This window comes from Crassostrea angulata, chromosome 7 (assembly GCF_025612915.1).
Source record: "Crassostrea angulata isolate pt1a10 chromosome 7, ASM2561291v2, whole genome shotgun sequence".
NCBI classification, from domain to species: Eukaryota; Metazoa; Mollusca; class Bivalvia; order Ostreida; family Ostreidae; genus Magallana; species Magallana angulata.
In genome coordinates this window covers 23,896,383-24,038,230 of record NC_069117.1, presented here as the reverse complement: position 1 = coordinate 24,038,230, position 141,848 = coordinate 23,896,383, and the positions used below count along the sequence as shown (strand labels likewise).

The window sequence follows — 141,848 nt, the reverse complement described above, 5'->3', positions numbered from 1 at the left end:
AAATTTAATTTAATCAGGTGTGACATTGTTTAGTTTATTAGGCTTTGCACCAAACACAGTCTATGACCTTTAGCAGTTTAGCAAAGGCCCTGGTCACCTGTTGTTCTTGCTGGCTAGGGAGTCTTATCTTTATCATTCGCTGCTATTTTAAGTAGATCTATTATAAGTGTTCTAGTGTGTGATATAGTTCACAATCTACTATTAATCTAATGCAAATCCAATGATTGTCAATTTACACAGCATGCATATCCTTACAACACTCTATTATTTTTCAATTGCTGTAGTATAATACAGTTCTATAGTTTTATTCTTACTTGTCTTGTGTATCCAGAAAAAAGACCGTATTCAAAAATGAAGTTATTTATCGTTTTGTATACATCAAAGTCAATTCATCAAATCATTCATCAATGTAAGGACCTTCATTGAGTTCAACTGGTTATATGTATCGTTACTCAACAACGACATTGGTATTGCTAAATTTTAATGTATATAGTGTTTTTCACGATTCTTGGTTAACAATAAGTAATCATGCTAAGATAAGTATAAAGGTCTTGACACTCAACAGAGTTTCCGATAAATTGATTTTGAGTGGTTTGAAGACGCGTCTTGATATTTTTTAGTCTTTTAGAAGTTTAAAAGATTAAAAGGACGTTTTGTAACCATGTCTGCATGTCTCAGCGGGCAGTTTCTAACTGATCTAACAAAGGTTGTTTTTTTTTCTACTTTTTCCCTCTCAGATTCAACAGCAGACACAAGCATAATAGAAGACTGCCCCGACCCGTATGCCATTATAGATACCACGACTCCTGTCTACCCCACAAAAGGTAACCACTCCATATTAGTGTAAGAAACACACCACCAGAGATAATCAAATCTTCTGACATGATGCAATTATTCCAATGTGTTGTTTTCAATAATACATGTATATCGTTGTAGCAAATTTTATCATTAATCATGTCCTTAACTTCATATCGACCTAACACTGAAATAAAAAAGCCTGTATTGTTATTGTCTTTCTCTTTGTATTTTAAACTATTTCAATTACTGAGTGCATTCTATTTTAATTGTTATTGCTTTTATTCTTATCTTGATTTAATCAGATATATTGCAGTGGAAAGGGTGTTTTGACTCCATTTGACAAATATAAAAAAAAGTCTTAGTATTTGCCTTTAATTGCTTTCGATTTTGCAATTCCTTCATTACAAAAAAAAAACCTTCAAACATTAACGTTTACAATTTTAATCTCGCAAAACTGTAAGCTTGCATTTCTTTCAACAGTAATATAATTAATACATGTTATGCATTAATTTTTCTGAATAAAACCTGATTTTAACTTGAGTATATGATATTCATTCGTTTAAAAATATTCTTCTCTTTAATGACAAGTGAACAGAAGCCACTTTGTATAGTAACTTGTAAAAATTAACTCACTTGTGCATAAAATTACTAATCGAAGTGACACATTGTATTATAGGCATATCAAAAGTTCAAATGGCGTCATTTATTTCAATTGACAACTTTGAGGATAAAAATCAAAAGGAAAAATTTATCACGTATAACATGATATGAATTACTGAGAAGTAGGTTATGTTCTCGGTATACGTACATGTATACTTCGTGCAATTAAGAAGGAGATTGGAGCTTTGCTCCCTTTCCACCATCTTAAACATTTTAACTTTACATGATATAGTTACAAAACGCATTGCTTTTGGTTTTGTGTAAAACGTACATGTACCATAATGTTGAAGAGAACAATTCAGATTTCATTGTTGAGTTGATCATTGTAATTATTTACTAACCATTGTGATATTTTGTTTCTTTTTAATGTCCTTCTAAATGTTTAGTACATTTTAGAAGCTCATGGTATTTATTTCATAAGTTTACATATTTGTTTATTAAAAACTGAGAGCATGAAGAATCATGCTGGAGATAATTAACATAAATAAATCTAAAAATACATTTAATGGTTAAATGCTGTACAATTTTAAAAATTTGTATATTATAGGAGCAATTTTACAAGTGCTGGTCTAATTTAAATAAATAAGGAATAAGAAATCATTCTTTGAGAATTATGAAGTGATAATTTCGTTCGGGGCGTGATCAAATATATAATCAAATAAAGCCCGAAGGGCTTTATGATAGATCTGATCAAGCCCTGACCGAAATTATCACCTCATAATGTTCAAAGAATGATTCCTTATTTCTTATATTTACATAATTTTAAAGCATTGTACGATTAGATATTTAAATATAAATAAGCAAACCCTGCTGGCGCCCCAATTTGATGTTATGGGTTTTATAATGCAAAATCGATACGTAGTGTTATCACAGGCAAAGACACTGGAAAATGTAAATATAATGAAATATTGTACAATTCAAAAACGCAATAATCTACATTATGAATTAAATAATATGGACTTTCTTTTCACATTGATATCTAAAGGTATTCCATTCCACCTTACCACCACTCAAATAAGGTGTCGTGTTAAATACTTATGTATTAAAGCTGTTTTCAATCTTTTCAATATAATATTTTCTCATTCTAGTGTTCATATATTGTCAAGTAAAGTACACAACCATCGCTGCTTTCCTTATCGTCCTATGAAGTGAAATGAAATTGGGTCGCTTGTATCAGACAATAGCTTACGAAATGAATAGTCGGGATCGGCATTCTGACTGAATCACCAGGTGGTATCAGTCAATTATACTTTTCATATGTATGAACTACATTTTAAATGTCAGCATTTAAGTTTTCAGTATTAAGGTATGAACATTTGAGAATGAATTCTCTTGTGGAACATTAAATATACAAACAACCGAATTTGATTCCGGTTTTTGTCATAAAACTTTTTTTAAACTGTCAAAGATGATGACCGAACAAGTTGTGTCATAATTTGAAAGAAACTAGATATATACAAGTTTGACTGGTCTGTAATCAAATTTTCTTTTTTAAAGTGTACTTTACATAGATAACATCGAAAACCTTTTCATGCGGAGCCCGTTTGTCTGAATATCAAATTTAAATCCATTCAATTGTAGTGGGTTTTTTTAAAAAATTTTATAGCAGTAACAGATAAAAGAACTAATGAAGCAAAAATGCAACTTCGAATTTACATTCCATTTTAATACAAGTCTCAAGTTTGGATAACAAAGGAACGAAAACAATCGTGTCAAATCCAACGATTTCTTTTACAGTAACAAGCATAGATAATGTTGACTGTGCCTCTAATTTGAGATGAGTCAGAAGAAATGGACAAGAAACACCAAACATGTTCTTTGAACTTTTATAATGTGTATGACAAAAAAAATAAATAAAAAAAAAACAAATCTAAACACAGTTGAAAGAAAGAAAAATGTTTCAGATAAAAACCATCAAACTTCAAAAATCACGAATACAGGCTTCGTGATTATGGCTTAGTTAACACATTTTCGATACTTAGTTGAAAATTATTGCATTTTTTAATTGACGAGCAATTATTTTGTTTTTATTGCACGAAAAAATACAGAGAACTACGATAAACGTTTTAAGTATACAAAAGAAGTTTAAAAGTAAAATATAGTTTTATCTAAGGGGTTTTATAATATAAACGTACCTTGATGTTATTTCACTTATTTCAAAAAATGTATTTATTTTAGATGATTCTTTTCCGCTGGTCACCATCGCTGCATTGATTGGGTTTCTTCTTCTCCTGGCCTGTATCATCATTGTCTATAAGGTTGTTAAAGGAAATGCTAAAGACGCCGCGGTGCTTAGAGCTATAGAAGTGTATGGAGAGGCTCGACTAGGAACCTCCAAGGGGTCCTTTTGCCTTGATGAACTGGGAAGGTCCAGTAGAGCTGAAGAAAATAAATCCTCTTACACCCAGAGATTAGCGCTGGCCAGAAATTTTACAAACTTATACAGATGGCATAATTCTCGCTAAATGATAATATAATGTTAATAGGGATAAACTATATCTTCATTATTATTACATGTAGTTCAGTATATGTGAATATGAATAGCAGGTTCATTTGTTTATAAATCTTTATTTGAAAGTGCAAAATATGTATAAAAATGTGAAATTCCTTTCTTTTTCTTTAATATAACATTGCTAAACATATTGTAATGTTTTTATAATGTTTGTATAATTTCAATTTTAAAACTGTGAAATTCCTTCCCGTTCCTTTCGCAGAACAATGCTAAACAGATCGTAATGTTTTAAATAATGTTTATATAATTTTAAATTTACAAATGTGAAATTCCTTCCTTTTCCTTTAACATAACAATGCAAAACATGTCATAATGTATTAAATAATGATTAAATGATTTTAAAAAATTTGATTTTATAAAATGATTTATTATGAAAGAAGTTGAAGAAGAAATTTAATCAGTCTCATAATACTGTTTTGTCATATTCTGTTGTGTTCAAATTTATTATGAATATGTCAAACTGAATATATTGCTTTTTGGGAGGATTACGATTATTGTGCACCATTTTCTTTGATTCTTCTGAAGATTATAAAGTGACATGCAAATAGAAATGCAGATACATGTAGACTTTGGCTAAGTAACGTCGTAAAACTTATTGTGTGTTAAATGTTGAATGCACAATGTATTCTTGTCCATTAAAATTTCAATCAGCTCTCAAATTTTCTCATTATCTAATGGTTTTATTTTCTACAAGGTGGATTTCATTTCATTGCGCCAAAAAAATATTATTTCACCAATGCAATATATAATACAAATTTTGTGTGCCTTTTCTAATCATACAGGAATTGACTTTGATTGGTTTTATTTAACGGAAGAAACCCAAATCATCCTCTCGAAGAGGAAAGTTAAAACATACAAACAAAAGTTACCTTTATACCAAACTGTTTTTGGGAGTTGATTTTAATCAACTCTCCTATGCAGTTACTCTGGCAAACCGAAAGTGAAACAGTGTTTGGAACTTAGCACAAATCATCACCGCTGACAAATTTTGTTCCTGAAAATAATACAAAAATTCGATGTAATGTATGGTGAAGCATTGTTTTTCAAGGAAACTTATCTATAAACACTTTGAAAATAGTCAGATTTTATATAATACGAACAATTTAGCTATTTTTGAAGTCTCATGTATTCCTACGCCAGAGTTTAATATAGTCTCGTTCAACCAAACACTCGGCTGTCTCCGTAATCTCCGGCAAACAGAGAGGTTCTGCTGCTTGTCGGAGATTAACGGAGACACCTGAGCGTCTGGTTGAACGAGACTAGAATTAGATATCAATAGTGCTTAGATCCATACAATTTTAAGAATTGTTTTGATTACTAATACATAGTTTGAAATCTATCTCTAAATATTACACAACATGATTCTTATGGGGTTTCTCTAATTTCTTGTCGGAAAAGTTTCATAAAATTTCATATTATAAAAAAGTGCGTAATTTAAATACAGACTAGAAACTAATTGCCACGCAAGATAAGTTGATTTAAAAATAAATGATAATTGATAAAATCAACTCCCGTCAGTACTTCAGTGCTTTGATTTCAATTGTTAACACCTGAAGACAAAACAATTATCTTCCATGTTTTCATTTATACTTTTAAATAAAGGTCAGGACATGTTCTATGTAACAACAGTTACATTTACCGGGAGAAGTGATGTTTCAGGCAGATATAAACCACAGACAAGTTCTTCATGATAAAATAGATAAACACTATCTAGCGATCTAGTGTTTGTTCATTAAAAGTTTGTTTTAATCTTGGTATTTCATATCAAAAGTTCAATGTGTAAACTAAAACATGACCGGTCTTGTTTACATACATGTAACACGGAATTGGAAGTTCTGTATCGCACTTAATTATCCACGACTGACACTCAAATACATGTATTAAAAGTGCATTGAAAATGCATTCTGTAAACATTGTAAACATCTTAAAAAAAATTGTAAATGTTTTCACTGTTAAGCTCAAATAGTAACCATGCCCCTTTAAAAATTCTAGATTTTGTTTCAAAACAGATGAATCATTGCATGTGGTGAAAATTATTCTACTCTTTATTGCCCTTGTAAATCTTTCTTGTTATATCAATGATATATAGTGTTAAGTTTTGTTTTTTGTTGTTTTTCATTTTGTTGACGGCTCTCTTTGATATTTTTCGAGTGGACTTCAGAATTGAAAAATCGACCTCACTGTAATTAATTTCTGAAATTAGCCTGCGCTTTTACAATAACATTTTTATTTCACAACTAAATCTATTCGAATCAAGAATCTTGCTGATTATATAAAGAGTAAAAGCAACTGCATTGTATCTAAGTTCAAACAAATGTAATTACAAAGGGAAAATACAAAGTCTACAGTAAATTAGCCAGACAATTTGGTAAAATATCCATACAACGGGTCGGCTATTGTTCAGAATTCTTTGCGAGAATTTCTGTCAAACATCTAAATATCGATCGATTTTAAAGATCCTTTCCCTCTTATGAAGGTGTGAAATAAAACTAGAGCTGCATTTAAAAAAACGGTTAATGACACAATCATATGGAATATATTTAATTCTGAACCAAAATAAGGATTCTGGATTTGCACTCAATATAAAGGTAATAAAATCATATTTTAATTTTTTCATCTATGTTGAAAACATGTAAACGTCATAATTCAGTATCATGGTTTGTCGTATATAAGTCAGTCATGAACAAAGAAAAATTTCGACCGACAATCGATACTTCATGAGTAAAATTAATGATTGGCACGTGATCATTCTGTACTTAAAATTTTTGTTTGTATTAATTCTTTTTCAATTTCAATTTCAATTTTACAATTTCTGCGAAAAAAAACCCCTGAAATTGATTTATTATAAACAAAATTGATATTTTATCTAATTATAAAGTATTTATGATTGTTTACTCATATACTTAATACGTTAATCAACCTAGTTTGATACATACAGTGTATGTATTAGTACACTATTACTTTACGTATTGAAAAAAAAAACTTGATGAATTTGTAACCTTTGACAATTTGTAAGTGATTAGTAAATCTGTTTTTCATTGAAGCATTTCATTAAAAAATCTTTGACGAATTCTTTTTTTAGTTTTTTTTTTTTTTTTTTTTTTAGTATTTAGAATGCTAATTTAACAAATTCGTTCAGAATATCTAACTTTTGTGTCCAGAACACCAATATAAAAAGACAGAATGTACGTCTTTATTCAAAGGCAAAGTTTAAAAACAAATCTTTAATAAACTGTGAGCTTATGTAGAAAATTTTAATGCAAAATGATTTTCTTTGTAAAAAATTCTCAAAGTGATTATTTTTTCATTTTCATGCTACATTTTATGTATTCGGTCTATGTAAAAATGAGTGTTGTCAATTGATTTATAATTACTTAATTCTGATAATACCATTGATATATATGAAATGATTTTTTTTTTCAATGTATTCCTTTGAAAAATTCTTAAAATAAGTGTAGCCTTCAGAAAAAACCAACCAAGTGCTAGGTATATTAAAAACTTTCAATAGGATATATATGCATATAATGTGTTCATTAAATCTAGATCTTTTTCATTTACACTTTTTTTCCTGTTCTTTCAAAAGTCAAGACTCTAAGTGCTTTAAGATTTCTTGTATTTAAAGTTTTTGACACATCTGATAAACTCGAAATCAAGGCCAACTAGTATTAAAGAAACTAGTTCGATTTTATAAAAGAATTCTTATCATTTTAATCGATTTGTACCAATTTCCATGTTCTGACGTTAAACTGTGTATACCCCTCTGGCTTCTGCAATGAGCTACAAAGCATATGTGCTAATATTTGAAGTCCAAGTATCTCCTTCATGTGGAAAAATAAACACTACGCAGGTCAGAATAGGGGAACAAAGCTCTTACTTCGTTTTGATGAAATAGAGCGCTTGGGGATGATTTAACACCTTCTCTTCCAAGCTAAGAAAAGTGTTTAATTTTCAATCTCGGTGTTATTGTAGCAAGAAGGAGGGGATTCTAATGGGTGTTTAAATTATAAGGTACAGGTTTCGGGTATTAGCCTCGATTATTACCAAACTTGTAACGCTGTCACGGATATTCAACATATCAATGTTTATCTTACTGTCCAATACATATATATTAGTTTGTGCGATTTACCTCTGTGTTGAATGACTTGTTAAAGTATTGTTTACCTGATAGGAAATATTTCTTCTGTATAAAAGGTGTTATTATATTGACAAGCAAACAGTCCGCAATCAAGAACTCAATTACCATAACAGTATATCGGATCCATTGTTCCGAAGCCATTGCCGGTCAAAAATCGCGGTAACCTAACACTTTCGTACTGAAAGCTTATTCTTTAAATTCAAAAATTCAGAAACTTTTCTGACAGGAAAACAAAAGCACCCCAAGAGTTGTTGATTCTTCGGGCTTGATCGAGGTTCCAGGAGAAATTGGTTCAGCAAGAACGGTAAACTCAAATCAGAGCTGGGTCGGAAAATACATCCATAAGCTGGGTCGGAGACTTCCTAGCCATGGCCAGGATCCTGTGGGTGATAGCGGCTCTGTCCCTGGTGTCACTCACCCACAGTATAACGAACGGTCAGTCACAAGACATATCTCAATATGCTACGTTATATTTAAATGATTTATTAATTTTGTTTTAAATATATTAGGTTATTTATTATTTATATTTATTAAATTAATTATAAAGTTATTTTACATTAAATTTAAAAAAAATTCTAAAAAATTCTGGTCACTATTTTTTTAATAGATCGAAATACTTTTATTTGTAATATCAATTTTTATGTATATTTTGATACGCTAGTTTCATTTTTACATGCGGCTGTTATATATATCTTTGTTCTTCTAATAGAGAATTGAATTATATATTAAAATCGATTAAAGATACTTTTAAAAGAAGCGATGATTGCATGAAAATATAATTGTAGTTTATGGTTTTCCATTGGAGACGTATCTGATTCTCAAATGTACCATACATATCAAGCCTAATTAATTATATGAGAGTCAATTCGTTTAATCACTCAAACCTTTTATATATGATGGTACACGAGGTACAAAATGATACGCTTGCGTTTTAAAATAGTATTGACGTCAAGGGTCTAGTTATACAAAAAATTATGATACAGTCAAGTAATCAAAGCAAAATGTTATGAGAAAAAGAACCTTACATTTTTAAAGAAAACTAAATAAAAGAAACTCTCAGATTCATTAAAGGGGCATGGTCTCTACTTTGGTCAAATCATATTTTTCTATTTTTAGTGTTTCTTATGCTCTAGAAATGCATGTCTTGATATCAACCAAATTTGAGTGTCAGTCGTAGAATTATCATAATAAGCAAGGTACAGAGCTCACAATTCAAGTAAATGTAAACAAGGTTCGTGCCCTGTTTTTGTTTACATTGGTCTAATACCCTGTAAAAGTTCTTTTTCATGCTGATTTCTCACTCCTCTAATTCATTTAAGTATAAAAAAATACATGTAGTTCCTAGCGTTTATCACATAAATATGTATCAATAGTCAATGGTTGAAACTATGACAGTAGACATAATACAGAAAATTAATATAATAATAGATATCAGTAAGTGCAAAACTGACCGGATTTTTTCAAGAATAACACATTCCTTGTGTAATCAGAAATAAAGTCATTTGAATATGAATTGTTTTTGAAATTGCAGGTTTAGATCTAATATATTAGATCTAAACCTGCAATTTCAAAAACATGACGTAAGCTTTGTTTACATGACAAATACTGTGAGCTCTGTATCACGCTTATGACACGACAACTCACACTAAGATTTTGGTTGATCATTAGGTATGCCTTACTAATGCCTTACTAAAACCGGGGAGAAAATTAGACCAAAATCGTGACCATGCACCTTTAAAAATCTTACAATGTTCTTTTGCTTTCCCTCCATAGTTATTTTTCAAAAATTTTGTAGAAAATTGAATGCGTCAATACTACTGGATATAACACAGACATCATTAAAAAATCATTTTAAAAAGAACAATTTACGTTATTTTTGCTTGACCTTTAAACAATCAAGGGTCGTAATTATCTGTCTTCTTCTATTTAACCAGCTTAAAAATTGTTGCAATTTATTTTTAAATCTAAGAATTAGAAAATCAAATTTCTATTACTTATTTAAGATAACGTGGGGAAGATTCAGAGATTTTTAATTGTTTCTCAATAGTCTACATATTTAACACTACTTCGGCTGTTTTTCATTTTTGTTGGTTCTATTAGGCATGGCAACGATTTTGGCTAAGGCATTTTCAATTTGAATTTTTCTATTTTTAATGATCAAAATGTTTTAGTAATGCATGATGAAGGTCATCTGAAATTGAATATCGGTTGTTGATTTTCAAGCGAGATACAGAGCTCAAAACTTTTTGTAATGTTTGTAAAGTTTGTGCCATGTTTTTGTTTACCTATGTTTTGTTGGTTTTTTTAAACATATTTGATTAGTTCAATATGATTTTTGACAGACTTCAGAAACTATGTAATTGTGCACAAGAACATCTTGCAAGAAGTAAAACAAAATTATCAAGCAAAAACATGGCATAAGCTTCATTAAAATAGAATCGTGAGCGACCCCCCCCCCCCCCCCCCCTTCCCTTTCCCTTGCGTCAAAGACAGATTTCCGAATGTCAGTCTCGCAAATTAATTTGTAATGTAAAAATGATATTAAAAATCCTTTCAAACGTGTGTTTTTAAAGAATCATTCCATTTGGATTTCCTAAATATATGTAACTGTTATACTATAAATCAAATATGCCAAGACTTCGTGTATTTCCTACATGTCGGTACGTTCTTGGGCATTTAAGTCATTCTCTAAGCAAAAATAAATTGTATAAATTCATTGGGATATGTTTGTTGAAATGTGTTGTATAAAATCTACCGACACAGGTCACGTGACCAACCAACCTTATCCCAGAAAAGTTTTTTTTATATTAATTTACAAAACTTCTCAATTTGATGAGTCATTTTTTTTATTACAAATGCAAGCATACATAAAGAGTGAAACAGGGTAGTAAGCTTACATCGAAACTAAACATTATTCTGTTTGTGTCTGATGTTACAGATTAGTTTTTTGCTTACACGAGATTTGTTTCTTGCAGACGTGGTTTACATTATTGACACCTCTGGAAGTCTTAATCAGACCGACCTGGAGTACTCAGTAGATTTTTTAATTGACGTCACAAATTATCTGACGATTGGATCGAGCGACATCAAAATATCTATAGTGACATTCTCCAATGTCTCTATTGTACAACACAATTTTAACAGCTTATCCGATAAGGCTGCGGTGTTGACAGCGCTCCAAAATCAGAAATCCATAACGACAGCAGGCGGCACCAAAACATATGAAGCACTTAATGACGCAAACACCCTTTTCACGTCAGCATCAAGCGGCAGACGTACTGGAGTAAACCAGACGGTGGTGGTTCTGACTGACGGGAAGTCTGACAACCTGCTCAATACAAGGTCAGCAGCGGAGGCTTTGCATATGCAAGGAATAGAGGTCTTCTCTGTGGGAGTGGGTAGCGAAGTTGTTGACGACAAAACGGAGCTGTACGCCATTGCCAGTGATCCTGACTCCTACTACCAGCATGACATTGAGAACTTCATCCATCTCTGTAACGTTGTCCCGACACTGGCCCTCAAGTTAGGTAAGCTGATAGCAACGCAGTTATAGTTTTACATAATATGATTGATGGTTTCCTACTCTATAGAGCACAGTATTGCAAAATTAGATATACAAGTATTTTTTCCATTTTTTCATGAGAAACATAGCCAGAAACAATATGACTAAAATTTTGAATGGGTGTTATGATATGTTTATGTGCTAATTGTGTACTTAGATCCAAGCATCGGTACTATAACACTACCACCTGACTGTGTGACCACCACCACAACGACTGCTGCTCCGAAAAAGAAAGCCCCGGCCGCCACTACCACTAGTGCTGCCACTACCACTGTTTTAACTACCACCACTAGTGCTACCACTACCACTGTTCCAACAACTACCACTAGTGCTGCCACTACCACTGTTCCGACAACTACGACTAGTGCTGCAACTACCACTGTTACAACCACTACCACTAGTGCTGACACTACAACCACTGCATCTGCAGGCACCACTACTACAGCTGCAAATCCACAAAGCCAGCAATCTGCAGCAACAGACGACTCCTGTACGTTTTCAAATTGTTCATATTACACCTTCAGAAGGAAATTGTGATTGAAATTGTAATCATTTTTTTATTTGTTTTAGCGTCTTCTACTCCAATAATCGCTGTGGGGGCTGCAGCCTCTCTTCTCCTTTTGTCTTCAATCCCTGGTGGATACTTCATGTACAAAGCGGCGCTTAGGAGAAAAATTCGACAAGAAGAGAAGGAAGAAGAAGTCCAAGACGCCATTCAACCATATGAAAATTCGGCACCAAAGCATTTAGGCCCGGGAAAACCCGCTTGGCAAGCGTAGAAATTCTTATTTACATGAACATTTGTAATTAAAGGAACTTGGTGCTATCTAAAGAGCAAATTCTTTATTTTAGAAAATGTAAATAAAATATAAATTGCTTTATATAAACCTATAGTAGTACTGTCTGAATATTAACAAGCTAAAGCTGTTTACCTACATACATTGTACACTCAGTAACAAACAATATATATAAGAAATGGACCTTCACGAATTGAAACGTAAAGGAAATCATATTTTGTTTAACGGTGAATTGCACTATTATAATAAACTAAGTTTTGTGTTGTTGATATAATACGTGTAAATGGTAAACACGTGTACATACTGTGAATAGTTCTAAGGGGACCACATCACTCTTTTTTTTAAAAAAAAATGGAATAAAACTCTGCATACAGTGATAAACAGTATTACATACTTCTAAGACTTGTTAGATTTTTTTCTTTGTTGGCTTTTTCTGTTTGTAAATAAACTTGTAAAACATTACCTTATTATTTTGTTTTATTTGTATTGTGGTTTTCTTTGAGAATAAGACGTTATCCACGGGCAAGTACCAGTTACTTGGAAGTATTCTAAGTAGACTTTGTCGTCTATCGGAGTATTTTTTAAAGTTTTTAGCATCTAATTATTCAAAGGTTTACTACATTGCCATTTCTTTTCTCCACATGTAAAAAGAAATGGTTTATTATAATCCCTTCCTTTATCTTCTGACCAAATTAATTATATAATGAATTCTACACGGTTTAGCGATTTAAAGTTTGTTTTCGGTATGTTGCGATCTTTTAACTAGGGATAAGGGCATGTTCATAGTTCACGTCAGTCTTCGCTGTCTCTTATTGTACCTACCCAAAACAAACGCTCTTTGATATATCCAGAATTACGTAAACCTTTTTTTAAAGAGTATCTAATTCTGTATCATAACAACAATATTAAGACGCATGGAGAGGGCTTAAATCGATTTTGCACTTGTGATTAATTCATTGTGCATATCCTACATTAATCGCTGCAAGATTTACGTTATCCTCTTCCTGCTACTAAGGTTTATAGATAATCCCTCAAAGAAAGGAGTCATTGTTTCATCGTTAAACTTGTTAATTTTTAATCTGGCATGCTTAGTCGTAAATACAAGGTACCCTGAACCTGCCAAACCTCTATTGCTAGCAACAATTACATGGTATACCTGTGTATATACTTTTAATTTCTCGACATGGTGTGAAAATTTGATCATGAGAAAAAACTTCTGTCTCTCCTATCTATTATTGATATCATGTGTACTTGTTGGAGTTGTAGCCATATACAAAGGTAAGATTCCTCTCTTTCCTTTCTCTTATTCGCTTTCTTCACCTATCAGTCCTCCTTGCGTGCGTCTCTCTCTCTCTCTCTCTCTCTCTCTCTCTCTCTCTCTCTCTCTCTCTCTCTCTCTCTCTCTGAGATGAACAATCTTACGAAACATTAAACATTTCCCATATTAATTCACAGATAAAATTATCTTTCTCAGAGAGAGAGAGAGAGAGAAAGAGAGAGAGAGAGAGAGAGAGAGAGAGAGAGAGAGAGAGAGAGAGAGAGAGAGATTTGAACCAATTTTATCCATAAAGTTCATCAGTATTTTTTTTTAAAAATGTCTTTATTTGAATATCCCCTGGTTTAAACAAATATTGAGTCTTCATTCTGTTTTGTTTAGATATTGTTCTAGCCATTGATACATCGGACAGTGTCGATGCTTCAGATCTCAAGGATGCCATAGACTTTATTTACAACGTCACAAAATGGATAACAATAGGCCCGCAAGATATCCAAGTGGCGGTGGTGACGTATGCTAGCGACGTCACGGAGCACTTTGACCTTGATGATTACCTCACTAACAATACTTTGTTAAGCGCAATGGAAGCTCTGAAGTCAAAACTTACACCAGGTGGCGGCACGTATACTTTTGACGCCCTGACATACGTCAAAACAACGTCATTTTTGCCCATGCGCGGCTCCCGGAATAACTCGATGAAGGCGGTATTAGTGATGACGGATGGTCAGTCTACGAACTATCCGCTGACAGTCAAAACGGCAAATGAACTACGAACCGAGCTGGGAGCCGAGGTTTTTGCCATCGGGGTTGGACAAGACTCAAAGAAAAATGTGGAGATTCAAGGAATAGCGAGCGATCCCGACTCTTACTACGTGTACTATGTGGATTCCTTTGATTACCTTTGCAGCGTGGTGCCGTCCCTCGTCCCAAAACTTGGTTAGACTTCATAAAATATAAGTATCGTAAGATCTTAAACTTTCCGTCATGAATTGTAGTACATTAAGTTCATGTTAGTCTGCAAATGGTTTCAGATCCAGACGCCTTTGCTCAGGGTGTGTCGTCTTGTCCCACAGCAGCGCCAGTTGAACAAGGTAGTCACTTGATCGTGCAGACAATTGCAATTTCTCTTTGATTTTTTATAAGCACTTGGTGGGTATTCACCATTCAGAGTCTTAAAATAAATATTAATTATGATTTCTTTCTTTTCAGATGAGGTTGCTACGTCTAGTTCCAACTCCAGCGTCATCATTGCCACAGTGGTCTTGGTTGCGGTTGTCCTGCTTTCCGCCACCATAACGACGGCTGTCATTATTGAGAGATCCACGTACGTGCATAGGTGTAAAACTTATGATGCCGCATCCTCCATAGTGCAAATGGGCGGGAATATAAGTCCAAAGGGTTAACATTCATCCCTAACAAAAAAAAAGCAGAAGCGATATGGCAAAACATGAATACAGTGTACTTATTTGTAGCATAATCATCTACATTATCATGTACGGCAATTTTAAGCTTAAACGGTTTATTTAGCCCCAGCTCCAAATTATTGCCAGGGACCTTAATACCGGTATATCAAACGAATCAGAAAGAAAATGCTTACAAACTTGAAGTGTAAAAATACATGTAAATAAATGATAATCACATAGGTGGTGATGCATCCGTATTTCTGCGCAAGCCTAAATTGGTCTTTAGTAATGGATTTCCATTTCTTAAAAAAACCCACCGATAACAATTATAGGTAAAAAAAAAAACACAAAAAATACATAAAATTATAACTGCATTAAAAAGGTTCCATTTTTTATTCGTATAGGCGCGTTCCCTCCTTCACATCCATGGAAAGCCAGATATCCAGCATCGTAAACCAGTACGGAAACGCCCCTCTAGGGGAATCCCCAGCCAACTTCGATGCTTCCCAGTTAGATCACATCCCTGAACTTGGACCCCGCGAGATCAACCTGGATATCGTATCGCCCTCGCAGTTCCAGCCTCGTCTTGATCCAATCCCAATCCGGAACTTGGAATTGCTCTAAAAAATACTCGGTGTGCTCGATTGATGCAGAACGATGAACTAACTCCTGAAGAAGTTTTAGCTTCAGTTGTTATGGACATGTATGTTACTATCCGTTTGGTGCAACAAGTTTATGTAGATTGTTATTATTAAACTTATATGAGCGGTTATGTTTAACAGAAATAAATAAATGTATCAATAATTGTATCTAAACCGTCCATTGTTTTCCTGATTAATATTCTTTATAACATTCATACCATAATACCAAATGCAGCAATAGAAACTGCGTATAATGCATGATTGTTGACAATACCTATATGTATTTGCATAGACCAATCCACACTTTACAAAAGGTATGTCCCTTGGCCGCCATCTTTAGGGAAAAACCTATATATTTCTGACAGTAGCCTTTGTAGTTTAGAGGGTTGTAATTTCGTGATTTGACATTAGAAATCGGTTTCCTCTGTGAATTTTGATTGCCTCAAGTTGGGGCAACCCACACATCGAAGGAATAAATTGAATTCTAAGAGATTTCTTCACAGGACGCTCAAATATTTGGTTGCATAAAGAAGGGAAAAGTTGTTTTTTTCCCTTTTGACCTTTGGGTTGACACCGCAAAGGGGACACAACTTTTGCAAAGTGTGGATTGGACTATTGAAAAATACAGAACGATTAGTATAAAGTTCATAATTCTCAGAAAACATCTAATCTTTTATTTTTGCTCTGATAACACATTCTCATCATGAAATATACATGGATTAGTAGGATGTAGGATATTAGAATATGACGCCAAATAATAAATCAAAGTACTGGGAGTACTGAAAGACGGGGTCTTGAAAGATTGTCCTGGATTTCCTCGAATAAGCTTCCAAAATTTAAGAGTTTGAATTAGTTGTTACATTCTATGTTAATTCGGCTTTTTTGCAATTGTCTGATACTTTGTCTAAATTTTACTCAACCCCGGCCTTCATAATTGTAGATAATTGACACAATGTAATATATTATGTAAAATTAGACCCCAAGGAAAAAATTTCAAAATTACTACTAACTGGGAAAATCAAACAACTCTATCAAAGTAGGTAATTTTAATCATTAGATTTATTCAATTTTGGGATCAAAGGGAAAATCCACAAGTCGGACGGTATCCGTAATAAAAGTTTTATGAAAATCCCGATAACTCTAAAACTGCTGAATTAACAAACAAAGTGAACATTTGTATACCGATAAGAAACACAGGCACCTGACGTTAGAAGTATATTTTTTACAATAAGATTCCAAGAACTTTGACAATAAAAAGATTTGTCACGGTCGCCATTTTGATTTTTAAGACCGACTTATCTGACACGATTTTCTTCATTTGTGATTCATGCAAAATTAATTGGTAAAAATAAATCCGTTCGCCACATACTACTTTTTGTGTAAATTCGTGCATCACCTACACGAATTGCGATACAACCGTTCCTTTCCTTAAAAATCATGCTCCGAAAATCAGAGACATAAATAACAGAGATTGTCAACTCCGCCATCAGCGTGTTAATATTACTGGACCAACCTTATTTTGAGAACTACAAGTGCAACAGCAATCTTGTATAAGTCATTAAATTTGAACCTGATAGTGAACATGAACATGTACCTGTAAATATTTTAAGAATGTTTTAATTATCAAATATCTACAAAAACTCTTTATTTAGTTTTTAAATTACTTTTTAAAACTTATTCAATTTGACTTTTCACAAAGTAATGGTAATGCATTACTTCACTCATGTAATGGTAATGTAATGCATTACTTCAAGAAAATTAAGTAATGGTAATGGTAATTCAATGCCCTAATTCATGAAGTAATGGTAATGTAATGCATTATTTTACAATGTAATTCACCCCAAGCCTGATTCCAACTAAGCCGGAAAACATGAACATTAACATTTAACTTGGTTCTACTATCGATAAGATTGTATATATTATATGATGTATAAGTCTTCCAAAATGTATAATCTATTATATATATTTTGCTTACAATGCATTGTTTAAAATTTAAATTCAGTTTAATCAACTAAAGAGCCAACGAACGAGAAGGCAAATTCAGACTTGCTTTTATTTTCTTTGTACAAAATTCCTCTCGAGGCGAACAGCAGTCATACCGCAAGTAGACTGGAAGCCAATGAAACACCTATTTAATTTGTAAAACATCTGTGTAAAACCCATCCCGATTTTAACCTCGGCTTGCGCATGAAGTTTGGTAGTTTTAAGGTGAAAGATTGTCAAAATAAAATTCACAACTTTTCAAAAATGGCACATTGCGTTTGAGAACTTTAATTTCGATTCCACCATCATCCTCTTCTATTGATTAATGAGCTTGTAAACCAACTGAATCGTCAACGGCGCTGTGCATTCATGCAGTTACGTAACTCATTCCACATTTGAACCTGAGCAAGAATATTTTGATCAATAAAACTATTTGTTTATTTTCTAAATAGAATTTTGTTTATACACAGAGGACTTAAAAAGATTTAATGCGTGTTGTATAATAAATATTTACTGAAATGCATGAAAACTTTCTGCACTATTTTCTTACGCGTAGACTCGATTCATGTGTTCTACGCGTGCCATTCGGTTTGAGACTTCGGCTGACAGTAAACCAATAGACGGGGTCAGGTGACCCCGTCTAAAAATGAACAATAAATAAAGTTTCACAGTTAGTAATGAGGCATGATAACGCTTTTTTAGCGTTAAAACCTTTTTGTAAATGCGTTATACATAAATCATGTCTTTGTATGATTACGCGCAGCCTCGTAAGAAAAGGCCCTATTGTGTCTATTTTACGTTATTGTGACATTTTATTTTTCAGTAACTTACTGATACTAATGTGCCTTTGTAAAAAATTACTTATATTTGTGGTCAAAACTCTGACTTGAGGCTAAGTACTGACTTGAGGAAAGTCGGCACCAGGTGTCTTTTAAAATACTGTGTGGCAACGCACTTTGAAAAAAAAAATTACGCACTTTGAAAAAAAAAATTCAAAGTGCGTTTTTGAAACGAAATCAACGCACTTTGCATTTTTTTTTTAAGTATTGAAAATAGATAATTGAATTTCTAATTTGTTGATAGTGTGATGATTTGTTTACATTAATTACCGTCTTTGAGAACGGGGAAGGTTGGGGGTGGGTGGGGGTAGTGGAGGTTAACCAATGATACATGTAAAATACCAATGCATCATTTAATTGATTACAGGAAGAAGCTCTCCTATCCCTCTCCTTTCCTTCCAAAACATATTATTATATTCAGCCATTTAAAGTAATCGTTCAAGATTAAGGGAAGGAGAAATACGCTTTGTTGTAAATTAACTACTTAATTTTGAGATCAGTTCAAGGCGTAATCATAGCATTTCATGTATTTTTGCAAAATGTTTTCAAATAATGGTTTCTGGTGATGCCGTCTTTTGTAATGTTTCTGATATTTTATGTAACAAAATAATATACAACATGAATATTAATATATCAGAAAGGACGTACAGTGGTACTAATTTGTAAAATGTTGAATTTATTGAGTCTTTGTCCTTTGCTCTATGTTTTTATGACGATTGTTGATAGCTTTTAGGTAAATAGCGGAAAAATCGTAACGACAAAAGCGTTTATCAAGTGAAAATTAATTACTTTTAAGGATCAATGTTATTAATAAAACCAGAAACATAAATAACATTATATTAAGTTATTTCGTTATGCCTCTGATAAAACTAAAATCAAGTCGAGATCTGCAATTGGCAAAATTTTAAGTTGTATTTGATTACCTCAGATACGTAGCTTCGTTTTAGAAAGTGGTGGGAATAAGCTTTGAAAAAGGGGGGGGGGGGGGTATTACTTTAACTTCAATTTACTTCAATTTCAGTGTTAATTTCCTTCCTTTCGCTTCAGTTTCTTACTTGCTCCCAAAAAGTGGAGGGAAGGGGGGAAGCGGGGAGGGGGGAGGGGGTAACTCCATGTTAGTTCACTTTCTTATGTAAGTTTGCTTTAAAAAAAAGTAGGGACGGTGTGCAAGCCCCCTCACCTCCACCCCGATGATACGTGCCTGAACTATTCACACGTTGGAACAATAATCATAAAGAAACAATAGATGATCTTTAAAAGTTGAGATATCACAATGTTATATATATTTCACATCTGTTTGGAATCATATTTATAAAGCTATAAAACGTCTTAACACTTACAGTGTACAGTGTAACTGATCGATCCCCACCCCACCCAAACTCCCCGGTCCAAAAGGTTAACCCGCATTGAAGATTCATATTGACGGGAAAAGCTAGGTGTTTCACACATATGTGAAATAACGAGTAATTTAAAACCGAAAATTCTATCAAGTAATTGCATTTTACGACGGCAGAAAGTCGATCTTATATTTCGATCGGGTTCGGGAATCCAATGAACAAACTTGAGGTCAGGAAGGCGTGTCAGTTTCACTTTGAAGTTTGTTGTTTATTTTTGTCACATGAGACAACGCTTTCGGCAAAGAAAAAAAATGTGATCTGTCTAAGGGTATGTACGGAATGTTGTTGAGATTTTCGATGTTCATACTCCCCATCTTTATTAGTAAATTGAATCGGTAGCGAAGATTGATCTGATTTTATGATGTTTTATCTTGTTTTCATTTGTGGCAAGAATAAAGTACAGTTTCCCAGTGCGGCAATTCTGTAACCCAGTTACAAACGAAACCAGACTAATATGATAATTACCCTTCCTAATCTAAACCTCAACCATGCTTCAAATTCTGTATAACACCCATGTCTTCTGTAAAACAGGGAAACATGGGTAACAACAGAGCAGAGATTTACATGTATATAGAAACAATGGTCTGTTACCCACGCAACACTTGTAACCCTGTTGAACATAGATACATGTACATAGAGATCCTAGCTTCCCTGTTTTAGACAAATTTGTAAAAGTTTTTCTTAAAGAATTCACTTAACTAAGATATACCTGGTCCTATTTTGACTCTACATATAAGGATCATAATTTTTCGTTCTTAGTGTATAAACCGGTTTACAGAATTGCCGCACTGGGAAACTGTACTGGATTTGAGACTTATCTAAGAAATTCTGTCTACTAAATATATCTTGTTGTTTTACACATTTTATTATTATTATAAAATGATTGTATATGTAATTGATAAGTCTAACGGTATCAGGAGAAAACGTACCCAAGAGAAAACATACCCAGGAGAAAACGTACCCAATCTCTAGGGTACGTTTTCTCCAGGAGAAAACGTACCCTATGAAAATCATAATTATACTACTTGATAGTTTTTAATACTTTTAAATACTATTTTCATAATAAATATACAGAAATGTAAGAGTTTTATAGATATATGAATTTAATACTTTATAATTTTAAAGGGGTTTGGACATATTAAATAATTTTCAAATGCTACTTTTATGCATATTTCAATGCATAGATGTATAGAAATATATTCATTTTATGAATAAGATCTTGATAATAATTGTAGCAACTTTTATTTCAGTACGAAATAATTACCTGTCATAAAGTGTTATACATCAGTCTACTTCTTCTAATTATCCATTTAGCGGTAGCCTTACCAATTTGAGTTTCTCTATGCAAGATCCCCTGATTTTAATCATAGTGATAATCAATTAAATACCTGAGCAGTTAATTTATTATCATGTAATATTATGTATTGCCTCCCCGCGCAGGAGGTAGAAATATTCACTCTCCACACATTATACATGTCAGTGGCGTCGGAAGCAAATTGACTGTTCAATGTTACATTTCATAGTAGTTTCCATATATATGAATCAAACAAATATTCAAAAGACTTCAGTAGACTTGGTTTTATTAAGCAACTTTGTTCTATAGATAAATTTAAAAAAAAAATGTTAAAAATAACGCGATATCGACTTCTTGACATACTCATCATTTAGTTATCCAAATGAGATTGCAATAAAAACTTATTATTTAACGGTTTCGTTTATGGTGTATTAATTGTCGACTAATTAAACTGCCCAGGCCATGTTCGTGTATGTGTATGTTACAAATTATTGTCTTAATAATTTAAGTACGTGACCATGGTGACTATGCATTTAAAAACTACAGCAACAAATGATACAAATGTTCATTGTATATTTTATTTTGTTTCATTTAAGAATATCTATGAAAACCATTATTTTCATAGGGTACGTTTTCTCCTGGAGAAAACGTACCCTATAAATTGGGTACGTTTTCTCCTGGGTACGTTTTCTCCAGCATTCAGTCTAACCCCTCCCCTTTCAATTTGCTTCTGACGCCACTGAGATATGTGTCTCTGTTTCTTACTTTCTTATCACATACCATTTTTTTTTAAAACCTTGTCCCCATAGTCTATATACAAATTGATTAGTCTATATACAAATTGATTATCTTCTTACAGAGCATTACTGATAAAAAAAAATTGTTTCTACTTTATATAATCTAAGGCTTTGATCATGAAATTGAAAATAATCATACATATTTCTTTCCTATGTAAAATTTATATCACACCAATTTAAAAGTAGCATGTCGACACAGGCCTAAAAACCTATGGTCCTATGAATTGAGTATAGAAATTTACTTATTATTTTTTTCTGTTGGAGAGTATCTTACTGTGTTTATCTACAGTTTGAAATACAAAATTGAGAGAATTTTAATCATGCAATGAAATTAAATGTGTTAACCTCACAAACTCTAATTCCTTCTACCGATCTTTCAAGATAACCCTGTGATAGTTATTGACTGCAAAAAAGGGAGACATGTGGGATAGAGTGGGAGAGAAATAAAGGTTTATTTATTAGAATCAAAGTACTGAAGAACTGACAGGAGTTGATTTTGTCAATGTTTATTTATTTTAAAATGATATGTTATTTTGCATGACAAGTACACGTAGTTTCTAATTTGTATTTGAATTATGCACATTTTTATAATATGAATTTTTGGACTTTTTCGACAAGAATGTTGAGAAACCCCATATGAATCATGTTAAATAATACTTAAAGATAAATTAAATCAAACAAACTACATGTATGTATCAGTAATAGAAATATTTTTCGACAATTTTATGGATCCAAGCAATATTAAACTTTAGTCTCATTCAACCAAACGCTCGACTGACACCGTAAATCTCCGACAAGCAAGAGAGACTCTCTGCTTGTTGGAGATTTACGGAGACAGCCGAGCGTCAAGTTGAACGAGACTACATGTATATTGAACTCTGGCTTTTTCAAGATAAATTAATCACAAATCAGCAACAGTTACTCTAAATAATTTAAATCTATGGAGGCATATATGTAAAATGTGATTTGAAACGGATTCAATGAAGTCACTACAAGTATTAGGTTAGAAAAAAGAAAAGAAATCTATTCTTTATAAATGTGTGATTCTGCCAGTATACAGAGATCAATACATATCTTTTTCCATATTACCCCCTGTATCAGCCCAAGACACCAACATCAGTCAGAGGACCAAAGGTACATACTGGTACTTAGAGTAATAACGGATATAAGGCATTTTTATGCCTAGATTCAATGACGATGTAATAATGCATGAATTACTTTAAACATTGTTTTGTAATGTTTGAAGCGTTGCCTTAAGTTTCTACCTAATTTTGAAGTGGAAAAAATCAAAGTTCCGAGAGCTGTATAATACGGATCCCTATCAGCCCTGCAGAATCTGTATCAGCCCTTGAGACTGATATGGGTATAATAAAGTTAGCTGTATTGCATATGCAAAAACCCTGTATATATATTATTAAGTATATGTAATGAATGCAGGCATACTTGTAAGTACAGTATGTATGTAATTACAGGTAGTTTGTTTTGTAATATATGACGGATAGATAGCATATGCATTCACTTTTACATGATTAGAATTTTAGATTAAATTCACACCATATTATTTTCAATTATTGGTCAGGAAATCATAGTGATATTATAATAAGTTCTATGTGCATATACGAGGATTCTGAATACATGTACGTAGTTGTAATACATTTTTATTTTTATTTTGGATGAATTTTCCGTTCTATTACATGTATTTCCTAATCAAAAATAGATTTTTAAACACTTCAAATTATGGATAAAGTAAAGTAATTAAAGGATGTTAGCACTTTCCAAGTTCAGCCTGCCAGAAAGGCATTATATATATGCGGATATTGAGAAAAACGTACGTAAACTAAATTTCAAGTAGGTTTTGTGATAAGAGCTAGCTGACAAGGATCATCACTGATAAAGATAATATTTCCCAGAGTTGTTTACACTTGTATGAATACACAGAGTTGTACAGTCTTCATTATGACATCTATAAGCAGGTCATACTGATATCGGAAATTCCAAAGTGGACCCACTGCTAGGAGTAGTTATTTTCCTCAATGATATTCAGCTGTTCATATTTTCAGATGGAACTTCTAGAGGACTTGGTTTTACTTGTATAGGAGGAAAAGGTTGTAACTCTCACCATGGCTGGGGGACCTGCAGGGTCGGACATCTTATGTCTACAAAACAGCTTTGCAGACCTCATGCTGGTGGTGGGTCTGGATGAGAATACTGGACTTATCCCAGAGCTATCCGGGGTAAGTTATTAGACTGAATACTGGACTTATCCCAGAGCTATCCGGGGTAAGTTATTAGACTGAACAGTCAGGGTTAAGTTAAAATCAGGGGTAAGGTACTAACAGATTAATAAAGGGCATGACATGATAAATACACAAAAATTACAAAAAATCATCAAACATCAACGGGTACTGTACAAATAGAAAGATTAACGTTGCTATATATATATAGATAAGGTTTAAAAAGAATGATAATGAGTAAGGTATATACATGTAAATAGAATAGGGGTAAGAAATATAAATGTTACAGTACAACACTTACATGGGATAATCAGGGATAAGATGACTAAACAGAACAATCAGGGTTAAAAAATAATTTTTTATCACCAATCTACTGATCAGATTGAGTGAACATTTTTGGACTTTTATGATTTTGTTTTCACTTGTTATAAGACTTTTTAAAAGATTCAAGGAAGGAAAAGTCTACAGCCTGGAAGTGAAAAACATTACTATTGTCAAACATGTATCAAAAAGTCATCTATCGTGACTTAATTTATTCATTTAATGATGTGTTCTTCAAATGTTTATTATTAATAGATAGAAGGTGAGGGAATGATGAAAAATCTATTCTATGGGAAGTTTGAACCCCAAGTGCTGTGTGCAGTGTCCGCCAATAATATGATGCATTTCTTCCCTCATCCTCGACAGGACTTTGAATATCCTTTGCAACAGGTGAGGACCATACTGACCTTTATGAATTGAATTAAACTTTGGCATGAGTAGATAGTAGGATTACAACAAATGAAGCACCACTTTGACATTTATTTATTGATCGAAACAGATTGATACCAGGAACTTCATTTTAATTTCTGTAGTATATTTGTAACTATCTGTCTCTAAACAAGAACTTGAGAAATAAAAGAATAAATTGATTCCTTTAACCTTCACTGTTCTGCCATTTTGGCAGGACACCAAGCGTTAAAAACTTGAAAATTAGATTAAGGCAAGTAACAAAATATGTTCTGTCATTTCAGCTGGAAACCAAGCAAAATCTCTTTCTGAAGTCAGCAAGTGCCTACAATACACTGGACTGTATTCCAAAGAGCAAGTTTAATCGAGCCACCCACCAGTCACGCCTGTCCATCAGGAGTACCTCAGTCACCCCGGGTGCCATCAGCAGACACATGTCTATGCGGCGGCCATATGCCAGTCTGAAGAAGACCACCTATGTCCAAAATCTGGCAAGCAGCCAACAGTTTCCTGTTCCTGATGAGGTCATCAAGTCCATTCAGTACTTCTGTTTTCCAGGTTAGCTGCTTAAGCCATAGCACTTAAAAGTTTCAAGTGCCTGTGGTTAGGACTGTCATTCTTTACATATACGACTTCCCTATTTATGTAAAATCTTAAGGGAAGGATTGCTAATAACTTAAAGATATGATGTAAATGTATAAACACATAGATTTTCTGAAATTTTAAGGACGACTTACTGTTTTCAGAAAGCAGTTTCCTGAAAACTATTCGAATAAATTTAGATAAATAGGATGTTTTATAAATTTTCTATAATTTTAACTTCGCAAAAAGAGATTTAAGAAGAAGGAAATTGATGAACATTTAACTCGTTTGTTGACAGATGACCTGCAAATTACAGAACAGAAGGCTGATACCTCAGTGCACTTTCTGGTTCTGACCGATATCCACGGCAACAAGACATATGCCACATGTATTACTTTCTACCGTCCTTATATCATTGAAAAGGTGGGACTTTCATCAACTCAACATTGAGTTGAAGTAATTAAGTCTTCCAAACGAAGTTTGGAAACTTATTGTTTTTGTACAGTTTCTTCTTGCCTTTGAACTTGTCCATCACGTTTCTCAGAAATGGCTGAACAGAATTGTGCAAAACTCCAGTATATCGATGATAGGCCTACATATCTAGTTGTGCACCCCATTTTAATTTCTTTCATTTTGGGTTGGTCAACTATATTTTTGAGAGGTTGAATGGGGTTGGGGTCTAACATTGAATCCTATGGGAAAAATATTACACTGTATTGTGAATGGTTATAACTTGAAAACCATGAAAGATATTGAGATGGGGTCTTCAGATGCATATATTGAATGTTATTACCAATATATATGGTACATTAGATATGGTCTCTGGGGTCATCCCCTACCACCAGGTGTGGGAAATTACTTAATATCTCAAAAACTGTTGACATCCCTACCCCTAAACCATACAAATTCTTGTTTCTTGTGTAATAGGACATCATATGGTATATAGGTTATGGCCATATGGGGTGGTTCCATCCCCCCTGAAACAGGAAGTGCCCTAATATCTCAAAATCTGTTGAGATCCCCACCCCACACTACATATATTCTTGTTCTTTGTCTAAAGGGCATCAAATGGTATATAGGTCATTAAGCTTACACTTCAAAATCGAATGTAGAGTAAAAATTGACAAACTTTCATGGGTATTTGATTTATATATATACTTTTTGTGTCATTTGATTTGAGTGATTTAGGGTATTTATTATCGATAACAATATATGTCTTGCATTTTGATTGGTTGTAGGAGTATGATGGGTCCCTGATTCCTCACCTTGATCTGTCCGGGGACAACTCGGCTGTTGCCCCAGACAGAATCCGCTGTTACATTCCTGTGTGTTGTACCCTCATCTCTAAATATGCCTATTTTGAGACCATGAAGGAGTCCTTATCATAGTAAGATATATTATTAATACATGTAATCTTTTATTGGCTACTTCTTTATTTGAGGAATTACCGGTGTCATAAACAATAAAAAAAAACTGGTTCACAAAAATATCAATTCTTGTGTCAGTTCAAGGATTGTGCATTTATATTCATATGAAGGGGTTCAGAACAATAGATATGGGCAACCAAAAGGTACTAACTGTAACATATAAAAAGCAAGCTTTTGTATTTATAAGACATGGAATACATTTTCCTTATACATGTATGGTTATTCACTGTGTTCATGACTAGCTGTTTTTTGCCAGTATGGTGCATCTAATAGAGACAGAGTCGGAGGACATGTACACATACATCAAACTGTTTGCCCACAGGCTGACCATGACCCCCACACCACCCCCTGGGAGAGTGGCAATTGTAAGTATCCATAGCTATCACCCCACACCAAGGAAGACACATAGCATACCTCCCCTCAACACTCTTATGGAGAGTGGCAATTCTATGTACAGTAAAGACCCAAAGCAACCCCCAACACCATCCCCAGGATAGCAATTGTAAGTACCAACAGCAAACATCCCCCCCCCAATACTCCATGGAGAGTGGCAAGTGCAAGTACCAATGGCAACACATCACTCCCACCCCATAAACACTCCCGGCAGGGAGAGAGGCATTGATAGGTGATAGGTATCCATAGCAACCACCAACACTCTCGAATAAGTAAGGAATACCCAATGTCAAACTTTGAAGCTTTAGTGACCATTTTCAGAGAACAATGATGTCATGACCTGCAGTTGCTCTGCTGACATACTTTTATTTACCATGATGTGGTTGAATGCTTTATGGTACAATGTAGATATGCAATATGCAATTGAATTCATTATGCCATGAATGAAGAAAGGCACATGCCACTTAACTGTGGCTACATTTTTGTACTTTTGTACTTTTAATGGGAGCAATGCATACATATAGTGCACATGGTGGTGCAGTATGCAATTACTTCACTTTTGGAAAAAGATAAAGAATTCAAATATCAATTACTTATGTTTATCATGTTATATATTAGTTTTTAATTAGGAAATTGATACATGTAGGTTTTCTTCTCTTTATAGGAATTCTGCATTCATGACATGTCATTTACCATAAGCCCCTCCCAGGAGGCAGAGAAACAAGTGATTGACATTCCATTGTATCTCCCCTTCTTAATTTTTCCACCAGATGAAATACTCAGAATCCTATCTGCCATCATGGTAGAGAATCGTATCGTGTTCATTGCCTCAAACTATGCCTTGCTAACTGTGATCATGGAGGTATATTTAAAATAATTATTTATTTGTTTATGCATTGATTTACTACTAAATTATTCATTATTAACATTCAGTATTCAGGGTTCAGTAATTGTGCACCCTTCCCTTCATCATTCATTTACTATTTGCTCATAAATTGTTCATCAATATGGAGTGTGTAAGTTAGAAAGTAGAACATTGTAAGGACTGTACTGGAAACATGTTGTGTTTTTTTTAAATCAGTCACATGTCATAAAAGATACATTTCATCTGATACATTACAGAGTTTCCTCAACTTTATCCTGCCATTTGAATGGAAGTACACCTATGTCCCCATTCTGTCCAGTAAATCTCTGGAGCTGCTCGAGGCCCCAGGGACCTTCATGATGGGTTGTCACTCCAAGTACAAGGAGGAGGTCAATCAGGTCAGAGGGCATAGGTCATCAGGGCCTAAGTACAGTACATTATGGTTACAGCAAACATGTTTATAGCAAATCCACACTTATAGTATATCAATTATAACAATTTTATACAGATAAAATTGATAAAAATCCTCCATCCTTGGTGCTTTGTGTCCTATTAGAAGTCTGCTGCCTTTGTGAAAGATTGTGAATTTCAATAAAAGCATATGCAGGATAAAATATTGACTACTGTAGATTCCTTATTTTACGCGAGTACTTAATTCCGCGATTCAACGATTTTCCATCAAATCGCGAGAACATAAAATCCCCAATGTCGAAATTTTATCATAGTTTCATGTTGTTTACATATGTTTGAAAATTGAACGCGAGATTTTAAAATTCGCGAGACGGGCTTCTCGCGATTTTACGCGGATATTAATTCCTCACGTTTAATTAGGAATTTACAGTATGCTTTGTATGCTGCAATTCTATCATATAATTCATGGTGTTTAAATAACAAAAAAATAGTTTGATATCCCAAAAAATTTCAGATATTAAAAGAATGCTATTCACAAGAATAAGCTGTCCGGATTTAAATGTTTGAGACATTAAATTGCACTTCATGTATTCAAGTAATAATTTATGATTTTGTAATTGAGGTATTTCTTCTGATCAGGTTGGGGGCTTGGTGGTGGTTGATATAGATGAGGGGTCACTGAGCATCAATCCAGAGATTGCCGACGATTCACGCTCAGTACGGTCAGGGGACAGCGATAGTATTGAGGATCTTCTTGATATTCCTGAAATCCCAGAGGAAGCAGCCAAGCTATTTCTTAATGTCTGTCGTAAAGCCAGATTCCAGTTTGATCTTGTTGATACAAAGAGGTAACTGGAAATTCATATTGCAATTTTAAAATAACAATGGACTGCATGCTTTTTACATTGTTTCATACATATCATATAATAGTTGTGATCATTTAAAAAAAAAACAAAATTAAATTAGCTGTTGACTTTGGTTTAATAGATATAAACTTTATGTACTTTTTTTCACTATGAGGAACATTTCCTAACCTATCTGAACAGTAAAGAAAGCATGAAATAAACTGAAATTATATATAAGCAGAAACACAAATTGCAATTAGTTTTCTGTTAAAATATACAATGATCGAACAATCACATCATCAACATATTGAAGTCAGTTTACTGAAAATGGAAGCTAATTAAGAAAACATGAGTTGAGTAGAATTGCATTAAAGGTGTACACTTATTTGTTCCCATTGGTTTTTAGACCCAGTCATTTTAACCTGAATGCAGAACGTTCATACCGAAGAAGGAAGATCCAGGCTCTGAATGACCTGATTGTGTCAGGTTGTCTGGAGCTGATGGTTAACCTGTTCAGGTGAGTCTGACTGAGTCAGGTACAAGTATAAATATCTCTAGGTGTGCATCCGTCTATGATCTTCAGCTTGCTATTACATGTGTGAGTAATTGAGGCATATGTAACATTTATCATATGCTTACATAAGTCCATAATAGTACTAAGTGTTCTAAGTATTTTAGCATAATAATAAGATATATTTATAGATAATTCAAATGCATAAGCTCTGTTATAAGGAAGTTTAAACCACTCTGATATTTGCTGCTCACTCACTAACAATGTAACCAAGACTTTAGAACATGTAATATTTTTGTCAATAAGTTATATTTTAAACCATGCATTTAGTTAACAGTGAATGTGATACATGCATAAAATTCAATAAACTTTATAATATTCACATTTTTATTTTGTTCTTAAATTAATATTCTAGAATATTTTGAAATGGTTGCTTGTTTGAATCATCTATGATACAAGCAAGCTGTTATAGAACATGTATATGGAGTATTGTTATATTTATTTCTTCTAAACTAAAATTTGATTTTTAAGGAGTGTGGTGACAGAAACTCGAGTAGAATACAAAAGATTTAACAAACAGGCTTTTCTGGACTCGAAATCAGGCTCAGAGAAGAGCTTCTATGAGAAAGTGATGAAGACCAGCATGTTCAAAAAGTTTTTGAAAGATCGCATTAATGATAAAACAGACTATTGGGTCAAACTTGAGGTCAAAACTAGGCCACAGGCCAAATCAACAGAGAGTGGACCATCAGTTCCTAACAGGTAATGAACTATTGATTGAGAAATGTGAATCTTTTTAATTCATGCATACAATTTCAGAGATAGCTTTAGTTGAAATTTGAGTCAGATGAACTCGGTACTCAATATACATGTTTTAATAATACAAGCAAGACATAATGATAATAATTACTGTATATTAACTTTTATTTAGTTATAAAAGTACAATATTCTCTACATTTGAGCATATTACCTCTGCGCCTTTAATACGACCACTTATTAAAATGAACACATAACTTTATGTATATAATGAACCCTTAGTTGAAAAAAATGTTTAGCAAACCATTTTAAAATCAGGTATAGATGAAAATAAGAAGTCATTCTTTCCTTGAATTTCTGTTTGAATAGACGACCACAGTTAAGGAAGCAGTCCTCTGTTGCTGTCATTGCTCTAAATACTGGTCAGTTCCATAACTCCCCAGTGTTCAGGATGCCTGACCTTGGAGACAAGGTCATTGTTTACCTGAAGGAGACCATCAGACTGTTGTCTGTTGCTGTACAGGTATGAGCATGTTAATGAGCTGTTGCTTCAGATTGATTGAGCAGGTGCATGTTTTAGTGATAGATTTCTTAGGTCTAAGTTTCTGATTTTATCAGCTTGCATGTGCACTAGTACCTGTCATATGTGTTGCAGGTTAGGGATGTCAGGTTTTTTTTCCCAATGGTAATGATTATTAGGCAAAGTTAATTCTCTTGTAATTGTTAGGCTTTTTATGCTATTTATGCATAGAGTTTGACCAATGTGTGTCATCCCTTCAACAGTGACTGCTTCAGTTAGTTTAAAAAACATAATTGTCCTGTTTATGAATGCACATGTATATCTTGTTATAAAAGCTCCAACAGTATATCAATGAACAATTTATCATACATTACTGAGTGTACACATATAATACGTATGCATACTTGAACCTGCAGAAGAGCCAGCATTTCCAGGAGAGGGCCTCCTACATCTACCTGCTGGGCATGTTTTACCTGGCCTGTAACAAGCTGACCCTGGCCCTCGAGAACTTTATCTCCCTGGCCTCAATTGATGTCCAGATCCTACCCAAGCTGTGAGTTACTGCACACAGATATTTGTTTATAATCAGCACTCTGTACTCCCTATAGGATATTAAAAAATAGCTCTATCTGCTGTTTTGATTGCTATGTAAGCGGCACATCTTTAACCCTAAGTATGTACATGTATGGGCAGTAGTTGATGTTATTTTTTATCAAATAATGCTGGCTAACAACCTTTGTAATATACATGAGGTTTACATTTATTTAAATGTAGAGTGGTTACAAAGATCTGTCAACAGATGAAAGAGTCAGAGTTACAGGACCTGATTTCCCGACCTGGTTTCCAGGCCCTCTCCGACTTAATGGGAGCTCCAGTGTCTGAGTCCATCCACAGGAAGTTAGAGGAGTCCGTCAATATCCCAGAGAAAGATCTCTGTAAGAGTTTGCTGCTTTAAATATATACCTCAATCATAATGAACCCTTGTTTTGAGGAGGCTTTTTAATCTTGGGCATTATAAAGTATTTTTCTACATCTGGACAAAGAATAGTCAGGTTCATTTAAAATGAATTATACTATGATCAATTAAAACTTGTTTTTGCAGTGTAAAAGTGTCAAATGAATGGTGATTAGTTCAGTAAATATAGTGTTTAACTTTGAACTTTATATGGACATTTGCCTCCTTGGAAAAGATTTAGTATCTAGTTTTAAACTTTAAAAACCTGTCGTTTGGCTTGATTTCAGATTATGATGAGTTTGTGGAGTGTGTCTCTGTGATGGAGATGACCAGTGACACAGATACTATAGGTCGCCTGTTCCGAGCCCTGATACCATCACAGATCCACCAAAACTGTAAGCTTGGATCATTTGTAATTTGGCAAATACTGTATACAGGGTTCTTTTCACCCCCATGTAATTTTCAACCTTCTACACTTGCAAACAGTGTGGGTCTGCCTTGAATTCGCCAAGACACAGTTGTATTTAAAGAGAGATAATTTGAGACATTGAAATTCACGAAGTCTTAATTTTGCTCATGGACAATGAGGACAAAAGACAACAAAAGGGGCAAAAATAAAATAGGGGCATATATTTCCCTGTATATTGAATGAGTACAAGAGGTTCAGAAAATGTTCGCATGGCTATTTACTGAATGGATTTCCTCATTTCCAAAGAAAGACATTTGTTCAATTGTTGAAAATCAAATGTCATTAACATCTAGTTGATATGATTTTAGTTGTCATTGATATTTGCTTTGATTTGTGTTTTCAGTCATTGACCAGGAAACATTTGCTGCATTTACACATTGCTGGAAAGAAAACAACAAACAATGTCTGAATCTGGGCATCAGTGACAAAGATCTCCTCGAGTCAGAATGTGTCCTCAGAGTGTCCTCACTGTGTAAAACAGACTACGGCACTGGGAGAGTGGCCCTCACAGACAGGCGGTAGGTGTTCATTAGGTGTTCTCAATGTTCTAAACAGAATACAACTCTATAGTGTAGCCTCCAAGGATAGGGATTTTTTTTATATAAACAGTGTAAAATTTTATTCAAAACTTAGCTTTAAATTACAAGTTGTGACCTGAAGGTTATGTCCTCGGAACACGGAGGAACCTTTACAGACAGAAGTTTGATCTCACTTTTAAGTTCTCAATGTTCTTAAACAGACTAAGACAATGATTAACAGGTCTTTAATCTGTCTTCTACAATGTGTTAATTTCTATGTATGAAAACAAATAATTTTACTCTGAGAGTAAACCTGACCAGGGATAAATTCTTGCAAATACTTGTATTAGACTATTGAGATGGCCTAAGAAAATAAGAAAGATTAAGAGAGAGCATCTACTCTAGAAAAACATGATAGAGATGAGCTTTGCATTCTGTGATTATAATATATACAAATGTACGGACAATATTTTCTATTATAATGTGTCTTTTTTATGATTGTATTTTCAGCCTATGTTTTGTGAAAGATATATCCAGCGAGATGAGAGAAATCACAAGGTTGAGTAAAATAGTGGAACTGGAAAAGAAAACGATGTTCTCCTTCCTGAAACAGGTCAAGGTTTTACGGATCAAAAACACAGGTGAATGTTATACATTTTATCTACAAATTAATATTGAATTTAGTGTCTGATTTAGGGTTTTGATTTATGATATACCTGTATTCTTAATGTCGAGAAGAATAGTTGCATTTAAAAAAATTATTAAAATTCACATCAAATTTGCCTTACTGTATTATTTTTTTTTTAATCAGGCATTTATAGAGTGCCCTCTAGAAAATTTTTCCTAGGATTATTTCCTTTTTCACTGACATGCATGTTTGGGATGCAGGGCCAATTAGTCTTAAAATCTTACTTGTTAAACAGGAATCCCGTGTTGTTTAATTATAATTGACAGTAATTCTATTTTAGCTCTAGACTGACAATACCTGTATGTATAAGAATGCCTGTTTAATTGTATCATGTTAAGGTGGCTCAAGATTCACAGCCTGGCTCAAAGAAGAGAGGGATGACTTTTGTTTGTTGATTGAGGAAATGTGGGCAGGGAAAGTAGTGTCCGACTCTACTAAAGACATCCATGCCATCCAGAAGGCTGCACAGAATGTACTGCTGGTAGACGCTCTCTTACAGAGGTATGCTCACAGTTCAAGTTAAACATCCACCTTTAACAATTTCCTATTTACGATAGTCTTTGATCTTAAGGCGACATGAGACGTTCCTCAATTTTATATAATTTTCCTTGATATTTTATTCCTTATTTATTAACATTTAAACCTGTTAATTCCCAAAAATTCAGGATACATTACCAGGCTCTTTTTGGAGCTAGAATATTTTGAATTTTTCTTAAAAAAGCATGTGAAATGCATTTGAATGCTTATAAATAAAGCCATACTATACATTTTCAATTTAACACTTTTTATCTAAATAAAGAAAGAATCATATTACATAAAAATATAATTATAAAATTACTAAGTGGAAATCTTCACATTGTGGAGATAGGAAAAAAAAACCTTGATTGTTACAATTATAACTCTGTTGATGGAACTATTTAAAAAACTAAAAAATAAACAAAATTAATTTGACATACTTAAAAAAAATGTTTGGTATAATTAAATAAAAACCTTTGAAATGTGATTTTGAGTTGAAAGTAAGTACATGCATAAAACTCACACTTTCATGAAAATCGATTTCATTATTATCATGCATTGAAATACTTGTATGCGATAGAAGTTTGTATAAAAAAAAGGCCACAATAAGTTTTACTTTTGAATAAATACTGACCACATTATAATTGGAATGTTCACCAATTGGATTGCTCGATATATTCCTTCAGTGGGCTAGATGAAGAGACAGCTCACCATGGCAACAGAGAGGAGGCGGCCAGACAGCTGTGTTATTACAGGAAGTACCGGGAGGAAGGTCATCACAACGTCCCTGCGGAGACCAAGGAAGTTCTACAGAACCGCATCGACCCCAACTATGGAGAGCGGGAGCGCAAGACTGTGCATGCTCTTCTGTATACCCCAGGGGGTGAGTAGGGGAAGAAATTGATGACAGTATGAGTGAATGAATGATATACTATATCATTAGTTTAGGATGTTGATTTTAGACATTTTCATTTATTTACAAAGTATAATGTACTGTACATAAAAAATCATTTTTTACCAAACAGGAATAACTTAATAAAAAATTAAGTCTAAACATGAAAAAAAATGTAAATATTAACCTTTAATCATTAAAGATTTCACATTGATTTTCGTCATGGATGTATTTTTGATACCTTATTGTGATTTTTACAGAATTAATTTATTAATAAAGATAATTATCAGTTTAAACAGAGAAAAGTAACTCAATGTTAACCGTTCATTGAATTTGATTTCAGTCCCTGAGCACTCAGTCTCCCCTCGCCTGTGGGTGGGGCTAGGAGACGGGAAGATTAAGGTGTACAACGCCTCCCACTGGCTTCTGGAGTCGGAGTTTGTCCAGACCAAGCAGAGTGTGGTGAGTTCTCTCCCTTTATTCGGGTTACACCTCAAGACACACTTAACCTTTAGCTCTAAATATCTCAGATCACAGTTCACATAATTGAGCAAGCATGCAAAGAGGGATCACTGAATAGGTAAATTGTATTTACTAAATACTGTAAAGATGTTGATAACAGTTGGATCATTTGGAATCAGTTTTAAACAGATTTAACTTGCCTGTTCACTTTGAATTCTAGCTTATGTATTTTTTTTCATGTCAAACAATATTTATCATAAATACAAGTGTTAAAAGGACTTTGAATATTGTTACATGTTCCAGATATTGAGCGGTAGCAAGAAATACATTGTAGGTGAAGATACTTCAGTGCAACATTAACTGTTCTCATCTTTATAATCATTTAAGGTACTTCACTACACCGAGACTTATACTTTTTAAGACACTACGTCACAAGATGGCGATTTAAATGTTTTGTTAAACTGTTTGTATCAATCGATTCAGATGTATATCGTCATAGCTCAGTGGTTAAAGTATCAGGCATGTGAACCGCAGGTCATGAGTTCGAATCCACCTGGGGCTTTTGTTTATGTTTACTGAATGGAATTTTTGAAAATATCATTTTTTAACTAAAATTGCACATTTTTTCGCCTATTTGACATATATACTTCTTATCCATCATACTTTCTATCATAATCAAGTAATTTTCTGCTGATTTGAGAAACTTTTTCAAGGTGTAGTGAGGTACCTTAACAAAATACAATTATACTCAAAAGCTAACAGAACTTGCTTTTCTATCTGCAAAGAAATTTACAATCTTTAAATAAAAACCTTTGAAAAATATGTAATTAGCCATGCAGTTCTCAAAAATTGCATTTTTTAAAATTCACAATAGGTAGCTGCAGATCTGTAACTCTCTGGTTAAAAAAATTCTGGTTTTGCTATCAAAATTTTTTCAACTAGAGAGCTACAGAAATGCAAATATACATTATGAATATTTGCTGATTATATTTTAGTACATGTACCGTAATTAAAATCAAAGCCATTCATCAAAAGCAACAATTTCATGCTTTTACTAAACAGCTCCATGCATATATTTCACTTCCCTGCTCTGGAGATGCCGTTATCAAATCACTTTTTCCCTGATGGTCAAATTTTCAAAGATGAAGCCTATTATATCTGACACATGTAACAATACAATGTGATTGCTGTATTAATTCACACTGTCATACCATTACAGTATATGTACATATGTAATATGTCAGTAAGCTATTCATTTCGTTCTATGTATTCTACAGCTTGATTTGGTATGGCTTTTTATATTATAAAGTTTATAGCTTCTGTATTTTCCTCCAATATTTTTATGACATGAAATGAGGGAGAGGATCCAACAATTTAACCCAGGGCCACTAGTCAGCTTGTCTGCACAAAGTCAGCAAAATAGATACTTTTGGTCATTTAAAAGTCTTTGACATAAACAAGACTATAAGGGGTCAAAGTCATAATTGTAAGTTGCTCAAAAAGTGACGGAGGATTCCCTTAGAAACAAATGATTACCGTAACTAAGGTCATGGTGCAAGGAATGCCTCTGCCAAAATGAACCATCAATTTAAGCGAACTTTTATGTGCCTGGTATACATATATTAACATTTGCAGATATCTTTTGTTATGTATAAGCCTAATCAAAAGCAAAAAAATTACGGTAACTTCTTTATAAACTTTATCAATGGATCAAGAGGTCATATTCATGATATTACAATGGTCAATAATGCATATACCGGTATGTAGTTTATCTCAGCACTTCAAAAATTATGTAAGAGTGAATTGTTGTAGTTCATACCCTCATTAATCTGCAAAAATGAAATTCATTCCTAAATTCACAATTTAATATGTGCATGGCTATACAGTAATTTAAGGGCCAAGGCTTTTTTTTTCATTTGATTTGGGGCTGGAAGTTTGATGTAGTTGATTTTGTACATGTACATTATTTTTACATCTCATCCACTTCAAGCTTTGCATCGGACACAAAACGTACCGCTTTTGGACATTGACGCATGGTTTGAAAAGTTAAGAGAGACATATGTTTGTGTTTTTACCAAATATTTTCCCCAATTTTCAGCAATTCAGCAGAAAAAAGTATGAGACCCATGGCTGTGTAAGTTGGACAGGATATGATAAATCTTTGGTGAATTTGATAATCTACTAACAGATTACCAATACTGGTTTAGTGTGAATTATGGTTTGCATACAAATTTTGATCAGTTTTGCAAAATTTAATGCAAGATGTTAAATTACTATGAAATCCCTTTTCATTTATTTAAATTCCAAAATTGTCTTAACTTCCCCCAACTATAGTTATTAACACTCAACTTATTGTGCATGTAATTACATTTCTCAAGCATCTTGATACTTTTGATCAAAAGAACAGATATAGAACATTGAATTGAAGACAGAAAATATGTCAATTTTTAGGTTGTGTTTGCATGCATTATCAGAAATTTACAATATTTTTAAGAAGCTTTTTTTTCTCATTTCATTTTTCTGTTAAATATAATTTTTGTTCCAAATCTGAAACACAATCTTACAAAAATCATGAATATTTATACAAATGTTAGGATTCAATTCAGCTCGTTGACCAGTCTGAAATTTTTTTAGGCTGCCCAAACTTAATTCTTTATTTAATGTGACTTCAAAATACATCCATTTACAAAAATACAAATACAACAATGGTTCAAGCTATATGTAGGCTGCCTCTTTAATAATGATCTTTCTTGAGAGTACAATGGAGTATATGGTATATATTGTCCATAACATTTTGAATTTTTACAGATTGCAGTATTTTAGTAAAAAATGAAACTGGAAAAAAAGGGGGGGGGATGTATTTTTCTAAAACACGATTTCTTTTGAACCTATGTGCATGGGTTACATTAAACAAAGAATTAATTTTAGACAGCCTTATATGAAATGTGGATAAAAATTTTATATTAACTTTGTACATAGCTGTGTTTATCAATTTAATGAGGAGTTGAATAATGATGTTTTTATGCTACTTGTATTGCTTAGACATATACATCTGTAGTTTTACATTCTTGTAGTAATTCATTCATATATCAGAGTTATAAATGTATTGTGGGTATTTGTAATACATGTAATGTACCTGTATTTAGATTGTAGAGTGCATATTGCATGTAATACCTGTAAATGGATTACATGTTCTAGCGTTAGAGTGCATGTTTATATTAATCAGTGAAATATGAACTAACAGATAAACAATAAATTCTTTATCAATTTAAACCATGTAATTTTTTGGCCTTTTTTATTTATTGTGTTTTACCTCTGAAAAAAGTAAATTAAATATACATGTGACATCATTCCTTTTTAGCTCACCTGAGGTAATAGAATAAGTGTGGGAGCTTCTTTTTTACCCCCACATTTTCCACATTGCCTATTGTCTGGCATTGTTGCCGGCACCTACTGCTTTCACTGTCCCTAATTAATTTTTCATTAGTTGAACCAAATTTGGCATAATCCCTTTATAAACTTATCAAGATTATACAACTTGAGGACCATGCTTCCTCTAAAGGAAACATTGGGATATTTTTAGAATATGAACATCATTCAAGTTAGAAAATTTTCCTTTTGAATTATCTAAAACTAATACTCCCCTCCCCCCTCTCTCTCTCTCTCTCTCTCTCTCTCTCTCTGAAAACTGTCTTGAAACTAATGATCTCAATTGATTAATATATGATTGTGTATCATATTCATATAAATACATTGAAGCCCCTTAAATCTCAAAGAAACAGTTGACGTTTCAGTTTGTATTGTAGACCTGTCTGGTAGCTGTTGACAAAAAGCATGTGTGGGCTGGTTCATATGGGATATTTATCATTGACATCGAGACAATCCGTAGCAACAAGACACTAATGGACCACCAAGAAATTGTTGTGGACATCGTCTCGATAGACGATGGAAGGTAAACAATCTCTTTTATCTGTACCATTCTGTTATGAACTACATTGTACTACCGGATATTGTAGTATTTACATTTTCCAGTGTATTTGTTAGTGATAACACTACAAATTGATTTTGTATTGTATTTTTGTTGTCCAATATATTTCATTTATGATTATTTTGGTATTTAATCATACAGCTTCTGAAAATTATAGAAATTATAGAAGTAATAAGGTATATCATTCTTTGAATATTATGAGGTGATCAAATTTTGCTTTCTTGGAACTTGGTCAGCTTTATTGGATTTGATCACCCCCAATCATATTTGATCACCTCATGATGCTCAAAGAATGATTCCTTATACCTTACTTGGATTCTGCACTTACAGTAAAAGCATGACCTAATGATTTAAGCAGAAATTGGACACCTACATATTCATGTGACTTATATTTTTTCCCAAAGAAGCAATAAAATTAACTCTGATATTATTTCTTTAATTATAATTTTAATGTTGTACAAGCTGACTCCAAGTATTTGGTGGTTTGGTTTGTAGGTACGCTTTCACTGCCAGCATCAATGGGATTATCATGAAGTGGGACGTCCAGAAGCTGACCCAGGCCCAGCCACCCATCCACCTAGAAAATGTACGCGACCTACGCAGCATTAAATACCACCAAGAGCACATCTGGTGTGGTAAATATCCAGTTCTGATTTTATGGTCCCTGTGGTCTCTGTTTAGCAAAATAAAATGCATTTTGATTGGTCAGTATAAAAAAAAAAAAATTTTAATTATTCCAGTATGTTTATCTTGTTTTTGTTTTTTATTTTTTTTTTCCTGCCTACATACTTATATAAGGTACGTAAGGTATGAAATATCTATAAATGATTTAATCAAAGGAGATTCAAAAAGATATGAATGGTAAATTTTGGTGATAGGGACCTGGCAGAAGATTTTGAAGCTGAGTGGGAGTGGCCAGATCCTGCAAGAGCTACAGTTCACTGTGTCAGAGCCCAAGTTCCAGCCGGCAGAGATGGATTGTTTCATCATTCTAAAGGCTGAGGGAGAAAATACGAAGGACAAGGTGAGCAGAAAAATCTGTTTCATACTGAAATGGACGGTCACCATACTTGTACCAAAGTCTGTTTTTTCTGTGTAGTGGTATTTCTCTTTTCAAAATTGTTCATTAATTAAGAAATTCATATTGTGGGCTGTATTACCCTTTAGTGGAAAATGCATCATTTACAAGTGATATTAATATAAAGTGAAATTGAATATGCAGTAGAGTTATATATTCTCCACCAAAAAGATTTCTATAAATTTTCAATTTAATTTGTTCAGATTTGGGCTGGCTGTAGGAGAGAAGGGGAGATCTTGGTTTGGGACATTGATGGAACGGAACCGTCTCACAGAATCCAGCTAGACTGCCGGGGGATAAGTGACATGGTGGTTCAGGAAAGGAGGGTAGGCATGAAGCATAAAACTGTAGACTCTCTATCTGGTACTTTACACCATGGTACTTTACACCAGTACCGGTACTTAATTTGGTGATTTAACTGTTTAGCAACAAATCGTGAGCATTTAAAACCATAAATGCCAATTTCAAACTTTTCTTATAATTAGGGCCCCGCAAGGATTTGCGGGTGCCCTATAGTAATCACTCTGTCCATCCGTCCTTCTGTCTGTCCGTCTGTCACCCTTCCGTCCACAAATTTTCTGTTTTTTTCTAATAACTTTTTTTATGGTTGCCCAATCAAGTTCTAATTTGGTATGGTAGTTCAGTAGGCAGAAATACATATTTTGATGCTAAGTTTGGTTCTCTATGTCTTCTGGTTTGGAGCTGGGATGGTGGGGTAGATTCCTTAACTATGCATAAGAATGAATGGGCAAAGAGAGATAACTGCTGAGAATCTTACCATTGTATACTTGGAAGGCTGAGCAATATTTGTCCTTTGGAATTAATTAACCTTCAGCAGGAAGAAAATCCTAAGCTTTATCTTTATCTGTCACATTGAGATTAATTACTGCACTGCCTTTGTCTGCAAATGAACTTTGTTTTGAAGTTAAGGTCAATTTTGAATGATGTGTAGTATTGGGTTACATTCTTTAAAATATGGATTTAAAATATAATATTCATACTTTATTTTGGTTAAAATATCGTACACAATGATTTATAAAAATTTTATTGAATTCTCAAATCAAGATATATATTAAGATATCCTTTTTCACTATATTTTTTTTTAATTATTTATTTAATTTTTTTCTGCCTTTATGCTGTTAATTTCAACAGGTAATCAGATAATAACCCCATTCTGTCATTTCTGAAAAAAAAATCTTATTGTAAATTTAGAAGAAAAAGATGAGAGAGCAGAACAATCAATCCCCTGGGATTAATTATCTTGCCTGCTGCAGAGAGGCTTATCTCTATCTGTCATATGAAGATTAATGAACACCTTTGTCTGCAACTGATGTTTGTTTTGAAGTTGAGGTCAACTCTGGGTGATACAATGTATTTGCATTCACTGAAGGCTTGCATTTTATAAAACACCTGTTTAAATCTTTATTAAATACACATTTAATTTAGTTTTTTTATAAGACATGAGGTCATCCTTGTTTTATGCAGATACAAGGTTACTATTTAGAGTTTTTGGACATTCAGGAATTATCTTGAAATTTTAAAGAAGATTCAAAGTTAATAAAAAGAGGATGGAATTCAAAGTTTTTTTTCACTTCTCTATATTAATTGTCATAGCGGGGCCCTTCCTGACTGGTCAGTTTTCTAGTTTCATATAGTTTTCAACTGTCATAAAATAAAATTGAGATTTTATAATATGCAATTTTATGCAGTTTAAAATTCCTCATATGCAGTTGGGACAGTACTCTAATTAATAGCAAATGGGTAACCCAAATGTTGGCCAAATTAAGAGAATTGATTTTATCAAATTGTATGTCCCAACATGGATTCTTATGTGTAAATCATTTCATATCAAATTGTATGTCCCAACATGGATACTAAAATGTAAATCGTTTCATATAAATTGGTCGGTAAATGTAAATGTTAATGTTAATCAGTCGGTTACAATGAATTTCTTTCTCTACACAGATTTGGGCAGGATCCAAAGATGGTCGAATATACATAATCAACTCAGATTCCAAGAAAGCCTTTAGAACACTTCTGGCGCATGATGATGCTGTTCGCTCCCTTTGTAATGCTGAAAATCGGTACATACTCAGTGGATCAGGAAGCAGTGACGGGAAGATTGCAATATGGACGCCAAACGACACTCGCACCGAGTCGGGAACTTACATTGGAATTTAAACTTCACTGATAATTGCTGAGGTTTTTTTGGCAAGCACTTATTCAATGAACCAAAGGGCGTTAGTTTGTAACCAAATTTTTGTACAAATTTTATATTTTTATATTCTTAACCAGAGATAAATATAGGTCTAAATAGAAGGACAAATGTTTAGCATCAAATTGAAGAGCATTTCTAAAGAAGGGATTTTAAGGAAAGTCTTATTGTGTTTCTATTCTGAGTTTATTAACAGATGAAGTTTCTTGCCAATTACATTCATCTATCAATACCAGTCTCATAAAATCAAAATTATTTTTTTATAATAGAATTATTTCAGTACATGTGTATTTCACATATCATTATGGGTAGTGTGTGTATAAAAGTTGATCCATGCATTGAATTTTATTTTTTTAAATGAATGTAGATATTTTTGTAGAAGTTTACAAATAATAAAATCAATGTTTTGCATAGAAAATTGTTTTATTAAGTCTAGTCTTCCATTCAAATGTAAGCTGATATCAAACATTTATTTTTTCATTTAACATGATCTTTAATTCCATTTTGTTGAAGATGAAAGGTTGAAGAAGATGTAGAAAACTCTGTAGCAATATTTTTTCTCACAAAAACCAATTATAAAGTTATTTTTTTTATCCAGATTATCCACAAAATATACTCAGTATAACAATATATGTATATATCCAGAAATCCAGATTGTATATTTTTTGAATGATTTTTAAAATGATTTAGTTGAAAGCATTCCGTGGTTTACCAGTAAGCAGACTTACAGGTAAACAAACTTTTTGGGTTTTTTTTATTTGAATGATTGACATGCTATTTGATGGAAAATTGCAGTATTTAGTATGAAGTACATGGATGATAGTGTGTTTGTGTGTGTCTGACTAAAGTAAATAGCAAAGCTTTATAGATTTCTTATAGTTTATAAAGCTCAAATTAATCCATTTTTTTTACTCTCCAATTTAAGAATAGGTAGCTATTTAATAACATCAATGAATTTAAAATCTTAAATTCATCATTATACCACATGTAAGTCTGAGAAACAATGGCTTTATTCATTATAATTCTACATTTGTAAACTTATTTTTTTTTTTTTGCAATTATACAATTGTTATTTTTCTAGTGCTGTTAATAATTTGTTGGATTGGCATACCATTTTAGACTTGTTTACTGGTACTCACGTTATAGCTCTTTTTTCTCTGTCAGAAAGGTTTTTGTTTCAACTAAGGAATCAAAACCAAAGGACAAGTTTTCATATCATGAAAGTTATTAATGATTTAGCTATGTATAGAAAAGCAATAATTTTGGGGGTATATGAAATCCACATTTATTTAGAATTCCACTCTCATTTAGATTTATAATTTTTTTTTAAGTTAAGTTAAGATAAAACTTAGATTTATATTAAGAAATAAATAGCAGGTTAAAAATTAAAACCGGGATATGAACTTGGTTGGTCACATAATCAAATCCTGTGAAGCCCTTTGGGCTTCTCAGAAGACTTGATCATGTACCAACCAAGTTCATATCTAGGTGAACATTTCAACTTTTCTGTTTATTTACTTTTGAGAAGGGTAAGTCATTCAGAATTATCAACATAACCATGTTTTGTATGTTTACAATGATCCAACGGTCAAATGTTAAGTGTGTGTGGTAATCATTGTGACATCATGAAAAAAAGAATAGAAAAAGTTCACACAGAATTGAACATTTTAGCTATTCTGTAGGTTCATATATATGGAAACATGTTTGCAAATGTAGATATACAAGCAGAAACAGTATAATTATAAACATTATTTACTTGTTATTGAAACCAATGAAAGATCTGCATATAAATTTAATATGCCTACTTTCCTTTCTTTCATACATCATTGTGAATTATAATTTCAGTCTATCAGTTTTTGTTACAAATATTCTTTGCCTCTTGCCATTTTTTTTACTTATGGTACATGTAATATGTCACTTTAATCCTTTATCATTTTTGTCATATCTAATATTATATATTTATATAAATGACACCCTAGTTGATATAGAAAAGTGTATGTTATATTTTATTATTTCAATGAAATATAAAAAAAAACACTTTAATAAAATTAAGTATGTCTTTGAATCTATATTAACAGGTCCTATCACAGCTAGGGGACATAACCATGTACCGGTAATGAATACTATTGATATACATGTGTACATGTATATATTTCATTGTTTCTGAATTATATAACTGGGGTTGGAGTTTACTTTACACTTTTATTTCTTTTTAAAGATAGTTTTGATATTTACATGCATTATATTTATTTCTGTTTGTTATTTTTATTGTCTGTTGATAAAAATAATCGTTATCTTTATTTAAATGCCCATTATTTGTTTACCTATTTGTCCAATATTGAAATCCTATGGCCAGACTTTCATATGCTTACTATATATAGTTTAACTCAATAAACATTTCTTATTTAACGCATTTCACAAATCAGATGAAAAACTTTCGAGTTTTTGGAGACGTAATTAAAAATAAGTTGATTAAAAATGTATTGACACGATTTGACAGAAAAATTTGAAAGAAGCAATCTGAATGGTACTGGAATTATTCTTGATAATGAGATAAATTAAGCGAGTCAGCATATGATAAGTAAGGGTATGCGAGACTGGCCAATCATGTATGTCCAAAATTGAAGCAATTGAGATGCCTTTTTCATGTTTCAGTTTCCTTTTTCCAATTAAGTCTAGCTAATGATTCAATCAAGCAATGATTAAAAGTTTTATGACTCATTTTATATATGATCTGTGATATTATATTATTAATTAAAATTGATTGAAATATCATTTAATATTATGTCATTTATGTGGGGTTTTTTAAAGCAAGTTTATGGAATCAACCATGGGACAGAGATGCACCCACTTTCCGAAGAAAAATGAGCCAAAGGATTCTGTAGTTTGCACTTGTATAAAAACTATTCCTTCATTTACAAAATGGCAATGGCCATCACCTACGTTTCACTAGGTACACAGCCTTGCTCAATTCTCTTTGTTGTTGTTTTCTTTTTAGTCAGATTTTTTATCGCGTTTTAAAATGCAAAAATTTCGCGATATAACGCAAAACTTTCGCAAATAAACGCGAAAATTTAATATAAATATTGTCATTTCACAAAAGAACCATTATGAAGAACAATGATTGAAAACTCAATTTCGTTTTAAATAAATACTTATTATTCATTATTTTAATATTATCCGTTGAGAATATTTGATATAAATTCTCGTGTTTATTCATGAAATTTTTGCGTTTATTCGCGAAAGTAACACGTTAACTCGTGAAAGTTTTGCGTTATATCGCGAAATGTTTGCCTTTATTTGCGTTAAGTTTCGCTATTATTCTCGATTTTTTTTGGTACCTACGAAAATGAGCTTAATGGGCTTTCATAGAAATGACTCTCTTTGTGTAATGACAAGTTTTTATCAATTATCATTCGTAATTACAAGGATATAATTGTTTAATAATGTTCTATATGTGATATCGTCGTGACATTGATAGGGTCTAGGGTGGCGTTTTTATTTCAGAGAAATGTGAAAAATTAAGAATTTGAAAAAAGTTTCAATCCACATACTTTTTCTAGGTATTATTCATATTTAGAGAACATAGTTTTGTCCTCTAAATGCATGATATAAGTATAATATAAGTAAAATATATCTTTTAAATACAAGTAACAACGGTGTGAACATTTCCCATGCTTGAATTATATAATAAGTAAACTACAAGTGGAAAGTGCTACACCTAATTAAGTTTTGGATGGCTCTAGTTTGAAATAACAATATTGACATGGACATTAATGTCACATGCGCGTTCATTCGCGAAAGTTAAGCGTTTATTCGCGAAAGTTTCGCTCTTATTCGCCAAGCCAAATAAAAAGGTTCAAAACTTCATGCATAAATTTATTTTTATTACATTAAAAGAATTTAAATATCATAATCACAGGTGCTTGAGGACAGGACCGACCCCCCCCCCCTTTTTTCATCCCCTCACCCCCAAGTATCTAGACGATTTTTTTCCAAAATGTCTGTTTTAAGTCGTTTTGTGGAATAGACGTATATATATATATATATATAAGGTTATAATAAAAGGATAATTTAAAGAAAAAAATAGTTAAATCCCGAGGGGTCTAGATACCTGGGGGTGGGGGATGGAATGGGGGGCGGGCCTGTTATCAAGCATCTATGATCATAATGATAGTCGTATCTGATTACCGAAAAATACGTATAAATAATTAATAGCACATAAGTTTCATTTCAGATGAAATACGCATACTTCTTACATGAAAGAGAGAGAGAGAGAGAGAGAGAGAGAGAGAGAGAGAGAGAGAGATTAATAATTGTCATATTCGGTATCAAGCAGAATTCCGGGATATTTTTGTGACATGATATGACGAGGAGTTCGATTTGGAAGTCGAGTTTGTCCGAGATCCTTGGAATGCAGCCGTATAGAGACGTTTTACTCGCGAGTTGCAAGAGAAGGCTATCATCAGGTACAGTCCCTGAGAACCAGTCAACACGATAAATAGGTATGAAAACACCTTGATACCTAACCATTCGTACAAAAACCCAAACACCCAAGAGACCCCGGTGATGCTGGTCAGTTTGACAAAGATGACAAAGTCCTGGCGATTACGGTCCTTGCTTTGCTGTAAATTCGGTCTTCTTTGGAGAGATATGACAACACCTAGAAACATCAGAACATTGAAAATGACTACCAATCCCAGCGGTAGTGCAAAAACATACCTCACCATTTCTGTACGCGATATCCAGCAAAAGATGTCTCCATAGCCAATACCGTTACCTTGTATTTCACTGACAACAATATTGATGCCGACAAACGAAACAGAACAAAAGAAAACATAGAGAGTGTAACAGAAAAACCTGGAATTTGTGTGTGTGGCGAGAGGCATCGTTCGAGTAAAAACGTTCACCATGTGGAAACAGGATATGTTCATCCAAAAAATGACCCAAAGCCATGAGAAATGGATCATTATCCCAAGAACAGTGCATATCGTACGGTGATCCGTTTGGAATAAACCAAACTGGTATAGGAGATGTGCAATGATAAGACTGAGAGAGAGGACCAGAATTAGCTTCCCCGGAAACGTCCTAAGTGACTTGAACAAAGCGAATGTCACCGCCACATACAACAGACTGGCAACAGAAATACACGTACAGACCAAAGACATGACGCCTTCTACGCCGTCATAGCTTGACAACATGCGTGGTGTGGACAATTTCTCCATACTTTTCATAAATTTTTCCAAACAAACTAAGTATGAATCATTTGCCTTAAGAAACTCTGATTCTTGAAAACAAACGTCGATTTCGATAACACACAAATCGTATTTTGTTTTGCTTAAGAAGGTGGTATAGTTCTCTAAGGTTATAAATGGGCATATAAGTAACTTTGAAAAACGTTTTATATTTACGTTATAATTGAACTTCGAAGGACTGAGAGTGAACGCGCTTATTTTTTGTTGAAGAGGTCTCCCATCATAAGGGAAATGATAAGAACTCAGATTATCGAAATCTTCGTAGAATCGATCTGTTAGGATGTCAACATCATTGACCATTCCGAACATACTTGTAATGTAATCGACTATTTTCAAGACATACTCAATTCTACTCATTGAGTCGTAGTCATAATAAATCAGGTGGTAGATGGCATGGATAGGGGACGACATATTTACAATGGACACTTCGTAAACCTGATTCCAAAGAATCTCCCATACAGAACTTCCATGCCGTAGATAGTCTTTTATATAAGGAAGTAAGAATTCGGGCTTGCTGTTGGCGTCCATTGTAACATGTAAACTCAGTTCGTACATGTTCTTTATGTCTAAAAATACTTTGGAACACGTCTTCTTGTTTTTGTCAAAGGAGAATGGACTCGAACATTTCACCGACAAACATTGGTTCTGTAAGTAATAAATATAACTATGTGTTATGAACAGAATTACAGAAACAAACTGATATTAAAAAACAAAGTTTATCACGTCATTGTTGTCCTAAGATTTTTTTCTCCGATTGTTACGTTAAGGTGCTTTTCATAGCTTAAAAAAGCCGCCCTAATTGCGCTCTTTTTATTTCATCTACTTTAAAAAATTTGTTGGGATATTTATCTTTTCGTTGATATCTTAAATTCTACATATGACAAGTTACCTGGAAATAATCCATAATTTCGTCTGTTTTGCAACGACTCGCATCATCTGAGTCAACTACTGTTTCGTCTATTCGATCTGAAAATCTCAACATAGCTGTGAATGCCCCCATCACAAAACCGCCCGAGGTGGTAATATCGTCATAACTACATTTCATAAATGGGTCAATCTCATTGTTACATATATAACAGAATACGTTTCTATAGATTCCACGATATATATGTGTGTAAGATTTGCATGCCCTTTCTATGTCAGGATCATGTTGGCGCCATTTTCCGGTTTCGTTGCATTCTCGTACGAAACCGACATTACATCTTGATTTGAAAACGATATTGTCCAATGTGTTTTGGGGGAAGTGGAATAGGATATTACATCGTCGTTCGTTTACTAGTTGTTCTAAAAGGTCAGATATTGTGTAAGCGTATACCCCCATTCCATCGGGGCAGACGAGCTGCCCCGCAAATGATTGAATGTCACTCTCGGACGCGCCATTACAAAGGGCGCAAAACCGGTTCCGGTAAACGGTATCGTTGGCAATGACAGGAAGTGACGTATCCAAGGAACTAAGCATCTCTCCTGGTTCTTCGCACAACTCTCTTTCTTTAAGCCATGTGTACTCAGATTTACACTTCACCACTGATATTATTTGATTTAGGTGATGATTCACTTCAGATTTATCATACGGAAGATACTGAGGCAAAATACAGTCGACATTGGAACTAGTCTCCGTGACGTCAGTGTCGGCGTCAGCACAACAGGTGCGAGAAACGTGACAGTCTTTGGCACAGCTACAGGTGCCACAGCAAGACCGGTACGGAATGATGTCAGGATACCGAAGCCGGGGACTCAGTAGACAAGTCGTAGACATAGGGCAGTATAGGTGGTCAATTTGAAGAGTTCTGTACAGAATATCACTTGTCAGATTCAAATTATCCAAAACCATTTTTGTCTGATTTCGATCGTCTGCTGTAGGAAATTTTATCGTGCTGTTCGAATCATATCCTGTCGGATCTGGATTTATTTGTCTTGTTCCCAATGATCTTGTCTTCCGAGAAACAGTTTTTCCATACAGTGGAACCATTTCTGACTTTGAGTCTCCATGTTGTATGGCCGAGTAAGACGAATTCATTTCTTCAAGAACGTTTTCTTCATCAATTACCAACAACAGTTTCTCATCCAGAAATGCGTGTATTTGGCAATCCAAGAAAAATAAAATCATAAAGCGCAGAATACAATGGTGATGTTTCTTCATCTCTTCAACTTCACCCTATTTCCCCGCTCTCGTGACCCGATGTAATTACTACTATGACGACCTCAGGTTTTTATACTTCATCACTAATATTATGATCTATTTACACGTGCCCGTTAATGCGCCCATTACTTTAAATCCTCTAAAATGAATTGGTTTTGATTGAAATGGTTGACATGTTATGGAAAGATTGGAAAATCACACATCGATCAGAAATGGGAACCTTCGTTCATCGTCGTCCCTTATGAATTACAGAATAATTTCATTGTTTAAACGACCGAATGTTAATGTGAATATCTGTAGTGAATGCCAAAAGTTCTTCAGGACAGATTTTATACTTGCCTTTAATCAAGAAATCGACATCCATCGCTAGTTGATCAGTCAGTCCAAGTTTTAATTTATTATATGTACTATGATAAGAAAAAGTGATGTCAAGAACTTTTCACGTGGAGACCAAGAACAATGGTCCAAAACTAATGATAAAATTAAATGATGCCATGATTCATTCAAATAATTCTTATTTTATTTTTATATTTTGATCACAAAATATGTGTTATAAAATATAAAATGAGACCCAGCTATCATAATAACCTGAAATACATTACACTTTTAACAAATACATGTACATGTTCATCAGCAGATTTGATTATGTATACCCTTATGTGTACCCTAAAATTATACAAAACGATTCGCATTTTGGAAATGTGTGTTTAGAGAGTAAAAGGACAATAGAGCGAAATATGACAAAGAAATTAAAGCAACAGCTTTAGTGATAAAGAAACTCTGGGAAACATGATTCATGTAAGAACCTTCCAAACGGATGGTAACAGAGATAAAACAACAAGCTATACATGAATGAATGTAAAATATTCTTCAAACTGAGAGCAGTGTACCAATTATACAGCAGTGAAGACCTATTTATCTTATCTATATTGAAGTGACGGAAACATGTTAACCACCAAACGCGTTTCGATGAGTAAACTATGAATTAAGAAGGATGCATATATATTAAAAGGAGACTATACCACTTTTGCTTTCGCCTTGTTGTTGACTAGTGACAAAACTAATGTCAAAGAACAAAACAAAACACGAAAAACATAAACTGTAGAATTTAATTGTTTCTTTCTGTCTAGAACTTCATGGAATTCTTTGGCGTGAATATTCACTCGGGTCCTTTCTCACCCGTTTCATAAGAGATCATAGGCTAAAGAGACCATTGCAGATTACCATTACATGTATTGGTCGATATATTAAATTTTCATAAATAAATTTTCGTAAGTAGGACAAAATGAGACAAGCTTTAAATATTGAATCTATGATTCATAGCCCCCTAGATTTACACCGAATACCGGTATTTTAAGCAACTTGATGTTCATTGGAAACCACATAAGGAAATGCGGTACATGATTTGGACCTCCAGTGTACACTTTTGAGCTCAAAACATGTCAATTATTACTTTATGTTGTATTCAGTAGATTGAACCATTTTAAAAACTATGTAGATAATTTTCGCAAATCTCGACTTATGGCCGTTACTGATATAGTTTATTGGCTAACATCATGATTCTGATTGAATTAAAAAATAGATCGTTTTCCAATCATAACGGAACTTTGAATCTCTAAATAATAGAAATCGAAATTAAGAATAAAATTAATAGCTTCGATTTTTAATGTTTATTCAAAACTAATGAATATAAAGTCCATTAGAAAAAATTCCATGCGACTGAGCATCAAAATATTGGACTTTTTATCTATCAAATTGGATCTATAAAATGGTTACCTAGAACATGCACCAATGAAACAGAAAATAAAGCAATCAGTAATTACTAGTACAATAGCTTGGTTGTAAGGTATAATAAAGTTTGTATATTAAGTGAAGTCTCAGAGAATGAAAGAGGCATAGACAGACATACAGACAGAAGAAAATTTAAACATAAGCTGCAAAAATAAATCTTGAACTATATTGTCATCTTAATCGATCATAAAAGGTCGGGTTTTGATTTTCAAAGTAATGGGTTGTATCATACTTTTTTTTGTTACGAAAATTGATGTCTAAATGTGCTTAAATGTTACTGGATTCGTGAAACGATAAGCCCATATTTGTTTTGAAACAGCTGAACGGCGATGCAATCAGAATGCCTGGGTCTGTTTTACACTGAATCACGTAAATGACACTAAACTTGCTAACACCAATCACAGGGTTTTCGGCACGATAATGAAAATCCCATTAAAATGCAATACTTTTAGCTCAAAAGCAAACATTAGGTACTTTTTGCATTTTTTTTCCTACAATTGTCTGTGTCTCTTTGTTTGTTTTCATTAATGGAGTTGATAACGTCGAAAATAATTGATTGCTAGAGATACTGCAATCAACCCGTTACATCCTTCATCATTGGAAACAATAGAGTGTCTACTACTGCACGTAAATTACAGGTGTGATATCAGAAGTCGGACATCATGCTTTACATCAGGTATCTTCTTATCGTAGATTTCATCTTTCTATGTATGAAAGGAAGTTTCGGGGGTGACGGCACTACTGCCGAAAATGTAACGTCATTGAGAAAAGCCCTGCTGAAAGACTATGATCCATACCTGCGTCCGAGAAGGCTGCAGGAGGACCCTGTCATAATCAATGCCAGTTTTGGCGTCAGTCGCTTACACGACCTCAATGAAAAAGAACGGAAGATTTCTATACTGGGATATTTTAGATTTTCTTGGATTGATGAGTTCCTAGTATGGGACAAGGACAAACACCAAAACATCAGTGACATCGTGGTTAAAACGGATGATATATGGTGGCCCACCATAGGACTTGGAAATCCAATCGCTGACTTTGAGACAATGAAAAACACTTACGGCATTTTCCAGGTTTCGTTTTCTGGAGTGATTACATGGTCTCCCGGGGCTTTGTTTTCAGTGATGTGTGATATGAAATTACAGAAGTTCCCTTTTGATACGCAGACGTGCGATTTTGTATTCGTAGTACTTGGTTATACCAAAAAGGACATCGTTATAAACGCAAACCCAGATATTCTAAATGTCCAGGGAACCACAGAGTGGGACATTTTGGAAACCAAAATCCTCGAACTTCCTGGTGGGAGTAATGGACTGAATATTCGCTTCACGCTTCGGAGGAAGCCGTATTTTGTTCTTTTAACGGTGACTATGCCCCTGACATTGCTTTCAATTTTGAACATATTTGTCTTTTTAATACCCGTGGAGTCGGGCGAAAAAACCTCGTACGCCATCTCCACATTCTTGGCTTACTCTATTTACCTGTCTGTCATGGGGTCCTCCCTGCCTGATGACGCCGAGTCCATCGTTTATATGACGTTGTACATTGAGATAATGATGTTCCTAAGTGTACTTATTATGGCGCTGGTCATTATACAGATACGGTTGGTATTTTATCATGGTGACGACCCATTGCCTTGTTGTCCAGAAAACAGCGTGACGAACGAAGAAGACACTGACGTCATTAGTATAGACCTTAATGATAAATCGATACGTAAAGAAAATGAGCCCAGTAAATCTAAGAAAAGAACTTGGTCCAATAGTATGGCTATGATAGACAGAATATTGTTTGCATTTTTCTTTTTGGCACTTTGTACTTTTAATATCATTTTCTTTACTTTAATGTTACGATGATTTCATTACTTTGAAAAATGTTTATACTTTATATCATTGTATGAGAGATGATAGCGAGCGAAAAGAAATTAAAGCAACAGCTTTTATTGGTAGTAAAGAAACTGGAAAACGTGATTCATGTAAGAACCTTCCAAACGGATGGTAACAGAGATAAAACTAACAATATACACTACATGTATGAATGTAAAATATTCTTCAAACTGAGAGCAGTATACTATCAACTTTAAATATACAGCAGTGAATATCTATCTAATCGATATTGAAGGAACGTCAGAAACGTGTTTACCATCAAACGCGTTCGGTTTCGATGTGAGTAAACTATGAATTAAGAAGGATGCATATACATGTTTGTTTTCCCTCGGACTGAAATGTCACACTTTCATTGGTTTAAACATAGCACGTGTTTGCCTCATCTATCTATACTACTATATTAAAATAATAGACTCGAATTTTTGGGCTTTAATACCGAGAAATCGGAAGAGTACTGTATTTTGTTTTATATATTCTAAACATCTTTGGTACTTGAAGATTACCAATTTGTTTTTTCTCAATCAAACTTCGCTTATTAATAATCAACGAAAATTCTTTAAAAAATTCCGGAAATCATCTGAAATTTTTGGATTTTACAATATTGCACATGCGCATTACATTCACGCTAAATCACGGGAGGCTCTTTATTTTATGTTTCCACAATATCACATTTGCATGGATAAACTCAGAGACGATAAAACAAATGCGTGTAAATTTTCATTGAAAATTTGTCATTTATATATATATTTTCGGAAATACGGGAGATTACGCTAACTCAGTGCATTTAATATGAAAAATCCCGATAGTTCCGAATGTCAACTCAAAGCGAGTGAAAAAGGTTGCTGGAGAAAGTGTTGAACTCTTCATTAATATGATTTATATTTTTATATGAAAGGTATTTACAGCCTCAAAATGGTTTATTATGAATAATTTTCAATGCAGCTTCATTAATTTTCTCCAAAATCGTTTTTGGCTACATTACGGGTATATGGGAGGCATTTTAACTGTGGTATAGGCCTGTCCCGAGACACACTTAGATTATTCTAACTAGCAAAGTGTAGTGAAATTAATAGCATTATTGTAGGCTTAAAGCTTTATTACGTTAATGGCAACAATATGGTGTGTCGATGTATCTATTTCGTAAATTATGTCCGATATCATATACATTTGTAGGCCTACATTATATAAATAGTGCCTGTTTGGGAGGGTAACAGTTGAAATTGACACCCCGAGAAAACCATTGTCAACCGACGCGAAGCGGAGGTTGACAATGGTTTTCGAGGGGTGTCAATTTCAACTGTTATCCTCCCAAACAGGCACTATTTATTTTGTTATACTGAATGTCTTTTTTAAAATTTTACTGCTTTTATATAGGAATAACGTGAATTCTACAGCGAACCGTACGCGCATAATTTTCGCGCGCATGTAACATTTTTTAATGTTACCCGTTGCCAAGTGCGTTGCTAACGCTGAGGGTAATAGTAAATATTATTAACTGCGTCTTAACCAATCAGATTTCAGTATTTAACATGAAAGTATAACAAAACGAATTGTTACATGCGCGTAAATGATGCACGTACGGTTCGCAGTAGAATTCAAGTCATTCCTATAGAAAAGCATTTAAGTTTTCTTTAACAATTGACATTCAGTATAATAAAATAAATAGTGCCTGTTTGGGAAGATAACAGTTGAAATCGACAGCCCTCGAAAACCATAGTCAACCTCCGCTTCGCGGCGGTTGACAATGGTCTTCTCGGGGTGTCAATTTCAACTGTTACCCTCCTAAACAGGCACTATTTATATAATGTTACCCGTTGCTAAGTGTGTTGCTAACGCTGAGGGTAATAGAACGGATTATCAAGCGCGTGTAAACCAATCAGATTTCAGTATTTAACATGAAAGTATAATACTGTACAATGTCAACCCGTGCACGCACGGGTCAAAGTCTAGTATATCTCTATATAATTGTTCGGTGAAAAATACTATTAGGCAATATGGCCGTCATTGGCCGACGCTTCGCTTACTCATTTCGACATTTCATAGTATTTACTACATAAACAGCATGCCGTAAGTTCTTAAAGTATTTGGAGAAGTTGCCCTTTGAAATTCTTTAAAATAAGAGTAGTTGCCCTTAGAATATTGACGCCACATTGTTTTGTCTGGAGCAGAAAAAATGGCAGCGTCGAAATTTGCTCAAATCTCTGCAGAAAAAGGGAAAAAACATTCAAAATTGAAAGCAACAAAACATTGTAAGTAAACATGGGTGAAGCAAAGATTTTTAAAGAGTATTTGAAAGGTGAGATTGAAAATTTTGAAGAGTTTGTATGAGTTTTTAACTTAAATTGGACGAGATGTTAAGCATCTTGTACATGGCTTTGCGTAGATCATCGTTATTTGTGAATAAATATGTCGCTTGATAGTCCTCGGGATAAACAAAACACTTATTAGGTTAGTTACTGACTCACTACGGAAATATATTGGGTTGATCAATCTCATAGACGGCTCGGCTTCGCCTCGCCATCTATGAGATTGATCAACCCAATATATTTCCGTAGTGAGTCAGTAACTAACCTAATAAGTAATAATATTAAACGGAGACTATACCACATTTGTTTTCGCCTTGAGAGCAGTATACCATCAACTTTAAATATACAGCAGTGAAGACCTATCTATCTTATCTATATTGAAGGATGTCAGAAACAGGTAACTACCAAACGCGTTCGGTTTCGATGTGAGTAAACTGTGAATTAAGAAGGATGCATATATATTAAAAGGAGACTATACCACATTTGTTTTCGCCTTGTTGTTGACTAGTGACAAAACTAATGTCAAAGAACAAAACAAAACACGAAAAACATAAACTGTAGAATTTAATTGTTTCTTTCTGTCTAGAACTTCATGGAATTCTTTGGCGTGAATATTCACTCGGGTCCTTCCTCGCTCGCTTTATAAGAGATCATTGCAGACGACCATTAAATGGATTGGTCGCTATATTAAATGTTCATAAATAAATTTTCGTAAGTAGGACAAAATGAGACAAGCTTTAAATAATGAATAAGATATTCATAGCCCCCTAGATTTACACCGAATACCGGTATTTTAAGCAACTTGATGTTCATTGGAAACCACATTAGGAAATGCAGTACATGATTTGGACCTCCAGTGTACACTTTTGAACTCAAAATATGTCTATTATTACCTTTTGTTGTTTTCAGTAGATTGAACCATTTTAAAAATTATTAAGGTCTTCCGTTTCCAACTGAAGACCTTATTGTTATTCTTCGGATTCTTTTTAGGGTCTTCCGTTTCCAACGGAAGACCCTCTTGTTATTCTTCGGTTTCTTTTTAGGGTCTTCCGTTTTCCAACGGAAGACCCTTTTGTTTTTCTTCGGTTTCTTTTTATTAGGGTCTTCCGTTTCCAACGGAAGACCCTCTTGTTATTCTTCGGTTTCTTTTTCATTATTATTATTATTCTTTTTCTTTTCTTCTGACTCCTTTTTTGCTTCATAACTCAAAAGGTTTTAAACCGATTTTGATGAAATTTTCAGAGATTTTTGCAATTTGGCGTCCCTCAAAAATGTTAAAGTTTTAAAGAGAACGTCACCCCCGTTTTCACGTGACGTCATTTTTAAAAATTTCAAAAAGTCATTTTGTCCCGGACTTTTCTTAAAAACGCTTTAAGATAGAGGCTTAAAATTTTCAGTGATTATGATTTGGTCGATTTACCTCTGTAATAAGGCCGGAAGTGAAAATCTGTCACTTCCGGTCGAAACCGGAAATGAAACAAAATTTTCGAAAAAATGAATTTTCTGATCAAATCAAAAATGAATATTTGTTATGTAGAGCTGATTAGGCTGAATCTAACACTGAAAGCCGTATTAAAATCGGACGATGCATTACAGAGATATCGGGGTTTAAAAATTGATTTTTCCGGAAATTTTGATTCCGCGTCCTTGGTTTAAAAAATAGCGTAACGTTCAAAGTAAAATTAACTCGTACCAAAAATAATTGTTACTAATCGTACTTGAACACATTCGGATTTTTTTTTGTTTAAGTTTCAGCATTTACGTCACTTCCGTTCAAATTTGGCGGCCATTTTTAGATTTAAAAAAAGTGATTTTGTCCGGAAGAAATCTCCGTAAACTTTAAAGATATGGCTTTGAAATTTTTATTGATGATAGATATATCAATTTTATAATGTACTGGGGGGTTTAAAATTTTGTTCATCAAATTTTCTTAAAACCGGAAGCAGTTCTAATTTTTGGAAATTTTCATTTTTTTTAACAAAATAATACAATACTACAGTCTTATAGAACATGCCATGGTAAATTCAAATCTGAAATCCGTTGGAAAATCAGACGATGCATTACAGAGATATGGGGGTTTAAAAATTGATTTTTCCGGAAATTTTTATTCTGCGTCCTTGGTTTAAAAAATAGCGTAATGTTCAAAGTAAAATTAACTCGTACCAGAAAATAATTGTTAAGTCGTACTTGAACACATTCGGATTTTTTTGTTAAGTCGTTCTTGAAATCTGAAAGGTTTTTGTTAATTCGTACTTAAAATCATTCGGATTTTGTTAAGTCGTACCAGGAATAATTCGATTTTTTTCATCTTTTTATTTAAGTTACTCTTGTTATTGGTTTAAGAGCTCTGCTTCTTACAGGAACTTCAAGCTTTACTTCCGACATTAACGGAAGACCCACTCGTTGCTTTGCAACGAGCTTTGCTCTAGTTATTATTATACTTTTTCTTTTTTTTTCTGACTCCTTCTCGGCTTTATAACTCAAAAATTTTCCAACCGATTTTATTGAAATTTTCAGAGATAATGTGAAACTATTATCCCTTAAAGATGTTAAAGTTTTCTTGACAACGTCACCTCCGTTTTTACGTTACGTCATTTTTAAAATTTTCAAAAAGTCATTTTGTCCGCGGCATTTCTCAAAAACGCTTTAAGATAGAGGCTTGAAATTTTCAATGGTTATGATTTTGTCGATTTACCTATGTAATAAGGCTCGAAATGAAAATCAGTCACTTCCGGTCGAAACCGGAAGTGAAACAAATTTTTCGAAAAAATGAATTTCCTGATCAAATCAAAAATAAGCTGAATCTAACACTGAAATCCGTTTTAAAATTGGACAATGCATTACAGAGATATCGGGGTTTAAAAATTGATTTTTCCGGAAATTTTGATTCCGCGTCCTTGGATTAAAAAATAGCGTAATGTTCAAAGCAAAATTAACTCGTACAAAAAATAATTGCTAAGTCGTACTTGAACACATTCGGATTTTTTTTGTTAAGTCGTTCTTGAAATCGGAAAGGTTTTTGTTAAGTCGTACTTAAAATCATTCGGTTTTTGTTAAGTCGTACCAGGAATAATTCGATTTTTCATCTTTTTATTTTAGTTACTCTTGTTATTGGTTCAAGAGCTCTGCTTCTTACAGGAACTTCCAGCTTTACTTCCGACATTAGCGAAAGACCCACTTGTTGCTTTGCAACGAGCTTTGCTCTAGTTATTCTTTTTTTTCTTTTTCTGACTTTTTTGGAACGCTATTTCTCGAAAACTATCCAACCGATTCGCACAAAATTTTCAGGACGGATAAAGCATGATCGGCGCTACATATTATAAAATATTCAAATGATGACGTCACTTCCGGTTTCAGATATTGACGATTTTGTAAATTTTTAAGGGTCATTTTGTCCACGCATCACCTCCGAAACTAATCAAGATAGAAGCTTGAAATTTTCAGGGATTGTAAACGAATGTATGTAGATGTACCCCCATGCGTCCAATGATGAAAATTGCTAAAGGCCTCAAAGCTCGCCTGAACCTGAAAATTGGCACCAAATTTTTTCACGAAATTTTTGCACATTTTCTGTGATATCTTTTAATGTATAAATATTTAGTTTAAACATATCATGCAAAAGTTGTTTCAAATTACACGGGCTTTCGTTTAATATCAAGAAAAAGGGGCTGGCCCCTCAAATTAGGGGCCAAAATGGCTGTAAAGTCTTCTTACAATAACTCTTTACTGAATAATAATTTGTTATTAATTATAGAAGCAAAAATGTTCATTGTTAGGCTGTTTATTTATACAGTACCATACTTAAGTCATATGTTACGTAATTAGGGGTTTCAAGGGGCCAGAAATTCAAAACTTTGATCATTAATATCTGAAAAAAGAGAAATATTTTTAAAAGCAATGTAGAACAAAAGTTGCTCAAAATAATGTTTTGTACAGTATGCTACCTTAAATTTTTTTGTTTATGACCCCATTTAGGAGTTAAAGGGTCGGCCCCTAAAACATATTTGTACATATATCTCAAGAACGGTTAACATTTCTTGAACACTTGTAGAACAAAATATGTTTGTATTTGCAAGACCTTTCATTTGATATCAAGAAAAAGGGGCTGGCCCCTCAAATTATGGGCCAAGAGGGCTCTTATGTCTTCTTACAATAACTCTTTACTGAACAATAATTTGTTATTAAATATAGAAGCAAAAATGTTGTTTGTACATCTGTTCATCTAAACAGTACCATACCTAAGTCATAAATTATGTAATTAGGGGTTTCAAGGGGCCATAATTCAATATTTTGATCGTTAATATCTGAAAAAGGATAAATATTTTGAAAAGCAATGTAGAACAAAAGTGGTTAAAAATAATGTTTTTAACAATATGATACCGAACATTTTGTTGTTAGTGACCCCGGTAAGTGGTTAAAGGGTCGGCCCCTAAAATACAGTTGTTTAGATATCTCGAAAACGGTTGACAATTCATGAACACTTCTAGAACAAAACATGTTTATATTAGCGAGACCTTTTATTTGATATCAAAAAAAAGGGGCTGTCCCTTCAAATTAAGGGCCTGAAGGGCTACTAAGTCTTTTTATAATAACTCTTTTCTGATCAATAATTTGATATAAATCATAAAGCAACAAAGGAGCTTTTATTAAGCTTGATTTAAACTGAAATCTGTTTTAAAATCGGACGATGCATTACAGAGATATTGGGATTTAAAAATTGAGTTTTCCGGAAATTTTGATTCCACGTTCTTGGTTAAGGAAATAGTGTTGTGTTCAAAGATAAATTAACTCGTACCTAAAATAATTCGGAAATTGTTAATTCGTACTTAAACACAATCGATTTACTTTTTGTTAAGTCGTTCTTGAAATCGGAAAGGTTTTTGTTAAGTCGTACTTAAATAATTCGTATTTTGTTAAGTCGTACCAGGACTAATTCGATTTTTTCATCTTTGTATTTTAGTTTTCTTGCAATTGGTATAAGAGCTCTGCTTCTTACAGGAACTTACAGCTTTACTTCCAACATGAAAGGAAGACCCACTCGTTGCTTTGCAACGAGCTTTGCTCTAGTTCTTCTTCTTCTTTTTTTTTCTTAACACTTTTTGTGCACGCGATATCTCAGAAATGGCTCGACCGATTTGCATGAAATTTTTAGATCTTACTACCTATGTTATGAACCTTATCGGAAATTTTTTTGGTTGATGACGTCATTACTGTTCTTGATATATTGGCATTTTAAGGAATTTTATGGGGTTGGTTTGTCCAAGAGTGTTCTCATAAACTACAAACGATATCAATTTCAAAATTTCAGGGATGATAGACAAAAGATTGTTTGTATGCACAAAAGCATTCATGTTTGCCCAGCACAAAATACGCCGGAGCTCGATAGGGATCGAAAATGGAGATAAAAAAGCGTTGTAATTTTGCTTGGTTTTCTTAGTTTATCTCTTTTCTCGCAACTATTTTGTTAAGACATGTAGAAGAAAAAATATTTTGAGTTACATTATCTTTTGTTTGACATCAAGAAAAAGGGGCTGGCCCCTCAAATTAGAGACCTAGAACCCTTGAAAGTTTTCACTTTATAACTCAAAAGCGGTTAAGATTTCAATACGGCTGTCGCTGCAAAAGTTGTTCATTATGATCTTATCAATGTCGTAACAATAATATTTTGTTCGGGAATTGCGTAATATGAGTGTAAAAAGCTAGACTTATTACCATGTATTTGTGTTTTATTTGGCAAATAAACGGGGTATTTGTGCGTATTACTGACATAAAGGGTACCAGATTACATACGGAAAGTGTTTAAACATTTAGTTATTTTCTAGTGAAACACATTATGGACAAAAGAACTGCTTCTATGCAATGCATTTGAGTCGCATTTAAAATATAACTGGATTCCGAGCTGTGTATCTGAACAATTGCGTATCCGATCCCTTGCCCGCGGCCGAATGCCTATTTAAAAGAACAAAAATAAAGCAGCGTTCATTTGTTCATCAATAGTTTTGAAGTTAACATATTTTATTTGTTATAACAGATCATATGAAAAGGACAGATGTCAAAGTCGTAATACAACCATACTAGCTACGACGTAAGGGGTCAGTTTAAACACAAGGCGAAATAATTTTGTAAATATCTTGTCTAATCCGGTGGTTCTAAAAACATTGGCCGGATCAGGCAACATCCTGTTAAGAGGACAATGTTGCAAATTAATTATAGTATTTAATGCAATAGGTCGTGTATTCTTGCAAAATTTTCAATTCTCCTGTTATATATTAGATTTCATCGATCTTATTTACAGGACCAATTTTCATTTTTTTTTTTTTTTTGAAAACAATAAATTCATAACGGATCTTTTATCAATAGCTCTTTACTGAGAGATATTTTGTGAAATGTCATAAAAGCAGATATGTTAATGATTTTATGATGTGTTACGTTATAAAGTAGAGGTTTTTAGAAAAATGTCTAACATTTTAATCATCCATAGATCAGAAATGAAATATCTTTGGAAATGTAGTATAGAAGAAAAGATGCTCAAAATGATATACTAAACAATATTAAATCTTCAAAATGTTAAACGTTATTTATTATTCATTAAAAGGCCCCTATAAAGAGATAAGGAATCGGCCTCTAAAACTTTCTTTCCCATATATTTCAGGAACGGTAATCAATTTCTTAACACTATTGAACAAAATGTGTTTTTAATTAAAAGGCCTTTCATTTGATATTAAGAAAAAGGGGCTGACCCCTCAACTGAAGGGACCAGAGGGCTCTAAAGACTTTTTTCTAGTCCTTTACTCAGAGATATTTTGTGAAATGTCATTAAAGCAGATATGTTATGTTACAATTATGTATCCAAGCAATGTAATGATTTTATCGTGTGTTACCTAATTAGGTGTTTTTAGAGGTCAAATGTCTGTAAAATTAATCACCCATATATCAGAAAGTAAAAATCTTTTGAAATGCAGTACAGAAGAAAAATTTCGTTAAACAGCCCCTATAAGGGGATAATGGATCAGCCCCTAAAACATTTTCCCCATATATTTCATGAACAGTAAGGAATTTCCAAAGACTTGTTGAACAAATATGTTTAAAATTTAAAGACCTTTCATTTGATATCAAGAAAAAGGGAGTGACTCCTCAAATTAGGGATCAAGATGATCCTAAAGTCTTTTATCTATATAGTCGTTTACTGAGAGATGTTTTGTCATAGGATATAAAAGCAAAATTAAGTATAATACGTTTATATATCCTGATTTTCTCATGCGTTACCTAACTAGGGTTTTTAGGGGCCAGAGGTAAAACAATTTAATCTTTTCTATCTTAATTCGAAGAAATGCAAGTATTTAAAAAAGCAACGTAAGAGAACTTATAAAAAGCATTACAGGAAAGCATTAGTACTCAACTCCTATTTCCAGATCATGTTTTGTTGTCAAAAATTAAAGTCGATGACGTCATATCACCTTCCGAAAATCGGACGGAAGACCTCCTCGTTGCTCGCAACGAGATCGTGTCTAGTTGAAGATAATTTTCGTAAATCGAGTTATGGCCGTTACTGATATAGTTTATTGGCTGTCATCGTGATTCTGGTTGAATTAGAAACTCTATAGATCGTTTCCCTACCATAATAGAACTTTGAATCTCTAAATAATAGAAACCGAAATAAAGAATAAGATTAATAGCTTCGATTTTTAATGTTTATTCAAAACTAATGAATTAAAGTCCATTAGAAAAAATTCCATGCGACTGAGCATCAAAATATTGGATTTTTTATCTATCAAACTGGATTTATAAAATTGGTTACCTAGAACGTGCACCAATGAAACAGAAAAAATCAATCAGTAATAATAATAGCTTGGTTGTAAGGTATAATAAAGTCTGTATATTAAGTGAAGTCTCGGAGAATGATAGCTGCAGATCTGTAGCTCTCTGGTTGAAAAAATTCGGATAGACAAACCAGAGAGCTACAGTTCCAAGCGTTGTAAAAACCTCCGATTTACGCCGCCGTTTTTGTGTCGCTCGCTTCGGGAATTATATCCGACTTTAAAAGCATTCAACCGCCTAAAAAATTGGATTTATTAATTAAACATATAGTTTACCCTTACTCTGCTAACTTTGTTTTCCTTTCAATGGTTCACAACGGCCATCCTTCGCCTTGGAATGTCATCGTTTTAAAACACTCGCCTTATGACAGCCATGTTTACCTAGTAGCGAGATCTCGGGTGCGTCGATTTACCCAAATGGACCCAAATGAACCCAAATGGACCAAATTCAAGCGGAAAACAATTACAATAAAATCCTTATTACTAATATTATCACTTGTTTTAGTCATTTCATGGGGTTGTTAGCCGTTATTAAGAAAAATAAAGACCCAAATGGCGACCAAAATGGGGATGGTGTAAAAGTAGTCCAGGACATATGTCCCGGACATATATCCCGCGATGTCCCAATTTTCTATTTCGCGTCTAACTTATTTTCCAGTTACTTTTTTCAAAAATCGTTAATCGGATATCAAATGGCATCTTAATCTAAGTCGATGGTATTCTTTCTGCTTCTTAAAAAACACTAATAAGTTAAAAATCGCCAATTTTCCTTCGTAGAAAGTGTAAATGTAGTCCCGAGAAATCGACAATGTTTTTTTTATTTCCGGTTTTTGTTTTGCCTTTGTATATACATTAAATATACATATTTCTTTGTGCTTTTTCTTGTTGCTGTCTCTTTATCATTTGTTTATGGTAGAAATATTAATTATGTATCAACTTTTAACCTTAAAAGCAGTTATTTACACTTTTCCCTGCGGGACATTGAAGTTTACGTACAGCTGAAAAGATATAGTACAATTGGAAACCCAACAAAGTTACATGTAAGAGTTCCGAATAAAATTCACGTTTATCAGTCATTTCATATAATATTGAAATGAATTGAAAAATATATATTTGTAAGCAAATATTAGTATTATTATTAATAGTAATTTTATTTATATTACTTTGATACTAGAAAATGCGTTCAATCATTAATTAAATGATTCCGACAGCAATTATCTTCTCAAAATCATTGAATAATTATTTGATTATTTTACTTGTTGTTACAATAATTATTGTCTCAATATTAGAATTAAGATTCTCGACCGTGATTTAATGTGCAATTAAATGCGCGGACATATGAAAATGTATTGGATTATTTTGAAAATGTCCCATCCCCTTCCCTTAAGCAATTTTAAATGTGCGCGCAACCTAATTGCATCTGGTATGACCACGACTGGGCTAAAATTGTAACAATTAATGTCTCATCATTAATTTTCTTCATAAAATACCTTGTACCAAGGTCCGCATCGAAGCGTAGGGTGGACTTTTAAACTATTTTTCTAACAATAAAATGGCTCTTAATAAAGGAGGCCTCCAAGTGGCAAGAGCTGGGCAACGGTATTTGATATATAAATGATATACCGGCTAACATCCTTTACAGAATCGTTATACGAAATTGCAATATACTACCCCTGTTGGGTTTTCGGTTTTACTATTTCTTTTCTGTTTCTTGTGAACTGCGATGTCCCGCGAAGAATTGTGTAAACATTTATCTTAGGGATTGAGAATGACTTAATAATTATGTTTATATTTTAAAACAATATTTGATATTCAAATACAGTATATAAACATATAGAAATATGTATATTTAATGTATATACAAAGGCAAAACAAAAACCGGAAATCAAAAAAACATTGTCGATTTCTCGGGCTTTCGACGAAGGAAAATTGGCGATTTTTAACTTATTAGTGTTTTTTAAGAAGCAGAAAGAATACCATCGATTTAAATTAAGATGCCATTTGATATCTGATTAACGGATTTGGAAAAAAAGTAACTGGAAAATAAGTTAAACGCGAAATAGAAAATTGGGACATCGCGGGACATATGTCCCGGACTACTTTTACACCATCCCACCAAAATGGCGATTCAAGCGGAAAACAATTATAATGAAATCCTCATAATTTAGGGAAATTTGGAAAAATAAAAGTCGAAGGTCCAAAACAATAATTAAAATTATTTCAGTATATCTTTAAAAATTGTTTTTGAAAAATAAAGATGAGCATTTTATCTCGATTTGTAAAAGTATATAATGTATGTAATTATATTCAAATAATATAAATATATATATATTATATAAAAATAAAACAACTTTTTAAAATAATTTTAATTATTGTTATGGACCTTCGGCTTTTATTTTTCCAAATTTCCCTAAATTATGAGGATTTTATTATAATTGTTCTCCGCTTGAATTTGGTCCATTTGGGTCCATTTGGGTAAATCGACGCACCCGAGATCTCGCTTCTAGGTAAACATGGCTGTCATAAGGCGAGTGTTTTAAAACGATGACATTCCAAGGCGAAGGATGGCCGTTGTGAACCATTGAAAGGAAAACAAAGTTAGCAGAGTTAGGGTAAACTATATGTTTAATTAATAAATCCAATTTTTTAGGCGGTTGAATGCTTTTAAAGTTGGATATAATTCCCGAAGCGAGCGACACAAAAACGGCGGCGTAAATCGGAGGTTTTTACAACGCTTGGAACTGTAGCTCTCTGGTTTGTCTATCCGAATTTTTTCAACCAGAGAGCTACAGATCTGCAGCTAGGAGAATGAAAGAGGCAGAGACAGACATTCAGACAGAAGAAGAAAATTTAAGCATAATCTGAAAAAATAAATCTTGAACTATATTTTCATCTTAGTCGATCATAAAAGGTGGGGTTTTGATTTTCAACGTAATGGGTTGTATAACTTTTGCAAAATAATTTATGTGGCGGCCGCCAGATATATAAGTGGCGGCCGCCAAATAATAAATGGCGGCCGCCACATAATTATCTGGCGGCCGCCAGATAAAATATTTTTCCTACATGGCACCAACGGGCTTCCGTACTACGCAAAAGCAAACATTAGGTACTTTTTGCATTTTTTTTCCTACAATTGTCTGTGTCCCTTGGAGTTGATAACGTCGAAAATAATTGATTGCTAGAGATGCTGCTATCAACCCGTTACATCCTTCATCATTGGAAACAATAGAGTTTCTACTGCTGCACGCAATTACAGGTGTGATATCAGAAGTCTGACAACATGCTTTACATCAGGTATCTTCTTATCGTAGATTTCACCTTTCTATGGATGAAAGGAAGTTTCGGGGGTGACTGCACTACTGCCGAAAATGTAACGTCATTGAGAAAAGCCCTGCTGAAAGACTATGATCCGTACCTGCGTCCGAGAAGGCTGCAGGAGGACCCTGTCATTATCAATGCCAGTTTTGGCGTCAGTCGCTTACACGACCTCAATGAAAAAGAACGGAAGATTTCTATACTGGGATATTTTAGATTAACTTGGATTGATGAGTTCCTAGTATGGGACAAGGACAAACACCAAAACATCAGTGACATCGTGGTTAAAACGGATGATATATGGTGGCCCACCATAGGACTTGGAAATCCAATTTCTGACTTTGAGACAATGAAAAACACTTACGGCATTTTCCAGGTTTCATTTTCTGGAGTGATTGCATGGTCTCCGGGGGCTCTGTTTTCAGTGATGTGTGATATGAAATTACAGAAGTTCCCTTTTGATACGCAGACGTGTGATTTTGTATTCGTAGTACTTGGTTATACCAAAAAGGACATCGTAATAAACGCGAACCCAGATATTCTAAATGTCCAGGGAACCACGGAGTGGGACGTTTTGGAAACAAAATTCCTCGAACTTCCTGGTGGGAGTAATGGACTGAAAATTCGCTTCACGCTTCGGAGGAAGCCGTATTTCGTTCTTTTGACGGTGACTATGCCCCTGACATTGCTTTCAATTTTGAACATATTTGTCTTTCTAATACCCGTGGAGTCGGGCGAGAAGACATCCTACGCCATCTCCACGTTCTTGGCTTACTCTATTTACCTGTCTGTCATGGGGTCCTCCCTGCCTGATGACGCCGAGTCCATCGTTTATATGACGTTGTACATTGAGGTAATGATGTCCCTAAGTGTACTTATTATGGCGTTGGTCATTATACAGATACGGTTGATATTTTATCATGGTGACGACCCATTGCCTTGTTGTCCAGAAAACAGCGTGACGAACGAAGAAGACACTGACGTCATTAGTATAGACCTTAATGATAAATCGATACGTAAAGAAAATGAGCCCAGTAAATCTAAGAAAAGAACTTGGTCCAATAGTATGGCTATGATAGACAGAATATTGTTTGCATTTTTCTTTTTGTCACTTTGTACTTTTAATACCCTTTTCTTTTCTTTAATGTTACGATGATTTTATGACTGTGAAAAATGTTTATAGTTTATACCAGTGCCTGAGAGATGAATATACCATCGAAAAAAAGAAAAAAAAAATTAAAAAAAAAAAAAAAATATATATATATATATATATATATATATATATATATATATATATATATATATATATATATTATAATGTTGTTTTAAAAGATGCAGTTAATCACATAGACATGTCAGATAAGCGGTACTTTATTCTGATTACCATGTGGCTCCAGAGGAACGGTGACAACAGCCATGAAATTGCAAACTTCTGTCGATAATGACATCATAAATATCATTAAAATTCATTTCTGACATTATTAGAAGCCTCGATCAAGATTGCAAACCCAATCTCACAGACCTTTCGTGTTCAGTCCATTCACGGATCATGGTCAATTTAACTCCTTGTCTGTTCGTTTTGTTCAGTAAAAAGAACTTGAAGTTAAAATTGCTTTCCTCTATAATGTCGGAGGAAAATCATTATGCTCTTGAATCATTTATACCCCGCAATTAATGTTATATTTTTTAAGAAATAAAACATCGTATAACAAAATACAGATACATTTATTTTTTGAAACCTAAATTATGATTTACGATATCTAGGTGTGTTTCAGCACTGTAAGTCGGTTAGTTTGAGCATGAAAAAAAAGTAGTGACCTACAGTAGTAGATTATGCATGCGCTACTTTGACCTCTTGACCCATAATGATGTTATGCAGAAATAACAGCGGATTGCGCAAACAGTGTTATATAAGGGAAAACATTTGCAAGTGTAAGTATATATATATATATATATATATATATATATATATATATATATATATATATATATATATATAACTCGGTTACTTATATTCATCCATTACGGTTATCCCTAATAAAATGAAATACGTTAAGCACAGGTACCCGACATTATTAGTAGTATAGCTCAGTGGACTGATTAAAGATTGGAATTTGTCAAAATACAGTTGCCAATTTTGCTGATGATTTTTTAAAATAATTTAATTCTGGTTGTAACGCGGCATTTGATTGGATAGAAAAATTTAGTTAAATTTGTATAACCTGGGGCGCTTTCCATTAACGTTGCCTCGCCGGCGACGTTATCGGGAAACGGTGACGTTAATGGAACGGTTGGCAACGTCACAATGATCCAACGATGACGGTTGGAGCCTAAAACTGATACTTATCTTAAAATTTGATCAAGAAATTTTGGTTATTTGCAGTTTTAATGTATTTCAATGTAGTAAGACAAATTGTAGTTTTGGAAATACTGGTTATGTAGAATATGATAACCTCGACGCCATATTGTTTCCTATTCGGCAACGGTATATTGCGTTGCCACAATCGCTCGCCGGCGACGCGCGTTCCAGCAATCGGCGACGAAGGCAACACCGGCAAATCCGGCGATGCCGGTTAAATGGAAAGCACCCCTGGTTTGCACGTCACAAGACACGTCACAATGCACCAACGTACTAATTCACTTGACGTTACATTTGAATTTTGAACAGATTTATATCATTTTTTAAAGTAAAACGGACTCAATTTGTACAGCAAATTCCAGAAAATTAAATTATAAGGAATGAACTCAATATTTACCCAAGTTATACTCGTATAACCTGGGTTGGAGCAATTTACGCTTTTTTATAATCCGCTTCGCGGATTATAAAGCGTAAATTGCCCCAACCCAGGTTATACGAGTATAACTTGGGTAGACATTGCGTTCATTTCTTAAATGAATTTACAGTGTAAGTTAACTGAGGATAATTTTCTGGATTTTGTTTGGATTTGATTTTACTCTTGTTAAGATTGTGTTATGGTTACTGATCAATATATGTTCATTTACGGCACACCAAAAACGTGCGCGTTATGGGAAGATTTTAGAGTTACTTCCCTTAGCATGTTGTGAACACTTGCTAAAAGTATCAGAGGTTTTGAAAAATTTTCCCAGTATATGTTCCTTTCTACTTTTTATAATATACATATAGTCCGTGGATTATTTTAGCCCCGGTTCACGAACTGGAGGCATTCAAAGAAGAAAAAGGTTTTTCCCTTTTATGGAAAAATATAGCGTACGTTTGACCTCTAGTGAAGTTCTTAAAATTGAATATTCAATCATTTGAAGAAAACGAGCTGAAAGGTTTGAATATTCAATCATTTGAAGAAAACGAGCTGAAAGGTTCCGTTTGATTAGAATTTAAGTCCATTCGTTGAAATTTTGTTTGCCCTTTCTTACAATTTAAGTCCATTCGTTGAAATTTTGTTTGCCCTTTCTAACAATGATGTTGTTATTTTTTAACGCAAAAGACCAACAAACACCGATTTGGATAGTAACATTTGGGGGATTCGATATGGTGCCTCGACAAAGTCCAATCACCAGGTTCCACAGGATGTTATCGCGTTGATACTGACGTATTGCTGTCATCCATACCAGTGCCTCAGCCTCCGGTTCGTGAGCACTTTATCTGGAACTGATCCGTTTGTAGCACATGCCGTTTATTTAACGATTAGTTCAGAGAGTTGCGCAGTTTTGTAAATAATTGTCAATCAATGTGATGTATTTTATCAATCGGTACTAGATTTTTTTTATTGCTTCCGCAGTTTGATATCAAAAATGATATCGCAACGTCGTTCGTCCATCCAGTAAAACGCCATTATTGAAATATATTTTCATCAATCAAGTATGATTCTCTGTATTTCCTACAGATATTGATTTTAACTTATTGTTCCGTAGAAACTGACAACACTGAAATAATCTAAACGCCACGTTTATTGATTGGTCGAAACCTTCACCGATTTAAGAAAAATCACGGACTGCACGAACATACTAACGGTGTACATGTACATTAACAATAATTTAGTGAATTTTACTTAAAATTTTCAATCATCAATTAAACAATCAATTAATTAATTTGTTAAAGGAAAGATGTAATGCGGGTTATGTATTTTTTCTGCAGTGTCGCCACCTTCATACTCCGCGTTCTTCAAATTAGGACAAAATGCCTGTATAACCTGACTTGATAGATCTGCGTTGTAGAACTTGGAAGTGCGACGGTTCCGTGCATTGAAAAAATGTGCCAATCCTTGTAAAATAATCCTACCCACACACTATTTGTTCGCACGAGATGTATTTCATTTCACAACTCATAATTTGAAAAAAAAAAAAAAAAGATGACAAATTATGTTATACGCACATTATTTGATTATGTGCTTTTTTAAAATTACATGTATTTATTTTAACATGTATATAAATGATCAATTTTTCGTGTCAACTGCCTTTAAAATAAATGTAATATTCACCATTTATCAAACAAAATAGGTTTTAAATATATTCATTTCCTAACACGTTGATTTTTTTAAAATAAAAAAATTCAAGATTTTCCCCGACTTTAACCCCCGCTTTTATATGCGGGTACATCTTACAACAAAGCGGGGGCAGGGTCGAAGATTAAACATAAAAATTGAAAGAAAAAAAACTTTCATTGACGGCGCATAAATTGTTCAAATATTTGATATAAAAAATCTTTGTCCAATTTACGAAGCTCGTTTATTTCTCTCTACAAGTATCGATGCCCTCGCCAATGAGTCCCTCATGTTTATGATTCTCGATCTTCACGAGACTTTAAGATACTTCACTTTCCGGGTTTAGTGTAGGCAAGAAATATATATAATTTCAGTTTATCGTTAACATTTGATATAATAATATTTCGTAAAAAATAGTACAGAAAATAAGATCAGGTCCAAACCAAGCGCTCCTATCTATACCTACTATAATTTAATTCTGGTTGTAACGCGTCTTCTGATTGACTAAAAAAAATCATTTTATATTGAATAAAGAATGTTGCCTACGTCATAGTAAGACTAATGTCAAAAATGTATCAATCCGCCTGACGTTACGTTTGAATTTTGTACAATTTGATATCATTTTAGAGGTCAAATGACTGTTTTTATCTACAATCAATAGCCAAAAAAATTGAATTATAAGCAATGAATGCAATATTTATTAGTTTTATACGAAATAAAATGGTTTGGGGCAGTTTACACTTTTTTATAAACTGCTTCGCGGTTTATAAAGCGTAAACTGCCCAAACCATTTTATATCGTATAAAACTAAAAAATATTACATTCATTCCTTAAATATTAAAATAATAGACTCGAAATTTTTAGCTTTAATACCGATAAATCAAAAGAGTACTGTCTTTTGTATTTGTTTTATATATTTTAAACATCATTGGTACCTGAAGATTACCAATTTGTTTTTATTCTTTCTCAATCAAGCTTCGTTATTTAATGAATGAATTCAATATTTATTTGTTTTGAACGATATAAAATTGTTTGGGGCAGTTTACGCTTTATAAACCGTGAAGCGGTTTATAAAAAAGCGTAAAATGTTTCAAACCGTTTTATATAATATAAAAATAATAAATATATAATTCATTGATTATAATTTAATTTTTTTACTCTTCATTGTAGATAAAAACGGTCATTTGACCTTTAAAATGACGTAAAATTATACAAAATTCAAACGTAACGACAGGCGCATTGATACGTTTTTGACGTTAGTCTTACTATGACGTAGGCAACATTCTTTATACGATATAGAATAATTTTTTAGCCAATCAGAAAGCGCGTTACAACCAAAATTAAATTATTTAATATTTATTCGTTTGATGAGATATCGGCGCTTCTGATTGGTCGAAAAATTTCTTTGATACCTGCATCAATAAAATTTTTGCCGGATCTACTTTTCTCAACTGCTCTGATCTAACACTATTTATAGAACGGGAATTTCCAAAATAAACACTGTCAACAAAGTGTAAAGTTGTGTCTGTTTTATTGTCAGCAAACAAAATACAACGTTATAAACATAACAACTTGAAAGTCTAACCTTCAAAAATAAACAAAACACAATATCTTATTCACGAAATAGAAAATTAAGCGTCTTCTCACGATTTCGTCTGCTTCAGATCAATCAACATTACTGCGAGGCTGGCTGTTCCTTTTCCAGAATAATCATAACGAACATATAGGCCCATACACTTTCACGGTAACACTGCTGTTCAAACTTGGTAACGATGATTTTTAAACTTACACAGTACCCTACATGATCGGTCATCAGAAATTCAGAATAAGAATCGTTATGAGTACAATGCATCAACTCCTTCGGCGCATTCCAAGCTGCAGATACTATAGTATACCATTTAAGTACATCACTGGCTATATAGTTACCACAATGTTTACAAAAGTCGCTTATACATACTATTCTTTGTCGACATATCAACTATTTTCGTCCACGATCGCCTCTCCTTGGATGGTTACGTCCAGTTGCATTTTCCATCGATCTCACATGAAAACTAGTGTTATTACGAATTTTTCTGCACAGTGAATAATATCACAAGCTATCGCATGTATTTTCCTTTCGTTTTTAATTCAGCCGGTTCAGATTTTAACTCACTATTTGTGTTTAATTTATTAAATTCAGTTCAATAGCTCTGCATCAGCTGAAGGCGCATCCATTTTGAATATTGTTGCTGTTGTTATTTTGTATTCATACGCGCCACTTCATTTACATTATTTACATTTTTGATCAATGACACTTCACATTTTTTGATTTGAAAATGTTTTATTAAATGATAAGAAATGAAGATAATAATTTTTCTATTGATCGGCGTATCAAAGAAAAAATTGACCGGAAAACTTTTTCATCAATGCGCGTAGCGCATTGATGAAGTTTTCCGGTCAAATTTTTCTTTGATACGTCGATCAATAGAAAAATTATTATCTTCATTTCATAAATCAACGAAAATTCTTTTTAAAAATTCCGGAAATCGTCCGAATTTTTTGGATTTTACAATCTTGCGCATGCGCATTACCTTCACACTAAACCACGGGAGGCTCTTTCCACAATATCACATTTGCGTGGATAAACTTGGAAACGATAAACAAAAGCGTGTAAAATTTCATTAGAAATTCAAAGAAATTACGGGAGATAACTCTAACACAGTGCATTTACTATAAAAAATCCCAAGAGTTTCGAATGCCAACATGGTGTGTAAAAAACGTTGATTGAATTCTGCAATAATACATGTAGAATTAAACTTTTCGAAGAAATGTATTTACAGCATCAATATGGTTGTTGTGAACAATTTGACTGTTATTTTCAATGCAACTTTATCAATTTTCTCCAGAGACATAAATAAAATGTTGTCTATGTCTCTGTTTTCTCCAAAATCGTTTTGGGGCGATTCTGCAATTTTTTGCTACATTCCGGGTATATGGGAGGCATTTTAACTGTGGTGAAGGCCTTTCCCGAGACACAGTTAGATTATTCCAACTCAGCAGAGTGTAGTGAAATTAATAGCATTATTGTAGGCTTGAAGTTTGGTTATGCAAATGTCAACAATATACGGTGCTTCGATTTTTCTATTTCGTAAATGCCCGATATCATATGCAATGTCAACCCGTGCGTTCACGGGTCAAAGTCTAGTAGTGATCTTAGACTAACTTTTCAGCATGAGTTTTTCTGACTTTTCCCACTGCTGCAGCCATCAGGATACTGTGGAATCATTCAAATTCGTGGGGGTCTATTTCCGGGGATTGCTTAAATTTTACAGATTCGTGGGGACCTAATTTCGTGTACCGGTATTCTATTAGACCTACAAAACGAGTTACGACTTTCTAACCCTAATTTATTACTTCGTGGAAGATGTCAATTCGTGGATGAGAGGTACCCTTGAGAATTAAGCCTCCATGAAGTCCAATGATTCCACAGTAAATGGCCGGTCAGTTGTTTGTGTTTTTCATTTCTCTCTTCAAATGAAGTTATTCACATATTTCATGGTCATATATATATATATATATATATATATATATATATATATATATATATATATATATATATATATATAAACAATGTTTATATATATATATATACACATGTACAAAATTTTAGGCATCTCTAGTCCGATTCCGCACAAGTGATCTGTCGTTTTAATTGCTTACTCAACTATAGATGCAAGGCAAAGATTGCAGTTAAAAAACTTTTATTTGATCTTTTTTTTTTTTGGTTTCCAGAATGCAGTTACAAAACGCTTTTAAAAACAGCTGTATTTTACTCATAGCCAAGGTGTCAAATGGCTTATCTCGAGATTTCTTTCCATGGAATATAAAAAAACTTGTCAGATGGTAAACAAGTTTACATTTGTAATTACACACTCTTGATAAAAACATATTAAACGCATTAACAATGTTATTGAAAAATACAATACAATACAAAAGAAAATAAAGTTACAATATTGGACTGCACTGTTTGATGACGGATTTCTGTTGTTAGATCAAACGAGCTTCAGGCTTTTGGGTGTATGTGCCTTTTAGATGGTATTAAGGCACATACCCTATCGCTAGATCATGTTTTCTTTAAAGTTGCCCAAGAAGCGATTCACGTCATACTCTTCTGTGCTTAGATGGAACAAAGTGCAGAAGTTGAGGAGTTTCTCTTTGGCTTGGGCCACGTTTCCGGCGTGGACTGCAATGTTACACATTGGCTCTTCGGTCTCAAAATCCACGTCTTCGATTTCGTCTTCGATGGCATTGTAGCGGATGTGGCCCATGGTGTGTAGATTTTTGATGAGATCGTATGTCTGAGAGTTCTTGAAGATTGGCGCATGAACGGATGGCACGCACATGACTCCCATCATCTGGTAGCGTGGCTTGGGTTTGTTGATCAGAGGTTTGATTCCACAAGCGGTCATGAAGACACAGCGGAGCAGATCAACACCGTAGATCTCCTTGATCCAGTCTCTGAGATAGAATCCTCCCATACGGGCATTTATTTCGATCAACTTTGGTCCCGCGGGGGTCATTTTCATCTCCACGTTGAAGGCGCCACTGACTAGGCCGATTTCGACACAGCACTGGTAGGCTGCTGTTACAATCTGTCCCACCTTGTCCTTTGGCAGACAAGATGGCATGCAAGCGGCGGTTTCTGTGAAGAAGCCCTTCTTTGTTGGTCCATTGTCAGAGACAAAAGCGGCCACTAGTTTTCTGTTGTATAGAACGACATCAATGTCGTGTTCGGTGCCCTCCAGATATTTCATCATCAACATGCTGTTGCCATATCCAAGGCCAATCCCTGGGTGGTCCTCCTCACATGTTAGTTTTTCTTGTAGGCTACTAAGATGTTCCTTAGCCTCTCCCATGTCATGTACAAGTTTAACCCCAACGGCACTGGATCCGTATTCCAGTTTCATTATGGCGGGAAATTCGACGCTTTTCTCAGCATTCTCCAAATCGCACTCGTTTTCAATGTGGTGGCATCTCTCAGCGTACAGATACGTTCTGGGGAAGTGGGGTATATCTGCAGTACGGTCACACAGTGTGTTCTGTGTGGATGACTTCTTCTTGGCGATCATGGCTCCTTTTAGGCCGATGCCATCAAGGTCCAGCATGTCGCAGATGCGAGCAGCAAGAGGCACGCAGTCCTCCCAAAAGGTGCAGCAGCCGTCTAGTTCAGCTCCATGTTTCAGCAGCATCTGAACGATGTTCTTAGCATGGGTCTCATCCTGGGTGTGGTCGGTAAAGTCGTACTCCAGATACCTGGCCACATCGGGAATTTCATGGTTGGGCAAGCAGTCAACCAGGACGACCTATAAAGCGTGAAAAACAAGAATTTCAATTTGCGACATTTTATTCAATCATAGAACAAACATTTGAAACGTCAAAAATATTGAAACTTACGCGGATGTTTTCTTTCTTGGCGGCTGGCCAAATGAATTTCTTGCTGCTTCCTCCGGCTCCAACGACGACGACGACTTTGCCGGACATGGCGTACCTCTGAGATCTTTCACACATTGTCTGGATGAGTGGACCGACGGAAAGGCCGGCGAGGTCTGGGTTCATGAATTCGTACAGCTGACAGTTGATGGTACAGTCATGGCTGTTCACCTCGATGCCAATGGGGGCATATACGCCATTTCTCTTGCTCAAGATGTAATCGATACCTGCAAATCATTTATAGAAAAGTTATCATCTATTTACAAGCATGTTATCCGTATACAACTGCTTAATCAAATTATACTTCAAAAACGCGCATGAACTTCTAACGAGTATCCCTCACCAATTACGTCGGTCTGAGCGCCGACATTTCCCTTCTCTTCTTCATCGAGTCTGTTCTCGTGTTCGATGATTCTGCGCAGTAGGGTTTCTGAGCCCTCCTTAAGAGTTTTCTTAAGATTCTCGGTCTCGTTCTCGAGACCCCACTGTCTCATTGTGGTCTCCAGCGACTGCGGTTTGGTATTGTCGCCGTTGATAGGACTATTCTTCTGTCCAACTCCACAAATGTAGCTGGTGGCTTCTGGGTTATCACCGAGGCCTCGGCAAACGTTCACCCGTAATCTAAATGAAAGGCCCTCGGTGCCAGCCCCTAGTTAAAATAAAATGAAGAGAAAACCGGTGAACTTGATATTCCCAGAACCAATTTTAATTTTGCATACTGTACAAATAAATAGATCTAATATTTTTTGATATTCAAGAAAATTCAATTTTAATAAATTTACGATATATGTATATGTATTGACTGACCAGTGGGTGGAGCATGGAAGTCCTCCACCAGGACACAGTCCTGGGGTTCTATCTGAGAGAGCAGGTCCAGGACTGTGCGAGAGATTCCTTCTGTGTCCTCCTTGTTATGGAAGGTCACGCCTTGACTACCGTGCCACATCACTCCAGATGGCTTAACAACAACCTGAAATATTGAAAGTAAATTTTAAAAATATTTTTTCAGGTAAAATATCATGAGTACTCGTCAATTGATTTTTTTTTTAAATATAATTAAGGGAAAACAACTTACCCTTTCACATTCATCACTTAACCTGGCAAGGAAGCATACGACTTCGTCCACTACCAAGTTTTCAACCCCGACTTTCTGGTTCAGCTTGTGCACCTTAATGGCTGCACCCTCGGGTGCCTCGTACTCGTAGGGCACCCTGTAGCAGAAAGCAAGCGTGTCGGGGTATCCAACTCCAGCTTCGGCCATCTGGATTCTGGTCAAAACCTTGTCGTCAGTTCTTCTGACGAGGTTGAGTGAGCTTGATGTTGGGCAGTCAAGGTCCTTCTCCAATTCCTCACCGTCATTCCTCTGTCCATCTGTAATCCCGCGTGTGAAGAAGTCCATGAAGTAAGTTACTCTTCTGGGTGGGCTGAACACATCTAGGTAGGTCCTTCCGCCTCGGTCGAATGTGATGGCCTTGTGTACGTACATGGTCCTGAGGTTTTTGCCACGGTCGCTGTCCTCGGTAGTCAACCAAGTGGTGGACATAACCAGCATCATGTCACCTGGACAGGTGCGACCGCCTTCCAGCAGGATGGCCATACATTCGACGGGGGAGGAGAGCACTACGATGGTGGCCCCAGACTCTGGTGGGTCAGATCTTGGGGTGTGTGTTCTGTCTTCAGTTTCTGGGTAGTTGGTCTCGTAGAGAGTGTACTGAAGAGCATCGTAGTAACTGTAGATGTGTTCATCTTCTTTTGGGACGGGTACAGAGTTATGGACTGGTCCGAGTTCCACGTTGCGGTCCCACTCGCAGTAAGAGCCGCATGTTGTTGTGTACTTGTCGGCGTTTAGTGTCTTGAAGACTCTTGGTTTGTTCTTCTTTTTCTGTAATAAAACAAAATTTCTGAATTCTCTGAGTTTGAATTCAATTATTTCTGATTTAATCTGATTTTTTTCGATTTTTTTCACTACCGGTAACTTTGTTTTTTAAATTGTACTTCTCTTAAATTATATCGCTATCAATTCAATTTTTCATATAATTTTTTTTAAAATTATTGAGTTTTAATATCTACCGAGATGCAACCAGAAATTTTACACAACAATCCCCCAAAACACTTTATTGTGGCCATTCTGTACAAGTCTTGTGCACGTACACTGCAAAGCGCAGAGTTCAATATGAGACAAGAGAAATTTCCAGTCAACTCGATTTTCTGTCATGTTGGTTGAATATTATTATTATTATTGCAGAAGACTAGAAGAGCGATGAGAGCTAATGTTAATAGGCTTCCAGTCTGCTCCAGTCAAGCCCCACGAGAAAAAAAAAACGTCGGGCCATCGCGGAAGAGGGCGGGTCCTTCAAGTTTCTAGGAAGTGCAGTAATTGATCGCATGTTAAACCAATAACATTGCAGTATTTGGCAAATTCGCCAATGAAGTTCGAAGAGCTTTGGGTTATATTCAAATTAATTAAATACCGGCCGTATAACACAGACCAGCTGTAGAGGATCTTTAATGAACAAAGTTCACGTGAATATTCATTACAGTTTTTTTCTCATTTTAGAAAAATAGCCATCGTTCATGCGCGATGTCGATGAATCCGAAACGTGATAACAATTTTTCAAATGGAAAAACCCCAAGAACCAGTCATACAAGTACAAACATCACGTACTTTAAAAAACAAGAAATATTTACTTAAAGAAGCGGGGTTTTGTTATACCTAATATCGTTTGTAACTTTTAATATTTACCTAGCTTCTCCCCTTCTTAGCAAATTTATGAAATAAAAACTCTAACGTTAGGCCTACACCGTACCCACAACGGAATACGCGATAAATCTTAAAATATGTTAAACTCAGAAGCCTCACAAAGAAAATTACGAGATATATGCACATTTGTTAAGCACTTGCCATAATATGTTAAGTATTTTGCACCAGATTTTTATCAAGACAAGATTTTTACCAATATTTTTTTTATTTGAGCTATCAATAATCTTCTATTCTTAAGGGGGCACCAAAGCTAGATAACATCAGCTTCAAATCCTTAGAGGATAATGTAACACCCATCATTTTATTTATAAATAGAATCAAAACATAAACAAAAATAAAATTAAAATAATAATGTAAACAAACACTTACTGATATAAAGTCCTCTACGGTGAGGCTTTCAATTCTCTCCACACAGTCCATGACCTGCAAGGGTTAGACCTGCAAGATCCTTAATAATGTACTTTGCTTACTAGTGTTTTGTTGCTCTCTGAAGCGTCGGCGTCGATCCACCTCTATTTATACCTTTCGCCAGCTGAGCGAGTTGCCCCGGCAAGAATCGGATGAAACCGGCTCACGCTGAAATTAAGGTCGATAGCATGTAGCGCCTAGTGATTCCGGTTTAAACTGAACACAAGCTAATACATAACAAAAACATTGTCTGTTAGGAATTCGAAGTAAATTCACTAAAAATCGCCGTGCATTAAACCTGTGTGTTTATGTGCTTAATCTCATATTTTTATCTCTGATGATTGGAATGTTTCTATTCTCTACATTAGATTATAATTATTGATTGTTGTGTACACTTTGTATATTTAAGCAGGTAAAACCTTTTTTTCTGTTTATGTCCTGTCAGCATTATCTTTTTGATAATATTCCTTACAGCAAGTCAATTCTAAAAGTTTGTGTATAGCCTATACTTGAAAACCGTTGTATTATAGGATCAAACACGATTCGTGATTTATTTTTTCTTTCTTTCTTTTATTCTTTCTTCTTTCTTCCTTTTTTCTCGTTGTACAAGTAAAGGATATATTTTGTTCTATGAATATTCAGATGTTCAATGATATTGCATACTGTCGACTAATGGAAAAGTTTCCGTTCATTTGTTGCCCGAGTGACTTGTGTTTACCAGTAAGGGACATGCGTAATTCGACGTTCCTGTCCTAAAACAAGAACAAAAAATATATATTTAAAATTTCTGATTATTTTCCAAATTTTAAATAATTTGTTTATATACGGGAAACCCTGTTTCATCTAAATACGAATAGATCAATTTAACCCCCTCACACAAAAAAGAATTGTTATTCATTTATTTTCCTCCCCTTTTGACAAATGCTCGAAAACTATGGTATTACTTCTGCCCCCCCCCCCCCTCCCCCCTCCCTCTAAAAAGGTAAAATGATCGTTATCAAAATAATTATAACTTTTGTACTATGCAATTATAATAAATGACTATAAACATATGTGATTAATTCAACAACCCTTAAAAAATATTAAACGGGTCAAAATCATATCGGGTGTTCACGTCCATGTTTGGACGAGCACAGTTCTAAAATTTCAAAGTAGTCTAACATCGCAATTTCTCTACAATGTCCTGGAAGTGGATCAGGAAAAATCAATACCCGTCAGGAAACACCCCCCCCCCCCCCCAATCGAGCGAATTTCACAAAACGAAAATGATTCACCCATCTAAGATATGAATCGTTTAAAAAAATCCCTTATCAATAGTCATAGTCGAATACAATAATGAACCACATATCCAGCATTGTTTTGGGTTTCTTTCAGATTGGGGGGGGGGGGGGGGGGCATGTTTTAATATTGTTATTGATATCGTAATTTGATATCGGAACCGATTCTTTCTTTATTGTTTTGTTGCTTCCGTCCTTTTGTTTCTTGTGGGTTCTTTCTTATTACTGTTTGTTGGTGTAGACGGGGGGGGGGGGGGGGGGGGGGTCGTCTATGTTACAATATGGCGACTTTTTTGAGTCATGCTTTTGAATCTAAACAGTGTGATTTGTTCGTGTGAAACAAAATGGAGGCAATCAGTGCAATCCCATTACTGAAACAAACGTTGCTTACACATATAAAACAAATTCACGCATAGCTAAATTGTCACCCGCCAAAACATATATCATGCAAATATTGTTAAAATCCGACAATTCAATATTAATTTACAATATATGTGTTTATTGGTTAGCTGCCTTTTGTTTCAGGATGTTGAATTTACAATTTAAAAAAACCTACGGAAAGTCTCTGACGTAGCTCTAATTTTAGCCAATGATGAATACCATAATAATAGAGAATGATTCTATTAATTCCATTTATTTTGAAATTTTTAAATGGCGAATTCAGAATAGTGCTTTTCCAATATATGAAAAAAATCGTATGTTTGTTTTTTTCACTGGTGCCCTCTAAACTTGATCTATTTATACGTACTAATTAAGGCCAATTCATGTTAGATATTAACCCAAAAGACCAACAATTTGTTGGAGTTGTTTTTATTTTCCTTTAAATTTTTTATTTAATTTAAACACTATTTTATTTTGCGAAATATTGATAATAACGATTGGGCAGCTGAGAAAAACAAAAGAAAAATAAATTGAATCAAAAGTTTGGTACCGGATATTAATTATGTAATAAACGATAAATATTTGTAGTAAAACAGTACAATTATTTAAATGACACTGAATATATATTAAAACTGAAATCTTTTGGTAAATTTAGCATTAATATGTAGAAGTTAAACGATGAAAACTGAGCAAAAATATATTAATGCATTAAGTAAAATATCCAGTTTAAAATTCGAGCTCTTCTAAACTAGCTGAACTACGAAAAAAAAAACACAACTAACTATGATTTTTTGACAAGTATCAATGAAACGAGAAACTTGAGTTTAAAAAATACAAAAAACATTTTGAACCCATTATGGTCCATTATAAAAAAAAATAAAACAAAAAGGTTTGATAACGTGTTTTTGGATTAAATTTTGCGATGAAACATTAGCTGTAAGCTATGCATATGAATCGTGTTTCATGCTTAATTTTGATATAGCTCCACGTATCATGTTCAAAAATACGGAAGGACAGGATTGATTTCCATAATGAAATTTCAATCATAAACAATGTATACCAGCTTAAAAAGCATTTAGGCTAGAAATGTTTCGTCTTTATTGTCCTCAAGATAGGGGATTTTTAACCCTTTATATGGTTTTTGAAAATTCCTATAATCACAAAACAACATATTTTCAGAAGAAAAACGCAGGGAAGGTATATGTATACATGTATGTAAACAGAATAAAAATGTAAACAAAGCATTCTCTAGCGAGGTACTGGGTCAATATATAAACCCATATATCTTGCCCGATCCTACCCTTCACTTTTGATGTAAGATTCAATAAGAATACTTGTAATAGATCCTGGGTGAACGGCCGATCGGTCAAGGTGAAGGACGGGAATGTCGGCAGCCGTTTGTTTATAAATGCAAACTAACTATTTTATGACCTCTCGCATATTCCTGTCACTAAAATATACATTAATTTGACTGAGTTTATGTTCATCTATATTATTTTTGCTTTACATCCTTTAAGATTTTAAAGCTGGAAAATAGTTTATTGAGTGTTTCAATGACTGAGTTACATTGAAATCATGAGTATTGGACAAAATTTCAATCTATATATATATCCAATCTTGCGCATAATGCATTGATAATACGAGATTGCATAGAGATCATACGAGAAATCTTATAATCAAATTTTCATTAATTTTTTTTCTTAAAAAAAAAACCCAAAAGTTTTGGATTGCTTGTTTATATGTTTATCAAAATGTGCTATAAATAAAACCTTACTATAAATAATTATCTTGAATCTGTATGTACCGTATGACATTTCATTAGCATGTAAACAATTTGTATGCCTATTATTGTTATGCATAGGGAAAAGCTACATCAATTTTAGGACTTCAACACATTACACTAGAAAAAGTTCAAACCAAGCCAAAAAATTACATTGTACATTTCTTGTGAGGACAAATCTCAGACGAACGCCGGGCTTCAATCATTTTAATTGTTTGTGAGAATAAATCTTGTCGGACAGGTGTCAAATTAGCCCCAAATTAAACCAGCTCAAAGTTGAAACCATGCCGAGCTGTTCTTTTGTTTTGATGTCTGAAAATGTGCCATCAATCTTTATTACATATGAAGTTGTTGTTTTTTTTAGCTTATTTGAGTAGGTTCACTTTTTATTCACTCCTAACCTTGGAATGGTAACGTTACTAGAAGCGCGATCAACTGTATAAAGTAATAATTTAACATATTATTTAGAAAACCAAACAAACTTTATGACTTTGGAAACATAAAAGAAAACACTATACATTTTCAGTAAAGAAATCATGCAGGCAATTGAAATACTGACCTATTCAGCCATTTATTTTTTGCTTGAAAATTCCATTTATAACATGTGTGGCTGTGTAATCTGAAAATGTTTATCATTTTTTCTTTGTCTGTCTACATTATGATTTACGGAGGCGGGTTTTTAGCAGTCAATAAGCAACTTGCAATTAATTATCCCAATTTCCTTGGACTTACTGTTATGTGGGGACTGTAGTTTGTCCTAAAACTAAAATGTTGCTATGATCAAAACTGTATATGATTACATATAAATAGGCTACCAAAAGATTTCAATTTGAATACATATTCTTCACAATGTTACTTAAATAACTGAACTGTTTCACTTCAACAATTTATCGTTTTGTTAATGAATAATATCCGATACCAAACCGTTGATTTTATTTCCTTTTGGTTTTTGTTTTCCTCTATATTTTGTTGTTACCATCACTGTCAAATCGACTGTTTGTTAACATGTTGTGATGTGAGGGGGGGGGGGGGGGGGGGGGGGGGGCGGTGCTATAAAAGAAATATGGGAGAAAAAATAAGCATGGAATGTATCTGTATTGCTTCATCAGAGAGAAATATAATATGATGCAAAGCTTTCTTCACTGGACATTTGTCATTCCAAGATTTTGTTTGCGAAAAATTTTACAGGACCTCACGCCCATCATCCCCGTCATCATCATCTCCATTGTTGTATTATCTCAGAAATTCACAATCGGGTCCGCTACACACAGTTAAAAAACAAAATAGTTTATAGAATGATGGTGTGTACGACGAATTTAGAATTTTGTCGTCTCTGTAATTTTTCAATGTTAAGAAAGGAAATATATTTTTATTTATCTGTGGACCGCGCTGAGTGTATCTGTCACATCATAGCCTTCCATATCCATCTAATTTATCTAATGAATCTGCACAAGTATCCATCTTGGCAAGTTGATAAGCTCGCCTAACATATTACGATAATTGCATGTCATACGAATAAGTCTTTAGTGTTGTGAGCCTTCGTGCGCATAGCAATAACTGCAATTTAGAGGGCATAAGGCAAAATTTCCACACTTGATAAATCACGTACATACTGTAACAGGAAGAGCGATTACCTTATGTATCATTCATTCTTTATTCACGTTAGGCTTTATAGCCCATCCGTATTCATGTTATTACAATAAATATATCATATAAATATGCAAGTGATACAGGAGAATAGACAATATACTTAAATTATGGTAACAAATCATTTCTAATTTTAAACTATTATTTATATACTTTCCAAGATTATTCATAATTTGGACATTTTCTGAGCACAAGTTTGAAAATTGAAGGTCTCCTCTCAATATAAAGTTAAATATATTTTTTACGAAAAATATCATACAAAGGACATACCAATATCAAATGAAATTCATCTTCCACACAATCAGTATTACAATATATACATTTTCTCTTATTTCTGGTGGTTCTATTAAAATCGACCAGTTTCAAGAAGAAGACAATCTAATTTAAGAAATGCATTTTTGACACTTAGCAGGTATGTGTTTTGTGAGGTAGTATTGTAAGCAGTGTTGTGAAATACGGTATCGATAAAATGAACATGTACTGGAATTTTCAATACATACAAAAATTCTTTTTTTGCTTGGTCAATTTTTTCTTCAAAAAGAACGTAGCTTTTCTGGCTTGCACAGCTAGTTGCTTCTAAATTTTCGGAAATTTATTATTGAAATTGCATATTTTTCTAATAATAGTTAGGGGGTATATTTTATTATTAGAAATATTTATATTGAAAAATAATTGTTTTCTTTTCCCCAATGGACTAGAATTCAGAATTGGGTCTATGTGCGATTTCTGCATTGTTAGCTATTGCCTATAAAGATAGAAAATTTATGTTATAACCCCTTATTCGTTATTGCGCGTATACCTGGTCTGTGACAAGTCTATATTTTGCTACATATAGGAGGCTGCAACGTTAGTGGTTTGAAGAAGTTAGTACTTTCTGATCATGACTAATTCTCGTGCACCGTTCAAACACGGGCTTGTATACTAGTATATACGCATATACTAGTACATACGTCCCTAGTGCAAAATGCAAACATGGTCACGAATAATCATACGAGTTTAGGATGTTAAGAAGGTATTGACATCGATCGACCTTCATTCGATGCGTGCGGAATTTTTTTTGGGGGGGGGGAGGGGGGATAGAATTTTTCATTTCAATGATTTGTTATTTAAGTAAATGAGATATATCTGCATTATTCATTTCATAACATAATATGTACTCAATCGACAGTTAGATTTACCATAATAATCACACACAGTAAGCCATATCACGTGATTTTGATCACGTTCCTCCCAGCTCAGATCACGTGATAAACAGCTGATTCAGTTTAGATTTACAAACACGACCCGTCTCAATCCAGTTTAGGCCGGGATTTTTCCGCCCGTGGGGGAGTCTTTGTGTTGTGACACACGGGACCTTTATAGGTCAAACATGCATTTCTATACCTGGCCTCTCTCCAGAATAATATAAAGCAAGCAAATACATAACGTTATATAAGTAACTCGGATTTGATCTGTTAAAGGGTGAATGTTTGGACAGCGTTTGACCCCATAGACCGGTAACCGCACAGAAAAGGCACGTTCACATTCAAATGCTTTTTACTACCTTTTAAACTGTGTAAAAGAGCCCATGCTACAATACCATAAACATCTAAGGTGAGAGTAAGGTCGCAATGAAAAAGATGGCGGGGAGACAGCACAATATAGACTTGTTTTTAATTTTAGTTTAAGGGGGATGTCCGGTGTAACGAAGAATATTGACCCGGGTTGAAAATTGACCCGGGGGTCATTTTTCAACGTTAAATATTGACCCGGGGGGTCATTTTTCAACGTTGAAAATTGAGACCAAAATCGTGAAATTTATACCCGGGGTCATTTTTCAACGGTATGAGAAAGATTTTTCTAAACTCTGATGACCTCGACCCGTTGAAAATTGATCCTGTTGAGAATTGACCCAAACCTCAGAGTTTTGATCTGAACTGGAACTTACTCTACACGGTTTAAATGTACAATCATGCACATATTTGAAAGTTTCAGTTTTAAAATGTACATACTGTCGATACATATGCGTACGTGGCTAATTTCTTTTAGGCTGATATGTCCAATTAATCATTTAGTTTTTGGATTGAAAATATGATATCCATTTATTATTACAATACTATGTAAATAAAGCTAAGAAGATGACCGTGTGCTTCGGAATGGAGCAGGCGAGTAGGGCTAGCATACTTTTTACATAGGTGACATGGTTTTCATTCCCTCTTGTGACAGAATTTAAAGTGTAAAACTTGTCACAATCTCTGATAAATATATCTAACAAACATTGCCCGTTGTCGTCACTTTTAAGGCAATTCAACAGAGCTCTATTCGACAGGCACCTGACGTTGTATATTTTTCTAATAATTGAAAATATATAACCTCTATACTGCTTTATTGGGTAAAGGGTATATATATTTATATCAAGACAAAAGGATATAATGTCAGATACCTATGCTTAATTTGAAGAAGTCAGAATATTTCACTGACAAAATAATAAATGAATGGTTGTTACATTAACATTGAAATCATGAATTTTGGACAAAATCTCAATCTATATATATCAAATTGTGCGTATAATGCATACGAGATTGCAATACAGATCTTCGATCGTCAGCCATCTTTTTAAAACTTCTCTATTGAGAACAGGTAGTCATAGTTATCGTTGCTACAATGTATATACATATAATGTAAATATAATTTCTATGATTCAACAGGTACAGTACTAAAAAGATTATTCGCGAAAGTTTCTTGTTTATTCGTGAAGGTATCTTGTTTATTCGCGAAAGTTACGCGTTATATCGCGAAAGTTTTTTGTTTAATTGCGAAAGTTATGCGCTTATTCGCGAAAATAACGCATTTATTCGAAAATTAAGTTTTGCGTGTGTTCGCTGAAATTTCGCGTTCATTCTAGATAGTTTTGCGCTTATTTGCGAAACTAACGCGATAATTCGCGAAAAAAAAATTAAATATTTTTTTCACTTGCGAAAATGAGCTTGATGGGTTTTTATACATTTTCGACATTTTGAAGGTCAAACTGGAATGATGAATTTCTTAAATACAGTTCTCGCATTTCCATGGCTTTTAAAATGTTTCTATTTTTGAATCATATTATGGGTCACCTTGATATGTTGATGTCTTATTTTGATTTATTACATATCCTGCCCTTAAAACTAATTTATCCCAAAGTTTTGACAGTATTCACGCACCGAACCATTTAGTGATTTACTCCTTAATTAACTGAACAAGAAGATATAAAACCAATCTTACGACTCCAACTGTATTTAATAACATGTATAGGATAAGTAAATAAACCATCACAATGTTATCTAGCTAGAGTCAATAAATTCTATACATTGACTTTTTTTCTCGGTATGAAGTTCAAATTGCCACAAAAGACCTGATGTTTTTAAACCATTAAAAATTTATATATACTATAGTAACTTTCAAATGATCTGTTGACCTTACATGTTGTGTAAACATTATTTGTACTGTATCATATGCTTGTATTGGGAGAGGGAGGTCTAAGTTCTTGAACTTGTGCCCAATCCCAGTTGTAATTTTGTACAATGAAAATGTGTTCTAATCAATCAAATCAAAAAAGACAACATAATTCATTAGTATTATTTACATATTAAGGTCACCTGAGTAACCCAGGTGAATACTTGGTGCATTGATCGTAAACTTTTCAACATTTCCGGCGTTGTGAAGTGTTATTTATTATAGAAGGTTTCTGTGTACAAAAAAAAGTACTGAAAAACTTTATTAAAGCATATTTTCTGACTGTAATACGCATGTCACATTGTTTTGAGTTGCACGGTTTCAAGTACCTCACGCAGTAATAACTGCATCATAGTTGAGTTTATGACATCTTCGCTAGCCAAGGGTTACTGATCCGCGCTGCTTCTCCTTGGATATTGTACAATATTATTGAGATGACCAACTACAATAATACCAACTAGTGCGTACACTTAAACAATAAAATGCTTTCTTTGGTGATTCATGCAGGATATGAAGGTGGCGACATTGCAGAAAAAATACATTACCCGCTGTAAGTTTCCGTAAGAAATAGTGGGAATCATACTCGGTAGATTTAAATATAATGTTATTCAAAATATAACACATTCAAAAAGAGTCATGACGGCTATCTGATATCTGACTGAGTCATGTGAGTGTAAGAAAGTGTAATATTGTGTGTGAATTCAAAGTGGAATATTATTGTAACTATAGGAGGAACAGTTTCTGTGAAGGAAAAACTCCAAGTATTCCCTTCAAGTATACTTTGGAGATGTTAGTACCAGTTTGATAGAAGTGGTTCCTCATACGCCATTTATTGAAGATGTGAAATGAAAATTACATTACTATTCAAGAGAGAGAGAGAGAGAGAGAGAGAGAGAGAGAGAGAGAGAGAGAGAGAGAGAGAGATATTGTCCTCTTAATCTTCCATAAAATGAAGACACGACGAATATATGAAGCATGTAGATGTACCGTAATAAATCGCAACTTCAACGTTTCAAAAGACTGTTTTCGTGGTACATTATGGGGATGCATTTGGCTTAATTAAACTAACAACAACTTACCAAGTATTTCATCATTGTATTTTTATCATTGCATATTAACACTGTTTGGTTTAAAATAATGTTTAAACGCGCTAAATACTTGAGAAGCGCTATCGGATCCCAGACTGTTACATGAATCCAAAGGCAACTGACGTTATATATTTTTCTCATCACAAAAATAAATACCCTATATCTAATAACACACATTGTGTATCATTAAATATAAACCTATTTATTTTTATTCTGAGAAAAATATATAACGTCAGGTGCCTATGCATGAATCTTCTCTGTTTTTCATGCAGTTTCGTCTGTACATGCATGTATTTTGATATTCATCTAATGACTAAATACTGCAAAAGCAATGCTTCGCAGCTACGCAAATCCAAAAAAAACACTTCCTAATCTTCCACTTATCAGCTAAAATTGCTACTGGTTAACTCGACTTGCCTGAGACAGAAATAACCAGGGATGGCATGAAAGAGATTACATAAACACTACTACACGTTAATTCTGCAGTTACCTTATATAAGGATATCCATGGGCTGATTTATCTCCCCTTATTCTGTATCATTTATAGGCCTTCAGAGAATTTAGATAAAAAGTCACTACTCTTTACAGAAAATGAAGAAACCCCCACGGTTCAAAATAGCAAAAGTTATATCTAAAAATAAAACACATCACATATAAATAAAAAAAATACTTTATATAAATACATGTATATAAATGCTTCAAATAAACAGTGCTGGCCTGGCATACTATATAAATAGTGCCTGTTTGGGAGGGTAACAGTTGAAATTGACACCCCGAGAAAACCATTGTCAACCGACGCGAAGCGGAGGTTGACAATGGTTTTCGAGGGGTGTCAATTTCAACTGTTATCCTCCCAAACAGGCACTATTTATTTTGTTATACTGAATGTCTTTTTTAAAATTTTTAAGAAAATTTTACTGCTTTTATATAGGAATAACGTGAATTCTACAGCGAACCGTACGCGCATAATTTTCGCGCATGTAATATTTTTTAATGTTACCCGTTGCCAAGTGCGTTGCTAACGCTGAGGGTAATAGTAAATATTATTAACTGCGTCTTAACCAATCAGATTTCAGTATTTAACATGAAAGTATAACAAATACATATAATATACCTGTCAATATTCAATATACAAAATATAGATATGTTCAATACAAGTACAGTACAATAAATGATTCATGTTCTGGTATATATAAAAAGATGATCTAAAACTACTTATAATGTACAAATATTAAGGATTGTACAGTAATCCTTCACAACCTCACAACAAATAAAAAGGCATTGTGTGAATATTCTGTTGCCATTCTAGATACCAGTAACTGTCTGCATTGGAAAGAGTCATTATACCCTGCCATACATGTACCTTACCCCCCCCCCCCCCCATTCCCAAATAAATACAGTATGGTAGGTGTCAAATAAACACTTCTATTTTGATTTTACTTCATGTATATTTCTTTCATTAACAGAAAAGATTAAAAAGCATGAAAATTTTTTCAATAGTTTTCTTTGTGTGTGTGTTTCAAAACAAAAATCCCTTCACTTTTGGAATTCATTTCCAATTTTAACAAATTCACCTTGAGAATTTCAATTTCACAGAATGATGTTAACATGTAAATGTGTGTTGATGAATGTAAACGACAATATTTATGTATACCGACAGGTATTCGTGTCATGGCGTGTCCACTCTGTACAAAACATGGTGGTTTTTACATGTATCTCACATTTCCTGACAATTCAATGTACTGATTGTAATGATATACTCAAAAACAAATGCTGTTGCTGTAAGTCATCCCTGTGACTAATTTTGTCACATGATCACAAATGAAACTGTTTGCTGATTGGATGATGTAGCCACATGACCCACCAGTTACCTCTCTGCTTGCTGATTGGATGCCAAAAATTTACACTTATCGTATGTTCTGTCATAACCTTGAGAACAAAAATATCATAATAAACAATTTGTTGATAACTCAGTATTACAAACTTAGTATGGAAAACTTGAAGGATCTAAAAGAAAAAAATTTACATTATAAACTGAATCTTCATTTTCATATAAGTTTATTCTGTGTTTTTTATTATTTTAGTTCAAATTACTTTATGTAACTTTATATTTACATGTAGTTATTTGATAATATAAATTAAGGTGTTAATACATTCTTCGTTAATTAAATAAATGCATTTGTATAACTTTTAAATTATTTTCAATTAATATCCTTTAAAACTCAGATTTTAGTACCATAAAAAGAATTTCCCCATAAACTTTAAATGTCAAACATTCATGTACATATAGAACATTTCCTGATTCATTGACATGATCCTTGGCTGATCTGATCAGTAATATTCAATAATTTACAGGAAATCAGCACAAAAAACAAGGATAGTGTTTTATCTGCAGTGCATGTACAACTATTTTAAAATTACACTAGGACTAACTTCAGATGGTTCTTTATTAGTGGCAGATCGATCCTTAGCTCTTCTATGAAATTAGTTTTGACAGAAAAGTAAAGCTACATGTATACTGTTCTTATATGCAAACAAAAAAAAACTGTTAAGTTGATTTAAAAAAAAATCTTATAAGGCAAGTACTGGTAATGAGATAAATTCAGCAGTAAAATATCCATGGAATTATTTGGTATCAAATATATCCACAGTATGTGTTACTCAATAAGGTAATCTAGTCCAAAACTAAGACAAGTATTGGGGTATTTGTGCACCATAAAGAAAAAAGCTTTTTGCATATAGGTTTTTTAGTTCTATAGACTATAGCCTGTCAACTCAAGATTTCTAATAGTGCTACAGATCTACAGTTACTTCTTCATTCTTTACTTAACCAAAATGTGATAACAAAGGCCGCATAGCCCAGCTTTTAACCCTGATAACAACATGCATAGAGGAATACCTATTATGCAATGCAATTCAGTGCCCTTAAAAATATATGTATTGAAGTATATCCAGATTTATAAAACATACCATACGGAAAAAATCGAACAGTCATGACGATCCTCGTGTTCATTTTTAGCACTTTAACAGCCTGAAACACAAACATGGCAGCTGAAGTCACAAAATATCAGTTGGAACACAGCAATGTTTTAAACTCTGCACAACAGTCAGGAAACATCTTTTAAACAATACACGTTAACATTCATATACATGTATGGTTAAGAAGATATATATAAGTCCAAGAATCGTGTGATCGTCATTCATCCCATTAAATACTATACATAGAAGAAATTACGAGGAATAATTTCCAAAGATTTTTCATTTTCAATTGTAGTACACACAGTCAGACATTTATTCGATATCTTCAGTTCTTAATTGTTTTAAAAAAAATTTTGATATTAATTAATATGTAAAGTGTATAGCAGCACTGTCTTTAAATATTAGTAAACAAAGAAAGACAAATCAAGATATTTTTTACACATGTACCTCTGCGTGATCTATATTCTCAAAGTCTCTGTTGTTCACCATTAAAATCTAATGAGAATAAAAAAATCAAGAAAAACTAATAAAGTCCCGGTAACAAGCTGATGATACACAAGGTGATATTATAACAATGATGCTTTTTATTAAAATTGTAAACTTCTAATAACCGAATGATTGCAATTTTTAAATCTTGATTAATGTCTGAAAAACATGTCTCTTTACATATCAAACAAAGTTAAAAAAAAAGTTAGCATACTCATTAAATTAGCTGATGTAAAATGGTCAATAAATAACAAAACTATTTCTATATCATATAAAAGATAAGATTTAGTTTCATTTACCTGGTCCCCTTCCCTTAAGCCTAGTTTATCTGCCTCGCTGTTTACCATCACCTGAAATATAGAACTTTTCAGTATTGTAATACATATTGAGTATAAATATGCACAACTTCTTGTGTAATTTAATGATCTTATGATGTAATAAGACACCATCAGATATTAACATGGATGGAAGCTACACAAATTTAATGTTTAATAAGTGTTTAAGCATTCAAAATTTACATTATTTTGCTATAAAATACATTTGAAAAATTCTTCTACAAATATATTTAGTAAACACCCAACCTGGTCTTCAATTCATGGTGTGTTAATCACTAGCCAACACTTTAATCAACTTTACATCATAGCTATCCCAACAATATTCAACAATATTATTGAAGATAAATACTATACAGTAAGGATTAATTACAATAAATTTCTATCATTTATAACTGTCTGAAAACTTATAAGTTTGAAATGGACATTTTGTTAATAATTTTTTAATCAGTCAGAAAGCTTTGTAAGTTTTCATCTAAGAAACGACACTGACCTTTGATACAAAGATTCCACAGTGATGTTCTTGGCCACCCCGAATATTAAATCCCAGCTGCAATAAAAATTACATATGTACATGTACGTAATTATAGATCCAAATAATACTTTATTTAACACATGTTGAGTATTCATGAGAGATAGAACAGATAAACCAGTAAACAATCTTATTAAAATCAGTCCCTTAATTGATCTGTTCCAGTAGATCACTACACACTGATTTATCGATAATAGACTAATCCACATTGGTGTGTGTGTTTGTTTGTGTAAGAATCTAATGAAAAGAATCTAATGAAGAGGATCAAGTGATCCTCTTTAAATTAGATTAGAAATCTATTGGGTTTACATATAGCTAAATGATCTAAGATGGATGGAGATCAGTTTCAATAAAATCTAAAACATTTTGTCTCCGTTTAATACATAAGCTGCAGATTTGCTAGTTTTTAATGGAAATCACTGATTTTTATTAAAGGGAGAGTAATCTTAAAACATTGTTTAGACTCTATATAGAAATCTACTTGTTCTGAGGCCCTCATTCTCTGTTGAATAAGCTCTCTAGGGAGGAACTCTCTGATGTCATTGTTGTAGTCAGGATGGAACTCTCTCTGCAAGATAAAACCAGAAATGTTGATGGTGTGAACCATTTAAATATATATTTTTTTAAAAAGTCTGATGATTTCATGAAGAAAATAAAGTCAGGAAACCTTCAAAAGGAAAACAGGTAACTTATTTTCAAACATGCTGAAATTTATATAACAGCTAGAGGACAAAAACACTGTTCCCATAGCTTATTTCTTAAGTGAATATCACTACCATGAATAATCATCAATTACTTTACATGTATTTTATGTTAACACCAAGTTAGTCATGCAGACAAAAGTTGAATTATCAACCCATTTATATTCAAAAAGTTAAAACACTCCCGCCACTTTTATAAAATACAGTGTTTTAAATAGCATATTTTTCAATGCTGTCACCTTTCATATTCAATCAGATTTTCAAAGAAAAATGTTTTTGTTATTATTTTGCAGTTCTTAAGCTGCAAAACTGAAGCATGAAACTGATTATATTGCAACAAATGAACGTAATTGGGCCAGAAACTCCAGCCTTGAATTATTAAGGACTGTCCCAGGATTTCATATACTGTAGGGCTGCGTTCAAGATCGTAGCTGCTAGCCTAGCCGCTAGGTCGTACATATCTAGCATAGGCGTCGGAAGCAAATTGAAAGTGGGGGGGCTAGACTAATCCTCAGAAATATTGAGAAAAAAGTAATTCCCAAAATCATGGAAATCCTAATCCGTGGGGGGGGGGGGGGGGGGGGGGGGGGGAGAGGGGGGGGAGATACTATACTTCCAAAAAAAAATTTACTTACCCAAATTTTTTTTCTCCAAAATCATGAAATTCCTAATCGGGGGGGGGGGGGGGGGGGGGGGGCTAGTATGCTTCTGAATCTAACTTCTCAATCTTTCAAGGTAAATTTAGGAACAATAGTCTTTCCTGCGAGAAAAAGTGGGGGGGGGGGGGGGCTGAACCCTCTATCATGCTATGTTTCTAATGGTTGGGTATAACTTTGCAAAAAAAGTGGGGGGGCTAAGCCCCCCCTAGCCCCCCCGGTTCCGACGCCTATGTCTAGGTCTATTGAACGGACAGCTAGGTCTCAGATTTGAAGTTGGAAATATTCAACTAAAGACTTATCATTTTGACATAATTTGTTAATTTCAAGCGGAATATACATGTTAAGTTTCATTATAACTTAAAGGATGAATAAAATATCACTATATAAATATATTTCGTGTTTGTTACAAAGTGGTAACTAAGGTAGCCATCTTGAATTCCATGCTTAGCATAAAATATTTAGGCTAAGAATATCTACCTAGCAGCTAGGCTAGCTTTCTGTTCAGCTATGTAGCCCTACGTAGCAGCTACGATCTTGAACGCAGACTAGGTGTCAGTCCAAATTCAAGCTGAGCCAAATATTTCCAGGTATATAAGTGTTAAAATATATCATACTGATCAATTATTTACGCAGTAATACGAAAGACCTGAAAATCTGGGCTGACCTGAAATTATATATAATTGACACATTTCTATATGTTCTGTATCAGTTTTAATGTTTATTTGTGAGTTTTTATTATATTTCCAGGTATATATAAGTGTTAAAATATATTATTTACACAGGAATATGAAAAACCTGAATATTTGAATTGACCTGAAAATTTGGGCTGACCTGAAATTTTGTGATGGTGTAGTTGTGTAGGTCATCTAACAGCCCATGTTTTGGTTTGATATATTTTAACACATATATACCTGGAAATATGATAAAAACTCAACAATAGACATTAAAATTGACACAGAACATAGAAATGTATCAATCATTTAAAATTTCAGGTCATTTGAAAATTTCAGGTCAATTCAAATTTTCAGGTCTTTCATATTTCTGCGTAAATAACAGCTCATTATAATATTTTTCAACACAATTGGAAATATGATGTAAACCCCCACAAAGTAATTTCATTAGACCAAAATCTTATAAAAATATCATTTATATCAATTATATAAAATTTCAGGTCATTTAAATTTTCAGGTCAATTCAAATTTTCAGGTCTTTCACATTTCTGCTTGAATAACTGATCATTATGATATTTTTTAAACAAAATTATACCTGAAAATATAATTTAAACCCCCACAAAATAATTTCATTTGACTAAAATCTTATAAAAGTATCATTTATATAAAATTTCAGGTCTTTCAGGTCATTAGTATTTCAGGTCTTTAGTATGTTCCAATAATGTTCAACTTTGAACTGATCTGAAAACAATTCCATTAAAAAATCACTCTTAAAAAAATTGCTCTTTTTGCGCAAATGCAGTCAAAGCTCTAAATAAGTAAGTAAATAAAGCTATGTAGGTAAATCAAGCTACGTAGCTGAATCTAGTGATTGCACCGGACCTGTTGAAATGTAAACATACTTCATTGCGAATATGATACAGTGTGACCCCAATTAATGACAGTTATTGAGCAAACCCAAGAAAAAAAATATGCAAACAACCTGCTGAGGTGGAACCCATGGAGGTGGGTGCTCGTATGGAGGTAGCCTTGCTCGAACAAGCTCTACGCGATGGTCCTGGTTCATTTTTCCATAACCTAGTCAATGTTAAAACGTATCTTGTTTTATTCACACAAAACCTTAATAATGTAAAACGTTTTTATGATGCATTTACCCACAATTCAGTATCAAAACAAAGACAACTCTTGTACTTCCTCTTCCGCCTCGAACGTGAAAATGGCAGTAGGAAAAAATAAGAGGCTAACTAAAGGGGGCAAGAAAAGCTCCAAAAAGAAAGTGTACGTTTATTTAAGCTCAATATTATCAAAGAACTATATCTTGTCATTCAATTAAAGTTATGCTTTGGTGATGATGTTATATAGATAAAGGGATTTTGGTGGATTGAAATTTCGATATATTGAAAGTCATGTGTTGTTCAGTCTATTTTTATACACTAAAACTATGTTCATACACTATGTAGATTATGAAAACGTTACTTATGTTACAGTTTGTAATTGTAAGGTGGTTTTTGTCTTAAATTGGTATAATTGCTCGTGTTGTTAAGGTGCACAACACAGCTGCAGTGTCTAATCTTGGTAATTTTGATTTCACCTGTATTGATCTGTTTCATTTCTTAAAGTGTTGATCCCTTCACTAAGAAAGACTGGTACGATGTTAAGGCACCAAGCATGTTCGTTGTGCGACAGATTGGGAAGACCTTGGTCACCAGAACTCAAGGAACCAGTAAGTCATGTTTATTTGCTAGAGAAATGTTGATACTTTGTGATATTTGGCAGAATGAGATATTGCTAATCTGCAATGAACTGGTGTTCCATCCAGGGGAAGCACTGGTTTTGTGTGTCCACATGGTTCAGAGAAGGATTTAACTTTTAAACTTTATTATGCTATTGAGTGACTGGTGTTGTTCAAAACTTATGAACCAAGTATTAACAGTCGCAGCAGATACACCTTTTTTTTTCCACAGAATTTGTGTAAAAATAAGATAATATAGTCCAAAACTATCACAACTTTTTGCATGCCATAAATTGCAACTTTTTAACACATACAGAACTAGCTCCCAGGTCATCCATCCAAAAATTTTCAGACAAGGACCTAAAAACCTGCAGCTAGTACACCCAGACTTGAAAGAAATGAAAAAAAAAGTTAGGAATGCTATAACAATACATGTATTACAACTTCTATGTGGTCTAATATTAAAAATCAAGCTTTAAACAATGGGATAATTAGACCACACTGTCACTACCATTTTGAAATTACTCAATGTAGTTCTCAACACAAATCCTTAGTGCATGAATTTGAGACAACCTCAGATTTGATAGTAAGTCTGTCTCTGCAGTAACCCCCTTTCTGTATTTAAAAATGCACACAGCATGCCATCTATTTATATTTTGGCAGATAAAAACTTTCAATTTTAAATTTGTTTATTTGTGTTTTACAGGGATTGCTTCTGATGGCCTGAAGGGGCGAGTGTTTGAGGTCTCCTTGGCTGATCTTCAGAATGATGAAGTATCCTTCAGGAAGTTCAAACTGATGGCTGAAGAAGTTCAGGGACGCAATGTTCTGACCAACTTCCACGGCATGGATCTGACCCGTGACAAACTCTGCTCTATGGTCAAGAAATGGCAGACCATGATCCAGGCTCATGTTGATGTCAAGACCACTGATGGTTACCTTCTTAGGATGTTCTGTATTGGTTTCACCAAGAAGAAGCAGTTTCAAGTGAAGAAAACTTGTTACGCCCAAACCACACAGGTAAGAAGATGATCATGTTTGAATGATAGGAATGAATAGGTTTGAAGTATTATTAGTAACTGATTCAAGCACATATTGCTAAATGACTTCTTTTTTAAAGAAAGATAATTTCCTATGTTGTTCAATCGCAAATTCTCAGGCTTCTGCTGCAGAGTTTAGAGAAACACCTCAATGTATTTATGTTACCTGATGTTTGAATTTTATACATAATGAAGTCACTTCCTTTAGTAAATTCTAGCTCGCATCTCAACAAATCATAAAATGTTTTGTAGTTATATCAATTATTATTTTAAATTATTTAAAAAAAAAAAAAAAAAAAGGGGGGGGGGGGAGGGGTATCATGGACGCCTATGTAATACATTCAAAATGTTTTTCCAAGCTTTGCCGAAGATTCTGAAAAGTTGCTATTGCTATGCTATTATAAAAATGAGATTTAGCACAGTTGCCAATTTCATTTTTTCCAAAACTAATAGATGCATCTCTGTTCATAACTTGCTATTTTTATGGGAAAACATGATATGAGGGAACAAAAACATTTTGTAACTCTTAATTTTGCACTAATTACAAGCAGAAAATCATTGCAGATTGGCCAATAAAAAAAATGGCAACTTTGACAAACCTTGTTATTTAAATACAGGAAATTGTTTTCCAAGATAAGAAATGTTTTTAGTTCAAATTGGAAATTGTGATGAACCTAGTTAAAATAGTGCAGGAAATTGTCTACCTGTAGAAAATGTTTCAACACCAAGTGGATATGGCTTGATGTTATACTTTGAGATCAAGCTCAATTGATATTATTACATGTATATATATTTGAATATTTTATTTTACAAGCATTAAACAGTAATTTCTCTCAAAATGAACTTTCCACATTTGAATATCAGTAAGCTTGCATTACAAATAAATAAGTTTGAATAAGAGTAATTTAGTTTACTACAGTAATGGAGCTACCAGTGATGATATTTACTTGATACATAATTCTGTTGATGATCAGAAGTTTCAGCTTTGTCTGAGTGCAGCTCCCGTTATTGGTAGATTTCTTCTGAAAATAGACACTAAAATGTATTAATGAAACCAGTCATATAAGGTTTTGTTAATTATGAGTATTTCTTTGAAAAACAATTGTGACTGGAAAAAAAGTTATAATGAAGTCAATTATTACAGGTTTTGTTTTTTTCCATGTGTATGAATAATGTTGAGATAGTGAAGGAATGCAACATGAATAACTCAATGTTATTGTTTACTTGACAGATCAAAACCATCAGAAGAAAGATGGTTGATATCATCACTAAGGAAGTGACATCAAATGACATGAAAGAAGTTGTCAACAAACTGTAAGTTAAAAATGTCGCACCATTGGCGATTGTTTGCATAGAAGTTGTGTTTCTAAAAACTTGTATGCTAATTTCTGTACAATTTATTGAGTGAAATATTGAAGGTAGTCAATGTGCTCATTACATCATCACATTTTAAAGAAACAAGTTTGATTTTTAAAGGAAATAAATAGCTAATGATAATTTAAACTATTACTCATGAGAACAGGGAGGTTTCATATGAAGAATCCAACTTTTTTACATAGGAATCTTTATAAAGGGAAAAATTTGAAAAGAAACTTAAAGGTTGAAAATGTTCTGAATCAGCTACAGCTTCTTAAACATCCCATGCAATGCAAAACAAAAAAAGATGACAGGTTGCTGTTACAAGATGCTTATATCATGATTTAAGAAGTTGCAGAAGTAATAGGTGAATCAAAACATTTAATATGTATGGGAATACTTAATATAATACTTTGTCAACTTGAGATTAAACACTTGTTGTTATTGTTGTTGTTGAATTAATGTCTGTTGCATACTAGTATTGTTGCTGACAAAAGCAGACATATGACTCATTTATTTAAGTGATTGCACATTATATAGAATTTTAAATGTATTACTATGTAGTAAAACAGTAAATGTCAAAGAGAATGATAATAGAACCTACAAAAATTCCTAGCTGTATAGTGTTTTTTTTTCTTCTTTTTTGGCAAAAAATTGAAGTTACTTGTTAACCACTGATTGGCTAAGTGTTTGCATTTGTTACATACTTATGTACATGTTCTACTAGACATTGTGATGATGATTTTCTTTTTTTCAACAGAATCCCAGACAGCATTGGCAAGGATATTGAGAAAGCCTGCCAAGGAATTTATCCCCTACATGATGTTTTCATCCGTAAGGTCAAAGTGCTGAAAAAACCTAAGTTCGACATTGGTAAATTAATGGAAATGCACGGAGAAGGCGGCAGCAAGACCGTCATCACAGACTCCGGCGAAACTGTGGCGCGGCCCGAGGGATACGAACCTCCAGTCCAACAATCTGTATAAACTGCCATGGTGAAACTGTAATAAATATGTACAGTTAAATCTTGGGTCCTGTTCTGTATTACAAGGAGATGTGTTTCAAAGATTTGGATACCTAAATCAAACCTGAATTACCGCTACTTTTTTTGCAGATGTAATTTGATACAAGTAAAATAAGATACACATTGATGAACATAAATTTTTAGGACCAGGCATGATATGCAGGTGCTCTGTAAATTAATCGAAATCATTAGCCCTTCTATCTTTTGACACCTAAAAAGTTGAAACCTGATAGGCTAGCTGCTGGTCTGCTCCCCGTTTGAACAAGTTGTTTGAACAAATTCTGATGGACATCCTGTGAGCCACAGTGCTCCCATAGCTAAATGCAATTTACGATGCACAGAAAATTGCTCAAAAGAGTTTTTGTTACCCTTTCATATTTATGCAGAAGTGCACAAAATTAATCATCAGAGAAAAGACACACAGATTTCTTTTTATTCATGTCCACTCCACTTTAATTGTGCTTAGACTGGTTAACTGAAATATAGATCATTTTTGTGCTCAGACCATATCATAGGCAAAAAATGAATCGGTCAGTTTGAAACTAGAACTTAATACCATTTTAGAACCATTTTAACAAGACCTTGGACTTTTAGTAGGGCGTAGCTATCTTTTCCTTTGGTCAAAACAAATTAAAAATGACGCGGTTTCAAGCGAAATATGCATTGATTGCGTCTTGGCTCAAAAGCCATACAATTCTTGTTGATTTCAGAGCCATGGCCGAGTGGCTAGCAATGAAATAGACAGGCCTACGTCACATTGCTGTTTGACACAACTAAAAGTCCAAGCTCTTGTTAAAATGGTTCTAACATGAGCTTGGACTTTGTGTAGCTTTGTCAAACGGCAATGGGACGTACGTCAGTCTATCTTATTGTAGGCTACTCGCCATGGCTCTTTGAAATCAACAGGATTTGTCTGGCTTTCAAGCGAAGACTACGCAATCGTTGTATATTTTTGTTTAAACCAGCGTCATTTTTAACTTGTAGTGACGTCCTACTGAAAGTCCAAAGCCTTGTTAAAATAGTGCTATGAAGATGTAAGTCATCAGTTGAAAATTTTGTCATTTTCGAAACAGTAAAATGCAATCTAATTAAAATTAGATCCTTCACGCTATTGTATTTGATATGTCAATGTGAGCCTCACAACGACATATCAAATACAAGAGCGTGAAGGATCTAATTTTAATTAGATTGAGTAAAATGCTTTCTCTCCGACTCTGGTGATTCATGCAAGATATGAAGGTGACGACATTGCAGAAAAAATACATAATTATCGTGTTAGCGGATTCTGTAAAGAGGTAAAACGCACTTGTTATACGATTTCGCCTAAAATATATCAATTTTGCGAACATCAGACATTTTCAATATTATACAATATTTAGTTAGAATATATTCAACGAAACGCGAATAATACAATGACCTTGCTGAAAGAGTTTTAATTATAATACACTACATCACTGAAATATTCAGGTTTTGTTAGGGATATATAGGAAAATAGTATACGATAAAAAAAAGGATATTTGACGACTATCTGAACCACTCTAAACCAAAGGCATCCGATTAAAATTATGTTCTACACTACAGGTATTGTAGTACACGTTTACATTGAATTAGTTTTGGTTTAACGTGGTCTTCATACTGAAAAGTAGACAAATATTTCAATTAGTGTCTTTTCTAATACAACCATGTATATATAGCCATATACATTGAAAAGTGTTAGATGCGTGGCATAGTGGTAACGCGGACATCATTTCGATTTTGATGTCGCTTGATCGAATCCACTAAGTAGTAAATATTTTTTTCCTCACTGAATTGAAACATGAAAAGGATAGAGAGATTAAGTTACATGTATCTAATATCTTATCTTCTGGGTTTTTAAGATTATCTTGTTTAATTCAGTCTGAGTATTAGCATACCCAATATAAACAGGTCTCTTCATTAACCAGGTACGTAGCATCGTTTTTGAAAGGGGGAGGCAGACTCACCCAAAAAATCTTGACAAGCAAAAAAAATTAAAAAAACACTTTCTAAAATCTTTAAAATCCTAAAGGGGGGAGGTCTGGCGTAGTATATATATATATAACTTCAGTTTCACTCTTCATTTTCATATTTTCATTACATACTCCCAAAAAAGTGGGGTGGGGGAAGGGGGGGGGGGCTCCATGATAATTCAATGTTTTATATGTAAATTTAAGATTTGTTGCTGTGAGAAAAAGGGGGTGGGGCTGAATTGTTATAACTGTCCTATTCAAAAGTCGTGAAATACACACCGCATGAGGCAGCGGCTGAGACTTTTTATGGGAAGAGGGGGGGGGGGGGGGGGGGGGTAAGTATTCTATTGCCGTTTTTAACCAATTTTACATTTTTAACTTCGTCAGTTCATCAAGAAAACTACATGGTTAATTGTCATTTGTCCATATTGATTTACATATGTTCTATTTATATCATATTGCAGAGGAACATTTGAAAATCTTACTTCGCTCAAAGTTTGATCAAGACCCGAGGGTGTGTCATTATTTTGAACCAAAGTCATTTGGATAAGTTCACTCGAAGGAAAAGTGCAAAATTAGTGTCCAATCCATATTTTTCATATGGAGAAACATTGGGAGTTCATACTCCACACCAAGATTGACCCGAGGGTGTGTCACGATTTTAAGCCATGGTCATTTTGTTATGCGGGTTATGTATTTTTTCTATAATTTCGCCACCTTCATGTCCCGCATTAATCACATAAGGAAATCATTTTATTGTTTAAATAAATACATTCTATATCATGATAAATTCTCTCCCTTTATCTTGTCAATCACGGTTACACAATGTTTTACAAATGACGTCAACTTTAAATTTTGATTTTTTAATCCTGAGTTTGAAATCAATCGTGTATTTTACGATATTTATGGGTAAACATACATGTATTTAGAAATCTTAACCGGCGATGAGATGAAACCTTCTCATTTTCATTCATTTGTTTTATTTATTGCTATTTCGAAATGTAAAAATCATGCACTCGGAGCTAACTCACAATATGAACGAATTTCATAACCGTCTGATGAAACTACAGTGTCAAAAAAAAAAGAAAAAAAGCCAATATTTTTATTTATATTTTCACACATTTACGATCACTACAATGCATATGATAGTTTAAACTAAACTAGCCTACTGGCATATATGTGTAACATTACTCTAACCCTCAGTCACTTTCAAACTGTGAACATTTAAATTGGTCAATAACTTAAACGTCCCGTGTACATACTACATTGAAAAATTCGTAACAATTACATGGCCGCCGGAAATACCGAAACTCTTGCACAACTCGTTCGCAATATTCTGTCAATTCCTTTAAACAGCCTCGAACATGGCGAGAAGAAAAGGAATAAGAAAATCTCAGCCGATATCATCAATGAAAATGACGAAGAGGTTAAAAAAGAAGAAACTGTATGTTAATTTTACCTTATCGTCTTACAATTAATAGTTAAGTACTGTAATAGAACCATTTTAACAAGAGCTTCGACTTTGGGTAGTTGGGTCAAACAGCAATGTGACGTAGGCCTGTCTATTTCATTGCTAGTCACTCGGCCATGGCTCTTTGAAATCAACGAGAATTGTCTGGCTTTTGAGTTAAGACTACGCAATCGATGCATATTTTGCTTGAAACCGCGTCATTTTTAATTTGTTTTAACCCAAGGAAAAGATAGCTACGCCCTACTGAAAGTCCAAGGTCTTGTTAAAATGGTTCTATGCTTAAATGATCATGAGGTTGTCCGTTGCTATTGTTTTACTGAGAGAGGAAACTCTAAATTTCCTTTCCTTAACGGGGTTAAATATTTGATACTGAAAGTATAAAACCGATTGTGTCGAGTGTTGACATATTTCAGAGTGTAAAGTCGGTAAGCACTCCGTTCGAGAAGTAAATCTAATATCTAGAAGCTTGGATAATTCTATGAAGTTTTTTACTATTTTTCCATACCATAAACATCCAAGGTGAGAGTAAGGTCGCAATGAAAAAGAGGGCGGGGAGACAGCACAATTATAGATTTGTTTTTAATTTTAGTTTAAGGGGGATTTCCGGCCATCCTTTAAGTTTGAGAAGAAAAATGTAAACATTTCTTGAACTGGCTTGTTTCTGTCCAAAACTTACTAAAACTGTTGTCAAAAGATATACAACAGCAATAAATATGACGTTCAACATGTCATTTTGTTTGAAAAGTATGCATACAAGAACAAGACAATGCATTTTTAATCGCACAGAACAGCTGTCGAACTGCGCAGCTACAGACTTATCTGGAAGATTTAAAAATCTGAAAAAATATGAAGGGTGTTCATTGGTGGATGCACCGTGAGAAGCAGTGCGGATCAGAAACCCTTGGCTAGAGAAGATGGTTCGAATAATGGTACCATGTTATCTCTCCCCCCCCCCCCCCCCCCCCCGAAAAAAACCCATACACTTGCTCATGTGAGCAATGGGGCTCATGGGCCTCTTGTTTTAAATAGTGTATGCATAATACGGTTTGTGAAAAGATCGGATTTTCGGTAGTTTTTCACCATATAGGAGCATTGATTATCTCAACTACCTTACATATTTCAAACAGGGGATAGCTTATCTGGAAAACTGCATAGATATGAGGGGTCATTAAAACCATTCAAACCAGCAGTAAAGTAGCATGGGGACGGGGTTCTCCCCTTCTATACCACCTTTTTTTTTTATCGAAGCAAACATTTTTTAACTAACTTTATATACATGTAAAGTTATTAAAATTATTTGTTTTTCTTTTGTTAATTTTAATTTTTATGGTATTAATTTCTAATTTGTATATGATGGTGGTTGTAATATTTATATAAATTTACATTTTAACATTTAAAAGTATGATAGTTATTTGAAGGAAAACGCTTCATAATACAAACATACAAATACATTATCGGTATAAACTTTTTTGGTTCAATATATACAACTTACAAAAGCTAAAATATTATAAAAATATTTAATATTGATAAATAATTCGCGAATTTAGACAGATATCTCAGTTTGTATATGTTTGCTCATATTTCAGTAATTGATCTTTGACCTTTAATTATTTTAAAGTTTGACCATAGAAATTTCTACGACCTGGCGAAAATATCTTTCCAAAAAAGTACAAATTAGCCGTGAGGTAGGGTGGTACATTAAAATCAATTTTTTGATGGTATTGTCACTCCACTATTAGTATTAGTATAGATTAAATGCCTGAACATGCTTTTAATTGTGTTTTTTTTTTTGTTTCACATCCTTTAGAATTGATCCCTTCACTAAGAAAGATTGGTACGATGTTAAGGCACCAAGCATGTTCGTTGTGCGACAGATTGGGAAGACCTTGGTCACCAGAACTCAAGGAACCAGTAAGTGTGATGTCGGGAGATTTTCTGTCATCTTTGGGATTTGTTTTATTTGTCGTCATTACTTTAAGAATGGCACGACAATAGCGCACCCCTTTTGCAGTTGAGACTACATGTATAATCATCATGCCGTAGAAAAAACCCACACGTATTAGGGAGAATAGATCTAGAAAAAAGCAATAGAATATCCTCGAGGACAAACATAAACTAAAAATTAACAAATAAATTTCAAAAAAGATCTTTAAGAATTAAATGCTTTCTTATGGGCATTCAGAAGTTGGAGTCATATTCGCTTTTCACTATTCGAATAGCGGATAGAATTCTGTGGTCGGTTCGCTACTCAAATTACCGTAAATATGCTAATAAACGTAAAATCAAAATTCAATATAAACTTCCTTTTTTGATCGAAAGAAACAGTTATAAAATAAAAATTATTACTTGCTGACCTGATCTGAACATTGACATAATTAGCTAGTCTGGCAAGAAGGTAAGAAAATCATCATGTATCTTTCAAGGGGATGGCTAACACAGGGTATCCCATATTTGGGATTTCATGTTTGGTGAGGATGGGGCCCTGGGAAAGCCCAGTCGACCCTCAAAAGGAATTGGGTTTACACAACCATTAACAGGCTTGGCTAGCCAAGCAAAAATAGGAAATTCGTATAATTATTATAGCTTATTTGTAGCTTATTTTTATATTGTGTTAATTACAGGGATTGCTTCTGATGGCCTGAAGGGGCGAGTGTTTGAGGTCTCCTTGGCTGATCTTCAGAATGATGAAGTATCCTTCAGGAAGTTCAAACTGATGGCTGAAGAAGTTCAGGGACGCAATGTTCTGACCAACTTCCACGGCATGGATCTGACCCGTGACAAACTCTGCTCTATGGTCAAGAAATGGCAGACCATGATCCAGGCTCATGTTGATGTCAAGACCACTGATGGTTACCTTCTTAGGATGTTCTGTATTGGTTTCACCAAGAAGAAGCAGTTTCAAGTGAAGAAAACTTGTTACGCTCAAAATACAAAGGTCTGAATGAAATTTTAATGCACTGAAATAAACTTGCAAGAAGCTAGCACAATTTCATACAAAGTTTTATAAAAGTTGTAGGCATACTTATTTGATGTATTTGCATATTTTTTCAAAATACTGTATAAAGAACATTCTTTTGCTTAAAATTGTAGAGCTTGCTGTAATGAAATATTTTTCTACTGAAATCATGTTTTTCACATAACATGTATTTGTGACTTCTTTTACAGATCAAAACCATCAGAAGAAAGATGGTTGATATCATCACTAAGGAAGTGACATCAAATGACATGAAAGAAGTGGTCAACAAATTGTAAGTAGAAGATGCCAATTGATCTCAGATTAAAAAATAGGTTTCATTAATATTTACATGCTGTTATAATTGCACAGTGACTAACTAAATAACATTTATCTTTTTATGTTAGCATTTTAGAATTTCAGCGTCTCCTGACAGGAATTATGGCGCCAATTGCCAAATTTTACCTGTATTACCTGTACATTCAATCACCTCTCAGTTAATGAAGTCTGTAACAAGACGCCAGAGGCCCTTTAAAGTCACCTCATGTACAAATTCAGATGTAGAGTCAAGCAGCCTACCCCCCACCCCTAAAAAAAAAACAACACAAAAAAACATTTAAATATTCCTTCATTAGAAACTTGGTACATGTATATATTTGCTAAAACTTGGTTACTTAATAACCATGGATGAGCTTGGTGAATGCATTTGTTGATTTTGAATGTTTTGTTACCATTACACATAGCACTGATGATTATTCTTCTCGTTTGAGCAGAATCCCAGACAGCATTGGCAAGGACATTGAAAAAGCCTGCGAAGGAATTTATCCACTACATGATGTCTTCATCTGTAAAGTGAAAGTGCTGAAAAAACCCAAATTTGACTTCAGAAAATTAATGGAAATCCATGGAGAGGGGTATAGTGAAACCAAGAGCACTGTCACCTACTTTGGTGAAGCTGTAGCACGGCCCATGGGGTACGAACCTCCTGTCCAACAATCTGTATAAACTGACATTTTGGTGAAAATTTGATATATGTAGATATGTTATACCCGTAGTTAAATCTCAGATCATATATTCTGTATTACGATAAGATTTGGGGTGTTTCCATGGATATGGAATCTGAAAAATATTTAGTACATTCTAAATGAAAACAAATTTGTTGAACTGGAAATTAGGCTACATTGGACTTTCTTTGTGTAAAAAATAGTTTTGAATTATCCCAAGGAAAAACTTTAAAGGATACAAATGAAATAGAGATAAATTAACCTACTTGTCCTGTCTCATGGGATACTGATATCTAAGTTCTTTTTTTTATGAAACCATATAATATTTTGTTTTGTAAAATGTATCTTGTCTGGCCATCTATCCATGGAATCTCCTGGTCTTGAATCTTTAGACTATACTGTGTTTACTCTTATAAGGTGAGGTTTGCAGCTACAGGGAGATAACTCAGATTTTCATTGTGACTGCATTCACGATATCATTTACTGGGGTTTCATCAATATTCTTTGAATACCAATTTTCGTGGATTTCGTTTTTCAGTTGATCCACGAAATTAAGTGTTCATTGAAGTGCAATTTCTTATAACATTTTGTATTGATAAGGCCACTGGCCACAAATTCATGTTTCCTTGAAACTGTGATTTTCACTTTATCCACGAAAATTGATACCCTTGAATATTAATAAAACCACAGTATCCTTCAATATTCAGATACTGTAAATTCCTAATTAAACGCGAGGAATTAATATCCGCGTAAAATCGCGAGAAGCCCGTCTCGCGAATTTTAAAATCTCGCTTTTAATTTTCAGACACATGTAAACTACATGAAACTATGATAAAATTTCGGCATTTGCGATTTTATGTTCTCGCGATTTGATGGAAAACCGTTGAATCGCGGAATTAAGTACTCGCGTAAAATAAGGAATCTACAGTATATCAAGATTATAAATATGACATAAACTTGTTTTGTTTTTTCTCTTTCCTTTTTTGTAGGCGTTGTAGTTTACTATAAAAAAGGAACATGACATAAGCTTTTTATCTATTTCCACACCAACTGTTTAAAATAAAAACTCATGATTAATGATGTTTAGTCTGTATGTAATAGTCCATTAACCTTAACTTTCATGTTCCTGGTAAAGCAATAGTTCTGCAGCTATCAAAGGACCTTGATCTTTTCCTTAAATAGAGAGTTGTTGGGTGTTTGAAAAAATATAGATTGGTATACAAACACAACAACAATCGTGAATTAATATTATTTTATTGTTCTAAACTTAAAATGTACAAAAATACATTAGATTACATGAATATCAAAAGAAATCCCTGATACAAAATAATTTAGTGGCATCAATGGCTAGGATGCTAATAGTGGTACATAATTTATATAAATGCATTGCAACTACCCATTAATAACTGGGACTCTTGATAACAAATTAATGAGGACGAACAAAAATCATATTACCAGGTAGATACTTTTATTAAATTTTTATCTGAGATGACATAATTCCTGATTTACCATACAGTGCTAAAACTGCGTATGATTTTTGCAAACATTCAAAACATTAAAGAGAGACATTAAAAGAATTTTTTTGCCATGAGAGATATTATATCGTAAACATTGATATCACCAACCTTGGAAAATCTCACTCTGATCAAGTTGAATTACAGTACATGTATTACCTTGATTGATTACAAAATATGATTGACAACTGAAAAGTCTGAAATGTTTAAAGGGCAATAACTCTTGATACATTAGTACATCAATACTTGCTCTTCATAACCACTACATTGTACATCTAATAAATCTACACAACAAGACCCCATAAATTTGTTTACTCTGTAAATAGATTGAGAGATAAACTGAAAGACTAAACGAAAAATTATCACCAGAAATTAAAAAAAAAAAAAAAAATCACCCACTTTAAAACAGGTGAAACTTCCCACATTCCAAAAATGAATATCAACAACAAACATATGCTTAAAAGCAACAACAGAAAAAAAATAAACAGCTTGCATAAAGAGTTACTACACTAAAAACTCTACAAATACATGTATGTGTACACCCAACACAATGAGATTATAACAAAAATACTGGTACATCACAACAAAAATGTTTTGACAATCAGATATTAATTAAAAATGCTTTTATCAAGGCATATTCTGGTACAGTGATTTTTGTTTAATAATACTGAATGTAGCTGTTTATAAATAAAAAAATATATTAACTCATCCAAAATTTATCTTAGGTATTAAAAATTTAAATGAAGACTGGTTAATTCCTCTAATAGATTTTCCATATTCCACAATAATGGTAGCTAAAGGTAAGCTCTCAAATTCATGAGTTAAATGCTAATGTAATCAGTTACATAAAATCAAATGATCAAATGCTAAAAACAAGCTCCAAATTAGCAATGCAGGATTATATTCACATCAGACCCTACCTTTATTTCCCAAGATGACACACAATTTACAGATAGTACAGGATTATAACAAATAAGACATATTAGATGGGCACTGGCTTCAAAATCAGAGCCATGACCTTAGAATCAGTGGAGTTATCCACATTGATAGTCATTGCCAAATTGTTGCCACGGGAACACGTATAGGTGTTGGCTTGATCCACTTGTATGACATTTTCTTCTTCATCAAATATAATCACCGCTGCCTGAATTCTTGCCTCCCCGTTCACGGTTGCGGAATCGTGGCAAAAAATCTGTAACGTCCAGTGATCCCCATTTTTGCGGTATGTGATTTTCCATTCCCCCTCGCGTTTATCTGTAGGAACAGGACCTGCGTACGTCCTAACATCCACCTGAATGCCAAATCGCAGAGTATTCTGCATTCTTACTGTGTCCACTGCTAGATCAGTGTAATTTCTCGGCAAGTAAAATGGATCATTGAAGGAAATACTGAGCTCCACCTGAGAGGGACACAGAGAACGATATCTGTAGGCTTTTCCCACCAAGGCCAGAATCAGCTCTTTACACTCCTCATTCTCAGCAATCACAGATTTCTCAATCTCGAACAACTGATTCACCATCATCTGGGGAAACCGAATCAAGGGAAGCAATTTTTCTGCATTTTCTTTCAGTTGCGGTAGATGCGACTCCTGGTTTAACCATGTGAGTACAGAATTAAACAGTAGGTACTCATTAGGAATAACAAGTTCAGAATTCTTCAAAATGTCATACACAAAGTCGAAATCCATAGATTTCCACTCTTCTAGTTTTAGCAGATTGTCAGAGTTCCAAGCAATAGTCTTAGCACATTGATCAATCAGGTCAGTCAGTCCCAAGGCTTTAGACCATGGGTACCATTGCACTGCATTCTTGATTTTCGGAGATCGCGAGTTTTCCACCATGTAGTTCATACACAACTGTTTTAAGGATGTGACGTTATATTTGTCAGCTAGGCACAAAATTCCTACAGCAGTTTCTCCTGTCACTGCTACCTCCGCTGTGTAGAGAAATCGCAAAAAACTTTCAAACACCGGTTGACATTCTGGCGTTTCACTGAGTTCAATTTCTTCCATGTTTTCTTGAGACCACCGTCTCTCATACAGCATGGTGCGAAATACATCACTGGACTTGGCCAGGACAAACTTATGAGCAAAGAATACGTCATCGCCGACTTTCAATTTCACATCACTGAGTGCCTCCTGGTTAAAGAACTGCGATACATTGTGAATGAAGTTGACCTCGTCTCGCAAGATGTGACTGTCATTTTCTGGTGGGTGGACATCTTCCTCCATTTTCTGCAAGCACAAGAATAAAAAATAATTGCACTCTGTAGATATTACGTGAAAAAAAACCTTACTTGTGCTTTCAAAAACTTCACACAATCGCTACATTTGTATTCTGTCTAGACTCCATATGCTGTATATTTGAGCCATTTGGGTGATATGATATGGTAACTCAAAAATTCCATTCACAATTCTGCACTGTTTCTAAAAGCTATGAATATATGGTCCATGTAAAAAGACCCCTAATGATTACACATCAAGAATTTAATTGAGCTTGATTTCTATTTTGATATAATAATCAATATTTGTTGTACAAATTGAAATCATTATTCCCACAAGGTATTGTAGCTACTGGAGAAAGTTGAACATTGTGTAGTTGTCATTATTCATGGCCACTCAACAGGTTGATAACCTATTGAAAATTATTCACCTTTCGTCAATAATGTAACTACCTGCTTAGATCTTGAACATCTAACATCTTACCAAATACGCTCTTTACCTGTGATCACTTGGCAATTTAAACATGCAAATTCCCCCACACACAATGATAATGTACATTTAATTAACATGGGCTTAGAAATTAGGAGTTTTGATCTACCCATCATCTAAACAAAATAGCATGTACAAGAAAGAACAAAACTTTGGAGCAAAAATTACCTGTGGTTACTGGGTATTGTCTACCTTTATGTTGGTTGTTAAGCAAATATTTGTAGCGTAAATCTTCTTTGTCCTTTTTTCTTAAATATGTAATTCTTATTTATCAAAATCCACCATTACGTGGCAAACTTCACAGTTCCTTTAATGCTATATTCTCTGACAAAACATTCTACCTGTCTATATGTCTCCTTAGAGTAATGATTTCCATCCCAATATATTTGTGACCGCGGTCACTGCCGAGATTTCTCCAGTCACCAGACAGTTTACTGGTCACCTGTGTATTGATTAACCTATTTCCCTGACTCATTATTTCTCCTGATTCTCTTTTTGGAAGCTTATAATGCCCATGTTACCTTTTTTACACCTGATCATTGGTTGACCACCTCACTAAGCAGACGACTTACCTGAGTTTCTCACCTGTTAATAGTCCACTGTTAACCTAGAATATCATTGTACAAAAAAAGCTGGTACATAAATCCACCCAAAACAATAAGTACGTACTAAACTGACCGGCTCCTCTACCTCCAGTGGTTCTTCCACTTCAAGAGGATCAGGATAAACAAAGGGTGGATTATCCCCCATTATATCATCTCCCACTAGGCCAATACACTCAGCAGCCCAACTGTCGGTCAGTGTTCACAAATTAATAAAAAGTGGACTAATCCCTCCAGACCTTCAGCTGGTATATGTACAATAAAACTGTTTGCACTTTCACCTGCAGGGTGTTTTGTCCAGTAAACAAACTCCGTAAATAAACAGATACACGTGAGGGATTAATGGTCCGAGATTTCTCTCTGACAGTCAGTTAATTAGTGTAATTAATTCAGCAGTTTGATGTACTGGCACAGTGAACTTGGATAGAACTGGATCATAACACAGCACAGAGCATGTCTGTACATAAAATTTCACACCTTATTAAATCAAAGTCCACCTACTCACAAAAACCAAAAAATAAAGGGACCACAGTCAGGACCTCACATAATGACAATGGAAAACGTTAAATGGCGTCATGGATGACTGACTCCTATCATCTGTCAGTGTAGGCGTGTTTTATATATCTAAATAATATACAAAGGACTATATAAAACTAGTTGTCATATATTACATTGTTTTGGGTTCATTGCCCTTAAAAAACACTTTTCTGAATGACATAATCATTTACAAATGATAATTAACCCAAATGCTCTTCGAGACAGATAAAGGTGTCTGAAATTCCTGAAAGTCTGAGTTATAATGAGTGCAGCACCACCCAAACCTTTAAGTGGAAGTTTAATCTTAAAACTGGTAATCAGGGTATTTTAAAATACCTGTCCATACCAGCTCAGCAAGTTGGATTTATTACAATTCAAATGAACATTGCCGGCAGTTCTAACTATGATTCAAAGTGTCAATTTCTATTTTGCATATCCGTGATATAATCTGGGAGAAAATGAAATTTAATACCGGTACCTTAATTCTTTAAATTTGGTTAAAAGTTGATATAGGATTACCCCACAATGACGCAAGAAGTATTACATGTACATTCATAAATACAGCATATTGCTGCACTTTGATCTTGGCAAATTCAACAGGTACCTAAAGTTTAGATAAACTTTGTATAATCTTTGTCAAATTTGGCACGTCTTTGGCAGCATACAGTCGATCACTCCCCTCACCAACATTAACACCCCCTTACTTCTTAGACACATTGGAATTCCGTTGTAATATGTGTTCTTCAATTGAAAGAATATCACTTAATCTTTTAAAAATTAAATTTAAAGAGTGGTGGGGCTATTCTTGATCTTTACCAACAAAAATGTTCATCTCTCTTTAAAGACATCGATAATAAAAGTAATTTGTTTAAAACAATAACAATATATACCAGTTAAGTGAAAATATTCTATTTCTACATATATATACTTACCGTATTTGTGTAGAATAAATTCACAAAATTGAATTGCAGAGAAAACTTTGAAACTAGACTGCATGTGTATATGTATATATAGACTCAGAAGCATGTACTGTAGGAGGACTATATTAACTTCTCTTACCTTAATCTATAAAATGATTATGTCAATCATGAACAATCATACATATGTCTTTTGAGAGCTAAGCCAACAGTGTATCTGGTGGACAATAGCTGCACCTCGTTCTTTTGTCTTTGGTTGTATTATTATCTAGCTGTATATGACACAAACTGCATATCACACGGTCAGCACAACATCTGCCTCTGGGTTTCACTCAGACAAAGAGTAACTACAACAGCTGCCTGGTCATGTGATCGACTGTGGACAAAACCCAGTCAAATCTGCCACATTTCCATTCTCTTTGTCTGGTCCATCCTGTTTAAAAGTATTGAAGATCAACGAATGTGTCAGTCATTTTGTGAACAATACAAAAATGTTTTCCATTTAAATTGACAGTTTACTGAAATACCAAACTAAAAAGACAATCTGTGAAAATTTTCAATTTAAATAAATTGGCCTGCACCTACAAGAGTTCTACAAAAGAAGAATGATTAAAACCATTGAAACCTTGGGGAGTTTCAAACTGCCTTTAAAATGCTTACAAACATAATTTTTAATATTTGTACGAGAAAAATACTATGGTAGTTTGTAATTAGATCTTGTAACTTATATTATCATTTGGTACTTACTAACAGTACGAAGGTGATATTTACACGAATTTACTTAATAGTTGCCATGAAATGTATCTTGCTGTAAGGGGTATTTTTTTTTTATTTGCATGAAAACAGAAGTTACTTGTAATGGCTAAAAATGATAGTCTTGAATGTAATATAAATGAATTGGAGCATTACTTACGTTGAATTAATGCCATATTTTTTTTATTTTGATGAAATAAATATTTTAGTTATTGGAATTAAATTTTCATCTTTAATCTGTTATCAATTACTTAGTAAACTATATGTACTTAACTTACACTTTTTGTTTAATACCTAACATAATTTGGTTCAGTTTTGGTTTGGTATTAAAATTGGTATTTGGAAGTACAATTGCATAAAAATTAATATATATTAATGTTGTCTTTTCCACATGATATGGTTATTAATAAACACATTAATATTAAGAAAGTTTTTGCATGGTGTGTAGTATGTACTGATATCCAATATCATAATATATGTTTTAAAACAAAAGAATGCTCACCCGTAAGTAATGGTACAACAATATATAGTATTCTATACTATAGAATAAAAGTAAAAAAACCAGTCTTGGTACATATATGACCATACTGCATGGATTCTCCTTTCTCAAGAATAACTTTTCTGCAGTTCTTTATTCTGTTTTGTGAATGATTTTTTTCTGCTTTCCCAATGTTGTTCTGCTATACTGGCAGAGCGCCTATCAAAATCCTAAATAATTCGTTGATTATGATATAAAAGAATTGGTTTGTTTTCCAGAATGGATTCTAGTATTTTTTTAAACCTAAGAAGGAACATATGCATAAATCTAAATCATGATCCCATGAGGTACATGTTTTAAGAGAGAGAGAGAGAGAGAGAGAGAGAGAGAGAGAGAGAGAGATTCTACTTACAGCGAAAACGTCAACTTAGTAACACATGGTGATTTGTTTATGTTTACATGTCATGCCTCAGTGACTCATGCATGTCATGATAAGTGACTTAAACTTTCTTTGTCATGATAAGTGACTTAAACTTTCTTTGTACAAAGGACACTTTCAATGGTCTGGAATAAAACATAGCATATGTACTTACCAAGTCTAGTATGCAGTATGACACTCTATATGTACAGTCCGTACACGTGGGTATAATACATCAACATTTCTATCACCGGAAGAGATGTTAAGAAAGTGAAAGTAGATGACGAATAACTATTCCACGCGTTACATCAGTCAGAATGAGAATGTTGGAATGAATTTATTCATGTCCTGGTGTTTCTAATAATTTATACAATTATACAGCGAATTATTAAGCGTGTCATTCATATATAGTGAGTAATTTTAATCTTTAAATCCTTACATTGTATTTCGAGTCCTTTTCTCTTCTTCAAAACAATAAACTCAAAGCTCTTAAATTACTATTACTAATACGTAGACAACATTCATATGTTATAATAGATCTTGTCTTTAATTTGTTATTTTGTCTAACTTTTTCATAAAATGACTCAACAGGCACCTGACGTTATATATAATTTAAAACAAAAAATATAGATGAATATAATGTAGAGATAATAATAAATTGCTATTTTGCCTAACTTTTGCAAAGAATATAAAAGCTAGTGCATGATTCCACAGGCACCTGATGTTATACAATGCAAACACATGGCTGGACCAGGAATTGAACCTGGGACCCCAGCAACCTAAGTCAAGAGTTCCATATTATTACCACTGAGCTTCTTCTGGCCGATATCCATATAGCCCCAACTACTACATTCATCCCTCCTTAAATTATCTTTGTCCTCATATAGATCATCCCAGGTTCTTCCCCTGGCAGAGGTTAACCTGTCAGTCTATGGGCAGGCACAGCACCAAATGTAGTAGGAAATTAGGAGGAATGATCATGTATATATACTATAAAAACATTTGGTTGGACCGGGAATCGGACCCGGGACCCCTGCAACTCTAGGCTTATCCAGGCCAATATCCCCAGTCCATATAGCCCCAAGTACTACAATTGGATTAAAAATTGAATAATCTTATCAGAGAATAGTTTTATTCATGTTTATGCTTTGATGATCTGTGACAGACTTGATCATTTTGCAAAATGTTTGTTGTTTGGTTATATCCTTACCAAATTATATGACAACCCAGATTTTAATTATTATTATCATAGAAACCTTTTTTTTATGCACCATTTTATTTTTAATTCTCAGCAATTGAATTTAGGATATTTTTTTCAGATGACTATTCTGTGTTGTCTGCTATATGTCGCAGTCAGTATTGTGATTTTGATAGCCTTTACTCTGCTATTTCTGAGACTGTGGCTGAAAGTCAGGAGAAGGAACTACAGGGCATCTGTAGGTGGAAGATGTGTATTGGGCTTCTTCCACCCCTACTGCAATGCTGGAGGGGGAGGAGAACGGGTCCTCTGGGTGGCTATAAGAGCAATACAGAAAAAGTAGGTATCTTGTGTTAGTTTTCATATCTTAGTCAAAAACCAAAACCAAAAAATATCAGCCATTCTGATACACTACCGCTCTCAAACCGTGAATGAGAGCGGTAGTGTATTGGAATGCTGATCTTAATCAGACTGAGTCAAAACATGTGTTCAAATCAATATGATACCTTTGAAATTTATTATTTCCCTGTAATATTATTTAAGAATATTGCAATTGAGAGATGTGTACAGTGAGTTCTTTTTCCCTCTACAGATATCCCTCTATCCACATAGTGGTATACACAGGCGACACTGATGCCACTCCTGAAGATATCTCTCAGCGAGCTCGACAGCGCTTTAACATTACACTACAGCGCCCAGTTACCTTTGTATTCTTAACAAAGCGCCGCTGGGTGGAGGCTTACATGTACCCTCATCTGACACTTTTAGGGCAAAGCCTTGGGTCAGTACTTTTAGGATGGGAGGCATTATGGAAGTGTGTACCAGACATTTATATTGACAGTATGGGCTATGCCTTTACACTGCCTCTGTTCCGTTACCTGGGAGACTGCACTGTAGGCTGTTATGTCCACTATCCCACTGTAAGCACGGATATGTTAAAGAAAGTCTCTTCTCGACAGGAAGGACATAACAACCCATCTTTCATAACAAAGAGCTGGTTTCTCTCCACTGTTAAAGTCCAGTACTATAAGCTGTTTGCCCTTCTGTATGGCTGGGCAGGAAGACGATCCCATGCAGCCATTGTAAATTCAACCTGGACCTTTGACCATATCCAGAAGTTGTGGAAGATGAGAGATAGGACACATATCGTGTACCCACCATGTGATATCAATGAGTTTATAAAAATACCTCTGGATGCTAAGCGTTCTAAACACATCTTGTCTATATCTCAGTTCAGACCAGAAAAGGACCATCCTTTGCAGATTGAAGCATTTTTCAAATTTATGTCTGGAATCCCAGATAACCAGAAATCCTCATACAAGCTGCTGTTGGTTGGAAGTTGCCGAAACCAAGGTGACAAAGACAGGGTAGAAACCCTGCAGAAAATGTGTTCAGATCTGGGTATAACTGAGAATGTGGACTTCAGGCTCAATGTCAGCTTTGCAGATTTGAAATCTTTGATGGCTTCATCACAAGTCGGCCTTCACACAATGTGGAATGAACACTTTGGAATAGGTGAGTGTTTTTATGAATGTCACCAAAATGGTAAATCACTCAACTCAGTCCTCAACTCTAATCTGGCCTTTAAAAAAAATGTGCAGAAATTTGAGGTCAAATCTCAGATTTGAGGCTGAGTATTGACTTGAGGAAAGTTGGTGATGACACTGGGCCTGAACTTTATTGATCAAATACATATGTCCTGCATCAAAAATGTAAATTTGCATTTATAAAAATTAAGAGCAATTGAAAACTATTTTTTTTTAAATAGGAGGACTTTTTGTCACAGATACTCAAACTGATAAATGATAATTAAATCATACATGTTATAGGTTCATATTTCTTCAATAGACATATATTTTACAGGTGTTGTAGAGCTGATGGCAGCAGGGTGCATCATTCTGGCTCACAATTCAGGAGGACCAAAGCTGGACATAGTTGTGCCTATTAATGACCAACCAACAGGATTCTTAGCCTCAGATGTGAAGTCCTATGCAACATGTATGGCAAAGATTTTCTCTCTGTCAGACAGAGAAAGGATGGAGATACAACAAAGTGCACGGACTCATGTACATAAATTCTCAGACGCTGAATTTGAAAATGGATTTTTAAGTGTATTTGATGATTTAATTACAAAATGTACATGAAATTCTATTTTTAAGTATTTAATGCCTACAGTGTATATTCTAGTACTGAAATAAAAGCTGAATTTTGTGACTTTTTGTACTTTTATGAATCGAATTACCAGTACTAGCAATAACACTGGTGAAGAACACAACTTGACATTAACATGATTAACATATTATTTTCAATTAGCAGTTTTTGTGCATGTAGTGAGTGACAATGTGTATATACGTGTACAAGTCCTTGTAATGAAAAATAATTTAATAGTTAAATGATGTCTAAATCATGTTTATATGCAGTTTATTTACATGGGTGAAATATTTATATTAACTTAAAAATTAAAAAGAGTTAAATCCTAATGGAGATTAATCATGTACCTTATCAGCAATAGAGTAGGCACTAGCTTAATGTTTCTTCAGCAAAGTTCACCCAATAGTATTACAGTATATATGTAATACATGTGTAACAAGGCCATTATACTATGAGGTACAAGCTTTGTTGCAGACACAAGTGCCTGTAAGCAATAATGATCATTTACATTTTATTACTTACTTGTATACTCCAGGCACCTTGATAATCAGGCAGTCTTCCCCCTCCCGTTCCTTTTTCTGACAATAAACAATTTTCTTAAACGTACTGGAAGTCTGGAAAAAAATTATGCAGATTTATACAGATTATTCAAACTGGCCATTGTGCATAATTCATAAAAATATTTGATGAAATAATTTCAACAAATACCAAACAGGCTGGTATTGCATTTTTGTGCAAAAAGGTCAAATTAATTTGAGATAATGCATGGATGAGTAAGATAAGTTTTTACCTTGTAAAAATTTATCAAAATTTCAATCTACACTGCTACATGTTATGTTATACTCGTAAAACATTGGTGAAAATTAAATTCATTAGCAGAATATGTGTACAAAGTTGAAATAAAGGAAAAAACCTAATGCTTAGCTTTTGAAAAAACTTTTATATATTTAACAATCCGGATTTTGTATCCGTTCTATCTTCTCCTTTAGCGAATGAATACGACATCCGTGTTTTGAACCACGAGAAAGGAGTTTTGAAAGGTGCCCTCAAAAATGATAATTCCTGTGTAGGAAAGTTGATCAACGTAACTATCTTGTTCTTTTAGTCATTATGGTTAAAACTCGGCGTATAGACCCGGAATTCAGAGTTACGACACCTGTTGTTAAATTGTTAAAGAAAACCTTCATTGGAATCTCGTTAGCGGTCACTACTGTAACAGTTTTTTCGATGTTTGGGTAAGAAAATGGTCCCAAAATATGTTTTGTTTGATCAAAGGTCAATAATGATATTTGTTTAACAGTTTCAGCTTGATCAGGGTTTTCTGCAGATCCGTTGCTCTACCATGTCTACGTGAAAATTCTGTTTGACATGCCATTTTCAACCAGAATTGTTCTTTTGAACCGCAGATTTGCATCGATCAGTGTTATAAGTCGGTCTAACCACTTTTGTCTTCGCTAAGCAAACTGTTTGGGCCACATTGCCATTTTTGCATTTCTATTTAAAATAGAATATATTAGTCGTATGGGATTTATTAAAAAGAATAATCTTACCATGACCAGGCTACGCTCAGGTCACAGTAAGAATTCGTCCCATATACTTGCAATGTAGCAGCCGCGAAGCGGATCAGCTTCATGTCAATTATAAGTCTGTTAAAAATAATCTGCATGGGAAAAACACATTTCTATACATTACAAACCTTTATGAACATGCATATGTAGTTTAATCCACAAAATATCCATTTAATGAGTCATACCAAGGCATTTTGTTAAAATACATGTTTGAATTTGCCATTTTGTCGGAAATCGCACTCGGAATGTCTCAGATTTTATCATTAACATTGCGACCATAAACAGCGAATTTTCAAACGTGATGTTGAAAGTTGCAGTGATTTCGTTGCAAAAACAGTTAAAAGAGCAACATAGTAGGTATTTTAGACCAATCATATGAAAGTTTAGGCCAGATACAGTGCGAAATAATTTTTAGCTCACCGAGACGAAGTCAGGGGGAGCTTATGCTATACCCTCGGCGTCGGCGTCGGCGTCCGGACCAGGTTAAAGTTTTTGTTGCAGGTCCTGTATCTATGCTATTACTTGTCCTATCTTCACCAAACTTGCATGGATGATGCATCTGGACCTATTTATGGACTTGAAAGATTTGGATGCTAAATCTGAGTCCTAAATTTCAGATGCTGGAGGAGGTTAAAGTTGTTGGACCAGGTTAAAGTTTTTGTTGCAGGTGCCCTTTGATAGCAATATCTAAGTTACTGCAGGTCCGTACCTCTCCAAACTTGCATGGGTGGTGTGTCTTATGATACTGATGCACCAGACAGGCTTGAGTGCTGAATCTGAGCTATAGGTTTCGGATGCTGGAGGAGGTTAAGGTTTTTGGAGCAGGTTAAAGTTTTTGTTGCAGGTGCCCTTTGATAGCAATATCTAAGTTACTGCTGGTCCGTACTTCACCAAACTTGCATGGATGGTGTGTCTTATGATACTGATGCACCAGCAGGCTTGGGTGCTGAATCTGAGCTATAGGTTACAGATGCTGAAGGAGGTTAAGGTTTTTAGAGCTGGTTAAAGTTTTTGTTGCAGGTGCCCTCTGATGATTATATCTTAGTTACTACTTGTCCTAACTTCACCAGACTTCTATGGATGGTGCATCTTATGATACTGATGCACCAGACAGGCTTGAATGCTGAATCTGAGCCATAGGTTTCGGATGCTGGATGAGGTTTAGTTTTTTTGGAACAGGTCACATGTTCTATAGATGATAGCTTGCATAGTTGATTTAACTATATTATAAATGAAATGCAGAGGTTGGTTCAGATGCAGAGCCTGATCTCCATTATCAAGGATGCTAAAGAAATCTTCTACCTCACTCAAACCTGCTCTATAGATAGATGTGTTTGTTGATAAATGATATAACATGATTCCTATGATAGAGTATTGTATGGTATGAAACAATATTGTTTAATATGATACAATATAATATCATATGTAATATTATAAAAAGTTATATGATACAATATGATATTGTATCAATTTTATTGATATTTTATGTTATGATATTGTATCATGATATTGTTATGTATGGTATTGTATATTATGATACAATATTGTATAATACTATATTGTATTATTAATTTATTATTTTATCACATGATACTATTACATAAGATATTTCAAAATATAATATTGTATCCTATGATAATATTGTATATTCTATAAGGCCAGCATTTTTTTATTTTTAGGTTTACGAACCACAAAATGATAAAGTTCCGTAGGAGGAGGAAATAAAAAAAAAAAAAAAATCTCTTTTGACCTAAAAATTTTTTACTTTTAGGTTCACGAACCACAAAATTGTAAAGTTCTGTAGGAGAAAAAAAAAACTTTTATGACATCATCTTTATTCTAATATTAATATAATGAATGACAACTTCTTGATAGTGGTGTGTAACTGCATTAAGTGTAGCGTGTGAAAAGTATGTCATCTGTGTAACATATCTCTGAAATAGTACAATAGAATATTAGACATACAGCTTTGATATTACATGTACATATAGCAATGTCAGGGGTGTGCAATTACAAAATTTGGCCACAAAGTTACTAGCCCAAAATTCAAAGTTACCAGTCAAACTATTGTCGGACATGTCAACATTTCATTTAAAAAAACAACCTAAATTTTATGTACATAAAGTAATAATGTTTTCTCCTGTATGATACTAGTATTTAATTATTAATATACAAAATATTTATTACTTTCATGTTTTCTGCAGTTAAAAAATATTCAACTTCATTGATCTCTCACATTTTTTTTTACAATATTGGTTTGGGTGTTTATATGTGAGAAAACTCAAACATAACATTGTGAATGTGAACAGACTCTATAAAATCACTGCAACTATATGTGTGCATGTATTTTATCCTGTTGAATTTCCATGTACAAAGTACAACTATGCAATTAATTATGTAATGGTAAATTTAAATTGAAAATAACGGAAAATGCACAAACAATAATATGATTTTTTTTTTAATTCTGAGGCAGGTCACTTTAAAATGTGTTTATGAGAATAGTTACTGCAGAATATCTCTAATACATCTCTCTCTCTCTCTCTCTCTCTCTCTCTGTAAAATAAATTTTTAAAAAAGCCAATGAATACATATGCCAATTCAACACAAAAAGAAAGGGAATCATTTTACAGTAATGTACTTGAAAACAGCTGCACAGGTAACTATCGAAGCCATGTTCAGTGAGGTGTGACTATCTCGTCTAGCCACTGGTCAACACTGTCGGTAAAACTTCAAAGTATGAAACTTGCAGCAGAGTGTTTGTAGAAGCTTCTCTGAAGAATGTAGCACGAGAAAAAGATGCGTAAGAAATTTTTAGGCTATCATGACACAAAAAGAGCAGATTTTATGCCTCTGTGATAACAATGACGATACACTTTTCCTACTAGAAAAAATTTGCTGTCGGGGAGAAAAAAAAAGATCTTTTTTGTAATTTTATTTTTTTTCTAAAAACTCAGAAAACCGAGCGGCAGGTTTGTAAACCTAAAAATAAAAAAATGCTGGCCTAAAATTGTATCATACGATATTGTATAAAATGATATTAGTTTCTGTAATATAGAATTATATCACATGAAATTGTATAATATGATACTGTAATATTATATAATATTGTATCATACGATATTGTATGATTTGATATTGGTTTATAATATGATATATTATCATATCACATGAAATTGTATTGTATGATATTGTAAAATATATTATTGTATCATATGATACAATATGTATAATATAATATTGTATTATGTAATATTTTACTTTATCACATAATATTGTATCGTTTGATTTGATGCAATGTTGTACATATCAAATTATATTGTATCATATGATACAATATCATATTATGTATCAAAAATGATACAGTATCATACAATATCATACTATATAATACAATATAATATCATGTTTCAATATTATGATGTTTTATGTAATATGATATTGTAATATAATACTATAACATTTATATATTATGATATTGTATTATGTGATCAAATACAATAACGTATTACACAATACCATGTCATATCATACGTAACAATATCATATCTCATCATTGTTTAATATGATATTTTATTGTATTATATGATATATGTTGTAAATATGATAGGATGCAATATTTAATTTTATATTATTGTATTGATTAACATATGAACATATGATTATCATACAATTTTTTAACAGATGATTTACGATATTGTGTCAAAACAGAATCCATGAATATCCAAGATCACAAAGTATGATTTTCATTTAATATGATAAAAGTGGTCTCATAAAGGTAGGTGAAGTCTCATAAGGGTGATGTCTCGTCTCGGTGAGCTTTGTAATCTGTGATTACCTATGTTTTTATTTGCTATGAAGCGAGTATATGGGACGAATTCTATCGTTAAACCAAGTCCGTAGGACATCTGTCATTTTAACGATAGAACATTCTATATAGGGATTTATAAGTCTGAATGGGAATTTATGTTTCAAAACAGATAGGCCTACATACAGCTTAGTGTGTTCTATTGTCCTCGGCCATTGGTCTGAGCTGTTCCTTGCACCAAGGGAAAAATACTCTGGTCTATTCGACTCTATTGACTGCTCAGGCATTATATAATTGTATAATATATCATTTTCACAATTATTGGGTTGCAGTCCCAAAGGCAGGTAGTTTTCGTTCTATTCGGTACTGATGTTATACTGCAATAAGGCATTTAAAAGAAACATGCTACAAATAAAAAAATTATACATGGATTGATAATTCAATTTCAATTTCAATTTCCTTATTAACCAATTAAGGGCCCTCAAGGGGCAACATGAAGACTGTTGACATACAACATCCAATGAACATAAAACATTCAATAAACATATACAAGAGGGAAAGAGCTGGATGATTAAAAGAACTATGACTATGACTATGATATATAATTATTAACATACATTTATTAAAATAAAAATAAAAGTAAAACTGAGAATATAAAGGAGTTTAAGATTTTCTCTGATGTTTAAAAATGTGAATTCTTACTTTTTTTCTATTCTAATGTAGCAACTTTGCTACTTAAAATGAATAACAAAAAAAGATTATTTGATCTTAGTTTTATCAGGACCTGTAGTTGTGTAATTTTTGTTTAATAGAAGTTATCTATGGTAGTGACTCTGAATACATTCTTTGTTTCAGCTTGCGAAAATATTTCCCCCTGCATCCTGAAAAAGAAATGGAGAGAGAGCGTCTTAAGGATGAACTAATAAAAGCTGATTACCGTTATATGATGGAGGAAGCAGAAAGAATTATGAATGAGCAATATTCCGACGAGTTTCAATATACTGACAGGAAACCACCTCATGCAACCAGGCAATAATGACTATTTGACACCTCTAAGTCAGTCTTTTGGAATATTTGTACATTTTTCTGTATGAACATGTTTTTTTGTCTCATTGGCTAGAGACATTTTTGTGTACCATAATTATATGTTATTAAAGTTAATTATATGTAGACTTCTTTGTAAAGATATTAGTGTGTAAAAGACAGGAAGGACTGCAAAGAAATGAATAATGTGAAATATTTTGATAGAACTGAATCATTTGAATTGTGTACATGTGAATTCAGAGTTTGGTTTTGTGAGATTCATTCATCAACCTTATAAATCATGAAAACAAGGAAGAAAGATGAAGAGAATACAAAGTCCAAACTATCGCTACAGAAGAAAAAGAAAGGGGGAAAGGATGCACTTCAAAATATTTTGTCAATGCCGCAGAATTCATTAAATGAAACATGTGAATTTCAAGTCAGCAACAACAGGTACAAAGAGCAAACTTCAGCACAATGTGAGATGGATTTAGATGTACCAGAGGCAGCGGCATCTTCTGTTTTTGAATCAAAGAGAGAAGAGGATGCTGACAGTTTCAAGAAATGTCCAACTTGTGAATTGATGTTGACTACAAACGCCTTTCAGTCACATGTTGTCAGTTGCTTGAAGGAGAGATTCCAGAAAAAAGGTAGGGTGTGGGAGTTGGTGCTACAGTTGAATGCCTCAGTGATTTGTCTTGGCTGCATTTTACACAGTATTGTATGGTGTTATTAATTTTCTCAGACTTGTCAGTTTCAACAACATTAAGTTAATACTTTTTGGCATCTAATGAATATTTAGCATAAACTTAGTCTGTTTTTGATAGTGCTAATAGCTTTACTATGGGTTTACTAGATTTATATTTTTGTTTATGACAGCTGATGTTGATATGTTTGATTTTTGATACCAGCATTTCAGTCTTTACAGGATCCGGTTTTATTTTTATTGTGGTTCCTTATAGGATCAAATGAAGATGAGCTTAGCCAGGAGAAATTTGTTTGTCAGTTCTGTACAAAGGATCTCTCTCACTTTAACTCAGCCAGGAAAACACAGCACCTCAACAGGTGTATGGACAAGGTAGGCATTACATGTAATACTAAGATAGAAAAACTGATTTCGGCGGATTTAAAAAAAGTCAAAATGGTCATTTTTAAGATCAGTGCAGACCTCATCTTTGCTAGCCAAGGGTTTACAATCCACTCTGTTACTCTAAAACTGTTGTAGAATAACAGACTGGATCGTAAACCCTTGGCTAGCGAACATGTGCAGAACACGGACTGATTTGATTTCCTCCTTGTTTTTTGTTTTTTTTCTGCCAATCACATCCCTGGGTGAGAATCAATATGGACTACAGTCCCTTTACCTGCTGTTCCATCCAGGATTCATTGTATATATTATGTATAAAGGATATGTATAGAATATTTTGTATATAAGTTTGATAATGGTGCCTTGTAAAAAAGATTGTCAATTGATATTCTGTAGCCAATAAATCAGTCAGTTTAAATGAGTAAATTTAAAAGTCAGGTTTATCACTACATGCTTTCAATTTTACTTATTGAAAAAAAATTTGTAGGGATCAATATCATTTTAAATTTTTAACCACATTGACCCAAACTTCTTATTAAAATGGCACATCTCAATGTCCATTTAACTGTAGTTAAGAAAAAAGTTTTCTGTGGCATTAAACATTTAATGGTTAAGTAAAAAAAAAATTGACTGTGATGCTTACAAAATTAAAAATGACAAATATGTTTTTCATGAATTTACAGGTAGATGAGATGAAACAAAAAGAAACTGAGAAGACAGAACAGCTTGAGAAGGCTAAGACAGCAGTGCTGGACTGTCCTATGTGTGGCAAAGCTCTGAAGACAGAAAGTGTGGGTCAAACATTACTGACATGTCATCAATTTACCTAAAATTAGATATATTTATGCTTTTTGATGTACAACAGTAAGGTTTAGTATTGGTCTGAAAAAATCCAGTGTCTATTTTTTACTCTGACTTTATATTTTGTTTAATGTAGGATTAAAAGTTGTATACAATATGATAATTACCCGAATCTTGCTCAGGAGAGTTTAAAAGTTACCTACTAAACAGAAACAAATTTATACAAAATATGTTTAAGTGCTGGTAAACAAATACAAAAAGTTAAAACAACTACTTTATTTGATCATCTACTGATTGTTCATAGGGAAGAAAAATCCACATGAAAAAGTGCAGCCAGAAGCTGGGGGTGTCCACAGACCAACTTCTGACCCTTATAAAACAGCAGGAGGAGGAGAGACGGGTGAACATAGCGGCCGGGCTGGTCCCTCTGGCAGCAAGGTCAGTGGATCGGTCAATCTCACCAACAAGGGGATCCACGTAAACCAATGACACGATTCTGTTATGATAGTTTTATTAGTGATAGTTTTATTCGTTTTAAGTGTTGTTTCATATTATTTGATGAGTATGGTAAGCTGATGTAATCAGGATCACATCTACCGGTAATCGATTGGGACTGTAAAAAAAATTGTTCCAGTCCAAGAAAGCATTTCGTTTGGCCTGATGATAAAATATATTTCTCAATTAATGTCACAGTTAAAGAGGTTGTATATTCTGTGTTCTCATTCTTACATTACTCAGATCAACCATTAGCAAACTCGGTAAGCAGACCAAGAAAAAGCTGAAAGAGCCACAGAGGTAAGTATTGATAAAATGTGCATATGTACAACTTGCACCTTACAAGATACTGTAGTTTTCAATAATCAACTTTACTCTGCCAAAGTAACCTGACATACTGTGGAACATTTGAATTTGTTAGGGCTAATTTTTCCACTTGTTCTTGGGTATGAAGTTTTCTCGAGTTATTATTTAGATAATGAATAAAATCTTTATTTCATAATTTGGTGAGAATGTAAATTCACTGGTAAGGGCCACAAAGTTTGAGCCTCCATGAATTTAAATGATGCCTTAGTTCTCTAAAAGAGCAGATATTTTGGTTATAAAAAAAAACTTCGTAGACATTGTTGATTTTCAGTAAAGTGACATATGCTGTTTGGTATACCGGAAAGCAGAATCAGGTGTTCCTTCATTGCATGGACATTTTGTTGATATTTTATTCACAATTTCAGTAAATACGAGGAAGAGCTGCAGACTGCTCTGGCCATATCTGATTCTTTGTCGAATAAAAATGTCAGCAAGAAAACAGAGACACAGCTCCAGAAACAGGGTTGGAAGAAAAAGGCGTAAGTTGTCTAGAAACTTGTGTGTCTAACGACAAGTTGCATTCAGCTTATATTTATATGGAGAAAAACAAATCATATGATTATGACCTTTCATAGAGATCCCACCCCATCTCTTTTGGTCCTGCTATCAGAGGAGGAAAAACAGAAGAGACGATCAGAGAGGGTGGCAGCCATGCTGATTCCCCAGGTGAGTTTCAGTTGCTATTGAAGTATGTCAGTGTATATGTTCAGTAGTCTCCTGAGGTTGTCTATGACAGTTGCTGTTTCAACCATATATTTGAAGTTGATAGTCATACACAATGTACATATACTTTCCTTAGCTTTTCTGAAGTTTTATAAGAACAAATTCTCTTATCACGTACATGTATAGATTCTGGAAAAGATTGATTCTTTGTTTTAACAGGATCTAGATGATGATGATAATGAAATGGAGAATTTGGCCCCTGCCTTCTGTGGTAGTCTTATTCAGGAAAAGTACTCATCTGACAATGACAAGGTACACTGAGTTAGTACACACTGTATCTACTGTTATTAGTACTTTAAATTTGTATTCATTTTCATATTGATTGGAGCAAATCTGGAAATAGATAACAACTAAAGTTTTACCAAATTATCTCAAAGGAGGTTAAAATACACAAAAGAAACAAGTAGTTGGGACTTCCATCTAACTTCAACATATCCATTGTATTTGATATCTCAATATTCGTGATATCAAAGTTTTACTGTAAAATATTTTTCAGTCAAAGAATAAATGATGTGAGTTGTGAATTTTACTACATACAGTTCTTTTTATTACCAAGATGCCTTCTTTATGGTCAAGATGTGAGTTATCCACAGAGAATTTAACTGCCTTTGAAAACAAAGATAAGTTCTATGTGGAAAAACTTATGCCCCCTATATGTGTCAGTCGTTTTGTTGTGGGCTCCAACATCAAAAAGGTAGAAAGCATTCCGGGCCGAAGACAGTCCACCTACAAAGGAATCCCAGACAAGACAGAGGTAGAGCTTACTGACATTTCAGAGGCATCAAGTTTTAGAACTGTCTGTATGCAACACACTCTAGATATCAAAAGTGAAGTAGATACATGCATAGAACTAAGTTAAAGCAAGCAAGCAATGCTTACTACATACATTCTTATTGGTGTTAATCTATATTTAGATTCACATTGCCACTAACATTTTTTTCATTCAGATTGTATTTCACAGGTTGGAAGCAGTACTTTTCATGGTGACACTATGTTGGCCTCCACTCAGACTGCAGTGATACTAGCAGAGTTAGAGGTCAATGCTGGTTCATCTGGTGACCTTGACCTGACCTGCAGTGGTTTCTGTCCAGACTCTCCTGTCAAAGTGCAGGTAATGAATTTGCCAAATAAGAAGTCCTGAAATAGTAATAGATAATTTAGTTTTATGACTCGCACCCTGTATGACGTTTCTTTGTTGAAGGAGCAAACCAAACAAAAGGTAGCAGATGCCCACCAAAAGACAATGGTTTCCATGGTGAACAATCCTAATTTCAGTGATATAAGGATAAAGACCAGTGATGGTATCATTCATGGTCACAGACTGATTCTAGGGCTCAGGTGCCCTAAGATTATCCAGGTAAGTCTTGCTGTTTCAGTTTTACTTCCAAATATTTGATTATAATTCTTTACCTGCATGCATACAGGTGTATGATTGTTGAATTGACAGGACAGCCAGGATGAAGTGGAACTGACAGACTATTCCTCTACCACTGTACTGGCAGTTATGAAGTACCTGTATGCTGGGGCCATCTGTCTTCCTAAAGGTTCAGTCTCCGAAATAAAGAACTTGGCTTCATGGTTAGAATTTTAATCTTTACATGTGAACATACACAATGTAAGGGGAGGCTGGTTGGAATGTATTTTGCAGTTTCCTGCTAAATCTTATTATTTTCATCGAGAGATGTTTAATGTTATTGATATTGGGAACTTTGATGATATAGAGTAAATTTGATGTACAGTTCATGTATTTTGATCATTTGATGTCTGTAATATTCACACTTGAGGTTAGGAATTTGTTGAATGTTGAATATAGAAGTATAAATTAATATAATGTCCTTTATTAGGTTGGAAATCGATGAATTAGTAAAGATTTGCGCCTCTGCTCTGAATGACCAAAAAATGGCGGACAACCAAGAACCTGCAGAAGACAAGGAGGAGAAAAACTTAAGCAATCTACAGAACATGATGACAGAGGACACTGAGGAGGGAAATCCAAGCGAAGATGAAGAATGTGAAGAGGAGAATAACTTTCATGAGGGAATATCTAATGAAGATTACAATGATATCATGTGTACACAGAGGAAGAAATACAGCGTCACTGAAGGGAGGAAGAATCAGGAGGATTCTGGGAAGGAGAGTTCAGAGGTCGATCAGTCAGGCATGGAGAGTGATGCCAGTGAAGGGGAGATATCGCTGTTCTTTCATGATGAAAGTTTTGATGGGACTGCTGCAGAGCCATGCCAGAAAGATGATGAATGTAATATGCAAAATTCAGCAAAGAAAAGAAAAAGTGAAGGAAAATTGCAAAATGATAAAATGGATGACATGGATGTTATATTCATAGATCAAGAGAAAGGATTTGAAGATGGAACAAAAGAATCTGAGTTAATGGAAAGTAAAAATGAAAAGGACAGTGGTGTAGATCAACAAGACAGGGTGAATAAAGAGCTGGCAACAGAGGAATTGAATCCAAAACTTCAGGTCAATGACAGCATTGTATATCAAGATGAGGATCTAATTATTTACAGTGAAACTGAAGACACGCCTCCATGTTCCGGATCAGAAGTGATCAGAAAATCCCAGTCTGTGGATCCTCTGTCTGCGGATCTGTCATTGAATCCAGACCGGAGTGGGAGAGCTGAAAGCCCATTGATAGTGGCCAGTGGGTCCAGTTCTCACAGTTTCCTGGAGGGAGAGGAGATTTTAGTGGGGGAGGGAGATATAAGGCCAGGGTCTCCAGCCAATAGTGGGCAGGGACTAGACTCCTCGGGTTTGGATTTGTTTGAGTCTCCTATATCCATACAGACTCCTGAACATGTAAACTCACAGAGTAGATTCCCTGAGACTGATCGGCTAAGCCCAGGGCTATATCCAGGGAACTTCAGTCCACCCACACCCCATTCATCACATTCACCAGCTCAATCTAAAGCAGGAAACCAAACACCAGTCAAAGTATCAACGAGTGGTGGATCAAAGAGAATCTTGAGGAGGAGTAACCTGAACAAGGTTCTGTGTGATTCAGATTCTCCTAAACAGAGCAGTGATGTCACTACAACAGAGGTCAGTGATGGAAACAGTGTTAATGTTGATGATGGATTCAACTCTCCAATGTCAGTTACCTCGATACATTCAGACAGTGAAGAAGACGATGTGTCTTTGATCCAAGACAAGAGCCAGGTCGCTTCGCCCAAACAAACTGTTGGATCTCCTGCGTGTCAGCTGCAGCCCAGTCAGAGAAAGACTTTTCGATTTACCAAGACTAAGCCAGTAGTTGTGAACTTAGAGAGGTACCTTACTCCAGAGAAAGAAGAGCAGCCTGATGTTGTAATTTGTGCAGTGATCTCGTCACCTGGTGTTGATTCCAGCAAAGAAAATGGAATGGAAAATGAAGCAGGTTCATGTTCATAATACATGTATTAGTTATCTGCCGTATAGACAAATACCTCCAGTTATTTTTTTTTAAATCTTGATTAATTTTTTGTGAAAACAGATAAAAATAAGCATGTGAATTTTCATGTTTGTTTCATATTAAATACAATTTTAAATACGGTAGTTATATTGTGTAAGTTTGAAACATTCTGTACTACATGTAATGGTACAGCATGTAATATATAAATACACTTTGATACCTTCTGTCTTCGGCTTACTTTTACACAAAGAATATAGTTTGACCTTAAATTGAAGAATGTGACCTGGATCAAAAGTTAACTTCTGTTAAGTTCAATGAACTTGAATGTGCTTTTCAATTTTACCTGAGTAGCATTTATATCGTAATTTACTTGTTTTTCTGTAATTAGACCTGGACAACCCAATTCCAGATGTGTGGGAGGGCTTCAATGACAGTGGAATGGATGGAGGTATTTTGGCCTGTGATCTCCCTACCCCTACAAAGTCTGCCAGTGATGTAAAAAGTACCACCCCAAAGAAGATACCCAAACTTCGAACAGAACCAGATACTCTTACGAATGTTTCTAAGGGAACTAAAGGACTTGTATCAAAGGTAAATTATTATTCAAGTTCCACACATGGAGTATCATTTACATGTATCTTTCTTAAACATATATTTTTTGTGGTAGAATTTTGCAATTTTTATGATTGTCATCTTATGCTTATTTTAGTGGAAATAAAGCATTTACAAAATATATTTTGTGCGTTTAATAATGCATTATCAAAACTACACCAATATAATTTTTCAATAAAAATAATAATTGATGATATTTTCAAAGTTTTACCCCTTGTAAATTTTAGCTTTTATTGAAACCATAAATGCTGGACAGATGCATGTATACCCAGGTGTTATGGAATTTATACTTTGTATCATTGTATTGCAATTGTTTGATTACTTTTTGTATATAGCTTATTGTAGATTGTTACTTGAATTTTGTTTCATTAATTTACATAGAATCCTTCACTAGAAGTACCAGATGAACTAGGTGAGAGCTTTGGTAATGACAGTTTTGATGTGGAGATGACTGCACAAATGACTGATAATCAGGTAAGCATGTGTATTGCAAAAGTAAATACATATACCTCCGCAGGCCTGTTGTGTGCAATCTAACTGGCTCACTAGTTCAACATTTAAACTCAAGATTGTACTTGTAATGATTTTCATTCTAGAGTTTCTTCAAGACTCCAACTGAGAATAGAAGACCTAAAAAAGCCCCGAGAGACTGGGTTCCCCCATCACCCTTCACCCCAATGCCAAGCTATGACAAAATGAACACTCCCCAGCTCAAGGTCAGCTCAGAGATAGTTGCAGAACTTGTGAATTTGTTTGCTACTCTAAAAGAAAACTGTCAGAATTATGATAAAATTGGATTTCAGTTTCAATTTATAAAATTAGGGCAAATGTGTGTATTACTGGTAAACTTGTTTTAGAATTTATTTTTGAAATTACCGGTATTTCCAAAATGATGTTGGTAAAAAACTAACAAAGGAAAAAAATAATTTGTGTAACAGTATATAATAAAGAAAACACCTTAAATATGACAATTTATTGGAATAGTTCCTAACTTTCCTTCCAGAAAGAGGTACAGAAGATAGGTGTAAAGCCTGTGGGTAAAAAGAGGATGCTGCTTCTGTTGAAGGATGTGTACAAGCAGACTCACCAATGTATGTCTACTGCCTGTATATATTTGTGTGTTCTCTATTGGACAGAAATCAGTCTATTACCCTTTATATATCTAGTGAATTGTGCTGTATTGTTATAAATTTCAGGTGTATGCTACCCAATAATGCACCAATACCAATATATGCTTTTCTACCCATTTCTTAATTTAATATAACAATGCATTCCTTTGTGGAAGTCTCATAAAAAGTTTATTTTCTTTTTCCTTTTTATCACCGACTTTGATTTTATATGACAGATGAGACAGATAGTGAGTTTGAGACATCAGTTGATGAGATAAGGACTGAACAGAATGAAGGAAGCGAGCTTGTCTCAGTCTCGGGTGATGAGGAGGACAATGAGATCAGTAGCAGCCAGGGGTCCGAGATGAGGTAACAATAATCAATCATTGTCTTTAACTGTTATACATGTACTACATGCACCGGAACATTGCCGAATTTTTATGTGATAACTAGCCACTTAATGTACTAAATACATTTACATGTACCAGTGTGACTTGCAAAGTACGCTTTGAGTAGTCATGGAGTTGAACTAATGCAAGATACTAGAATAGTTATTAGGGCCCCGCAAGGATTTGCGGGTGCCCTATAGTAATCACTCTGTCCGTCCGTCCTTCTGTCTGTCCGTCTGTCACTCTTCCGTCCACAAATTTTCTGTTTTTTTCTAATAACTTTTTTTATGATTGCCCAATCAAGTTCAAATTTAGTATGGTAGTTCAGTAGGCAGAAATACATATTTTGATGCTAAGGTTGGTTCTCTATGTCTTCTGGTTTGGAGTGGGGTGGTGGGGTAGATTCCTTAACTATGCATAAGAATGAATGGGCAAAGAGAGATAACTGCTGAGAATGTTACCATTCTATACATGTACTTGGAAGGCTGTGCAATATTTGTCCTTTGGGATTAATTTACCTTCCACAGGAAGAAAATCCTAAGCTTTATCTTTATCTGTCACAATTTTGAATGATGAGTAGTATTGTGTACATTCTTTGAAATATGGATTTAAAATATAATATTCATACTTTATTTTGGTTAAAATACCGTACACAATGATTTATGATAATTTTATTGAATTCTAAAATCAAGATATATATTAAGATATCCTTTTTCACTATTTCATTTTTTAATTATTTATTTTATTTCTTTCTGCCTTAATGCTGTTAATTTTAACAGGTAATCAGATAATAACCCCATTCTGTCATTTCTGAAAAAAAAAATCTTATTGTAAATTTAGAAGAAAAGGATGAGAGAGCAGAACAATTAACCCCCTGGGATTAATTATCTTGCCTGCTGCAGAAAATTTAGAGGCTTAAATACACATTTAATTTAGTTTTTTTTATAAGACATGAGGTTATTCCTGTTTTATGCAGATACAAGGTTACTATTTAGAGTTTTTGGACATTCAGGAATTATCTTGAAATTTTAAAAATACAGTTGTTACTTAAAATTTTCACATTTTTTTTTTAAATGTAATCAAATTAAACTCTCATTCCATGAGCTGCACCCTTATATTTTTACCCCTCAGTTTAACACTTTAATTGCTGGATGAAAATCATATCCAACTACAAATCATGAGATCCTATATATTGCAGTTCTTTACATCTTATGCCGGGCATTTATTTTTCATCACTGTTAATATAAAGAGGATGGAATTCAAAATTTTTTTCACTTCTCTATATTAATTGTCATAGCGGGGCCCTTCCTGACTGGTCAGTTTTCTAGTTTCATTTTGTTTTGAATTAATGCTTTTGTAGTGTTGTCCTTGAAGAAACCATGATGGATGTTGAAGAAGAGATAACTCCATCTCAAGCTGTAAGTACAAGTAATTGAGATTGAATCTTTAATTTTAGTTTTGACTAAGATCTGTTATATTGATGTTTGTCTCCAGGCTGCATTATTTACTGAATAACACAGCTAAAGGGATGACTTACTGTGAAAAGTTTTAGATTCAAGTTCGTATGACATCAATTTTTATGTGAAGTTTCAAAACATGATCTTTTAGAGTCTGAAATATCTTTTTTCCAGGCTTCAGATGTGCCTGAGCTGACTCAGAAGATCTCACAGTTTATTCAAGACAATCCAGACATGTATACCAAGATACTGATGTACAAGGTGAGTATCCATGAAAATAGTCTTCAACAAAAACCATTAATAACATGTTACAGAGACCTTTAAGAATTTACGCTGTTTTACCGGTAAATGAAAATGAAATTACTGGTGTCCTAAATATGTAGATCTAATTACCTCTTGACAGCACATTGCCCTTTTCTTTTTACCTTTTTAGCCAATTGAGTTGGATGGATTGAAAAGGGAGATAACTGTAGCTGGAATAAAATGCTCCATGGAAAAACTAATGAACTATCTGGATGAAAAGGTTTTTATTCAAAATAAATACTGAACAAAAGCTTGTTAATTTCAACTCTAAGCGAATTATGTTAGTATACGTCTTGTTTGCTTCTGTATCAATAGAATATATTTTAGGGGTGGGGTAAAATTTTGCTGTTTTATAAGGGGGTAATAATAGTTTAATGTTACTTACCATATACCTACATGTAGCTAAATTAAGGCATTCATTTTATTTCAGTGCATTACATTCACTATGAAGAATAGAAGAAAAGCCAGTCCAAAGAAAGGCAGAGGTCGGGGAAGGAAGAAAAAAGCTGAGGTGGAGGCTGAGTAATGTGTGGAGGATTTTTATTCAAGTGTTTGTGTAGATTTAATAGAAATTTACTTATCAGCTGAGGAATTCTAATGTTTCATATACTGTACTATGAAGCACATATAAAATTATGTGAAAAAAATGTGCTAAACCTGTATAAGTGCATCGAATTGTATTTATTTCTGTTTTGAATGGAATGGACTTTTGAATGCCTGTGTGCTGAATAAATTATTTATCTATGTTTTGTATTCTTGGCTGGTATATCTATTAATCTAACAGTGTAGAATTAGACAACATCTGCTATTCTTTTATGAATTGCAAATCACAATTTGTAATGCCAAAGTGTACTGATAAAGATATTGTAAATTATACTGTATGCCATATAATGTAAGAAAGGTTAATTAAGGTACCTCACTACACCTACACTTATCCTTTTATAGACGCTACGTCACAAGATGGCGATTTAGATGTTTTGTTAAACTGTTTATATCGTTCTATTGGGTTGTATATCGTCGTAGCTCAGTGGTTCAAGTATTGGGCTTCTGAACCGCAGATCATGAGTTCGATTCCACCTGGAGCTTTTGTTCATGTTAACTGAATTCAATTTTTGAAAATGTAATTTTTCATTCAAAATTGCACATTTTTTTGCCTATTAGACTTAAATACTTCTTACCCACTATGATATCTATCATTGTCAAGGAATTTTCTGCTGATTTGAGAAAATATTTCACAGTGTAGTGAGCCACCTTAATCATCAACAATATGTTGTTTTCTCAAGAAGGCTGAGTTTTTGGTGTAAAATTTGATGCTACTGAACTCCAAAAATGTGACGATAAACATGATTTCTGCTTTGGAAATGTATTTTATTTAGCTTGACTTCTCTCTCAATTAGAGAAATGAAGTAACAGTATTGGGTTTTCAGTAATGACCACATCTTATATTGGTAAAAAAATGAATTGTTCTCCTAGCAGTGTACAGAATTTGAACAGCTTCTCTAAGTACATTTAATATTTAATTTGCTAGTTTAATGCAAATCTTTGTTAAAGTATTTTTTTTTTTCATGGTAGAGAGATGCATTTCCTTTGGGAGTAGCTCTGTCTGTAAATCAAGAAGTCCAGTTTGAATTATAATCAAGATGCTTGAGCAGGCCCAGGTTGCTTTGTTCAGTCAGTATCATATGCGAGTACCTTAAAATTATTTTTGGTGTGGCTGAACTTGAATTATAGGGCCAGACACAGAGGCCATAAGAGTTTATAATTGATGTCTTGGATTTTATGGGCAATTTTTGATAAATAGTCCGTTTTTAGCAGGGACATATACACTAAAGGTTAGTATATACGTCCCTGTTTTTTAGAAAAAGAAAAAAAAGATTGAGCTAGACAAAATGTTTGCTGACCAAACCTTTGTCTCTATAGCTGGCATCTGAAAAATAGAAAATAATGACTGATAGTGACTGAATTATGTGAGCTAGCTGTGAAGATTTACAGGAGGAGGAGAGATTTGAATATAGTATTCAATAATTTTATTTCATTTTATAATATTCAAACTGTAACTGTTGAAAGAACAAAAAACTATAATTGTTGCCATCCTTACAAAGTCAGGGGTCCTGAGTCCACTCGTGGACTTAAGACCCCAGACGTTGTTATGAAAAGTTGTTGCTTGTTGATACCTCTATTATTCCTAAATTTTATTGCAGTCGTTATATCAGTTATACTTTCTTGATCTACCCGTTGTTTAGTTCGAGTTAAATTTCCCGCCATTTAAAAAAGTTAGTTAAAGGTAAAATCCAGATGCGTTCCAATTACCGACCAACCTTGTCACGTGACAAAGCTTTTACAGTTGTCAAGTTCGTTCATAGAACACATGTTGACTCGGTTCTCTGTGGATATTTCACGAGTGTGATCTTTTATGTTCTGGAATGCAAAGTACAACTTTATAACACATAAAGGTAAGAAAAATCAGTTGATAAAACTTTTAATTGTACATCGATCGCGCGCACCTGTTTCTATCATATCGTGTCTATCCCGGGACACGATCAAAACACTGCCACTCTTATGACACGACCAAGTCTTCAGCGTAAACATGGCTTGGTGTACTTGTATCCTATTAATGAGAAAAGATTTATTCTTTGGTCATTTTGACCATGTAAAATCAGGGACGTAATATATAGGCCTATTATATATAGGTTATAGTAACATATAGATATATATACACTTTCCTGCTAACGACTAAATTACAACTTTTGGATATAATCTTCATACCTTGAATAGCCTATGTCACAATTATATATTCTTGGGTCAAAAATAACGTTAGATTAGTTATCAAGCAGCAAGTTACAGGAGCGTGCATTAATTAGTATTGATATAAGGAATAAGGAATAATTCTTTGAGTATTATGAGGTGATAATTTCGGTCGGGGCATGATCAAATCCAATAAAGCCCGAAGGGCTTTATGATGGATTTGATCACGCCCCGACCGAAATTATCACCTCATAATATTCAAAGAATGATTCCTTATTACTTATATTTATATAATTTTAAGCCATCGTTCGATTAAATATTTAAATATAAATAAGCAAACCCCGCTGGCGCCTCAATTTGGCGTCATTTGTATTATGGGTTATATAGTACAAAATCGATACGTAGTGTTATCACAGGCAAAGACACTGGAAAATGTAAATATATGATGTGATTATCCACACTTTGTTTGTAAAAGTAAGTATAGGCATATTTGCTGTAGTTTGATAGTGTTTAAACTCTTAATTAGACATGGTGTTTAGGGAAAAGGCTATAAATCCTTGGCAAAGCATACAGTGGTAAAGCCATTGCAAGTATTTCTCTGATATAAATATCTTCTGACATGCATTGCATATATTTGATATCAATATGTTCGAAAATGAATTTCATTGTGCATTCATAATTGTTACCCAGGGTACAGTATATTCCAGCTATTATAGTATTTAGAATGTCCGATTGAGTATCAATATTTTATCAGAATTATTGATTTATATCCATTAACATTTAGTATTGATAAACTCTTGAATTGATTGTCAATACCGTTTTGTAGAACACTTACATGGTCAGAGATAAGCCTTTATGATGGGTACCCTGGTCATGAGGAACGAACTGGGCAGTCTGGAATCAGGGCTCAAGGACCTGAAAAGGTCAAGGGTAAGTAACAGGGTCTAATTTAGGTAGGACCAAGAGGTCAAATGTCTTTGTTGTCCTTGACTTTTGTTATATTTGAATTGATTACCTGAACTCAGTTTAATCCTTGTGTTTACTGGTATATACAGAAGTCTTATAGAATAATGTCCATGACATGATTTTGTTAATCAGATCTGCTTGAAGAGATCAATTTCCATTTCGTTGCAGTTAGGAATCAATCTAACTTTAAAATTAGAACTTCTTTCTGCTTCCTGTCTTTTGATAGTGATGTCTCAAAAATGTAGGACCGGATGGAACTAAATTCAAGCTATATTATATTATCAGTTTTTATCTTCACCTATGAAAGTGTTTGATGCAAAAAGTTAACAGTGATACATGTATCTGGGATATTGTAAGTACCTAATGAATTTATCCTACAGTTTGTAT

At 33.9% G+C, this 141,848-nt stretch overlaps 14 protein-coding genes across 26 annotated transcripts in view; 10 read left to right on the top strand and 4 right to left on the bottom strand.

Moving 5' to 3' along the window:
• LOC128156459 (collagen alpha-3(VI) chain-like) overlaps positions 1-4,622 on the top strand; it is a 5,601-nt gene extending 979 nt beyond the window's left edge. Inside the window, exons 3-4 of the mRNA XM_052818621.1 lie at positions 738-824; positions 3,637-4,622. Of these exons, the coding sequence (XP_052674581.1) occupies positions 738-824; positions 3,637-3,923 (374 nt within the window). The 3' untranslated portion in view covers positions 3,924-4,622. The remainder of the gene's footprint in view (positions 1-737; positions 825-3,636) is intronic.
• A 1,782-nt stretch (positions 4,623-6,404) lies between these two features.
• Positions 6,405-12,923, top strand: LOC128156457 (probable transcription-associated protein 1). Its single transcript, XM_052818618.1, has 5 exons — positions 6,405-6,558; positions 8,332-8,540; positions 11,081-11,632; positions 11,825-12,157; positions 12,238-12,923. The coding sequence occupies exons 2-5, from the start codon at positions 8,474-8,476 to the stop codon at positions 12,444-12,446; spliced, it is 1,161 nt and encodes a 386-aa protein (XP_052674578.1). The 5' UTR covers positions 6,405-6,558; positions 8,332-8,473; the 3' UTR covers positions 12,447-12,923.
• Positions 12,924-13,666: 743 nt separating this feature from the next.
• Positions 13,667-15,952, top strand: LOC128156458 (collagen alpha-1(XX) chain-like). The gene is made up of 5 exons (XM_052818619.1): positions 13,667-13,742; positions 14,122-14,676; positions 14,772-14,831; positions 14,950-15,064; positions 15,548-15,952. The coding sequence occupies exons 1-5, from the start codon at positions 13,667-13,669 to the stop codon at positions 15,765-15,767; spliced, it is 1,026 nt and encodes a 341-aa protein (XP_052674579.1). The 3' UTR covers positions 15,768-15,952.
• Positions 15,953-20,160: 4,208 nt separating this feature from the next.
• On the top strand, positions 20,161-45,923 carry LOC128192913 (DENN domain-containing protein 3-like). Of its 8 annotated transcripts, XM_052865967.1 has the most exons (28): positions 20,161-20,271; positions 24,155-24,328; positions 24,905-25,039; positions 25,342-25,615; positions 25,938-26,062; positions 26,878-27,026; positions 27,323-27,431; positions 28,124-28,321; positions 28,582-28,722; positions 29,375-29,583; positions 29,987-30,097; positions 30,623-30,853; positions 31,217-31,370; positions 31,784-31,920; positions 32,142-32,302; positions 32,610-32,717; positions 33,135-33,309; positions 33,820-33,950; positions 34,336-34,498; positions 35,200-35,396; positions 35,749-35,867; positions 36,171-36,197; positions 37,966-38,001; positions 39,674-39,819; positions 40,351-40,490; positions 40,734-40,879; positions 41,137-41,259; positions 42,899-45,923. In XM_052865967.1, exons 2-28 carry the CDS (start codon positions 24,215-24,217, stop codon positions 43,112-43,114), a joined length of 3,975 nt encoding a protein of 1,324 aa, XP_052721927.1. In that variant the 5' UTR covers positions 20,161-20,271; positions 24,155-24,214; the 3' UTR covers positions 43,115-45,923. The 8 variants fall into 8 exon arrangements, with proteins under 8 accessions (XP_052721927.1, XP_052721932.1, XP_052721933.1 ...); XM_052865971.1 differs by lacking the exon at positions 20,161-20,271 and having other exon boundaries at positions 24,298-24,374; XM_052865968.1 differs by lacking the exons at positions 20,161-20,271; positions 36,171-36,197 and having other exon boundaries at positions 23,973-24,328.
• Positions 45,924-46,325: 402 nt separating this feature from the next.
• LOC128155901 (uncharacterized) lies at positions 46,326-50,569 on the bottom strand. Its single transcript, XM_052817789.1, has 2 exons — positions 49,293-50,569; positions 46,326-49,048 (listed from the first exon to the last, which is right to left on the bottom strand). The coding sequence occupies exons 1-2, from the start codon at positions 50,541-50,543 to the stop codon at positions 47,480-47,482; spliced, it is 2,820 nt and encodes a 939-aa protein (XP_052673749.1). The 5' UTR covers positions 50,544-50,569; the 3' UTR covers positions 46,326-47,479.
• A 2,058-nt stretch (positions 50,570-52,627) lies between these two features.
• On the top strand, positions 52,628-54,651 carry LOC128156846 (acetylcholine receptor subunit beta-like). Its single transcript, XM_052819156.1, has one exon. The coding sequence runs from the start codon at positions 52,997-52,999 to the stop codon at positions 54,185-54,187; it is 1,191 nt and encodes a 396-aa protein (XP_052675116.1). The 5' UTR covers positions 52,628-52,996; the 3' UTR covers positions 54,188-54,651.
• A 12,791-nt stretch (positions 54,652-67,442) lies between these two features.
• LOC128156933 (acetylcholine receptor subunit beta-like) lies at positions 67,443-68,863 on the top strand. Its single transcript, XM_052819272.1, has one exon. The coding sequence runs from the start codon at positions 67,621-67,623 to the stop codon at positions 68,809-68,811; it is 1,191 nt and encodes a 396-aa protein (XP_052675232.1). The 5' UTR covers positions 67,443-67,620; the 3' UTR covers positions 68,812-68,863.
• A 6,975-nt stretch (positions 68,864-75,838) lies between these two features.
• LOC128193255 (carnosine synthase 1-like) lies at positions 75,839-80,872 on the bottom strand. The gene is made up of 6 exons (XM_052866602.1): positions 80,715-80,872; positions 78,660-79,466; positions 78,392-78,554; positions 77,928-78,233; positions 77,549-77,811; positions 75,839-77,457 (listed from the first exon to the last, which is right to left on the bottom strand). The coding sequence occupies exons 1-6, from the start codon at positions 80,763-80,765 to the stop codon at positions 76,213-76,215; spliced, it is 2,835 nt and encodes a 944-aa protein (XP_052722562.1). The 5' UTR covers positions 80,766-80,872; the 3' UTR covers positions 75,839-76,212.
• A 10,351-nt stretch (positions 80,873-91,223) lies between these two features.
• Positions 91,224-97,881, bottom strand: LOC128155795 (PDZ domain-containing protein 11-like). The gene is made up of 8 exons (XM_052817656.1): positions 97,740-97,881; positions 95,208-95,294; positions 94,688-94,744; positions 94,162-94,212; positions 93,824-93,871; positions 93,368-93,428; positions 92,262-92,326; positions 91,224-92,231 (listed from the first exon to the last, which is right to left on the bottom strand). Exons 1-7 carry the CDS (start codon positions 97,821-97,823, stop codon positions 92,265-92,267), a joined length of 450 nt encoding a protein of 149 aa, XP_052673616.1. The 5' UTR covers positions 97,824-97,881; the 3' UTR covers positions 91,224-92,231; positions 92,262-92,264.
• A 2-nt stretch (positions 97,882-97,883) lies between these two features.
• Positions 97,884-101,910, top strand: LOC128155794 (40S ribosomal protein S3a-like). Its single transcript, XM_052817655.1, has 5 exons — positions 97,884-98,035; positions 98,377-98,480; positions 99,196-99,509; positions 100,761-100,843; positions 101,646-101,910. Exons 1-5 carry the CDS (start codon positions 97,899-97,901, stop codon positions 101,869-101,871), a joined length of 864 nt encoding a protein of 287 aa, XP_052673615.1. The 5' UTR covers positions 97,884-97,898; the 3' UTR covers positions 101,872-101,910.
• Positions 101,911-105,246: 3,336 nt separating this feature from the next.
• LOC128192657 (40S ribosomal protein S3a-like) lies at positions 105,247-110,255 on the top strand. Its single transcript, XM_052865525.1, has 5 exons — positions 105,247-105,341; positions 107,176-107,279; positions 107,990-108,303; positions 108,534-108,616; positions 109,095-110,255. Exons 1-5 carry the CDS (start codon positions 105,262-105,264, stop codon positions 109,324-109,326), a joined length of 813 nt encoding a protein of 270 aa, XP_052721485.1. The 5' UTR covers positions 105,247-105,261; the 3' UTR covers positions 109,327-110,255.
• A 307-nt stretch (positions 110,256-110,562) lies between these two features.
• On the bottom strand, positions 110,563-117,511 carry LOC128192650 (BTB/POZ domain-containing protein 17-like). Of its 6 annotated transcripts, XM_052865511.1 has the most exons (3): positions 117,430-117,511; positions 115,748-116,038; positions 110,563-113,072 (listed from the first exon to the last, which is right to left on the bottom strand). In XM_052865511.1, exon 3 carries the CDS (start codon positions 113,067-113,069, stop codon positions 111,822-111,824), a length of 1,248 nt encoding a protein of 415 aa, XP_052721471.1. In that variant the 5' UTR covers positions 113,070-113,072; positions 115,748-116,038; positions 117,430-117,511; the 3' UTR covers positions 110,563-111,821. The 6 variants fall into 6 exon arrangements, with proteins under 6 accessions (XP_052721471.1, XP_052721469.1, XP_052721470.1 ...); XM_052865509.1 differs by lacking the exons at positions 115,748-116,038; positions 117,430-117,511 and adding an exon at positions 114,219-115,397; XM_052865510.1 differs by lacking the exons at positions 115,748-116,038; positions 117,430-117,511 and adding an exon at positions 114,228-115,397.
• Positions 117,512-117,521: 10 nt separating this feature from the next.
• Positions 117,522-120,666, top strand: LOC128192649 (GDP-Man:Man(3)GlcNAc(2)-PP-Dol alpha-1,2-mannosyltransferase-like). The gene is made up of 4 exons (XM_052865508.1): positions 117,522-117,664; positions 118,574-118,791; positions 119,045-119,967; positions 120,316-120,666. The coding sequence occupies exons 2-4, from the start codon at positions 118,574-118,576 to the stop codon at positions 120,594-120,596; spliced, it is 1,422 nt and encodes a 473-aa protein (XP_052721468.1). The 5' UTR covers positions 117,522-117,664; the 3' UTR covers positions 120,597-120,666.
• A 952-nt stretch (positions 120,667-121,618) lies between these two features.
• The window catches only part of LOC128192659 (uncharacterized), a 55,032-nt gene continuing 34,802 nt past the window's right edge, over positions 121,619-141,848 (top strand). The window contains exons 1-24 of the mRNA XM_052865527.1: positions 121,619-121,838; positions 126,832-127,649; positions 127,962-128,077; positions 128,770-128,877; positions 129,192-129,325; positions 129,626-129,682; positions 130,114-130,227; positions 130,324-130,414; positions 130,631-130,723; positions 131,028-131,225; positions 131,433-131,582; positions 131,673-131,828; positions 131,919-132,049; positions 132,316-133,865; positions 134,269-134,471; positions 134,874-134,966; positions 135,089-135,208; positions 135,496-135,583; positions 135,838-135,970; positions 137,351-137,408; positions 137,622-137,708; positions 137,881-137,970; positions 138,181-138,272; positions 141,322-141,425. Of these exons, the coding sequence (XP_052721487.1) occupies positions 127,301-127,649; positions 127,962-128,077; positions 128,770-128,877; positions 129,192-129,325; positions 129,626-129,682; positions 130,114-130,227; positions 130,324-130,414; positions 130,631-130,723; positions 131,028-131,225; positions 131,433-131,582; positions 131,673-131,828; positions 131,919-132,049; positions 132,316-133,865; positions 134,269-134,471; positions 134,874-134,966; positions 135,089-135,208; positions 135,496-135,583; positions 135,838-135,970; positions 137,351-137,408; positions 137,622-137,708; positions 137,881-137,970; positions 138,181-138,272; positions 141,322-141,425 (4,315 nt within the window). The 5' untranslated portion in view covers positions 121,619-121,838; positions 126,832-127,300. The remainder of the gene's footprint in view (positions 121,839-126,831; positions 127,650-127,961; positions 128,078-128,769; positions 128,878-129,191; positions 129,326-129,625; positions 129,683-130,113; positions 130,228-130,323; positions 130,415-130,630; positions 130,724-131,027; positions 131,226-131,432; positions 131,583-131,672; positions 131,829-131,918; positions 132,050-132,315; positions 133,866-134,268; positions 134,472-134,873; positions 134,967-135,088; positions 135,209-135,495; positions 135,584-135,837; positions 135,971-137,350; positions 137,409-137,621; positions 137,709-137,880; positions 137,971-138,180; positions 138,273-141,321; positions 141,426-141,848) is intronic.

Excerpts from the sequence above, each read along its gene's own strand:
- LOC128156457 (XM_052818618.1), top strand. The coding sequence starts at position 8,474 with ATGGCCAGGATCCTGTGGGTGATAGCGGCTCTGTCCCTGGTGTCACTC. Across the intron at positions 8,541-11,080 it reads CACCCACAGTATAACGAACG|ACGTGGTTTACATTATTGAC; the intron begins GTCAGTCACAAG and ends TGTTTCTTGCAG. Across the intron at positions 11,633-11,824 it reads GACACTGGCCCTCAAGTTAG|ATCCAAGCATCGGTACTATA; the intron begins GTAAGCTGATAG and ends TTGTGTACTTAG.
- LOC128156458 (XM_052818619.1), top strand. The coding sequence starts at position 13,667 with ATGAGAAAAAACTTCTGTCTCTCCTATCTATTATTGATATCATGTGTA. Across the intron at positions 13,743-14,121 it reads AGTTGTAGCCATATACAAAG|ATATTGTTCTAGCCATTGAT; the intron begins GTAAGATTCCTC and ends TGTTTTGTTTAG. Across the intron at positions 14,677-14,771 it reads GTCCCTCGTCCCAAAACTTG|ATCCAGACGCCTTTGCTCAG; the intron begins GTTAGACTTCAT and ends AAATGGTTTCAG.
- LOC128192913 (XM_052865967.1), top strand. The coding sequence starts at position 24,215 with ATGGCTGGGGGACCTGCAGGGTCGGACATCTTATGTCTACAAAACAGC. Across the intron at positions 35,868-36,170 it reads TCCAGACCAAGCAGAGTGTG|ATATTGAGCGGTAGCAAGAA; the intron begins GTGAGTTCTCTC and ends TACATGTTCCAG. Across the intron at positions 40,491-40,733 it reads CCAAGAGCACATCTGGTGTG|GGACCTGGCAGAAGATTTTG; the intron begins GTAAATATCCAG and ends TTTTGGTGATAG.
- LOC128155901 (XM_052817789.1), bottom strand. The coding sequence starts at position 50,543 with ATGAAGAAACATCACCATTGTATTCTGCGCTTTATGATTTTATTTTTC. Across the intron at positions 49,049-49,292 it reads AAATTATGGATTATTTCCAG|AACCAATGTTTGTCGGTGAA; the intron begins GTAACTTGTCAT and ends TATTACTTACAG.
- LOC128156846 (XM_052819156.1), top strand. The coding sequence starts at position 52,997 with ATGCTTTACATCAGGTATCTTCTTATCGTAGATTTCATCTTTCTATGT.
- LOC128156933 (XM_052819272.1), top strand. The coding sequence starts at position 67,621 with ATGCTTTACATCAGGTATCTTCTTATCGTAGATTTCACCTTTCTATGG.
- LOC128193255 (XM_052866602.1), bottom strand. The coding sequence starts at position 80,765 with ATGGACTGTGTGGAGAGAATTGAAAGCCTCACCGTAGAGGACTTTATA. Across the intron at positions 77,812-77,927 it reads CGCTCAGACCGACGTAATTG|GTATCGATTACATCTTGAGC; the intron begins GTGAGGGATACT and ends AATGATTTGCAG. Across the intron at positions 77,458-77,548 it reads CCAAGAAAGAAAACATCCGC|GTCGTCCTGGTTGACTGCTT; the intron begins GTAAGTTTCAAT and ends CACGCTTTATAG.
- LOC128155795 (XM_052817656.1), bottom strand. The coding sequence starts at position 97,823 with ATGAACCAGGACCATCGCGTAGAGCTTGTTCGAGCAAGGCTACCTCCA. Across the intron at positions 95,295-97,739 it reads CATGGGTTCCACCTCAGCAG|AGAGAGTTCCATCCTGACTA; the intron begins GTTGTTTGCATA and ends TTTATCTTGCAG. Across the intron at positions 93,429-93,823 it reads AGAATATAGATCACGCAGAG|GCTGTTAAAGTGCTAAAAAT; the intron begins GTACATGTGTAA and ends TTTGTGTTTCAG.
- LOC128155794 (XM_052817655.1), top strand. The coding sequence starts at position 97,899 with ATGATGCATTTACCCACAATTCAGTATCAAAACAAAGACAACTCTTGT. Across the intron at positions 98,481-99,195 it reads CACCAGAACTCAAGGAACCA|GGATTGCTTCTGATGGCCTG; the intron begins GTAAGTCATGTT and ends TGTGTTTTACAG. Across the intron at positions 99,510-100,760 it reads GTTACGCCCAAACCACACAG|ATCAAAACCATCAGAAGAAA; the intron begins GTAAGAAGATGA and ends TTTACTTGACAG.
- LOC128192657 (XM_052865525.1), top strand. The coding sequence starts at position 105,262 with ATGGCGAGAAGAAAAGGAATAAGAAAATCTCAGCCGATATCATCAATG. Across the intron at positions 105,342-107,175 it reads AGGTTAAAAAAGAAGAAACT|AATTGATCCCTTCACTAAGA; the intron begins GTATGTTAATTT and ends CACATCCTTTAG. Across the intron at positions 108,304-108,533 it reads GTTACGCTCAAAATACAAAG|ATCAAAACCATCAGAAGAAA; the intron begins GTCTGAATGAAA and ends CTTCTTTTACAG.
- LOC128192650 (XM_052865509.1), bottom strand. The coding sequence starts at position 114,299 with ATGGGGGATAATCCACCCTTTGTTTATCCTGATCCTCTTGAAGTGGAA. Across the intron at positions 113,073-114,218 it reads TAGAGGAGCCGGTCAGTTTA|AAAATGGAGGAAGATGTCCA; the intron begins GTACGTACTTAT and ends TTGTGCTTGCAG.
- LOC128192649 (XM_052865508.1), top strand. The coding sequence starts at position 118,574 with ATGACTATTCTGTGTTGTCTGCTATATGTCGCAGTCAGTATTGTGATT. Across the intron at positions 118,792-119,044 it reads ATAAGAGCAATACAGAAAAA|ATATCCCTCTATCCACATAG; the intron begins GTAGGTATCTTG and ends TTCCCTCTACAG. Across the intron at positions 119,968-120,315 it reads GAATGAACACTTTGGAATAG|GTGTTGTAGAGCTGATGGCA; the intron begins GTGAGTGTTTTT and ends TATATTTTACAG.